General features: G+C 36.9%; 7 protein-coding genes across 12 annotated transcripts; 2 read left to right on the forward strand and 5 right to left on the reverse strand.

The window, feature by feature from the left end:
- The first annotated feature begins 28,885 nt into the window (after window positions 1-28,885).
- Window positions 28,886-78,826, forward strand: LOC136248174 (protein sax-3-like). Its single transcript, XM_066039988.1, has 10 exons — window positions 28,886-29,453; window positions 37,781-38,053; window positions 46,267-46,524; window positions 52,236-52,496; window positions 59,770-60,030; window positions 62,448-62,561; window positions 69,959-70,042; window positions 75,252-75,338; window positions 77,934-78,029; window positions 78,759-78,826. Exons 1-10 carry the CDS (start codon window positions 28,886-28,888, stop codon window positions 78,800-78,802), a joined length of 2,046 nt encoding a protein of 681 aa, XP_065896060.1. The 3' UTR covers window positions 78,803-78,826.
- On the forward strand, window positions 53,545-55,052 carry LOC136247511 (uncharacterized). The gene is made up of 2 exons (XM_066039234.1): window positions 53,545-54,684; window positions 54,755-55,052. Exons 1-2 carry the CDS (start codon window positions 54,001-54,003, stop codon window positions 55,040-55,042), a joined length of 972 nt encoding a protein of 323 aa, XP_065895306.1. The 5' UTR covers window positions 53,545-54,000; the 3' UTR covers window positions 55,043-55,052.
- Window positions 54,436-57,416, reverse strand: LOC136247510 (uncharacterized). The gene is made up of 8 exons (XM_066039233.1): window positions 57,240-57,416; window positions 57,135-57,182; window positions 56,889-57,080; window positions 56,316-56,833; window positions 55,798-56,028; window positions 55,524-55,752; window positions 55,413-55,466; window positions 54,436-55,361 (listed from the first exon to the last, which is right to left on the reverse strand). Exons 1-5 carry the CDS (start codon window positions 57,400-57,402, stop codon window positions 55,939-55,941), a joined length of 1,011 nt encoding a protein of 336 aa, XP_065895305.1. The 5' UTR covers window positions 57,403-57,416; the 3' UTR covers window positions 54,436-55,361; window positions 55,413-55,466; window positions 55,524-55,752; window positions 55,798-55,938.
- A 3,852-nt stretch (window positions 78,827-82,678) lies between the features above and the next one.
- On the reverse strand, window positions 82,679-95,722 carry LOC136247513 (probable GH family 25 lysozyme 2). Of its 2 annotated transcripts, none has more exons than XM_066039240.1 (6): window positions 95,591-95,722; window positions 95,234-95,542; window positions 88,143-88,192; window positions 88,007-88,078; window positions 85,397-85,488; window positions 82,679-82,965 (listed from the first exon to the last, which is right to left on the reverse strand). In XM_066039240.1, exons 2-6 carry the CDS (start codon window positions 95,517-95,519, stop codon window positions 82,833-82,835), a joined length of 633 nt encoding a protein of 210 aa, XP_065895312.1. In that variant the 5' UTR covers window positions 95,520-95,542; window positions 95,591-95,722; the 3' UTR covers window positions 82,679-82,832. The 2 variants fall into 2 exon arrangements, with proteins under 2 accessions (XP_065895312.1, XP_065895313.1); XM_066039241.1 differs by having other exon boundaries at window positions 95,234-95,534; window positions 95,579-95,716.
- Window positions 95,723-99,877: 4,155 nt separating this feature from the next.
- LOC136247512 (ras-related C3 botulinum toxin substrate 1-like) lies at window positions 99,878-108,716 on the reverse strand. 5 transcript variants are annotated; one of them, XM_066039235.1, is made up of 8 exons: window positions 108,633-108,716; window positions 108,355-108,584; window positions 105,346-105,414; window positions 105,221-105,291; window positions 103,545-103,591; window positions 101,689-101,751; window positions 101,457-101,630; window positions 100,050-100,518 (listed from the first exon to the last, which is right to left on the reverse strand). In XM_066039235.1, the coding sequence occupies exons 2-8, from the start codon at window positions 108,393-108,395 to the stop codon at window positions 100,429-100,431; spliced, it is 555 nt and encodes a 184-aa protein (XP_065895307.1). In that variant the 5' UTR covers window positions 108,396-108,584; window positions 108,633-108,716; the 3' UTR covers window positions 100,050-100,428. The 5 variants fall into 5 exon arrangements, with proteins under 5 accessions (XP_065895310.1, XP_065895311.1, XP_065895307.1 ...); XM_066039236.1 differs by having other exon boundaries at window positions 108,355-108,588; window positions 108,633-108,701; XM_066039237.1 differs by having other exon boundaries at window positions 108,355-108,588; window positions 108,637-108,681.
- A 3,780-nt stretch (window positions 108,717-112,496) lies between these two features.
- On the reverse strand, window positions 112,497-116,689 carry LOC136247514 (probable GH family 25 lysozyme 2). Its single transcript, XM_066039242.1, has 5 exons — window positions 116,346-116,689; window positions 114,999-115,048; window positions 114,870-114,941; window positions 113,609-113,700; window positions 112,497-112,764 (listed from the first exon to the last, which is right to left on the reverse strand). The coding sequence occupies exons 1-5, from the start codon at window positions 116,629-116,631 to the stop codon at window positions 112,632-112,634; spliced, it is 633 nt and encodes a 210-aa protein (XP_065895314.1). The 5' UTR covers window positions 116,632-116,689; the 3' UTR covers window positions 112,497-112,631.
- Window positions 116,690-117,001: 312 nt separating this feature from the next.
- LOC136247515 (D-inositol 3-phosphate glycosyltransferase-like) lies at window positions 117,002-120,725 on the reverse strand. Its single transcript, XM_066039243.1, has 2 exons — window positions 120,569-120,725; window positions 117,002-118,465 (listed from the first exon to the last, which is right to left on the reverse strand). The coding sequence occupies exons 1-2, from the start codon at window positions 120,651-120,653 to the stop codon at window positions 117,165-117,167; spliced, it is 1,386 nt and encodes a 461-aa protein (XP_065895315.1). The 5' UTR covers window positions 120,654-120,725; the 3' UTR covers window positions 117,002-117,164.
- Window positions 120,726-121,896: the final 1,171 nt, after the last annotated feature.

A 121,896-nucleotide genomic window follows, 5' to 3' on the forward strand; every position in this document is an offset into this window, starting at 1 on the left:
AATTCTAGCAGGTAAACTGACAAATATTTTTAAGGTAGCCCTGGGTAGATGACAATACTGGTTGGAGATCTTGTGAGAAGTCAATACAAATACGGTTGTTGATGACTGTGTAAAACATGGTGATGATGGCATTAGTTCTTCTTACTTCAAGTAACACCACATGAAATTTTGCTGAAAACTCATATTCTTCTCCTTCTCCTCCCCTATTCTCCTCCTTCACATACTCATTAGTGCGAGTCGTCCATTTCTGATGCTTACATCTTAGACTGTGTTAGTTCCACAGCCTTGGATTTACTATCACAAGTTTTTTGGCTAGTTAAGTTTCTTCAGTACAAATCTTGGAACTCCACCTTAAAATCATGTATACTTCTGCCAGCTTTCTATCCTCTAACGTTTAAAAAAACTCTATATCCAGTTGCCTATTAGTATTTTCTTGCTTTTAATGCAGTATTTGATGTTAGATGGGCTGATATTATTTTGTAAAGGTGATTTTAATTGCGTAAGATGTCTCTAGAATGATTTTAGAAGGCGGAATTTTGGATCCATAATTAAACGGTACTACTGTTCCATTTGATTGGTCCTAAAAAGTCTCTGCTTTTGATTATTTATTGGTTGATATAAGAAAGGACGGTCATAGCCTCCTTCAGGGGCAGACCTAGCAGCTGGCAAGAGGAGAGGCACACATAGGCTAAGTTGTAGGTGAGTAGGGACCCTCAGGTCATTAGCCTAGAGAGAAAATATTCCCCTTCTTAGTTGCAGAGGCTCCAACTCTGAGAGTTGGAGCCTCTGCAATGGCAGTTGATTGATTTTAGACAATGACTGAGATGGGTTGTATAAGGACAGCAAACAGGATACACGCAAACAGTGTATTGGAATTTTGAAAGGTCACTCGGAATCTAGATGGTGTATTAATTGTAAAGTTCGGTGATTCTGTTGCTGCAAGATAGCTACACTGTGTGAACATGTTAAAAGCCAGGTAGTTGAACTGGCAAGGAATCTCGTAGATACACAAGATAATCATTAAAGTATGTAGTCCAGCTGATCAAGTGGTCCAGATTGATCACGTGATCCAGACTGATCACGTGATCCAGTCACGGTTGCCATGGCAATCATAATGAATTGCCACTGTTGTAATGTATACCTAGTACACACACCTTGCAGCTATTAATATTGTACACTAGTTTATAGCTAGTGATACACAACTTCTCAATGTATAACTATGTGCCTTGCTATGTGCAATACTTTCAAATATAACTAGCATATGAAGGCCATGCTATTATAATGTCATGAAATCATTATAATAAAACTGCTGGATTGCATGATTGAGGCTGAAGGACTACATACTTTGTGAAAAGTCTCATTCCAAAGAAAGATCCAAGGCTGGAGCCTTTGTAGTTGCTGTATTTTTGAAGCAGCATGTCATCATCTCGTAGTAATGTTTCACTGTAGGTTTTTGACATTTTAGCCTTTGCAGATGATTGTGAAGTCTCAAAAGCTGTTTGTAAGGCTATTAATGTCTTGGACAACCACAACACAATGATTATTTTTAGAGGCGCTTAATACTCACAAAGGTGCTAGGTGAAAGTTTAACAGCTGATTTGACTTTGTTTCAGGGGTGTCTTAGTGTAACTAACATGCAAAGTATGTCAATCTAGGGATGCCCCAGGAAATTTTGAAAATTAGGCCCTCTGAGATTGAATCTGGGAGTGATTTTAGCAGTTTACGAGAATACTATCAATATTAGCTTATTAGGGTGACTGCTCTTTTAGGCTATCCCAATCTTGATGTATTTGTACATGTATTAGTATCCAATGAAAGGAGTTTTGGGGAATTCCGCCCTCCCTCCAGGAAATTTTGAGATTAAGATACTCAGAATTGAATCTGAGAGTGATTATAGCGGTCACCATTAACATTATACTTATGTTGGCTGTTGTATTAGAATGACTGCCCTATTAGCTAAAGTCTTTGAGCAGGCTGTAGGACCAGGTGTCCTACAGACCTTCAGCACTTGTGTTGTAAAGCATTAATAAAAAATTTTAAAAATAGGGTATAACGAACTTGATTCGTATAGAAATCCAGTTAATGCACTGGAATTGCAGGTACATGTAGCTAAACATTTGTGTAGTTAGCTATTTGGTGTAATACAATCAGCACAATTGTTCAACGACAACTATAGACAATGTGTGACCAGGCCTGTGATAATAGGGGATGTGGGCACATGATTTTGCCTACTTTTTCCCACTTTCATCACTCATAACGTTTTGTACCATTATACTATGACATTGCAATTTTCAGCTCTTAGTAAGCATTTAATTGGCATCATGATGCAAGTTACAGAATGAAATTATACTTTTCCAGTACTGAGATATGATGACCTGTAGAGTGATGGGGTGTAGTTTGTGCCCACATAACCTGTTTTCGCAGGCCCAGTCACATCTTAGGAGAGCTAAGCCCCTCCATAATCTTTTTTGACAGGAGCTGCAGCTTCCTTGCCCCCTTTTCTGCTGCCCCCGCTTTGGTTTCAGATGAGTTTGCAATAAATGCTAGTAATTTGTGCATAATCTTCATGCATTAGTGATCTTGGCCTGATAAAAGGGTTTAGTATTTCAATCAAAAGAAGTATGGTTTTTCCACAATGAGGGAGGTACATTTGCCCCAAATGCCCCAACCTGGATCCGCTATTGCCCTTAGCCATTTATAATTTACTGCCTTTGTATCTTACACTGAATTCAGCTGGCTGGGTGCCTTAACATACCAATAACTTTCATAAATGAACATTAACAGTATAATTATCAGTGTTAGGTACAGCCACTATGGGCAGGTAACATACTCATTTTACGGAACCAAGAAATGCTGTTTTCATAATATTATATCCTTAGCTGAATAGTGCACTTGAATGACAGTAAGTAATCATTTCTGCTGTGGAAACTTCCTTAGGGTAGGGAATCTACCATGAGTCAGCTATTTTTGTACCTTCAAGATTCATCTTTTTTTCTTTCTTGCAAGGGATAGGCCTAAGCCTATTATGCTTTTAAATTTGCCTATTATACTTTTGAGCAATGCTCCAAAATTCCTCCATTATGCTCCAATTATTCCCAGTTGTGTTCCATTATGCTCCCAATATGTTATTATAAAATTGCATCTTGACTGTTTTACTAGAATATCTAATGCATCTGTGAACGTTCTATTAGGATATTTTAACATCCAGTCACTGCTCTATTAAAGTATATCGATCTCCAACTAATCTTTTCTTCACAACATAGCTATAAATCTAGTTTTTACTGTTGTATGCATGTTATCCCATTCTGCATCATGCAAAATAGGCAGAGTTTCAGCTTCTCTGATAATCAGTGCACAAAAATTGTGCCTATTATGTTGGCATTATGCTCAATGCTTTTGGCTACCTATTATGCCCTAAAGTATGCTGGCATAATCGGCGCAAGTCTAGGAAGGGGATTACAAGGAGAGGAACACTAATTAGGTTACGTAAGTACTTAATGTTACATCTTATAAGTAATTTTTCCTTTCCTTACCATGTCCACATTATTTCCATTCATGGTGCTATTTGTTGTTACATGTTGCCCAAGGACTCACGTGCTTACACTTTTTGTTGTACTCATTCATGACGGTTCTCTCTCTCTCTCTCTCTCTCTCTCTCTCTCTCTATCTCTATTTGTGACCGGATTTGCGAAAAGGTACCTTTTCCACACATTTGACATACCAGCAAACAAAATAATGTAACACTTGACTCCTTATACCAATTAACTTGCTCATAGTATCAAACTGTAGCCAGTTACTGTGGCTATATTCATTGAAAATTTCAAGCAATTATATGCTATGATCAAAACGTTATGCAGCTTTGAAGTCCAAAAAATGGGTCAAATTTTGTGTGTGAAAAAGGTACCTTTTCGCAAATCCGGTCACATTTGTGAATACATATCGCCATGCAGTTTTTGACAAAGTAGTGAATTCAAAATTGGTTGCTAAGAAATGGCTGCAGTGGTGTTAATGCTATTAAATTTTAATGATGGCTGTGTGCATTGTTAAAATTTATCAGCATTAATATCATTGGCAACCATTTCTTAGCCAACAACTTTCTTTTTTTCACCCAGGCTTTTGAAAGCCGCACCCTTCTTATACAATTTGGCTGTTTTTGTGCAGATCCCTACTATACATACATGGCTAGTAAGTTCTCAAATAGTGGGGCACCTGTTGTCCACTGGACTGACACCTCAATTTTAAACCAATGTAAATGTGTGACTAGTAATTACACATTCAGATGCTTTATGTTGTTTTGACTATAATATATTTTTTTGTTTAGCACCTCTGGAATTTACAATCCCACCAACCCCACAAAATGTTGAACTCAACAAAACTGCCAAATTCACATGTTCTGCCACTGGTTATAATGTGAAGTTCCAATGGACAAATGGATCAGGACCATTTTGGACTAAAGTGACCGGTACAGAAAGCAGTACCTTGGTAATTCCAGATGTAAAATCATCTGATGCTATCACCTACACTTGTACAATTAGTGATGGTATAGGTAGAAGTGTTACTTCAGATTCAGTTAAACTAACAGTTACTGGTATGACTACTACATGTTAGTTATGTGATGATGGATGTATTGGTATACAGGTCTACCAGAGGTGATTGTGGATCCACCCAGTCAAAGTGTAGAGGTTGGAGGCACTGCCAAGTTTACTGCCAAAGCCAAAGGTATAGGGAAAAAGAGTTTCACATACCAGTGGAAACATAATGGAGAAGATATGAAAGGAGAGACAAAAGACACTCTTACTATTCACGTCACAGAAGATAAATATGGGATGTATCAGTGTGTCGTAAAAAATGAATATAAGGATGTTGATAAATCCAAAGCTGCTGAATTGAGTAAGTTGCAAGTATATCGTGATTATTATAGTTTGTTTAAATGTAACCTTCTCTATTAAAACCAGTCTAACAACCTTTTCAGTTACATTTGTTTAACTTAATCATGTTACCATGTATTGCTCCTCATTATAACACAAATTGTTGTTTTATGATCACTATGCAGTACATTCAATATGTTCAAGTGAAAATTCAGGTTGAATGGTCAACAATGTGAACAGTCTTGAGTCTATAATTGCATCATAAATTTATGACATATTGTATTATATTATTGTATTGTATTAGTGCTTTACAGTGACCAGCACTGAAGGTCTGACGGCAACATGTGCTGCAGCCTTAGGATTACCTAACCTAATTTCAAGGACTTAGTGACTTATATAATCTAATCAAAAACAGCCAAGCTGTAAAAAAAGGTGCGGCCCCCAAAAAGAACATGGTGAAAAAAGATGTGAAATCCAAGGTGGCGGCCAAGAAATGGCTGTGATGGTAGGTTAATGGTTACATTTTAATAACAACAGTTCAGGTGAATTTGGTGTAAGACCACTTGGCACCAAGACCATTTTACAAGACCACTTGGTGCCAAGACCATTTTAATAACAACAGTTCAGGTGAATTTGGTGCCAAGACCACTTGGCACCAAATTCACCTGAACTGTTGTTATTAAAATGTAACCATTAACCTACCATCACAGCCATTTCTTGGCCGCCACCTTGGATTTCACATCTTTTTTCACCATGTTCTTTTTGGGGGCCGCGCCTTTTTTTACAGCTTGATTAGATATCACTTCTTTTTGTATTTGTATACTGCAAAGCCGGCCTATGGCTGGCTTTGGGGCTTTTTTAACCCATGTGTTTTTTTTCTTTACCACAGGAAGAAGAAAAGAACTTAAAGAAGATTTGTAATACTTCAATTATTTTTGATTTTATTAGTAATTATACAAATTATATACATATATTTATTACATGATAATTATTCCCCACAGGATATTTTTTAGCAGCTGACATGATCTCTCTACTGGGTGACTTAAAATATAGCTGAACTATATACAGGATGGTTTCTTTGTAGCTGAACTCTCTACAAGATAAATTCTTCTAGCTGATTTCTCTACAGGGTGATTTGTTTCTAGCTGAACTCTCTACAGGTTATTTGTTTGCAGCTAAACTCTCTACATCCATGGTGGTTTCTTTGTAGCTGAACTCTCTATATGGTGGTTTCTTTGTAGCTGAACTCTCTACAAGGTGACTTCTTCTAGCTGAACTCTCTACATGGCGATTTCTTTGTAGCTGAACTCTCCACATGATGGTTTCTTTGCAGCTGAACTCTCTACAGGGTGACCTCTTCTAGCTGATCTATCTACAGGGTGATTTGTTTCTAGCTGAACTCTCTACAGGTGATTTGTTTGCAGCTAAACTCTCTACATGGTGTTTTCTTTGTAGCTGAACTCTCTACATGATGGTTTCTTTGTAGCTGAACTCTCTACAAAGTGACTTCTTCTAGCTGAACTCTCTACAGGTGATTTGTTTGCAGCTAAACTCTCTACATCAATGGTGGTTTCTTTGTAGCTGAACTCTCTACAAGGTGACTTCTTTTAGCTGATCCCTCTACAGGTTGATTTGTTTGCAGCTGAACTCTTTAGGTGGTGATTTCTTTGTAGCTGAACTCTCTACATGATGGTTTCTTTGTAGCTGAACTCTCTACAAGGTGACTTCTTTTAGCTGATCCCTCTACAGGGTGATTTGTTTGCAGCTGAACTCTTTAGGTGGTGATTTCTTTGTAGCTGAACTCTCTACATGATGGTTTCTTTGTAGCTGAACTCTCTACAAGGTAGCTTCTTCTAGCTGATCCCTCTACAGGGCGATTTGTTTGTTGTTGAATTCTCTACAGGTGATTTGTTTGAGGCTGAACTCTCTACATGGCGGTTTCTTTGTAGCTGAACTCTCTACAAGGTAACTTATTCTAGCTGATCCCTCTACAGGGCGATTTGTTTGTTGTTGAATTCTCTACACGGTAATTTGTTTGAGGCTGAACTCTCTACATGGCGGTTTCTTTGTAGCTGAACTCTCTACAAGGTAACTTTTTCTGGCTGAACTCTATACAGAGTGATTTGTTTTCAGCTGAACTCTCTACATGATGGTTTCTTTGTAGCTGAACTCTCTACAAGGTGACTTCTTCTAGCTGAACTCTCTACAGGGTGATTTCTTTGTAGCTGAACTCTCTACAAGGTAACTTATTCTAGCTGATCCCTCTACAGGGCGATTTGTTTGTTGTTGAATTCTCTACACGGTAATTTGTTTGAGGCTGAACTCTCTACATGGCGGTTTCTTTGTAGCTGAACTCTCTACAAGGTGACTTTTTCTAGCTGATCCCTCTACAGGGCGATTTGTTTGTTGTTGAATTCTCTACATGGTGCTTTCTTTGTAGCTGAACTCTCTACATGATGGTTTCTTTGTAGCTGAACTCTCTACAAGGTAACTTATTCTAGCTGATCCCTCTACAGGGCGATTTGTTTGTTGTTGAATTCTCTACACGGTAATTTGTTTGAGGCTGAACTCTCTACATGGCGGTTTCTTTGTAGCTGAACTCTCTACAAGGTGACTTTTTCTGGCTGAACTCTATACAGAGTGATTTGTTTTCAGCTGAACTCTCTACATGATGGTTTCTTTGTAGCTGAACTCTCTACAAGGTGACTTCTTCTAGCTGAACTCTCTACATGGCGGTTTCTTTGTAGCTGAACTCTCTACAAGGTAACTTATTCTAGCTGATCCCTCTACAGGGCGATTTGTTTGTTGTTGAATTCTCTACACGGTAATTTGTTTGAGGCTGAACTCTCTACATGGCGGTTTCTTTGTAGCTGAACTCTCTACAAGGTGACTTTTTCTGGCTGAACTCTCTACAGGTGATTTGTTTGCAGCTAAACTCTCTACATGGTGTTTTCTTTGTAGCTGAACTCTCTACATGATGGTTTCTTTGTAGCTGAACTCTCTACAAAGTGACTTCTTCTAGCTGAACTCTCTACAGGTGATTTGTTTGCAGCTAAACTCTCTACATCAATGGTGGTTTCTTTGTAGCTGAACTCTCTACAAGGTGACTTCTTTTAGCTGATCCCTCTACAGGTTGATTTGTTTGCAGCTGAACTCTTTAGGTGGTGATTTCTTTGTAGCTGAACTCTCTACATGATGGTTTCTTTGTAGCTGAACTCTCTACAAGGTGACTTCTTTTAGCTGATCCCTCTACAGGGTGATTTGTTTGCAGCTGAACTCTTTAGGTGGTGATTTCTTTGTAGCTGAACTCTCTACATGATGGTTTCTTTGTAGCTGAACTCTCTACAAGGTAGCTTCTTCTAGCTGATCCCTCTACAGGGCGATTTGTTTGTTGTTGAATTCTCTACATGGTGCTTTCTTTGTAGCTGAACTCTCTACATGATGGTTTCTTTGTAGCTGAACTCTCTACAAGGTAACTTATTCTAGCTGATCCCTCTACAGGGCGATTTGTTTGTTGTTGAATTCTCTACACGGTAATTTGTTTGAGGCTGAACTCTCTACATGGCGGTTTCTTTGTAGCTGAACTCTCTACAAGGTGACTTTTTCTGGCTGAACTCTATACAGAGTGATTTGTTTTCAGCTGAACTCTCTACATGATGGTTTCTTTGTAGCTGAACTCTCTACAAGGTGACTTCTTCTAGCTGAACTCTCTACAGGGTGATTTCTTTGTAGCTGAACTCTTTAGGTGGTGATTTCTTTGTAGCTGAACTCTTTAGGTGGTGATTTCTTTGTACCTGAACTCTCTCCAAGGTGACCTCTTCTAGCTGAGCTCTCTACAGGGTGATTTGTTTCTAGCTGAACTCTCTACAGGTGATTTGTTAGCAGCTAAACTCTCTACATGATGGTTTCTTTGTAGCTGAACTCTCTACATGATGGTTTCTTTGTAGCTGAACTCTCTACAAGGTGACTTCTTCTAGCTGAACTCTCTACAGGGTGATTTCTTTATAGCTGAACTCTTTAGGTGGTGATTTCTTTGTAGCTGAACTCTCTCCGAGGTGACCTCTTCTAGCTGATCTCTCTACAGGGTGATTTGTTTCTAGCTGAACTCTCTACAGGTGATTTGTTTGCAGCTAAACTCTCTACATGATGCTTTCTTTGTAGCTGAACTCTCTCCAAGGTGACCTCTTCTAGCTGAGCTCTCTACAGGGTGATTTGTTTCTAGCTGAACTCTCTACAGGTGATTTGTTAGCAGCTAAACTCTCTACATGATGCTTTCTTTGTAGCTGAACTCTCTACATGATGGTTTCTTTGTAGCTGAACTCTCTACAAGGTAACTTCTTCTAGCTGATCCCTCTACAGGGTGATTTGTTTGTTGTTGAATTCTCTACATGGTAATTTGTTTGAGGCTGAACTCTCTACATGGCAGTTTCTTTGTAGCTGAACTCTCTACAAGGTGACTTTTTCTAGCTGAACTCTATACAGAGTGATTTGTTTACAGCTGAACTCTCTACATGATGGTTTCTTTGTAGCTAAATTCTCTATAAGGTGACCTCTTCTATAGCTGAACTCTTTACATAGTGTCTAGTTTCTAGCTGATCTCTCTACAGGGTGATTTGTTTGCAGCTGAAATCTCTACAGGGTGATTTGCTTGTAGCTGAACTCCTTACATTGTGTCTAGTTTCTAGCTGATCTCCACAGTGTGATTTGTTTGTAGCTGATCTCTCTACAAATTGATTTGTGTGTAGCTGATCTCTCTGCAGGTTGATTTGTTTGTAACTGATCTCTCTACAGGGCAATTTGTTTGTAGCTGAACTCTCTATAAGGTGATTTGATCTCTCTGCAGGTTGATTTGTTTGTAGCTAAACTCTCTAAAGGGTGATTTGCTTGTAGTTGAACTCCTTACATTGTGTCTAGTCTCTAGCTGATCTCTCTACAGGGTGATTTGTTTGTAGCTGATCTCTCTGCAGGTTGATTTATTTGTAGCTGAAGTCTCTACAGGGTAATCTGTTTGTAGCTGAACTGTCTATAAGGTGATTTGTTTGTAGCTGATCTCTCTGCAGGTTGATTTGTTTTAGCTGAACTCTCTACAGGGTGATTTGTTTGTAGCTGATCTCTCTGCAGGTTGATTTGTTTGTAGCTGAAGTCTCTACAGGGTGATTTGTTTCTAGCTGATCTCTCTACAGGGTGATTTTTTGTAACTGACCTCTCTTCAGGGTGATTTGTTTCTAGCTGATCGCTCTACAGGTTGATTTGTTTGTAACTGAAATCTCAACAGGGTGTATTGCTTGTAGCTGAACTCCTTACATTGTGTCTAGTTCCTAGATGATCTCTCTACAGGGTGATTTGTTTGTAGTTGATCTCTCTGCACATTGATTTGTTTGTAGCTGAACTCTCTACAGGGTGATTTGTTTCTAGCTTATCTCTCTACAGGTTGATTTGTGTGTAACTGATCTCTCTACAAGCTGATTTGTTTGTAGCTGAACTCTCTACAGGGTGATTTGTTTCTAGCTTATCTCTCTACAGGTTGATTTGTGTGTAACTGATCTCTCTACAAGCTGATTTGTTTGTAGCTGAACTCTCTACAGGGTGATTTGTTTCTAGCTGATCTCTCTGCAGGTTGATTTGTTTCTAGCTGATCTCTCTACAAGTTGATTTGTTTATTGCTGATCACTCTAAAGATTGATTTATTTGTACCTGAACTCTCTGCAAAGTTTGTTTGTAGCTGATCTCTCTACAGGATAATTTGTTTGTAGCTGAACTCTCTGTACAGTGATTTGTGTGTAGCTGAATTCTCTAGAGAGTAATTTAATTGTAGGTGAACTCTCTACAGGGTGCATGACTTGTTTATAGCTGAACTCTCTTCAGTGTGACTTGTAATGTTCTGAATCTCTACAGTGATATAACTGTAGCTTAATTCTCCACAGGGTGACTTGCTTCTTGCTGAACTGTCTATAAGATTAACTGTTTGCAGCTGAACTCCCTACAGAATAACTTGTAATGTAATAGAATTCTATAATGGAGTAAATAAATTAACTGAATGCTCTATTAGGGTGACTGTTCTATTAGAGTATCTCGATCTCGAATTTGCTACACAGAGTTGGCTTTCGAATCATAACTCAGTGGTTTGTAATCCAATTCTTCTATACTACTGCAAGGACTTTCTATGAAGATTATTCCAGCTATACACCGATTTTCAGCTCATTGCTCTTAGCGGTTTGCCTAGTAGCCGTAAAAACTAATACTTTTTTTATTACTAAAAATCGATCGCGTAATTGTGACACAGGTTGGGTTTTGTGTCATATCTCCGTGGTCTTAATCTCGATTCCTTTCAAACCACCAAAAGGCACTCCTACGATGGTTACTCCATCTACATAGCAATTTTCAGCTCATTCCATGAAGCGGTTTACCCTGTAGGCGTGACAACAAATCAATCTTGTTTTACGCGAATAATCGGTAATAACTCCTGAACCATTCATCGGATTTGCACCAAATTTGATGCTAGGATGCGCCTTTGGACTCCCTTTCTGTGTGCCAAATTTCAAGGCGATCGGAGCACGCGTTTGCGTTTTATATCAATTTTTGCAAGTGTGCGAAAAGACGAAGAAGAAAAAAAAAACGAAGAAAAAAACGAAACTTTGGCCGCTCATATCTCGGAAATGGCTTGAGTGATTTCCTTCAAATTTGGAATGTAGACTCCCCTAGCTGGCGGGCAACTCTGTAGCAAATTTGGTTTCAATCGGATAAGCTATCACCGAGATACAAAAGTGTGAAAATGACGTTTTCTTTCTTCCTGTCAATATACTCACGGTGTGGCGCGCCGGCTTCTTGGGCCGCACGACACACTACCGTGTGTCTTGATAAGTGGACAAATGCATCAAGCATATGTGACTGGGCCTATGAAAATGTGAATGGATTTGTACAAAGGGGTGTTCCCACTCACATCCAATTCCATGAACTTGGTAGGCCATAACTTACTTTTCAAGATACATGCAAACATGAAATTACCTCCATCCAATATGTTGGTGCTCACTGCTACGCAAATTACAAGACAATAGTTCTGTTAATCAGAAGTTATGAATCGTCAAAGTTGGAAAGAGGTTGTGTATGGAATACCCCTTTTTGCACATCCAGTCACATGTGGGCACATAATATTGTTAATTTTTAAATGTTCATGTCTCTTATCCCATTGTGTTATGGTCAAGTAAATTTCTGTGTTTATTAAACGTTTCTTAATTTATAACGCACCTTTGAACAGGCTGTAGGACCAGGTGTGCCACAAACCTTCAGCAGTTGTGCTGTAATAATCAAAAATTAATATTTAAATAAATATATAGCATGGTTATTTTATTCTGGTACCTGAGATTCAAACAATAATTTAGAATAGAGGATTAATTTATCAAGGACATTTATATACCACAATACAGTATAGGATGTATTGTAAGGTGGTATGGAATTAGCAATTAAATTCTCCGGTTCAAGTAACAGTTGTAGGTTTTGTACAATGTTTTAACTTTACAAATATTGTGTCATGATGAGAAATGAAATCCATAAAAAATTAGAAGCCATTTTTGGCAATATCAAGAGTTATAATGTAGTTGGTAGATTAAAAACCAAGGGTCAAGATAGTTCTTCACATTTTAGTTACATGTTTCTGACTCTCTGTATCACAGGCTTTAAACCTTTTCACAGGTCCCTAGTGGGATAGCATTAACAGAATAATAGAATAGACTCAAGCTGAATGTGAACGTGGTTAAACAATCCTGAAAGACTATATGACTGGTTTTTTGCAGAGACTGTCAATTAATTCATTTGTAACCATAATCCTTTTGCTTTGTAGAAGAAGCAAGAAAAACTAGCATATCAGAAGGTAAGATGTGATACAATAACATACACCATATACCATATATGTACAAATGTGGAGAGGTGTAATTTTCAAGGATTCTATAGTTGTTTGGCTGTCCACCAAATTTTCATCCTCGAAATTGCTCATCCTGCTTGGGAATGGGAACATTTGTATATATTTGTGTGTATTTGTATATGTATGTGTGTCAGAAAAAGAATATGATAAATTGTTGCGGCAGTGTCATACTGTCAGTAGAGTAATACTTTCAGTGGAGTAGCCAGCAAACTGGGTGGGCAAGCCATTCAGCCATGTAACACACATATTTTCATATGGATATCAATACAAATTTGTTATGCATCACTTCATAGCCATACATTTTACCTACATTACTGTATGCAAGATGACTAATACACTGTAACAGAACATTAGCTAGCTATTGTCCTTCTTAAATCCACCTCATAGTAGCAACGATCCCAAACATACCTAATATGCATGTACTTCGTGACCACTGTATCAAGTGACTATGTACATGTGAAATTCCTACCCATATAGGATAGAATAAACCATACATACCTTGAATTACAAGAAAAATTTAAGAAATGTTTGAAAAGTCATTTCTGTTATCAACAGTACCAAACTAGTTTTGAAAATTCAGGTGTGACCATAAGGGTGTTTTTCCAAAATTCGGATACATTTGGGCACATGCAAACTTTTTGGGAATAAAATTTCAGAGATTTTTTCAAAATAATTATTTTTTGTACATTTTGATTAAGCAACTTAACTATTAAGCCTTCTTGCTATGAAATTACACACCAATAACTTCTTTTTTCTAGGAGGTATACTCAACTATGTTACACCATGTAGTAGGTTTACAATACGTGGGACGCCAATTAACTTTACAAATTGGGTGATTTGTTCAGTCCTAAAACTGAGCATTCTCTTGTCTTTAGACAATAATACATGTGATTTAATTAAGGGAAAGCACAAAGAACACATGATTAAACTCTTAAGCAGGGGCGAGTTAAGGGGGTGGCAACTAAGGAGGCTGTGACCCCCCTTTCCTTTCTAAGTCAGTACTTGGCCAATAAAACCTTAAGTATTCTATGCAGGCCCGTAACCAGGATTTGTCAAAGGGGGGTTCAACTTTGACATGGTAGGCATTTATGGCAGCGGGGGTCTTGGGGCACAGCCCCCAGCTGCTGACAACTTTTTAATATTTTACTTCTCCTAACTGTCCTAAAATTGATAGCACACACTAATGACTCCAAAGAGCAGTTGTAAGTGTATAATTCTGACTATAATCCCTTCAAATCTGACATACTGTATAATTTGAAGTTAATCTCAACTTAAGTATGCATGTGCAGCAACTGCACATGCTTGGGTTAATTTCAACTAGATACATTTCTTCTATACATTGCAATAATTAATTAATCAACACATGAAGTTATCCATTTACTATCTACTTATCAGTATTTTGCTCAGTACTCCTCTACTCAATCAATAGCTATTATTCCTTTGTGTCACACTTAATTGACATGAGCTATCTACGTCACATGTGACTTCTTGGCTGTACTGTACAATGTTGTGGTTTCTTAGGACAGAGACTAAGTAGGTTTACAGTGTACATGCAAGTACATAGCAAAATACACAAGGCATTTTTCCAAGGTGGTTCACATATTTGGTGGTGATTACCATATTTGGTGATGATTCATAAGTGCAGGGCTCTTGGGCCATAGCCCCACCACTGACACATTTTAAACTTTAAAATACTTCGAAATTACATTGAATCATGATTTATTATTGTATTGTTAGTTCTTTATCAATATTATGACAGCTATTTTAGCTTGAATTTTCAGAGGGGAGTTTCCAGAACCCCATGCCTGACCATATACACCCCTGCACATCAGTGAAAGAGCTAGGACTTTGCAAATATACTCATGCAGATAGTTTTTATTGTGAACTTCCTTGCTATATAGTTAGCTGGCCAGCACTATCCCAATAACTAAACATTTAACTGAACATCAAGAGCATTACATGCACACAAGCATTTCTCAGGAATACCAAGCACTAACTACTATTTATTGCCTAGCAGCTATATGAACACAGACCTCTTCAGCTACATCAGTACAATTCATTAAGGAGCCACAAATTAATAATTTGGGTTTTGTATACTTTACTAATAATAGTAGCTAAACTGATGATTTCAGCCATGACTACATATCTGAAAAATAGGTATAGCACAACAATCCGATAAGCACATTAAAGAAGAGATTCTTAATTGTTTGAAAGCTTTAACCATGAATGATTAGAGTATCTGAGTGACTGCTTTGTTAGAGCATTTGAGTGACTGCTGTATTAGAGCATTTTAGTGACTGTTCTATTTTCATCCCCACTGACCCTGTCTCAGATCTCAACTGTGTAGAGGTGGGGCTTAGCTCCACTTTGATTAACACCTCAGAGCAGCCTTCAGTGCCTACATATAGCCCCTCTATACCTTTCTGGTGCCCATGTCTTTTACGCCAGCTTAAAACATTTTTTTAAATTGTTAATCCTGGAGGGGGGTTCGTCCGAACCACTCGAACCCCCCCCCCTGGTTACGGGCCTGCTATGTGTACCAAAAGCAGACTTATTTCAGGAATTATGCATCACTACCAACACAAATAATGTCTATGTAACTATACCTATTGTTCAGCACTGTTTCAGGAGAGTATAGCTTTCTTTTCCTCAAGAGTTCTTCCAGAAACAAGTTCTGATTGTGGGTTGCATCTTCAGTTACAAAAGTTTTAATTGTGGATTTTGTTTTATTCAGCAGTACTTTCCACTATGGCTATAAGAGGTGAATAGTGTATTTTATATTTTAAAATGAATTGTATGATTCAAAAGTGTTTTTTAGTTGGTTTAAGTGATTAGAGATATCAGTTTTAGTATAATATGTATAGCTACCAACTCAGCCATTTAGCAAACTGTATAAAAGCCATTATTTCCCACTGCACAAGTTGATGTTGTGCTACTTCTAAAAACCAGACGCCATGTAGTTAGCTAACTCATCTGGAAATAACCACAGATGGTATATACCAGCGTTGAAACCGGGTCGGGTCATCCGGGTCATCCGGGTCAACCGGGTCACATTTTCTCCGGGTCATCCGGGTCTGACTCGGTTTACAAATTATCCGGGTCTGACCCGGATTGGATCACGTGAGAAACGAAATTGATCGTTTGACGACGTGGAACCTATAAACGCTAGTCGCGTAGCTCTTTCATGAGCCACGCCCACTTATCGCGTTACAAACATACGCTCAGCCACGCCCATTTATTAGTAAGTGCAGTCTGTAGCATGAAACTGTGTCCGTTTCTGTCTGCAAGCTTACGTGGAGCCACGCCCACTAATCCATTAATGTATGAGTTGTATATAGTCTAGGTCTAGTCTTGCAGCAGGATATTAAGTACTTTTGTGAGCCACACCCATTTTAATATATTGGGAAATTGCAATACTAAGTATGTATGAAGCCACACCCAATTGCTGTCTGTAAACTCACAGTAGCTACGTGGAACCAAACCCACTGACTGATTTTAAACTCTAAACTTACTACTCGTTTACTCAACACGAATCGAACGCTCAAAACGTAGTCTCGCTCGCTCGAGAATACCCGAAACATAGCTCTTATCGCGCGCCTCGGCTTAATTTAATCCTGGTCAATCCGGGTCACATCTTTTTTTTTTTTTTTTTTTTTACCCGGGCTTGATGGACTGCCCTTGCCTACCACCCCCAGCACATAAATGGCCTGTGCTGGACAAACCGGGACTTTCTTAGTCCACGGCAAACTGAGACTCTGCCCGAATCAGCTCCACAATTGGGGGAGTCTTAACATAGTGACCGATGGATGAGCGGGCTCCGCGGATGCATTGTATGGAGGACCGCAAGAGAGAAAAAGATAGACAGCACCTTAACCACCCCATGACAACAGAGTAATCATCGCCCCACTTGTTTGAAAGTTGATGAGCCAAGCGTTGATAAAAAACAGAAGCCTCATGAGCCAGACCACCAGAGGCAGACATTACCAGGGGGGTAAAAGAGGCATGCTCCTCCTCACGAATTCTCTGAGCATACGCACGTTTCTTAATGTTCTCGTGCCTCCGATAACAGGAGGCCAGTGATGAGGACGCATTAGAAGCAGCCAGAGGGTTGAACACCCGCACATCCACAAAACATCTTTCACTTCTTCCACCCCAAAAACCATTCATGGCGATGTCAAGACGGGCACCATCTTGGATATTGGCAGAAGCAGGGTAGTCCTGCTGTGAAACCGGCTGGAGCTCTGGTTCAACAGCTACCTGAGAGCATACTTCAGTCAACAGGGTAGCAGTTAGATCTCTGATCTCATTGTGTCGGATAGAAGGTAAGCCACCCTTGGGACAGGATAAAGCATGCTCCACTGAAAAGGAAGTCCCACATGCACAGTGAGCAGGAGTCCGCTGAGGAGACCACCCATAACGTAGTGCCACGGCATCGTGAAACGCGGACTTATGCAGTGCAAAGCCATGTTCCTGTAGGGGCCGGGTGGTAAGCCAGTTGGAGGCCCCTTTGGCTGAGGCTAGATCTAAAGCACGTTGAGAGGAGGGATCTAAGTGGGTACGCAAACTGGAAGATCTATCCGAATAGTTGGAAGATTTAGAATTGCGGACATCCGGGTCACATCCGGGTCAAATCCGGGTCTGACCCGGATTGCTATCCGGGTCAGTGGGTCATCCGGGTCAGCAGTAGTGACCCGGTTTCAACGCTGGTATATACTACTATGAATTAATCAACTATGTATTACTATTAAATTTTTACAATATAGTTTTGGGTTGTGCAATAATATTGTTAGCTAATTCTCGTATTTTGTAATTCATGAAATTTTCGTAATTCGTTCAATTACGATGCTATGCACTGCTATTAAAGGAAGCGCTTGTGCTTTTACCATAGTAAGGTATATATTATCTATGATTTTACCAACATATTATGCACAGAAGTATCTTCTAAACTGTTTTAAAGTTTGACTATTGTGTTCTTCCCACAAATTCTCTCCACAAAGCCTCAAAGCTGCTCTTCATTTGCGTACGTAAGGGATATGCCCCCTTTCAACTTGAAGCGATAGGCTATTCCTCAGGCCCGTAACCAGGATTTGTCAAAGGGGGTTCAACTTGGACATGGTAGGCATTTATGGCAACTGGGGCCTGGGGGCACAGCCCTGCTGACGACACTTTAATATTTGACTTCTCCTAACTATCCTAAAATTGATAGTACACACTTAATAACTCCAAAAAACAGTTGTAAGTGTATAATTCTGAGTAATCCCTTGAAATCTGACATACTGTATAATTTGAAGTTAATCTCAACTTCAGTATGGGCAGCAACTACACATGCTTGGGTTAATTTTAGTAGATACATTTCTTCCTTACATTATATTGAAATAATCAACACATGAAATTATCCATTTACTATCTACTTATCAGTGTTTTGCTCAGTACTCCTCTACTCAATCAATATAGCTATTATTCCTTTGTGTCACACTTAAGTGACATGAGCTATCTAGGTCACATGTGACTTCTTGACTGTACTGTACAATGTTGGGGTTTCTTAGGACATAGACAAAGTAAGGTTACAGTGCACATGCAAGTACATACGTAGCTAAATACACAAGGCATTCTACCAAGATGGTTCACAGCCCCCACCTCTGACACATTCTAAGCATCAAAATTACATTGATTCATGATTTCTTATTTTATGGTTAGTCCTTTATCAATATTATTTCAGCTATTTTAGCTTCAATTTTCAGAGGGGGTTTCCAGAACCGCATGCATACCTGGCTGCCCATATCACCCCTACACATCAGTGAAAGAGCTAGGACTTCACAAATATTATGAAATTATACTCATGCAGATAGTTTTAATGTGAACTTCTTTAGAAGATATAGATAGATGTAGATATAGATGTAGATATAGCTGGCCAGCACTATCCCAATAACTAAACATTTAACTGATTATCAAGAGCATTACATGCACACAAGCATTTCTCAGGTATACTATAAGCAGTAATTACTATTTGTTGCCTAGTAGCTATAAAATACATAGTAGTTACGTAGACTTTAAACATGGAATCTTAGCAACATAAAGGCCCTGTGTTATGGTTAGGCATGAGGCTATTATGCTCCAAAAATTGAGCATTATGCTTTTGAGCAGTGCTCGAAAAATCACCTATTATGCTTTTGAGAATTGCCCATTATTCCCAAAATTATGCCACCATAATTGGTTAATAATGCCAGTTTACTGCTGTAACAGGCCATTTTCATTGATGTTTAAGCTTAATAGTCTTCAATTCTTTAGCTGGTTACTGTATTAGAGTATTTCATTTCAATGTGACTGCTTTATTAGAGTAAATAATATTCAGTGACTGTTCTATTAGAGTTTCTGACTGCTCTATTAGAATATCTCGATCATTTTTAACGGAATTGTGCAATCTGCAGATTTTCCTACTGTTAAAGCTTTATAATCACCTCAAAATGCTAGCATAATTCCTGATTCCCACACATACCTATTATGCTCGAAATTGTGCCGGCATAATCGCCGCATCCCTAGTTATGGTACCAGAATTAACCAAGATTGCTACTACAGGGTGTGGGGGTTACTAAACTACATAGAACCCTATCTAACTGCAATTTGGTGTACCTTGATAGCTGCATGAAAATGAGAAACTTGGCAATAATTAGTAATTGCACCTTGCTGAAGCTTTTACAGCCACCATTATCCATTTAATTAACTTTCCAGCTACACTATCACCATTGTGTGTTTCCATGATGTTTCTTATGAAACTTAATGAAATTTTCAGGAATGTAAACACTTTTCACAAAAATTGTCATGATTTGTACACATTTCCTGGGCACATTCCTTCATAAAAAATTAATAATTCCTTGCACAATTACATTTGTATTGCCAGCACATTCCAGACAATTTCATTTGGAAATCTCAAAGAAATGTCACAACTCATCATGCATTAAACCCCAGGAAAGACATTTTTGGGAAATGCACATACCTTGTTTTGTATTACTAAAGGGCAGAATGTGAGCATGGCACTATGGATTTTGGTACCAAGTTTTCAGTCAATCAAATCGCAGTATTAATTTTGTTGAAGTCTAAACAGCAAAAATACAGTTTAATGGTATAACCAAAACTATTTTGCCAAGTAGTACAATGATACAGTTAAATAAATGCTAGGGTACAAACACTTGGACATGGATTAATGTGACTGGCCTTGCTAAAACAAAATGCATGTACAAAAAAATTGCATAATGTACTTTTAAAATGTTTTATGTAACATAACATTTTGTTGTTGCAATATGGCCATACAATTTTCAGCCCTTTTAAATGTTTGACTGCATTTTTAATAAGATGTACAGACATTCTACTCCAGCAATGAGTGCATAATCTACAAGTTTAATATGTATAAAAAATGTGTCTTCCATACACATCCAATTTACCAACTTTGAAAAGGCATAACTTCAGATTGAAATAGGCTATTGAATTGAAATTCAGTCAGTTGTTCACACCAACATCACTTAAGAAAATTACTTCACCTTTACATGTTCCTTGAACACTAAAGAGATGTTCTTTAAAGTTATTAGAATTGGATATGTGTAGAAGACACCTTTGGTCACATGTAAGTAGTTAGTGCTCACATTCCAGGAACAGTAACTGATACAGTACACAGTTTTTCTGCTTGTGCTTTCATATCCAATTTAATGCTAGGGTCAGGAGAAACAAAACCACCAGTCATTACTACTCATCCTCTTGACAAGGAATTCTTCATTGAAAATAACAACGAGTGCTGTTCCCTAACATGTCAAGCAGAAGGAGCAGAAACATATCTTTGGGAGAAAGAGGGAGGAAGTATTCCAAAAGAAGCTAAAGGGGTGGACAAAAGTACTCTTACACTTGTTGACCTAAAACCTGCACACAGTGGTAACTATCGCTGTTTTGCATGCAAGGGAAGTCATAAAATCCCTTCTGATTATGCCATTTTTTCTGTGAAAGGTGAGTGATTACAAATAATAGTGGCCATTTAAAAAGGTCATTTGTGTATTCACCAAGTGCTATACTAGCTAATGCGTATAAATTGAAACAATGAAGTATGGATTAAAGTGTTAAATTCAGTATTATAGTATACAGTACGGATCATAGACATAGCAGCTGGTGGGGAGGAAAGGGGAGGTTGAAATCCCTCTTGTGATTTTATAACTATAAATTGCAAAAAGATAGAGATACACTAATAGAGCAGTCAATTACTCTAATAAAGCAATCACAGTATTCAGTGTAAATAAGGATTATTATGTGCTTTATCAATGATGCAATGTATCTAAACCAAAACAGCTAAGCTGTAAAAAAGAGTGCGGCCCTCAAATAGGCTATGGTGAATAAAGATGTGAAATCCAAGGTGGCGGCCAAGAAATGGCTGTGATGGTAGGTTAATGTTAAAAATTTTAATAACGACAATTCAGGTGAATTTGGTGCTGCTTGGTCTTGGTACAAAATTCACCTGAATTGTCGTTATTAAAATTTTTACCATTAACCTACCATCACAGCCATTTCCTGGCCGCCACCTTGGATTTCACATCTATTTTCACCATAGCCTATTTGAGGGCCGCACTCTTTTTTTAAAGCTTGGCTGTTTTGGATTAGATTTCACTTCTTTTTGTATTTGTATACCCCAAAGCCAGCTAGGCCGGCTTTGGGGCTTTTTAACCTATTTATTTCTTTACCACAGGAAGAAGAAAAAGATGAAGCAGATTTTAAATACTTTAACTAATTCTGATTTTATCAGTATATGTACAAATTATATTATGATACATAATAATACATGTCAATTATTCCCTACGGATAAATTGTTTGCAGCTGATCTCTCTACTGGGTGACTTAAAATGTAGCTGAACTCTCTACAGGGTGAACCTTCTAGCTGATATCTCTACAGGATGACTTATTTGTAGCTGAACTATCTGTAGGGTGATTTGTTTGTAGCTGAACACTGATCCTTCTAGCTGATCGCTCTACAAGATGACTTGTTTCTAGCTGAACTCTCTACAGGGTGATTTGTTTGTAGCTGAATTCTCTACAGGATGATTTCTTTGCAGCTGAATTCTCTACAAGGTGGTTTCTTTGTAGCTGAACTCTCTACAAGGTAACATATTCTAGCTGATCTCTCTACAGGGTGATTTGTTTCTAACTGAACTCTCTATAGGGTTATCTGTTTGTAATTGAACTCTTTACAGGGTGATTTGTTTGCAGATGAACTCTCTACAAGATGATTTGTTTCTAGCTGATCTCTCTACAGGGTGACTTGTTTCTAGCTGAACTATTTACAGGTGATTTGTTTGCAGCTGAACTCTTTACATGGTGGTTTCTTCGTCTCTACAAGGTAACTTCTTCTAGCTGATCTCTCTACAGGGTGACTTGTTTGTAGCTGAACTATCTGCAGAATGATTTGTTTGTAGCTGAACTCTCTACAAGGTGATCCTTCTAGCTGATCTCTCTACAGGATGACTTGTTTCTAGCTGAACTCTCAACAGGGTAATCTATTCTTAGCTGAACTTTCTACTGGGTGATGTGTTTGCAGCTGAACTCTCTACATGGTGGTTTCTTTGTAGCTGAACTCTCTACAAGGGGACTTCTTCTAGCTGAACTCTCTACAGGCTGATCTTTTCAAAGCTGAACACTGATTTGTTTGCAGCTGAACTCTCTACATGATGGTTTCTTTGTAGCTGAACTCTTTGCAGGGTGAATTTTTTTGTAGCTGAACTCTCTGCAAGGTGATTTCATCTAGCTGATCTCTCTACAAGGTGACTTCTTCTAGCTGATCTCTCTCCTGGCTGACTTGTGTTTAGCTGTACTCTCTACAGGGTGATTTGTTTGTAGTATAATTCTCTACAAAGTGACTTGTTTCTAGCTGAATACTCTATAGGGTGATTTTTTTTTGTAGCCGAATTCTCTGCAGGGTGATCTGGTTGTAGCTGAACTCTCTACAGGGTGATTTGTTTGTAGCCCAAAGTAATTTCTTCTAGCTGATCTCTCTACAGAGTGACTTGTTTCTAGCTGATCTCTCTATTTGTTGACTTGTTTGTAGCTGAACTCACTACAGGGTGATTTGTTTGTAGCTGAACTCTCAACAGTATGGTTTCTTGGTAGCTAACACTAGAAGAATACTAAAATTTCCTGGATCAGAAAATATGCAGTACAGGGCAGAATTTCCTATAGACTTTCCTGGTTTTTCAGGAATTCTATAGGAAATTCTGCCCTGTACTGCATGTTTCCTGATCCCAGGAAATTTTAGTATTCTTCCAGTGTAAACTCTATGTAAGGTGATTTCTTCTAGCTGATTGCTCTACAGGGTGGCTTTTTCTAGATGATCGCTCTACTGGGTGACTTGTTTCAAGCTGAACTGTTTCTAGGGTGATTTTGTCATAGCTGAACTCTCTACAGGATGATTTGTTTGTAGTTTATCTCTGTACAGGGTGACTTGTTTCGAGCCGAAATCCCTACAGGATGATCTGTTGGTAGCTGAACTCTCTACAGGGTGACTTGTGTCTAACCGAACTCTACACAGGGAGATTTGTTTGTAGCTGAACTTTCTACAGGGTGATTTGTTTGTAGCTCAATTCTCTACAAAGTGACTTGTTTCTAGCTGATCTATCTACAGGGTGATTATTTTTGTAGCTGAACTCACTGCAGGGTGGTTTGTTTGTAGTTGTACCCTCTACAGGGTGCATGAGTTGTTGATAGCTGTTCTCGCTTCAGTGTGGCTTGTAATAATTAATACAGCGATATCAAGACACACGATAGTGTGGCGTGCGGCCCAAGAAGCCGGCGCGCCACACCGTGAGTATAATGACAGGAAGACAGAAAACATCATTTTCACACCTTTGTATCTCGGTGATCCCATATCCGATTGGAACCAAATTTGCTACAGAGTTGCCCTCCAGCCAGGGGAGTCTACATTCCAAATTTGAAGGACACCGCTCCAGCCATTTCCTAGATACGAGCTGCCAAATGTTCGTCTTTTTTTTCTTCCTTTTTTTTTCTTTCTTCGTGTTTTCGAACACTTGCAAAAATTGTTATAAAACGCAAACGCGTGCTCCGACCGCCTTGAAATTTGGTACACAGAACAGGAGTCCAAAGGCAAATCCTAGCATCAACTTTGGTGCAAATCCGATGAATGGTTCAGAAGTTATGACCGATTATTCGCGTAAAACAAGATCGATATGTTGTCACGCCTACAGGATAAACCGCTTCATGGAATGAGTTGAAAATTGCTATGTAGATGGAGTAACCATCGTAGGAGTGCCTTTTGGTGGTTTGAAAGGAATCGAGATAAAGACCAAGGAGATATGACACAAAACCCAACCTGTGTCACAATTACGCGATCGATTTTTATGAATAAAAAAATATTAGATTTTACGCCTATAGGCAAACCGCTTAGAGCAATGAGCTGAAAATCGGTGTATAGCTGGAATAATCTTCATAGAAAGTCCTTGCAGTAGTACGGAAGAATAGGATTACAAACCACTGAGTTATGATTCGAAAGTCAACTCCGTGTAGCAAATGCAAGATCGAGATACTCTAATAGAACAGTCACCCTAATAGAGCATTCAGCTAATTTACTTACTCCATTATAGAATTCTATAACATTACAAGTTATTCTGTAGGGAATGCAGCTGCAAACAGTTAATCTTATAGATAGTTCAGCAAGAAGCAAGTCACCCTATAGGGAGTTCAGCTACAAATATATTGCTGCAGTGATTCAGAACATTACAAGTCACACTGAAGAGAGTTCAGCTATAAACAAGTCATGCACCGTGTAGAGAGTTCTATAGAGAATTTAGGTACAAACAAGTCACTGTGGAGAGAGTTCAGCTACAAAGAAACTACCATGTAGAGAGTTCAGCTGCAAACAAATCGCCCTGTAGAGAATTCAGCTACAAACAAATCACCCCGAAGAAAGATCAGCTAGAAGAAGTTACCTTGAAGAGAGTTCAGCTACAAACAAATCACCCTGTAGAGAGTTCAGCTACAAACAAGTCACCCTGTAGAGAGTTCAGCTACAAACAAGTCACCCTGTAGAGAGTTCAGCTGAAAGAAGTTACATTGTAGAGAGTTCAGCTACAAAGAAACTACCATGTAGAGAGTTCAGCTTTAAACAAATTACCATGTAGAGAATTCAGCTACAAACAAATCACCCTGTAGAAAGATCAGCTAGAAGAAGTTACCTTGTAGAGAGTTCAGCTACAAACAAATCACCCTGTAGAGAGTTCAGCTAGAAACAAGTCACCCTGTAGAGAGATCAGCTAGAAACAAGCCACACGTAGAGAGTTCAGCTAGAAGAAGTTACATTGTAGAGAGTTCAGCAGTTTAGCTGCAAACAAATCGCCCTGTAGAGAATTCAGCTACAAACAAGTCATCCTGTAGAAAGATCAGCTAGAAGAAGTTACCTTGTAGAGAGTTTAGCTACAAACAAATCACCCTGTAGAGAGTTCAGCTACAAACAAGTCATCCTGTAGAGAGATCAGCTAGAAGGATCACCTTGCAGAGAGGTCAGCTACAAAGAAATCACCCTGCTTCATCTTTTCTTCTTCGTGTAGTAAAGAAAAAAATGATAGGTTAAAAAGCCCTAAAGCCAGCCATAGGCCGGCTTTGGGGTATACAAATACAAAAAGAAGTGAAATCTAATCCAAAACAGCCAAGCTGTAAAAAAAGAGTGCGGCCCTGAGAAAGGCCATGGTGAAAAAAGATGTGAAATCCAAGGTGGCGGCCAAGAAATGGCTGTGATGGTAGGTTAATGGTAAAAATTTTAATAACAACAATTCAGGTGAATTTGGTGCCACTTGGTCTTGGCACAAAATTCACCTGAATTGTCGCTATTAAAATTTTTACCATTAACCTACCATCACAGCCATTTCTTGGCCGCCACCTTGGATTTCACATCTTTTTTCACCATAGCCTTTCTCAGAGCCGCACTCTTTTTTTACAGCTTGGCTGTTTTGGATTAGATATTTATAACTATTGCAAAGTGAATTCCTGCTGCTGCCTCTGCCAATTGTGTAGTAATCGTAGCTGAATTTAAGCATAAATGTTGCAAGAAAATAGTATTTTGAACTGAGGCAAGTAAAGATAACAGTCTAGTTTCGTCTAAAGTATAATTTGATATGTCTATAGGTATTCCAATGTTGTACAGTATTTGGATATGAGTTTTAATACAACAGACAATATATCTGCTGGTGAAATAGCTTCAATTATCAGCAATTACTTGTTAGAACATTTAAATTTAAATGATTGCAGTTTATGAGATCATGTGATTATAGCAATAGCTGATGCATTGGTAAAAATCAATTCTTTAGTGTACCTTAACCTCGGCAACAACTGCATCACACAACAGGCAGTCACAAAGATTGGAGATGTTATTTATAGCAATCATGCAATAAGGGAGTTGCACCTTCACAACTGCTTAAGACCATTCAATCATACTTTCAGCTGCTAGACAAAAATCTGCATTGAAATGCCTGAATGTGAGCTCAAACATCATCACACCTTCTACAGAAGGTATCATAGCATCAATTGTTGATCACTCACAGTTAGAATACATTGATTTATCATATTGCTACTTATCAGATTCTGGATTTTTTCAAATTTTGAATCGGTTTATCGAGATAAACATACTACAGTATGTCAATATTGAATCAAATACTATCATCTAAAGATCAGTGGGAATACAATTGTAAATGCAGACACTTTAGTGCAAGTAATTAGAGCAAATGTAAAACTGAGGCATCTCAACACATCTCATTGCCAAATCAATGCTGCTAGCATTGTTACAGTTTTCAAAGCCTTACAAAATAAAAATTATGTGCTTGTCTTATTTTGATGTTAGTTACAGTTTTTATAGTCAAAATGGTTGCCATTGAACTGGACAAAGCATTTCATAGCAATAAAATCATAACACATTTATTATTGAGTCATTGTGTGTTTGAACTACAGTTCTTTAGCAAAATTGTGCCACCCTGAAAACTATTTGGTTGTTTAAGGCATTTAGATCTAAGCAGCACTGCGAACGGTCAATGCTTGGCAGATGAGATATCAGATGTTATTGAGAGCAATATAATGTTACAACATTTGAATCTGTCAAATTGTAAGTTATCTGGACTTCGCCTTATGAAGATTACTTTAAGTGTAGTGAAGCTATCAATGTTAAAGCGCTTGGATGTTTCTTGCAATGAAATAGCTGACGAAGCTGCTGTTGCAATTGCATCTGCTATCAAAAACAATCCATCTCTCCAACATTTGCTTTTGAACAATTGTAATATACAAGAATTAGGAATCAAGAAAATTGCCAATACATTTGAGATGTATGTCATCTTTGCTGTCTCATGATATTAGCAACAATCAAATCACAGCTAAAATTGAGCTAGAAATTGCTGATGCAATAAATCCTGCTCTACAATTGCACGTGTAGCCATTAACTTCATCAATACAAGTTCCATTTATTATCACAAGGATCAGGATCACAATCATCAATATCTGTAGTACAGTTAACACCGGTAAATCCTGCTACACAATCACACATGTAGCCACCAGTGATATTTACACAGTTTCCACGATTAAGGCATGGATTAGGCATGAGGTAATAAAAATCTCCTTTGTCTTTTTATTCTTCCTGTGGTAAAGAAAAAGGATAGGTTAAAAAAGCCCCCAAAGCCAGCCATAAGCCGGCTTTGGGGTATACAAATACAAAAAGAAGTGATATTTAATCCCAAACAGCCAAGCTGTAAAAAAGAGTGCGGCCCTCAGAAAGGCTATGGTTAAAAAGATGTGAAATCCAAGGTGGCGTCCAAGAAATGGCTGTGATGGTAGGTTAATGGTAAAAAATTTAATAACAGCAATTCATGTGAAATTCACCTGAATTGTTGTTATTAAAACTTTTAGCATTAACCTACCATCACAGCCATTTCTTGGCCGCCACTTTGAATTTCACATCTTTTTTCACCATGGCCTTTTAGGGGCCGCACCTTTTTTTACAGCTTGACTGTTTTTGTGTAGCTGAACTCTCTACAGGGATACTTGCCTGTAGCTGAACCATCCAAAATATTAACTGTTTGCTGCTGAACTCCCTACAGCATAACTTGCAATGTAATAGAAATCTATAATAGAGTTAGTCATGAACTAGCTGAATGCTCTATTAAGATGACTGTTGTATTAGAGTATCTCGATCTCACATTTGCTACACGGAGTTGGCTTTTGAATCATAACTCAGTGGTTTGTACTCCGATTCTTCTTTACTGCGCGTGGACTTTCTACGATGACTATATATTCCAGCTACAATTGGGAATACATTTATGAGAAATGCTCACAACTAATACAAGAGTTGGTACCCAAGAAAACTATTGGTAGTAAGTTCCACCTACCCTGGATGAATGCTGCACTAAAACGACTGATCAAGAAGAAACAACGAACTTATAATCGTGCAAAGAAATACCAACGTACAGAGGATTGGGATGAATATAAAAGACTACAACATCAAACTAAATGTATGACGCGTCAGCAGCACAATCCATATCTATCTAATATTTCAAACCCTGAATCTGGTAATAACAAAATGAAAGGTTTTTGGCATTATATTAAAAGTAAACGTCAAAACAATATCGAAATTGGCGCCTTAAAGGACCAAGCAGAGAATATAATTACTGACCCACTAGAGAAAGCAAAGATCCTAAACAACCAGTTTAAATCTGTATTTACCTCCGAGGACACTAGTTGTATTCCAGATAAGGGTAATTCTCCCTATCCATCCATCCCAGACATTCACATTACACTAAATGGTGTGAGAAACCTTCTTGCTGAGTGCGATACAACTAAATTCCCGGGTCCTGACAACATACATGCTGCATTTTTGAAACAAGTTGCTTCTGAAATAGCTCCTCTACTGACACATCTCTTCAATCAATCATTAAGAATTGGCACTGTGCCTGACTCCTGGAAACAAGCTAATGTAACCCCAATATATAAGAAGGGTGATAAGACTGATCCCAGAAACTATCGTCCAGTGTCTCTTACATCTTTGGTCTGTTAAACATTAGAACACATTTTAGTTAGTCAAATAATGAAACACCTCGAGTCAAACAACATTTTAACTGATGTACAATATGGATTTAGATCAAAGCGATCATGTGAAGCCCAGCTATTTCTTGCAGTTGATGATTTTGCCAGAGCAGTAGATAACAAAGTTCAGGTTGATGTGGCTATCTTAGATTTTGCAAAAGCTTTTGATAAAGTTGCCCATGCTAGGCTAGCTCACAAGCTGAATTTCTATGGTATAAGAGGTGAATTGTTACAGTGGCTACAATCGTTTCTTACAAATCGTACACAAAAAGTAATCATTGATGGTAGGCAGTCTTCGCCTTGCAGTGTAACATCAGGTGTACCACAAGGATCAGTGCTCGTTCCAGTGTTGTTTCTGATATATATAAATGATATTGTAACTAACATCCACAGTCAGTTGAGACTTTTTGCAGATGATTGTTTAGTTTATCGTCCTATCTACTCACCCGAAGATCATAAGATACTCCAAAGTGATCTTGACACATTATCATCATGGGCTGATATTTGGCAAATGGAATTTAATGTTTCAAAATGTTGCATCATGCAGATATCTACACCACATTCTGCTAGTGAGTTCTCCTATACAATGTACAAAATCCCCTTAGAAGTTGTTGAGAGACATCACTATTTGGGAGTACTTTTAGATAACAAGTTGTCATGGACCCCTCACATAAATTCAGTGTGCAATAAAGCTAATCGTCTACTGGGATTTTTGCGAAGAACTCTCCACCATTGTCCACCTCACTTAAAAGAACATGCATATAAACAGATTGTCTTGCCATCTATTGAATACTGCTCTTCTATCTGGGATCCACATCAACAATCACTCATTCACAAGTTAGAGATGATACAACATTGTGCTGCACGTTTCGTGTTAAATAGACCTTGGAGAAGGAATCATAGGGACAGTATAACTGAAATGTTAGTGGAATTAAAATGGCCAACACTGGAAGATCGTAGGAAACAGGCACGTCTGATGCTGTTGTTTAAGTTTGTAAACAAATTAATTTATGTTCCAAATCGGTATCTGCCAGTGTTATCTCCTGCAACAAGTACCAGGGAAAACCATCCCTTGAAGCTATTACAGTTGTATGCCAGAACAAATCGATATAGTAACTCTTTCTTACAAAGATCAATACCAGACTGGAACAATTTAGATATGGAAGATCTTGACAGTATAGACTTACTTACTTTCAAAAACCGTTTGCAAAATGCATAGACACTAAAATTTTGTTTTTGTACATTAGCGATTTACCCAATGGATTTTGCTAATCAATAATAATAAATAAATAAATAAATACATACCAATTTTTAGCTCACTGCTCTAAGTAGGCTTGCGCCAATTATTCCGGCATAAGTATACTGGCTAGCAAAAGCATCAAGCATTATGCCAGCATAATAGGACGATTTTCAAGAATTTTAATTAAAACGAAGTGTATATTTAGCCGGTACCGGTTTGCAAACACTAACGGCTATTGTGCCGGCACTAGTAGGTTGCCCCAAGCATTCAACTTTAGGGCACGCGTCTAGTAGGTTGCCCCGAGCATTCAACTTTAGGGGATGCGAAAAGTAGTTCCTTAGCGTTAGGGCTAGGCTAGGGTTCGGCTAGGGTTCAGCTTTGGTTTCTTCTTCACTCTTGTTATATATAGAAGTCACTTCAGTCGGATGTTTATAACGTAGAAACTAAATAATATGACTATAGCTGCAGCACTGGTGGTATAATCGTTACAAACATTGCTTATGAGTACGGATGCCCGGGTTCGAACCCTCGCTTAGACAACTTTTTTTTTTCGCTTTCTTAGGTTTTTTGTACAAGTATTTTTTTAATGCACGTAACATTCTAAGTATTATATCCTCCACTGCTGGCAAAATAGCCGGCAAAACAGTGTAGCCGGTACCGGCTCTATATAACCTGCCTAATTAAAACGTGCAATGCGCACACCAAAAATACTGCACAACATGAACAAACTGCACATTGTTACTGCATTTTATATCAAAAACCTTGCAGTGTTATTGTTTTACTATTTCTTGACTGTTTATTCACACTTTATGGAAATAAGATCGAGATACTCTAATAGAGCAGTCACTTACTCTAATACAGCAGTCAGGAATTGCAGATATTATACTCTAATAAAACAGTCAGCTCTCAAGCATAATCTTATTTGAAAGCATAATTTTGAGCATAATAGGCTGGACTTTCGAGCACTGCTCAAAAGCATAATAGGTAAATTTCAAAGCATAATTGGCTCAAGCCTAGCTCTAAGCGGATTGCCTGGTAGAGCAGCTCAGGTATTTCCGACCACCATGCATTTTCGGACGCAATATTTCCTAGAGGAGCAACAAGACTCAATCGATTGTTACACTATTATGAAGGCCTATGTCTATAACCTCCATATATAAAGTATAAAAGGATTTGGTTATATCGTGTGGCTGCAGTGACCTCGGAAAGCCACTGTCCAAAAACGTCAATGCTCGGACAACGACATGTGCACTTGGACCCTACCCTCTACAACCTTCCCATGTAACTTCAAAAGCTATTGTGTGGTAGTGATTGATAGAGCTAACCTTGAGCTACCCCATGATATAAACAGATTAGATTTTATTAACTGGTATTGTAGATAGCCGGTTTTTCCCAAAAGTGGTAATTCGATCAAATGTCGGATGCAAAAAATTATTTTATTTAGGACTTTTCATTTGTTTGTGGTATTTTATGGCTTTCAGTAAAGCACTAGCTTAAAACATTTTAAATGCAGCAATTGTAACACAGGTATAGGGTGTTTTTCGTCAATTCCAGGTGGAAGAAGACAAGCTACATATAGCTGTAGTATAGTACGTCTATACAAATTAGCTAAATAAGGCCTCTCCTCTTACTCATTTGACATTTTTGATATTATTAAAATCAATTTCAGATAGTGGAGGTCAGCAATAAGCTGCAACAGTGTGCAAAACCCCACTACGCCATATATGACTGTTCCATTAGAGTAGTTTATTGGTTGAGTGAACTTAACTTGTTAGTTTTCGTGTTGTAAGCTCCTATATATTTCTAGAATCTGTTCTGGAACAAGTCATAGATGTTGGGTCATGCAAGCATGAAAACCTGTAAAATTTAAACCAGCGAAATTAGCTCAAAATATAAACTACTCTAATAGAACAGTCATATATGCAGTAGTGAGGCTTCACACGCTGTTGTAGTTTTCTGCTGACCTCCACCACCTGAAATTGACTTTAATAATATCAAAAATGTCAAATGAGTAATAGGATAGGCCTTATTTAGCTAATTTGTATAGATGTACTATACTACAGCTATTTGTAGCTTGTCTTCTTCCACCTGGAATTGACGAAAAACACCCTATACCCGTGTTTCAATTGCTGCATTTAAAACCTTTTAAGTTAGTGCTTTACTGAAAGTCATAAAATACCCAAAACTATCACAAATAAATGAAAATTCTAAAAATAAAACGATTTTTGCATCCGACATTTGATCAAGTTATCACCTCTGGGAAAAAACCTGACTATCTACAATACCAGTTAATAAAAATCTAATCTGCTTATATCATGGGGTAGCTCAAGGTTAGCTCTATCAATCACTACCACACAATAGCTTTTGAAGTTGCATGGGAAGGGTTAGAGGGTAGGGTCCAAGTGCACATGTCGTTGTCCGAGCATTGACGTTTTTGGACAGTGGCTTTCCGAGGTCACTGCAGTTACACGATATAACCAAATCCTTTTATATTTTATATATGGAGGTTATAGTCATAGGTCTTCATAATAGTGTAATAATTTATTGAGTCTTATTTCTCCTCTAGGAAATATTGCATCCGAAAATATATGGTGGTCGGAAATACCTGAGCTGCTCTAGGCATAAAAATTATTGGTATTTTTTTATTCACGAATCTCGATCGTGCAATTGTTACGCACCTTCGGTTTTGTGTCATATCTCCATGATCTTTATTTTGATTGCTTTCAAACCACCAAAAGGCACTGCTACAATGGTTGATCTATCCACAAAATGATTTTCAACTCATTCAATAAAGCGGTTTACCCTGTAGGCGCAACAACAAATTGATCTTGTTTTATGCAAATAATTAGTCATAAATCCGGAACAATTCATTGGATTTGCACCAAAGTTGATACTATGATTCGCCTTTGGACACCCTTTTTGTGTACCAATTTTCAAGGCAATCGGAATACGTTTTTGTGCTTTATAGAAATTTTTGCAAGTGTGCGAAAAGACGAAGAAGAAATAAAAAGCAAAGAAAAAACCAAACTTTGGCTGCTCATAACTCGGAATGGCTTGAGCAATTGCCTTCAAATTTGGAATGTGGACTTCTCTAGCTGGTAGGTAACTCTGCAGCCAATTTAGTTCCAATCAGATAAGATATTTCTGAGATGATAATGATGCTTTCTTTCTTCTTGTCAATATACCCACGATGTGGCATACCGGCTTCTGGGGCCACACAACACACCATTGTGTGTCTTAATATTTGATTGATGGAAGGTGGCCATTCTAAGCCTTTTTTTATCCTCCTATCAAACCAAGAGTCTACAGCCCCCTAACTAAAAATATCTTGATATGCCTATCATAGGGATCATGAATGTTTGGGCTTTTGGAGCCAAAAATATCATCCTAAACCAGCTTCATTTTGCTTACTAACAGCTTGGCAATGTTGGTTAGGTGTAAACAAGGCCAAAAATATTTGGCCACATCTTATCATAGTCAGTTTAGTTGCAATATCTGTAGTGATTTCATTGAATGCAAAGGCACTTCTTGTACTTTATTTTTTGTAATGACATGTATGATGGGTGGAATAAAGCTGAAAACAAAGCAGAAAGGCCCTTCATGTTCAGTTATTATTTGGCATGCAGGTGAGAATTACACTGCTTAATTTCTAACGGTTTGGTGCTACATGTGGTATGCAATCGTTAATTAACCAATTATGTGATTACAAAAAGTAAACAAACAAGTGTTAGGAAATTTATATAATTTAGAGTAATGATCATAGAAATAAGAGAAAGGAAGGCCATCAACACCTGCAGATATACTAGTGGACATATAATCCCCATGACTGAAGTGGGAATAAATGTCCAGTAGTAAAGTTGCAGTGTATAGGTGTCCATTGCTCTATGATCCCTACTGAAATGTAACATTCTTAAGGTTACGGGATAGTGAGGGACTGTGGAATTCATTTTTATTATGTAGTTGTTGCGTTGTGTATCAGCTTATAACTGGCTTAAATTGTTGGGAGAACAATCGCATGCTGACTGGACAGGTACAAGAAAACACACGTAACAGTACAAGATAACATAGAAACAACACACTTAGCAACTGGCACATCTGTAGGTGCATGTGTAGTTTTGCTCACTAAGGACGATATTTTCCTAAACCCAAAATCAGGGCTGTCAAACAAGTTGTTAATATTTAGTATAAACAAACAACTTTCTTGTCTGGGCCCTGATGAGTTGTTTGTAAAAAACAATGTTTCTAGTGCTTGTGATGTGAATTTTAAAATTAATTTTGTGACCACGGTGTCTTGTTTTAGGCCATATTGTTGTTATATTTCAGCAACTATATATTCACAAATCTTCTTGTCAGTCTCTCACAAGTGATGTTCTTCAAACTTTAGAATTGTCAGTAAGTTCTCATGGTTCTTCATTGGTCTGATTTTTGGTTCATAGGTTTCATTAACTGGCCTGGGGACAACTCATGTTTCCATGACAACATTGAGTTCCATGTCAATTAATGAGAAGTTAAGAATGCATAAATATTTGGTAACATTAGATTAAAGCCCTAAATCATGAAAAATGATTTATAGTGCACATGTGGGTTCGCAGTATCCTGTAACCTTAAGTTTTTCTTACACTTTTTACAGTATGTTCTCACATATTTAAGTTGTGTTATTATAGTCATCATACTTTGTTGTCACTTAGATCCCTACTTTATTTTAAATTCTTTAGTGCTGCCACAATATAGAAAAACTTTATATCATATATCACCAAGGTTTATATCACAATATATATGACCATATTATATCATGATAACTGTGTCATTTGCAAGGCAAACATTTACATACTCCTGATTTAAAGTTAAGGTGGATGTGTACCACAAGTAGATGCACCAGGTTTTAAATGCATTTTACTACTGCTATACAAGTGGCTGGCACTTCATACAAACCTTAAAACATCAAATTTACTTTGGGTTGGCATGTTACCACCACTAAACCATCAACACATAACTTAAACTAACTAAATGCCAAATACTATAATGTCTGGCCTCCCCCACATCATTATATTATTATCATGATATATCTATGTATATCTGATTGGCTATATCACCATCGTGTTATATCGATATTATCAATATATCATTATATCATGGCAACACTACTAATTTGTTTACATTTTGATATCACATAGCTGTGATAAACACATGCAACTATTAGAATGTTGTGCATGGCTGTTCAAGTATATGTGACCAGCTGAGTAAACAACCAGCAAGTAGTTTTTTTGCACATTCGTTGGATTCATTTATTGCATCTGTATTACAAAGGAGTGGCATGAAATTAAATTTGAGATTAAATTTAATTAAATTTGGAATTAAATGTTCACTACTATATTTGCAAGTGTAGTCGACCTCCCTTGTTCCCCTACTTTTCTATGATCAAAGTTGATTCAAAATCTATCCTCCAAGTTTTTTAAAAGAATTATGATAGTGGGTGGTCATTTTTCACTTTTCATTATTTGTACAATTGTAAATACCAGTGCACAAATTTACGTGTTGGCGATAATATACTTTGATAACTAAGGTGTACTTTATCCCTGAAAAGTTTTTAACAATTCGGGGACATCACTTCCACAGTTAGACAGGGAACTGAGTGCAGAATGATGGCCATCAACATACCACAACACTGAAGCAATGTTCATAAATACGGATCTGTGAAAAAGGGACATAATCACACAAGCCTAAAATTTACAGTATAAAGCATTGAATACATTGGATGAAATACTTGCGTATTATTGAAAACGAAGTGTATATTTAGCCGGTACCGGTTTGCAAACACTAACGGCTATTGTGCCGGCACTAGTAGGTTGCCCCGAGCATTCAACTTTAGGGCACGCGTCTAGTAGGTTGCCCCGAGCATTCAACTTTAGGGGATGCGAAAAGTAGTTCCTTAGCGTTAGGGGTAGGCTAGGGTTCAGCTTTGGTTTCTTCTTCACTCTTGTTATATATAGAAGTCACTTCAGTCGGATGTTTATAACGTAGAAACTAAATAATATGACTAGCTGCAGCACCGGTGGTATAATCGTTACAAACATTGCTTATGAGTACGGATGCCCGGGTTCGAACCCTCGCTTAGACAACTTTTTTTTTCACTTTCTTAGGTTTTTTGTACAAGTTTTTTTTTTAATGCACGTAACATTCTAAGTATTATACCCTCCACTGCCGGCAAAATTGCCGGCAAAACAGTGTAACCGGTACCGGCTCTATATAACCTGCCTTATAAATATGTAATAAACAGAAATTTGGAAAAAATGCGATTATGTCCTGTTTTCACAGACTGTCCGGTCACATATCACTGTAAACTCTTCATGTTAGCCAACTTGACCAAATCATTAAAATCGGTTGTCCTTTTTATTTTCTCACGGATAGAATTGGAAAGAGTCTGATCGTAAATATGTCACTGCGACTCCATCATAATTGTAAAAGCATTTTGCAATACAGCCTGGCTTGAGCCAGTTGAGCTTTTACCCTGTTCACAATAAATTTAATGTGCCACCCAAACAATAAACAAACACTCACAACATTGAACATTAACATGATGGCCACACTGAAATTAGCATTCTGCTTATTTTGTCCAATATCGACAACCTCTAAAGTTGACAATGACATGTACAGTTCCAAAAACTTTCCAGACATTTTATCTTAATAATATATAGTTCACTGTTGGCTCCACTGCTGTTATACATACCAAGGAACAAGTGTTCTATTCGCAGCTCATACAAGAAAGTTACAGTAATTAACCACGCTATTATTGAAATGTGTACTATATGTCACATGAATGAATAATTAGAGCATAACGTGATAAAAATATTGATATAATGAAATTTTGAGCAGGCTTTCAAATACCATCCTGGTGGTGACAACAAACTGTGATTCAACTTTGCCTTAATCGAATTTAAAATTCCCAATTTTCCTTATACTTGTTGTTTACCTTTTTGTATCATTACTATGACTGGTGAACCCATGCATACAGTATCAAAGATAAAGATAATGCCAGAGTTAATATTTTCATCTGAACGAGCACCCACCCACCCACCTTCAAGTACTGATTCGAAAGTAAAGTGGCCGACAGCGATGCAAGCGAAGAACAGTAGGAGAAACATTTCTGCATACAATCAATCCAGTCACCACACAAATTATGGACAATTTGTACACTCCAACTATCAATTACTTACAGTAGCTACTCGAAACTAGTCAAAAGTGAAGCAGTAAATTTTCTTCTGATGCATTAACATGAATTTGAGGTTTTGGCATGCATAGATATTTTTGTAAGAATTCACATTTTTTATAGGCGAAGTCTTACTTACAGCTGTACTTTCTCTTAAGTACATACAAATGAAAACTTTGATAAGTTCCTATTGCAAAGTTACTGGATTTTGGAAAATCAGCCACTTTGTCTTTGACACCTCAAGTATTTATGGTTGAGATGAAGCATTCCTAAGCACCGATCAACTTCAAATTATTAGCCTGTACCTTGAATTACCAGAAAACCATTGAAATATTTAAAGAGCTACATATGTACTGATACGGTAACACAGTAAAGTACTAGATTCTATTTATTTCATGCATTTAATTTATTTCTCAATAATTAATCAATTGTACTTTGTATACCTGTAGTGAAACCACCCAAGTTCACTTCTCACCCTGAATCAACAACTGTTCAACTTGGACAAACAGCTATTTTCTCATGCCATGCTATTGGTTACGATGTTGAGTACAAATGGATTATTGAAAAAAGAATGTTTCCTAGTACAGCTAGTGGTATGGACACCAATACCCTGACAATTATAGATGTGAAATCATCTGATGCTACCACCTACTCTTGTACAATTAATAATGATAAAGGCAACACTCTGATCACATCACATCCAGCCACACTAACAGTTACTGGTATGAAACTTCATTGTTTGCACTTGCTATATTAAACTTAGTGATTTGCACATACTATAGATCTATATCAAGACACGTGCCACAGTAGTGTGTATTTTGACAGAAAGAATATAAACGTGATTTTCACACATATGTAACTCCGTGTCTCTTCTCCGATTGCAACAAAATCTATAGTATAGATGCCCATCTGGTAAAGGAGCTCACATATATACTATAATTTGAAGAAAATTGCCCCAGCCATTTCAAGACACAAGTGGCCAAAATTTAATTTTTCCTTCTTTGTCTTTTTGCACATGTTGCAAAAACTGTTATAAAACACAAACTCTTTATCTAAAAATTGACACACTTAAAGAGGACCCAAAAGCAATTTCTAGTATGAAGTTTAGTGTGAATCTGATGAAAGCTTTAGGGGTTATGAGTTATTCATGGCAAACAATTTGTTGTCATGCCTACAGAGTAAACTGCCTCTTGGAATGAACTGAAAATTGGTTTGAAGATAGATTAACCATCATAGGAATGCCTTTTGGTCATCTAAAAGGAATCAAGAAAAAAATAATTATAAAGCTAAACCAAAGGTGTGTAACAATAGCGTAATCAATTTTCGTGAATGAAAAAACATAAGTGTTATGCCTACCAAGCAAACCACATAAAGGAATAAGCTGAAAATTGGAGTGTAGGTGAATTAATCATCATAGAAAGGACTGTCAGTAGTATAGAAGAATGAGATTAAAAGCCACTGACCTGTGATGCAAAATTCAACTCTGTGTAGAAAGAGTGCTACTCTAATAGTGCAGTCACCCAATTAGAGCATTCAACACAGATAGTAAGTTACTCCATTTGAGCATTCAGTTAGAGAGTTCCACTATGAAACAAGCCACCCTATAGAGATTTTAGCAACATTTAACTCACCTGGTGGAGAGTTTATCAGCAAAAAAGTACATAACTATTTAGAGTAGTCAGCTCTGTGCAAACAAATCACCAGTGGATAGTTCAGCTACAAACAGATCACCTGAAAAGAGTTCAGCTACAAACAAGTTGCAGTTCAGCTATAAACAAGTCAGTATGTAGGGAGTACAGTTACAAATAAGTCACCCAGTAGAGAGTTCAAACCACCCTATGGCTGGAGAGTTCAGCTACAAGCAAATCAACTCTGTAGAGAGTTCAGCTACAAGCTAGTCATCCAATAGTGAGTTCAGCTATGAAACAAGTTAATGTCATGCTACTTCTAAGAACCAGGCGCCATGCAACAAACTCCAAACAATTCAGCCTGCATTGAGTTAATGATTAATCAACACAATTGTAATAATTACTAAATGATATAATTGTTAAATGTGACCGAATTTCGGAAAATCACCCATATGGGCGCATTTGACACCTACAATATTCAATGATAAAATTACAGACTTATAGTGCAAATCTACTTGTTAATGGTTGTAAGCCATTCGCAATACTTTAGATTACAAGAAAATTCTTGAAATGTGACCAAGCCTGCGAAAATAGGGCATGTGGGCACAAACTACACCCCGTCACACAAAAGGTCATATCTCAGTATTGGAACAGAATATTTACATTCTGTAAGTCGCATCATAAAGCCAATTTAATGTAAGAGCTGAAAATTGCATTTCCATAGCATAATGGTATAAAACGTTATGAGTGATGGAACTTTGAAAAAATAGACAAAAATCTTGTGCCCACATGCCCTATTTTTGCAGGCCCAGTCACAAATACATATTGTTAAAAATTTTCCCTGCTCTAATTATTTCACATGTGCCCTTATGGGTGGTTTTCCAAAATTCAGTCACAAATGTACTTGTATAGCTCAACAATTTAACAATTTGAAATGATCTTTTTCCTTAATAATATTACTTCATCGCTATTGAAAATAAAGTGACAAGTTAAAAGAAATACCCAAAGCTGGCCACAGGCTGGCTTTAGGTATGAAATTACAAAAGAAGTGATATCTAATCAAAAACAGCCAAGTTGTAAAAAGGGTGTGGCCTCCATAAAAGCCAGGGTGAATAAAGATGTGAAATCCAAGGTGGAAGCCAAGAAATAGCTGTGATGGTTGGTTAATTGTAAAATTTTTAATAATGACAACTCAGGTGAATTTGGTGACGAGTCCTGGATAAGGCAACACAAATTCACCTTAATTGTTGCTATTAAAACTTTTGCCATTAACCTACATACCATCACAGCCATTTCTTGGCTGCCACCTTAGATTTCACATCTATTTGCACCCTGGCTTTTTTTGGAAGCTGCACCTTTTTTTCAAAGCTTGACTGTTTTGCTTAGATTATTATTGTACATAAGTGCCAGATCAGTTCAATACTTTGTATATACAAATGAATTCTGACTTACTGTATGATAATGAGTACAGTGCGCATTTGCTTAAAAGGGTATTATTAGCTGTAGCTCATAACTCCAACCTTACATGAAATGAGACAATTTTTTTGCTATGGAAATCCCTCCACCTTCAGCAGTCCACTTATCAATTTTTAAGCAAAACTGCTTCAAGCATTCCCAAGAAACAGGCTTAATTTCTTCATGTTTCTTTTTCTTTGTGTACTCATACAAAAGCTGCCATAAAACTCAAACACATTACACAATAGCATTGAAATTTGGCATAAAGATTGGAGTTGAAGATGCATTTTGGTACCAAAGTTGGATTAAATGTACCTAACGTATTATACTGTACCGTTACTAGCATCCAACGTTTAAGTCAATTGACTAAAGCGTAATGATACTTTGCAATTTTTTGAGAATTAAAATGCATAAGAAGATTCAGAACAAAAATTCAAAGATAATAAATGAACTTGAGAAGGTACATATCTCAGTGATAGCTAGACAGATTCATCTCAAATTTGGAATAGGAGATGCCCTATATAACACCCTGTTCATTCAGGCATGGATATGTTTGATTCCTGTAAAATATACACTTGTCTGCTGTGCATCCACACTTGCTGTACTCGGCTGCATGACACAAATCTTGTGTCCTGATCTATATTTATGCACAGAAATTGAAATATTCTAATAGAGTAGTCACTTTAAGCAGTGTTAGTATACTCTAATATAGCCACTTTCATGCCTAACTTTAAATAGAAAATAACTTGTATCATGTAGCACTGCTATCATTGCTTAGGTACATATGTGGTAAAGAGAAATGAAGGTTGTACATCAAAAATGTGACTCGGTCTGGGAAAACTGGTTTTATCACCTATTTAAAGGGGCTATGCACTTGATGAAGCCGTTTAATATTTTACTGCCAGTGAAATTATGAACAATATGTAATATTTCATTTTAATACATAAGGTGCTGACGTCAAGCCAATAGCTGCATGGGAGAGCAATGCCAAACATCACCAAGGGTTAACATTGTACTGCTGCAAAAGGAATAAACAAGTAGCTAAGGACTAATTAACACTACACAACAACTTGTGTTTTTGTATCGCAGCTAGACGTGTTGTAAACAGCGATGTTATTGCGATAAAATGAAGCACCCGTCTCCAGCAGAAATTACCACACCTTCTACTACAATGTGTTGCCTTTGTCACGATGTCAGGAAACTCAGAAAACAATCTAGGCTTGCTCATCTGGCTTACGATCGCTGTACAAGGCCAGCAAAAAGAAATCACACCATTTTACAGCACACTTGTTTGTGTATAATGACGTGTTTTGTTATGATTACATCATAAACTTAAACGGCTTCACGATGTCAACAAACTGAGCGCATAGCCTGTTTAAAAGTATCAAGAAAGGCCAGTTTTCAATTTTAGTGTGTTGTAGCTCGTCAATGGTTGAAGCTAATTTTCACGTGCTTACACAAATTCGTTACCTTTCAGAGAATTCACTGTACAAGTAGACAACAGTTAAGTATCCCAAATGGTTTTCAAACTGAGCTTGACTGTATCTGGTGAGCTCCAAAAGGGGTGGGTGGCAGGCGCCTAAAGGAAGCTGTTAAAAATTTGAAAAGGAAGGTGTAGAGATGAATTAGCTATGGGCCATTCAGGTCTCAAAACTGGCTTAAATGAAAGGAAATTTATAGCACAGGTCTTTAGTCAACCCAATGGCAATCCATACATGAGATGTGGGGCAGTAATGGAGCAATGGTCCACTTGGGAATGGCTATATATATGTGGCTGTACAGCTTTGTGGTGTGGATTTGGGAAACGCAAAGAGTAAAAGCAGACCACTCAAGCCTATCTGTAGTTGAATTTGATTGGGAAATTAAGTAGGTGTATTCTTGGTAAAAAAAATCTAATCTGCTGACATGGCCAGTTTTCCCAGATCCAGTCACAAATATAACTCTCCTAAGAGGGAGTAAAAATTTGATATTCTACCTCCATTTCTCATTACTGCATGAAATCATTAGCTTTCTTAGATGAAACTATGTTATCATCTCCTCTGTATAATTTGAAAATTAGCAAAATTGACTAGTTTTGTGATTAATGTACAGTTAAGTTATTGAATGAAGAAGGTAACAGGTTAGTTTGTCCACACAAAAACAGCAACAAATGGTGTAGCATTATGTGAAAAAGGTTGTGGAATAAAAGGTGGTTGATGCTAATGCTAATAATTTTTTTAAATGCATGTACACAGCCATTATAAAATATCTTACCATTAACATCATATCAGCCAACTTAGGGTGACCACTTTCAACCTTGTTTCACCCAAGGCTGCTCCATGTTTCACAACTTTGCTGTTTTTGTGTAGAGCTCTCTTTTTTTGTAATTAATAAAGCCCCAAAACCAGCTATAGCTGACTTTAGGGTTTGTTTTTACTCACATTACTTCTTTTCTACATAGACACAATGAAGACTGGCTTATAAACATGCATTGTAACTAGTGCATGCTTTATTTCACTATTTGGAAATATAGATCAGAATTTTGAGGACCTCTAATAGAACATAAATAGAACGATGTACATAGAACTTCCATTGGTAGAGCTTTACTTCAACATTCATATAGTGCACATTTTTGAGGGCTTCTAATACAACATACATAGTACATTCTAGAACAATCTAGAACATCCATTGGTAGGTCTATTGCATGGATTAGTTTATTTGGTAATATTATTGTAAAACTCTAATAGGGTGCACATTCTTGGGGACTTCTAATAAAACATACATAAAATGTTCTAGAACACTTTAGTGTTTCTATTGGTAGATCCATGTACTTACAAGTGTTTATATTTAGCAGTTTCGTTTATAAAGCAGATATTAAGTGAGGTGATCAGTCAAGATATTAGCAGTTCAGTGGTTAAGGATGTGGGTGTTACATAGGTACAGAGATCCCTGGTTCAAGCTCTTGTATTTTTCAACATTTTGTGCATTTTTCTACATTGTGGATTGTTCTATTCAAGTATCTCAATCCCGCAGCTTTACACTTGCTTGGTTTTTGCTTTATAACTTATATCTATTGCATTTCAAGCCATCAAAGGCATTGCTACAATGATCAGCCTATGTACACGTCAATTTTATATCCATACTTGGTTTATCCTGTAGCCATGACAGAAGTCTGGTCTTTATGACATGAATAAATGCTCATAGCTCCTTGGGTTTTCATCAGACATCAGACGTACAGCAAACCTGGAATGTGAATTCACCTTTATATGCTCTTCATTTGTGCCAAAGGTCGAGAAAATTGAGGTACGCATTTGCATTATATAGCATTTTTTGCAGAGTGTGCAAAAATAAATTGAAGCCTCATAGCCCCCTATGGCTTAAGTAGATGGAACCAAAGGAATTAAATCAAATTTTGAATGCCCATATCTTGCAATTGGCTGGTGCAAATTTAATCTAATTTCCTGTGTCATACGTGGTCAGCTATAATGCAAAAAATGGTGTCCTTTGGAAATAGGGCCATGGAGTTATGCATGGCATGAAATGCTGTTTTCTTTCTTCCTGTCAACAATATACTCACAGTGTGGTGCACTGGTTTTCTTGGCCGCACAACACACTAGCGTTTGCCTTGGCATCTTGTGCAGTGTCATGTATAGCACATAACATAGTGTGGTGCTTAATGGATTTAGCCATAAACATGTTTACAACTTATGTATTAATGGCTATTAAAGTAACTACTGTACTTAAGTGCACTTAAACATCATTATGACTTCGCCTTTGGTTTCCTGTACTTAATCGCACACCCACAATCACAGCTTCTACATGCTTGTGTCATTTCACTTATGTTCAGTATCAGTCAGAGGCGGTTGAGACACCTATATTTAGGGGGGCTGAAGGTCTAGCTTGATGATGCCATGGCCTAGTTGTAAGTCGAAGACCAAAAAAAAACTCATTACTTGCTGGTAATAGTTGCCCTCTGCCAACTAGACTATATCTCCTTATTTATAACTACATACGTGGCTTGCTACACTGCTCCTCAAAGAATACTGTGACTGCTCTATTAGAGTATCTCGAATAATACTATTAATAATTTTAGGGGGGCTAAGCCCCTCCATATTTTTTTTCACAGGGGCTGCAGCCCCCCTTGCCCCGACCCCCCCCCCCTTCTCCGCCGCTCCTGGCATCAGTTACACTTAGTCATTGTTCTTACATAGATGATCCACAATCTAAAATAGTACGAATACACTCCTGAAGCATGACTGCAGTATCATGCTTGCAGGTTGTGGAATATATTGATTGTAACTTAGTAGAGCAGCTAAGAAAAAAAATTGTTCACTTTCTAATAAAGGTGCCAAACTTGGTTCAGCATTTACTTATTTCATATTAGATATGGTGCCATTAAAATTACCAACCATATCACACTGAAAGAACCTGACAAGTGTAATCAATAGAAATGTATTTGCAAAGCTATAAAAGTGCTCAATACTAAAATACTGAAACTTTGCATCTGCATAGACGAGCAAGGGATGGTCATATCCAAAAGCTGATCATAGGAGGTATGCATCCATGTCATTAGTTTGCCATGTTAAGAAGCACAGAGGATCAAGGCATATGCAGCTATATAATGTACATTATTATTATCTCTATTGGAATGTGTCTGCACTTTTACAGTAGCACTGAAATATTGGCTTTATTAGAAGTGTTTAAATACAGTTTATATATCCAAATTTTGAAGATTTTTTGATTATACCTGTAAATTTCTTCATGTGATTTAAGCAAAAATAAAGATTTTGGGTGCACTTGTATGGTTTCCTGACCAACTAGAAATAGGCTTATAACCTACTTTAAAAGTTTCAAAACATTCCCAGCGGCAATCAGTTTGACGTGGCACCATATCTCAAATTATTTAGTATACCTCACTCAACTTCCACAGAAAATTAGGTACATTTATCACAAAGTGAACGATTTGATCAAAATTTGTTGCTTATCTGCTCTACTTACATGGGCACTTGTGATTTGCCTAATATATAGATACACAATTTGCCATGGGCCAACAGTCCTCATAGTTGTACCATATTTACTTGATTAAACACATCAAGTGGTGGTCAAATTTGAATAATTGCTGCATCAATTTTTAAAACTAAATTAATAAATAAAGCATTTAACCAAGCATATGCAGAAATATCAGACAAACCACTCACGCCCATGTTACAACTACAGTGTGCATTGCTTAAAACAGTCAGTTCTTAAGCATAATGATGATTTTGAAAGAATAATTTAGAGCATAATTCATATATAGGCTTAATTTTTAAACAATGCTCAAAACTCAAAACATAATGGTTTTTTGGCTCAAGACTATAGTATGTTCACGTTGAGCTGAATCCTCAAAAACATCTAATAACTCATGGATGCAATTACACATGATCTTGAAATTTGGCTCATTTGTAGTACTGCTTGATCCGCTAAAAATATTTCAAAATCTTTTTGTTCAAATGTTTGACATAATATTTACGGCCAATCAAAATTTTCACTATACATTTCCTATGGAGAAGCCAAATAAGTACAGTGTCCATTACAGCCCTTTCGTACGTGTCTGTTGTTGACACCTTTGCTGTTACCAATAATCATCTGGTTAGCTGAAATGTTAACTCTGTTGAGAAAAAATCCACTTTTAATTTTTAGCTATTTTTCAGGATTCAGCTCAACGTGAACATACTATAGCAACTACTACTCTAAATTACATAGTTGATGTTATGCAATTGTGGTGATGTATAGTCATTGGTTAATACTGAACATAAAGTAAAGCATTCAAGAACATTGTGAACTAGAGCAAATAACTACATAATCATGTATATTGATGAACATTTCATACACAGGTCAACCAAAAGTGACTGTGGACCCATCCAGTGAAAGGGTGAAGATTGCAAGCTCTGTCAAGTTTACTACCACAGTGAGAGGTGTGGGGAAGTTCACTTATCAATGGAGACGCAATGGTGTAGAGATTGATGAAGAGACGAGAAAAAGTCTTACTATCAAAAATGTGGCCACGAATGACCAGGGAGATTATGATTGTGTGGTTTGTAATGAATATGATGACAAGGTTGCATCCAACAAGGCCAACTTGGTTGTTTATAGTAAGTTAGGTAGCTGTATACATTGTACTTATGTACTCTAACAGGTAATGTGTCGTATGGCTGTTCTGCTATGCAACAATCACTCAATTTTCCACAACTAATATTTTGAAAACAGTTCTATTTAAATTAATTAACCCTCTCATTGCCACAACCGTCACATAGCAGTTTTTATATATAAACGCTCATAGGATCACATTCTAAACACTCTGTAACTTCAGTCGAGCATTATAGTAGCCCTTATGCTTATCCTGTAGCTGGCATGCCCTTAAGTGAATGGAAAAAGGGATAACTGGTCTCTCATACACTATGACCCAGTTAGATGGTGCAATCATATACATTTGGAATGTCTATAACAAGCATTGTAGACGATTCTCTGAGTGACAATGGCACTACTTATAAAGAGAAACAGTATGAAGAGGATTGCATAGGTTGGAGTGGCATGTTGCTACTTTTGTATGCCTCGAAACTGTGACCCCATGCCTGTATGTGCATGTGCACTTGCTCAAATACTGGAAAATCAGACTTAGAGATAATCGCTTCAACTATAAACTGGTTAGCAATGTTTATTGTATTATTATAAACAGTGCTACCCTGGTAAGTTGTGAAAATTCGTGTTTGGTTTCACTTAGATCACTTTTTGCATTTTAAAGTTATATAATGGCTTTGTGGTTACTCTTGTGTAAACAGCAGCTTGATAATTGAATTCTTTGCTCTATGGCAAGTAATTTGATATATAGTTTTATAGGATTATATGATATGGTGTGCAAATTACAGCAGTTTAGAGGCAGTAGATTGGAGTCACTACAAATTTGGTGGAGAGGGGGTTATTGTATTAGCCTTATCCATTACAGAATTATTTTTAGTTTTAAGCCGTGAGTGTACCCTGTGTATCTCACATTTGCTAAATTGTGTTCATATTCCTTCCCCTAATTTGCCAACTTTATAACTTCAGATTGGATAGTGCTATTTGCCTTGAAACGTGGCCAGTAGTGTGCAACAACACTGCTTAGTGGATGGAGAAATTTTCATCTAAGTCACTTTACATTTTTATGTATGAGAAAACCACAGCCGTAGGACATACCAGATTTGTGAACTTTAGGGATATTGCCACATCTCAGAGATCCCCTCTTGAAAAAAAATCCTGTATCCACTTCCAGTACATGCTTCATTCCTGAAAGCAATCAGGGCTATTAATTACTGTACCATTAATTTGTGAAAATTTCTAAACCTACCTTTGTGAACAGAATGTCGGTCAGTAGTGAGCAACAACCTTACTTAATGGATGGAGAAAATTTTACCTCTGGTGACATTTTGTGTATGAGAATGTTACATGTGCAGCTGTAGGATGTACCAAATTTCATTTTGTGAACTTTAGAGGATAGCTATTTACTCATCTCAGAGACCTCTCCTTGATCTTCCTCCAGCTTTGTACTCATTCTTCATGCCTTGGGGCTATTAATCAGATGCTTGGTATTAATGAAATAGCAAGTAAGTATTTGCTTCCATGTGCCACATTATGTAAGGAAACTGTTTTTTGAGCTGCTAGTTAGTGTAGCTTGCAATGATTACTTCATAGAAGCCATTTTCCTGAATTATTTGTTTGCACAGAATTTCTGAACCTCACCAGCCAACATAAAAGACTAATATGCTCGTTGCACTACATGAGTGGCCTACTGCAGTCAGCTATATACAGACCCTTAATCATGTAATTTATGATTGAGATCATTTGAAGCATTACAATGAAGAAAAGAAAAAACAAATTGGTCATGCAAGTATGCATGCCATGAACAGATACATATACCTAGGACAAGTATGGAATGTAGAAAAATCGTGAAGCATAAAAAAATCAAGAAAAGTTGGCTACCCGGGTTTATTGTTTATACCTAAACTAGCAACTAAAACAGAATGGTCACTTCACTTTTCCATATTACATAGTTTCCATAGTGACAAGGGTGATTGCAGAGAAGTATTTCATACTGTTCGTCACTAAATATTTGGTGAACATACATAGCTAAAACAAAGCACAATGGCCACTCCACATTTTCTAATTGAAATCTGGCTCACTATCAGTTCTACAAGTAGTTGTCACATGGCACCATTCTTTGGTATATACTGTAATGGTTAACCAGTAATGATTACAAAAGGTAAACAAATACTTGTTAGGAAAAATACATTTAAGTAGCAGTAATTGAAATAAAAGCAATGCAACAAGGGGGTCATCTACACCTACAGCTAATACTACAGATGTAGTGTAAATCTAATCACCACTTCCATCATGGCTATAATTATGTGACTGATTCAGATTTTAAGGCTTCCACACACATCCAATTTTATGACATTGAAGCGCCATAACTAAATGTAGTGAGTATGCCATTAGTTTCAAATTCTGACCTGGTGCTATGAAAGAATAGTGCGAAAATGTTAGGTCAATAGCTTACTGAGTAGTCAAGGTAAAGTTGGTTAAAGTAAAAAATAATAAGGAAATCTAGCATTTGAAGGACCAAGTAATGAAGGATAACGTATAGAACATAATAGGCTTGATTATAACATTATTGTACTCGATGCATAATTAAGACTGGGTTTGCAAAAAAAGAGTTTTCAACACACATCACATTTACCAAATTTGATAAATCACTATTTCAGATTAGAAAATATTATTGTCTTCAGTGGTGAATACCAACATACTTTACCAGATTTAGAAAATTACGTATGTTTCTTGCAGATTAAGTTATGGTCTTCCAGGTTCATAGAATTGGATGTGAGGAAACCCCTTTTTGTGTACTGTATCTGGTCACAACTGGCTCAAGTCTCACAACATTAACATCTTTGCAGCTATTTTTTGGCTGCCACATTTGATTTCACAACTTTTCACCTAGAATTTTTAAGGTTGCACCATTTTTTTACAGCTTGGCTCTTTTAGTGTGTGTTTCACTTCTTTTTATACTGTATAAGGCTAGTCTATGGCTAACTTTGTTATTTGTTTGTACTCACATTTCTTCTTTTCTATACAGACACAATGATGATTATTGAAAACAGACTATAAATGTATTGTACGTGTTGCATTGTACTAATACTGTATTATTGTAATACTCTAATAGAGTGCACATTTTTGAAAGCTTTTGAAAGAACATACAGTAGTCAGTCTACTGTAGTATTTATCTTAAACTGGAGATTCATTTATAAAGCAGAAACTAATTGAAGTGATCAGCCAAGATATATCTTGGCTGATCACTTCACTTAGCTTCTATAGCAGTGGTTCAGTAGTGAAGGATGGGGTGTTAGGTATGGAGATTCCTAGTTCAAACTCTCGTAAGGTATTTTTTGAGAATTGTCATGCACCTTTTTTACACCGCAGTGACTCACACTTCTATCTCGATCACACAATAATGCACTTGTTTGGTTTTTGCTTTACAACTTTGTAGCTGTAACTCTATTGCTATTCAAACTATCAAAAGGCACAGCTATGATGATCAGCCTATGTACACACCAAGTTTTAAGTTATTCCCATACTCAGTTTACCCTGTAGCCGTGATCAACAGAAGTTTTGATCTTTTATTACGTGAATAAATGCTCATAACTCCTTGAATATTCATCAGATTCACAAGATACTTGGTATGTAAATTTGAGCTCTTCATTTGTGCCAAAGATCGATGCATTTGAATTACAGGTTACTAGTTTTGCAAAGCGTACAAAAATAAATCAAAGCCTCCATAACCCCCGTATCGCACAAGAAGAAAAAAACACGAAGAAATTAAGTTGAAACATTAAATGCCCATATCTCGCAAATGGCTGTTGTAAGTTTAATGAAATTTGCTGTGTGGTTGACCCTACCTGGTGGACAGCTATAATACAAAAATGGTATGCTTTGGAAAAGGGGCCATGGAACTATGTATGCATACCTGAAAAGTTGTTTTCTTTCTTCCTGTCTATTTACTCATGGTGTGGCATGCTGGCTTTCTTTTACCACATGACACACTACTATATGTCTTGACAACAATATATATATATATATATATGTAATATCAAGTACCATCTAGTTTGTGTTGGCTTACCTGTATGTAACATTCTGTGCGCCAAGTGTCCACACACTCCCATAATAGTAGGGTAATGTCTCATATGATGGCTGTATTACTATGCAACAATCCTAGATTTATAATTAGAAAACAATTATATCTAGTTCAATCCACGCAAAAATAAACTGTAAAACTGCTGTGGCTTTAAAAGCTTGGATGAAAAAGTTGTAAAATCAAAGGTGGCGGACAGGAAATGGCTGCATTGATGTTAATGTTATTAACCTGTTCACAAAGATGGATTTAGACACAGATACAAAATTTTCACAAATTATCTTAAAGAACCTGGGCATGCATAAATTAGCAAATGTTAGATACACAGGATACACACCTGGTTTTAATTCTGTAATGGGGCTAATGCATTAGAAACAACTGTTATCTTGGCTGATCACCTCACTTAATTTCTGCTTTATAAATGAAAATTCTAGTTTAAACCTGTTTATGTTTGTAATTTCATAAATCTACTAATAGAAGTACTAGAACGTTTAATTTACAATATGTTCTATTTCTAAAAAATGCACACTCTATTAGAGTATTACAATAATATTAAAGTAAACATGCAAAAAACAATACATTTATAAGTCTGTCTCAATAATCATCATTGTGTCTGTATAGAAAAGAAGAAATGAGAGTAAAAGCAAACACCAAGTCAGCTATAGGCTGGTTTGTATAAAATACTGAACTCCACCAAAGGTGGCAACCAATAACGTCATTGCTAAAAAAGTTTAACTCTTCAACCATCAAATGGCGTCCTGGTGTTATAGGTCCAAGTGTGATAGAGATTTAGACACGCTATAACTTTCCTCATGCTCAACCAGCTAATGTGTCTATCCTGAAATCGCACACACCTATGTACAAACACAGGAATACAGATCCATTATGCACTATTGCACGTAATTTCCTGTTCAACCAAGGTGTGTAACCAGCATACTAAAGAGAAATTGCAGGTTTTATGTTACTTGAACACTAAGTTATGGTCATTTAAGTTCATAGAATTGGATGGTGTGAAACACCCCGTTTCACAAATCCAATAAAATATGCCCATGCACTCGAGCCAGCAGCCCTTTTGCTCATACATAATAATAATATATCAGGCTAATTACTCATGCACATGTTACAATTACTGCTTAAAACAGTCAGCTCTTTAGCATAATGTTGATTATGAAAAGCATAATTTAGAACATTATGCATAGATATAATTTCTAAGTAATGCCAAAAGTAAATAAGGTTATTCTCAAAGCATAATTGGCTCAAGCTCAGCAACCACTCAAAATACATCTGTACTTGTTAATGCATTTAGTTGTGGTGATGCCACATTTTGGTTAATACATAATAGTTGTGACTGGATCTGCGAAAAGGGTCATGTAGTTTTTCCAATTGCACGTATTTGGCAATCCATATCTTGACTTATGAGTATGATACTACTCTAGAATTTGGTCACAATATACCCCTAACATACCACTATTGTTTGTTGTAATATGAAGGTGATAGGTTATAGGTTAAAAGCTGGAATTTAGAAAGGCTATAAGACCCTTTTTTGCAGATCCGGTCATATATTGTATGTGATAACATTCAAGAGAAATGTGAACTAGAGCAAATAACTATGTATGTTTATTGATGAATATTTTGGTACACATGCAGGTCTACCAAAGGTGACAGTGGACCCATCCAGTAATAGGGTGGAGATTGGAGGCACTGTCAAGTTTACTGCCACAGTAAGTGGTGTAGGGGAGAATTTCAGTTATCAATGGAGACACAACAATTCAGATATTGAGGGAGGGACTGGAATACATCTTACTATTAATGATGTGACCAAAAATGACCAGGGAAATTATGATTGTGTGGTGTGTAATGAATATGAAGACAAGGTTACATCCAACAAGGCCAACTTGGTTGTTTATAGTGAGTTAATACCATACAATGTATGAACTCTATATGTCTCGTATGGCTGTGTTGCTATACAACAATCCATAGATATTTTGCACCATTATAATTTGAAAACAATTCTATGTAGTTTAATCCATACATACAACAAAAAACTGTGAAAAAATAGCCTGGATGAAAAAAGTTGTGAAATTAAAGGTGGCGGCCAAGAGATGGCTGCAATCATGTTAATGCTATTAACCTGTTCACAAAGATGGATTTATACACACATACAAAATTTTTGCAAATTAGTTTAAAGAACATAATTTAGCAAAAGTGAGATACATAGGATACACACATGATATTAAACTAAAACTAATTCTGCAATGGAGCTAATGCACAATCAAGAGTATATGTGACCAGATTTGCAAACAGGTAGCTACCTTATCACACATTTTACATACCTGCCACCTTTAAATCTAGATCTATCTATAGCAACACTAAAGAGACAGTTAAACAACATCTTCTGGGCCATGTTCACTTCAAACTTTGATGACAATAATTACTGTACTTATCATGTTGTATGTCCTTGTCATAGGTGTAGTTCCACCCCAATTACCCCTTTGTTAATTAATTAGTTTACTTGTAATTTTTAGTTGCTCCCTTGTAATCTTAACTTATAATTGGGTGCTGATAGCTCTTATCAGCACACCAGCTGCTGTATTTTATAGTCTAGTTTAGTTTTATACCAACTCCCCAGTTTGTATCCATGTCTTTCAGCAGCAAAATCACAATAATAATAATAATAATACCAGCAAACAAAACAATGTAACACTTGACTTATCATACAGAATAACTGTAAGTATCAAAATGCAGCTAAATACTGTAGCTACGTACACTCATGGAAACTTTCAGGCAATTATATGCTATGACGAAAAAGTAATGAAGTTTCAAAGTCAAAAAATGGGCCAATTTTGTGTGTGAAAAGTGTACCTTTTCCAAATCTGGTCACATATAATGGGGAGAGAGTGTGTCAAACTGCGCTACAGGATGTGAAAAATGAGCCCATAAAGTAACATCAAGAGTTAATAATGGGAGAGGAGAGTGTCTAACGCAATACAGAGCCGTTACAAATGATTCGGCGTGATTCAAAGGGCTTCCATCAGATGTGTTAACATGCGAAAGTAGTTACGAAGGGCGCACGCATTAGCAAATAAAAATACTTGGTATCGAATGTGTTCACACGTGAGTATCAACTCAGTACTATGGCGTCGAGTGCAAGTAAAGCGTGTGCAAAAGAGCGTTCAACAAAGAGAGGCAGCAAGCGAAAAGGAACAAATGGTGGTGATGGCAAGACAGCGCCGGACAATGCAAGCAAAAAGAAGCGACGAGTAGATAAGGTGCTGCCGAAGAAGAATCGCACTGAACTGGTTAAGATTATGAAAGCAGTAGCTCCACTTAGTCTAGTTGAAGAAATTCGGAGTGATATCAAAGAGCAGTTTAAAGGTAGTGGACTAGAAGACTTTTTGAAAACCCTGAGCCAATGTTGCAAATCGTGACACACCATCGCGACACCTTCGCTGTTCTCTACGAAAAATATAAACCCATGAAGAACTCGTTTATGCAATTCCAGTTGGATTGGTATGCAAGGTGCAGTGCATTTCTTCTAGAGGAGCAATATACATTAGCAGCCATCAATATTTCAGAAAATGATGCTGGGTTTTCTGAAATAGTGACCATCAGAAATAGTTGGCTGGAGTTTTGCAAAGCATGTAATACTCCTGTGCCAACCAGCAATCCTATAATGTTGGCTGTATCATCAAGGCTCTACAGGTTTCTTCTCGACCAAGTCTCAAGTTTTCAAGACTCTTTAATAGAAAAGTGTACCACGGAAATTGACCAAACCAGTTCCAGCATTACTGATGGTGACGATGTGTACTATCGTTTTGGTGGGGCAACAATCTGTAGTATGCTTAAGAATCGATACAAGGCAATTAAAAAATGTGATAGTACCAAGAGAAATATGTTGTCTGTAGAAATTTCTATGTTGCAAGCCATGAAAATGAAAGATAAATCTACTATTCCAGCGTATTTGAGTTATCGTGACAGGGGTTTTTTGTATTTTCCTGACAATAGCTTGATACCATTTCTACATAATTTTGATGATGCTTTGAAGGAAGTAGTAAATGAGGAAGGATTTCGTAAACATGGAGACCATTTAGTTAAGGTTTGTGTTGCATGTACTTCAGTTTTTGGCAAATATTTGGTTCCGTCTTACATATAATTTTGTTTAATAGGCTGGACATGAAAAAGTTAAGGAATGTACAAGCCTCAGGGAGGAATTTATCAGTGTGCTAAAAGCACTTGTTCCCTCCATGGTACAAGATGCTGACAGTGAGCTGGCAATGATGAATATCTATGAAGAACTGTCCAGAAAATTGTGTAATACACGAATACAGGAATTTGTATCTGCTACAAAACAAGACCTAGCTGCTAAAAAAGGATTAGCATCGACTACAGATACTAACTTACGCACAACACTATTAGCACATCATACAAAGTTGTCAACTATAAGAAAACAATGACAAATACATTTTAAACAACAAATTATTTTATGAATTTCCATATGATTTCTTGTGGAGGGGCAATTCCATGTAGGTCAATGTTTCATCCCGGTAGCCAACTCCACTGTGGTGTCCTGATGCACACTGCTGGACCAGATGTGCACACCTTGCTGTCACATAATTGCAAGAATCAAGTTTTCCTCCAGCATTACGTTTAAACTGGCTAAAAAGGCTCTCAACTGCAGAGTCAATGGAGACACAAAATAACCAGGATGTTTTGCAAAAAAATCTTTACAGAATGCTCTAAAGCTGTAAACATCGATGCGTAGCAAGTCCCAGGCTATATAAAAGTATTAGTATAGATTATTTGTAAAACAATTGACTAACTTACTTTGCCATGACAAAAAAGACTTCTGATTCGATGAAACATGTGGATAGTCCGAATCTAAAGTGTTATAAATATGACCGTATGTAAGTATAATATATAATATCAATTGTTTACCTTCCTCAAGTAGTGTAGACAGCCATGAGGTAAAATATTTATACCCATCATCGATGTTCTGTAACACAGGAGAATCCATGTTGTCTACTTTATCATGTGATAGAAATCCACTTTCAAATAGCTTGTGACATGCTTGCAGATACTCCCAAGTTTCATTAGTAGTATCGGAATCAGCTGGCGGTGGGTCTTGATTGGTGTACCAAAACAATTCTCCCAGGACTTGCTCTTGCTGTAATACTACTTAAAATTAAATACAGTGTACAAGGAAATTTACCTGCATGATCTTGGCTGGTGAAACGTTGAGTTTAGTCCAAGAATCCCTAACAACATGGACCTCTTTCAAACGTGGCACCATCCTGGTCAGATTCTGTTTAGCCCGGCTTACTTCTCGTTGGTACATAGCTATAATGGAATTTCATCCAAAAACACCATGATGTTGGCCATGTCTGAACAGTTTTGTTCCACCACTCTTGGAGGAAAAGAGCGCATTAATCATATTTTTGAGCTATACAAATAAAAAGAAAAACAAATGAATATTATACGATTCATTAATTATGACTGGATATGCAAAACGGAACCAGTTTCACACACAAAATTTGACCAATTTTGTAATTTGCATTCAGCTGTCTGAAATTTTTCATGTCCAGCATGTTTGGCTACATGTTGATACAAAAAACACCTTAACCAGATTGAAGGGTTGACTGTGAGTACAGGTTGTTTACTTGCATGTAAAATGTGTGGAAAAGTATATACCTTTTCACAAATCCAGTTACAATTTTTAATACAAATTACCTGGTGAGTAGGGCATATCATCCAATAGATAAGCCAGGGAGGATTGAAAGGATTAACCATCCACGGTTTGACATCATATACATCATTACTGGCAGTATCAGATATCACTGAATAAGCACCAGAATGTCCATGACTTAACTTAATGGTGGTAAGGTTGGCAGGACTACCATCGCAGACAATCAAGCTGGTTCTCAACCCACAAGTCTGGAAAAGATGTACTGTTTCTAACACACACGACAATATAAACTGTGCATCCACCGATTCCTTCGATGTAAAGTAGGGCCCTACAATGTCGTAGCTGCTGGTGAGATCTCGCCATAAGAACTGAAGTATGTAGGAAGTCTGGCCTGGTGAATCCGGTTCCTTCAAAACTCTGTAGATGTCATTAAGGGACGACATGTCCTTGTTAGTCATAGCCAACCCAGAAAGTTTATGACTCCTGGAATTCCATAATAGCTGGCATGCCACCTTCACCTCATCAAATATCATTACACCGTCACTCTGCGGCTTGCGTTTCCCTAGTAAGTATATTAATAGTCAAACTGGTATGACAAAACAGAAAAGTTGAACTACCTTGTTTCTCACATTCTGCTTTAAACATTACATACCGAGCCACCTGATCTGCAATACACTGGTTACTTACACCAGGTTCATGTAAAAACGTTCCAGTGTACGATTGCAGTGTAGACCGCGACGGAAGTTGAAGAATTTTGAAACTTTTCAGAGCTTCGTATGCAGCAGGACTTCGGGTAAAAATAGCCAACGCTAAATAAAACACACAAATTAGAATTTAACTTATTACTGCAATATCAAACATACCAATCCTAATTGTGATCATGCTCCACTGGTTACTCCGTTTTCCAGTTACTAAAACACAATATAGATCACTGATATAAGTGTCATGTTTTGCCTCTAGATACTCACCATTTCTATCTTGATCTACTTTAAACTGAGCTAGTTGTTGTCGTTTATCTGTTGTCCACACCTCTCTTATTTGTGTGCCTACCCCATGATTATCTCCTTCAGCAAAAACCTTCTCCAATTCAGCCTTATCTACTTCTTCAACTTTATTTAAAATTGCACACATCTCTTCGTGTTGCTAATCTGCCAGTGTTATTTCGGTCTTTTCATATTTGGTAAGCTTTCTTTTATCATTGTTTCTCTCTGTGAGGGCATTTTGCTTTCGTTTAGACTGGCTAGCTGGAGACATAAAAGACAGTTTGGCTTTTGAAGATGGAAGCTGTCGTTTTATTTTCTTGGATGGGCTTTCTGACACTGTGAGCTTTCGCCTAGAATTAAGACGATTCTTCATGTATTTACAAGAAGGACACATCACTTCTTTAGCAAATTTATCTGCTAAGGGTGCATTTGATGGAAGCTTATACCAACGTGCACAGTTTACGGAATCTACACGTTGGTAGGGAGCTATAGAATATCGCACACATCGTAGGTGGTAGCAAATTACTTTGTGATAATATTCTTCATACAGGTCCCACTCAATGCCGGGGCAAAATTTGTAAGATGACTGGTCTGAAAACATATTACACAGTTCATGGACTTCTTCATCAGTGCTTACTGATCCAGACTGAATAACAACACCTAGAACATTCACCACATACTCCTGGTCCTTGATTATCAAATGAATCCTGGATGTATGCCCAAAAGGAGGATGGTGGTGCATCTCTCGCTGCGTAATAGTTAAAATTGGCTGTCTATCTTTACTGGAAAAGCCTGTTACAAATGCTAAATCTTCGAATTCCTTTTCCAGCTGAAGGCAGAGTCGATCCAATTGTAGCACACTGTCACTTCTCGTCGTCTGAGACATCTCTTTAAAAATTGTTTCTGTCGATAGTTCCGTTTCCATTTGGCCACTTTCCTCGCCTCTATCGTTTTCTTCACCTCTATGGTCTTCCTCGTCTCTATCGTCTTCCTCGCCTCTATCTTCCCCCTTGCCCAAGTCCTCGCCTCTATCGTCTTCCTCACCTCTATCTCCCTCCTTGTCCAAGTCCTCGTATCTGTCGTCTTTCTCGCCTCTACGCACAAAAAGCCTCGAAGTTGCTGGAAAAGCATACGCACGATTGGGCGTAACGGATTCCGCCATATGAGAATTCTTGCTTGAACACTTATCTTCTTCTCCACACTACTGCAAACGATATTCAACAATACGGCTGCACTGGCGCATGAAGCAGACGTGACGATCACAGTAATTTTTCACCTGTATGGTATTCGATAATTTACAAAGGTTTACGGAGAGAAGCCCTTTGAATCATGCCGAATCATTTGTAACGGCTCTGTATTGCGTTAGATACTCTCCTCTCCCATTATTAACTCTTGGTAACATGCATGCCTTCATTTCTTATCATAAACCTGACTGCTGTGGATCGCTCAGATTACACCTTAAACGTTTTGACGAGTAGTCTGCATGGAATTGCAGTGGCTGAAATTCCACCTAGATATATCACTTTCGCTAGAAGAATTGTCCAAGGGGATGGTGACCATAATAAAATCCTGACATAATTATTCAATGAAATCTTGACCTCGCTAGACCATGATGAAACCTTGATGTTTGCTTTCCAGGTTAGCTGCTTGTGTCTTTCTCTTTGTATGGCAAGTTTCTCTGTGTGATGTGATATACTTTTCTCAAGTACACCAATCTTTCACTCAGTAGTCACTAGGACTGAGCGATACTGACATTTTGCTACTTTCACGATTGTAGAATGCAACAATATTATCACAATTATGATAACTATCATGATGTTATATCAGCATCATGCATACGCAACTTTGTATGAACCATAATTATTTAATACAAGGTGAAATCGTGTACAACTTGTGTTAAGGCCGTAGGCAGTTACAGCTTAATACAAACAGTATAATAAATAATGGCATCCTTAGATTTCAATGGTTTCTAACAGGTAAGCTTTAAACTGCATAGTAAGGTTTATTCACACAATGAACTGTATCAGAAGTGTAAGCTTGTTTTCTGGATCAAATTCTTCCACAACAGTATTCACCACCATTTTGAATTAACTAATACACATTTGCATGTGATGTCACAATATCACGATTATTTATAACACATATCAACATCACGATGTTCAAAGACAATCACGATTAATCCCAAAATTGATATAATCTCCCAGCCCTATTGATAGTTGATATAATCTCTCACATATACAATGTGCGCCCACTGATTATAGCATTACAATAGTATTAATATTGGATTTTTAGGCTGGATAGGCTTATTAGGCTGGATTTTAAAGCAATGCTGAAAAGTAAATTAGAGCATCATAGGCTCAAACCTGGCAACTACTCAAAATACATCCATACTTGTTATAATGTGCATATATTTGTAGTGATAGCATAATGCATAATAATTATGAGGGATACCATTCAACAGAAATGTGAACTATATAGAGCAAAATTGTATATTGATGAGCATATTTGTACACAGGTCTACCGAAAGTGACTGTGGGCCCATCCAGTAATAGGGTGGAGATTGGAGGAACTGTTAAGTTCACTGCCACAGTCAGTGATGTAGTGGAGAAGTTCAGATATCAGTGGAGACAAAATAATGTAGAGATTGATAGAGCAACTAGTAGTACTTACACTATTAAGAAAGTGAAAGAACGTCATCAGGGTGATTATGATTGCATAGTTTGTAATGAATATGAAGAAAAGGTTGCATCCAACAAGGCCAACTTGGTTGTTTATAGTGAGTTAGCATATGTATGTGTAATAGTTATACCACGGGCACGAGTGCTTTGCCTGATATATACACACAAGCACGAGGGCCGCAGGCCCGAGTGTGAGTGCGTATATACAGGCAAAGCTCAAGTGCCCGTGGTATAACTAATATGTTTTACTTTAGCATGTAGACCCACCTAATTGGCAAAAGCATTAGTTGCTATACCCTTCTCTTATATAGGGAACCAAATAAGCTGTGATTGTGGGATTGAATTTTGCCAAACAAACTGTGATTGTGGGATTCAATTTTAATACATCAAACAGTAGTTTAATTTTATTTTTGCTAATATAGCAATTTTAAGAGACTAGTGTTAATTATGTTACTTCAATTGCTACATTTACAAAAGTACAAAACAAATTACTGTTGATATATAAAAATTGAATCCCACAATCACAGGTTGTTTGGCAGAATTCAATCCCACAATCACAGCTTGCTTGATTCCCTCTATAAGAGAAGAGGATAACAGCATAATATCAAAGAAATCTGATGATTTCTAGATATAGTGTGCACTCCTATTAGGTGTGCAATGTCTCAAGTTAACGAGATATACGCACTGGTGGCAGTGCGTATATCTTGTTAAGGCAGTGTGTAACGAGATCTACGCACTACCTTAATGAGATATACGCACTGTAGCAGTGCGTATATCTCGTTAATATTTTGAGTCAGTGCGATATGTGATATATATGCACTGGCTTTCCTTTGATCTGAGGTGTGAAAGTGGTACACACACATATATATATTGTACGTACTCTAGTGTGCTTCTGGAATACTGCAGTACACACAATGCACACATACGTACGTAATGGACCTAACTTTGTCCTACACTGTACTCTGTGTCCCAGTTATTTTCGTTGACAATGCAAGGTGTCAATTCAAGGTAGCATGATACAGCTTCCCTGTGGCTGGCTACCTGGCATGCTTGTTGCTATTTTCCATAGCAACTGAATTTATTGCACAGATGCTTCTCAGTTGATTTGTAATGCTGTGCATTAGGCGAAACATAGCTGAAAACAAACGGTAATGGTAATTGATTGTTTGGGGCATGTGTTCAGATGCAAAATAACAGCACTCCTGGTATCATTCTTTGTTTGATGTAGTATGTGCTGATTAATTGTGTTGTCAAAATAAACAACTAGTAAAAGAAAAATGGGGACCAAAAAGAAGTAATGAAACAAGGAATACTGTAAGTTACAGTAGGTAAAAAGTAGTGAAACATTAGTAATGGGCATTAATTTTAATCTCTAATTCAGTTTTGGTTGTAGACTAAAGTAGTAATCCCTAATCAAGCTTAAAATTTCTATTTTTCATCTACTTGTGAAGATACATAAAGTTTATAAGGCTTTAAGACCAGTTTTGCAAAAGCTGATCACATAATATGTGACTGGGTCTGGGAAAACTCAGCTGGTCTTATCACCCATGACAGCAGGTTTGATTTTTCAGTACATACGTAAAACCACATGAATATACACTATCAAATTTCACTGTCAAAATCACCTAGGCTTGAGTGGTCTGCTTTTGCTGCAGTGGCAGATCTAGGTAGGTTTCCGTGGTTTCGAGAAAACCCCCATTTTACATTTACGTAGCTTAGTGGCAGTCTAACTAGCATCAGTATCGATGTATTGTCTTAGCAAACAACTATATGCCACTGTACTTCAGTAGCATACATGTAAATTGGACTTAATTAACACCGTTAAAGCTAGTAAATCTTCAACCACACTTTACTATTCACCCACCACTACATTAAAAACAATCGAGTTACTCTAATAGAGCAATCAAGTTACAACTTTTGTCCTTCAGTTAGCCATAGTGTTTACAGTTTAAAACATTGGATTTACTGTAAATTTTGACTAAAAGTAGCTTAAAATCCAACCTCAGAGCTTCTAAATTCTCAATATTTTCTGGAGAAATGTCCTCAGATATCTTCAGTTATATCAACTTTCAGAAACCCCCTTATAAAAATCCTAGATCTGCCACTGTACTTGCTGCTCTTCCCAAGTCCAGTGGTGAGGTTTGTGGCCTTAGTGGAATTTTGAACAACCTGGGGAAGGCTTTATGTGGTTGTACAACTCTGTGTAGACATATGCTGTGAGTGCTCTCTTTTGGCAACAACTCTTGTACCTTTACTGACTTTCCATTTTGTTTTGTCTTTATTTTATCTTGAAACATGATTTCAAACAATGATCAGCCTGAGACAATAACAGGACCACTTTTGTTAAAAATAACTACCAAAGTCCCATTTGTCTCAGTATATGTATGCTATAGTAGAAGCAATGGACCCAGGATGAAGTAAAGATGGAATTAGTGTAGGTCTGTAGTGTATACATTAGAGTTTTGCCGTGTACCAATACTTCACACTATGTTCTGTATATTTTTCCTGCTGTTAGTTCAACATGACTTTGGAAATAGATTATCTCGACCAGGATCATCACAAAGTTCTAAGTCTCCTACTGTCAACCCTGGAAATACCTCACCTCAAGATACAGGCTGTATAAACGTTGGTAAGGTTTTATGTGAACATGAAAATTAAAGTGTGAGTAATCTACAGTGTACATTACATTGTCTAAATCCCTAATTGGTTGCATATATTTGCAAGTATTTATGTTATAGCTGTAACATGCACATGAGGGCTTTGCCTAATATGTATGCCTGACAGCCCAATGGCTGATGACATACATATCAGACAAAATCCCAAATTCACTGTGTTACAGCTAAAATGTAACACTTCCGATCAGACTGCGCTGGGTCATCAAGCCAATATGAGTGCTACCACTATATACATTCCTAGACGATTTGCTGATGTCAGCAGCTGGTGTATTCTGGCTACATTTTGCTATGATGAATAGACAAATCCTAGAAATATCATGGAGAATTTCGGTTTTACAAGTCTACTGTTTTAATCAGTGCAGTTGAATCATTTATGGCATAATCATGGAATTTACTAAAGGCCTAGATGGGTAAGCTTGCTTGTAGAGTGGTTATAGTGGTAAGTGCATGTATCAGTGGGTAATGTTTGTATTCAAAAGTTGTGGAAATGTTTGCTATAGCACTAGTTCTCACATTAGCCCAATGTTTATCAACCTGTATATAGGATAGTGAGGATAACAAAATGCTTTCTGTCTGAGTGGTTTTATGGCCAAGTAGTGCATCCTAATCACATGAGTATTAATCAAGTGGTCTGAATGGTTATAGATTGATGCTCTGTTGGGTAAATTTTGTACGAGTAATTTAGCAAATTATGTTGACTTGAATTTTTTAAAACCATTTATCTCAGAACTTCTAAAATACGATTTGAATTGTTTTCAAAGATCCTGTCACATACGGCAGTTCACTCCAATAAAACAATACAATTTAGACACTTTCACTGGTATTATGCATTTATTAGCACAATGCTCCTTACTCTCTACAGTTGTTTGTAGTTGAACTCTCTACAGGTTGTAGCTGAACTCTCTACAGGTTGACTTGTGTTTAGCTGAAGGGTACTTGTGTGTAGTTGAACTCTCTACATTGTAATGTACCTGTATTTGAACTTTTAAACTTTCAACATGGCCATCAGGACTTGCAACAAATCTGAATTCTTTACAGAGTGACCCGTAATGTAGTTAAACTCTCCACTGTGTGACATGTTATCTCTCTACAGGATGGCGTGTTTGCAGCTAAGCTTGACTTGTTTGTAGTTGAACGCTCTTATTCTTTATTATTAATTCTTTATTATTAATTACTAGGCAGGCAGCACAGCTGGTTTGCCTAGGATGTAAATCACAAAACGCGTTACAATCAATAAGTTAAAGTATGTATGCTACAATGTGTATGTTACAATTACTAATAATAAACAGTGCATGTGTTGATTACAATTACTATTCATAAATAATAAGTTACAGCATACAGTACATACATATAATTGCTAGTTATAATCAATCAGTGAGTTATAGTGCATATATTACAATAAAAAGAAAAAAAAAGAAAAGTTACGATAATATAGTTATACAATTAATAACTTACGTAGTTGATTAGTAAAATTATCTAGAGTAGCAGCTTCAATAGCAGAAATGGGTAGTAAGTTCCAATCACGAAAGGATTTTAGAAAGTAGCTATTATGATAATGATTAGTTCTAGCAGTAGGTATATTGAAGTGAAAATAATGTTGAAATCTAGTGAAGGGTGTGGTGGTAGTGGCTGTAATATAGGTAGGTATTTCTAGTGAAACTGAATTGTGTAGTCCTTGGTATAAGATAGAGAGCCTTGAAATTTGTCTTCTAATGTTCAATGCGGGCCATTGCAACTCTGAAAGCATGCTGGTCACACTGTTTTCCCAGTTGTAGTTAGATTTTACCCATCTGGCAGCAATTCTCTGCACCCTCTCAATGGCTTGGATATCTTTAGATAAGTGAGGATCCCAGACAGAGGATGCATACTCTAGTTTTGGTCGAATTAGTCCCAGGTAGGCAGCGGATTTAACTGATTCATCACAATTGTTTAAGTTACGTCTCACAAAGTTTAGTGACTTTATTGCATTACTAGTAATGTTGCTAATGTGAGGAGAGAATGACATTGATGAGTGGAATAGGACTCCGAGATATAGATGCTGATTTGTACGAGTAAGTGCTTCATTGTCTATGTAATACTGGAACTTCAGTGGTGAGGTAGGTCTAGAACAGGTGAGTATAGCGCATTTGTTGGTATTTAGGCTCATCTGCCATCGCTTAGTCCATTGGATGATGTAGTTTAAGTCCTGTTGTAAAAGATGATGATCTTGTTCTGAGTGAATGACACGGTATAGTACACAGTCATCTGCAAATAGTCTGACACTGGATGTGATGTTAGTAGTAATGTCATTGATGTATAGTAAAAACATTAGTGGGCCTAAGACTGTACCCTGAGGAACTCCTGAATCAACAGGAATAGATGTTGAACTGTGACCCTTGATGACTACCCTTTGCGTTCTCTTTGTTAGCCAGCTGGATATCCAATTATAGATGTTACCTTGAATTCCATAATGGTGTAGTTTCTTCATTAAGCGTTGGTGTGGTACAGTATCAAATGCTTTACGGAAATCGATGAACACTAGGTCAACTGCGTGGTGATGATCCAGTGATAGCTGGATTTCTTCTACAATATTAAGTAATTGGGTCTCGCAAGAGTGATTGGGTCTGAAGCCGTACTGTTTATCACAAAGTATTTGGTAAGCAGTCAAGTGATCCATTATGCTGTGGTAGAGGATGTGTTCTAACAGTTTACTACATATGGAAGTTAAGGAGATGGGTCGATAGTTACTGGGATTGGCTCTATCTCCCTTTTTGAATATTGGTGTGACATTGGCTGTAAGTTCTGGTAGGTTGCCAGAGTTCAAGGACTGGGTGAATATTACTGTCAAGATTGGAGCTATTTCATCACAACAGTGCTTGAGAATGCGAGCTGGCATGTTATCAGGGCCACACGATTTGGAGGAGTCCAGGATAGAAAGTAACTTTTTAACTCCATCAACTGAGATTGGTATATTGAGCAATGGTGTTATGGGAAAGTTCAGGACTTTCAGGAATATAAGATAGGTCTTCTTTAGTAAAAACAGATTGAAATTGTTTGTTGAGAATCTCAGCCTGGTCTTTAGAATGGTACATAAGTGAACCCTTCACTTTAAGAGGTGCAATTCCATGAGTATCTTTACGAATGGTTTTGACGTACCTCCAGAATTTCTTATAATTAACACCACCATTATTAGAGAACATCTTGTTTTGATACTTGCTATGAGCTTCACAGATAAGATTAGTTATGCTGTTCTTTATGCTGCGATAGTTATGCCATGCTTCTTCTGTTTGTAAACGTCTTGCCTTATTGTACAATTTTTTACGTTGTTTCATTTGTTTCTTGATGTTACTAGTTATCCATGGTAATTCTTTATTTGATTTAGACATTGTTTGAGGTATATTAGTAGTTATTGCATTATTAATGGCCTGCTTGAATTTGTCCCAGTTTTCTTGAACACTATTAGAGTAGGGGTCAGAGGAAAGAAATTCAGCCTGAAAGGTTGAAATATCAGATCTGAGTTGAGTCATGTTACCCCTGTCATAAAGAAATATTGGGTGTACAATATCGTCAGATTCTTGTTTGTTGTTTAGCATTAGTTCACAGTACACAGCTTCATGATCTGAGATACCAGGAATGATCTCCAAATTAGTGACTGATTCAGGGTGTGATGAAAAGATTAAATCAAGGATGTTTTCTCCACGGGTAGGTTCAGTAACTAGTTGATCTAACCCAAACTCGTTTACGGATTCTAACAGTAACTGGTTTACATCAGTACCATAAGTCGGATTAGGGCTGATTTGGCCTGTACCATCTATCCAAGAGATACTAGGAAGATTGAAATCCCCTGCTAATAATATTTGCGGTGTTTGAGATGATTCATTATGGGACATATTTGAAAGAAAGTTATTTAACATGGTAATAGGTGTGACATTGTTATTAGGAGGTCTATAAAATGAACACAGACACAGAGGTTTGCTATTTGGGATTTGGAGTTTCGCCCAGATCATTTCTGCTTCATTAGATGGATTTGAAAGTTCTGAGATAATAATACTGTCTCTAAAACCTATAAATACGCCACCACCACCCAATGAATGGTCTTTTCTGATAATTTTGTAAGAGCTAGGTAAGATTTCAGATGATAAAAATGTTGAATCGATATGAGATTCATTTCCAAGGACGATATCAATGTTGTAGTGTAAAAGTAGTGCAGATAACTCATTTCTTTTATTTTGGCTTCTAATACTTCGACAATTGATGATTAAAATTTTGAGGGTATGATTACTTTGATTTTTACATTGTACTAGTGGGTCTAGTCAATTGCTTGATGATTCCATTTGATCATCTGGCAATACAGCTTGAGATAGAACAAGATTACGGTTTTTTACTTCACCATGGAGCTTGTTGTTAACAAAGATCCTATTACCGCGAATTTTAATTACTTTACGATTGATGTCTTTTTGGATTAGACTCCATCTTTCCTTGAGGAGAAGAGATTCAATTTGTCGTTCCTCTGGATTCATGTCTGGTTTAATGCATATGCCACTGGGAAGTGTGCTTGTTTGGGATAATAGAATAGATACATCAATGGCTCTATTGAACTTAATCAGAATTGGTGGGGGACGTCTAGATTGTTCTTGGTACTTGCCAAGCCTATGAAGGTCGCGGATGGATAAGGGACTTATGTTTGCATTAACTTTAGTAATGGTTTCGATAACACTACTAAGGTCACGACCTGAACGTTCATTTCTGGGAGCACCCTTTTCACATTCGTCAATTCCATACATAACGATGTTAAATTTACGATCATGTTGTAAGTTGTAATGGGAGTTAGTAGTGGCGGTTTGGACTGGGTTAGCATTGCTGGAGTTATTCTCTTGTGACATAGTGTCTTGGTTAGAATTTCCGGAGATTGGGGCTAACTTGCTTTCAAGTTCTTGCAGCCTCTCATCAAGTTTAGTTTGTTTGTCTTTAATTTTGTTGAAAAATTTAAGAGATAAAGAGACTTGGGGGCGACATAATTTGCAAAAGAACATTATGTTAGGGGAACACCCTCCAAGGATACCATATTCTTCGTCTGTGATACCAGCACATTTAGGGTATACCCACTCAAAACAACATTCACATTGAATACTGCCGTTTTCGGCATTTTTACTGCATACAATACATGAAATAGTTGACCCACCTGATTTGTCTTTCTGTTTTTTGGTGGGAGGGGTGCCGCCAGTTGGTCTGTCTCGTTTTCTATCACTTGCCATGGCTTAAGAAACGCTTAACTGGTACTGTTTTACCAAGCCTGATGTTGGACACCACGGTACGAGGTGGAGCGTGTGGTTGGGCGGGCGTTACTTGGAACAATCCAATAGGAGGTGCTTCAATTCTCTTTCGACTTTCACCGGTGACCAGGTAGCGTAGGAAAAGTACAATCCAGCAGGATAGGACTTCTGGGAACCACTGTAGAGCGAGGTATGAGGTCCGCGTGAAACTAGCCACCATTTACAATCACGTGAGTTGATTATGCTGGATTGCTGCAGGTTATCTCCAGGGAGCTCATACAAGCTGTCATAGACTAATGGATGACTTGTTACATAATATCTAACATAGTTGCACTTCCCGACAGACCGACTTGTGTAGGTGAACTCTCATGTAATCATTAAACTCACAACACGGAGGCTTGTTTTTAAGTGAACTCTACTTGTTTGGAGCTAACTCTCTACAGGGTTATATCATTGAACTCTCTATAATTATACAGAGTGACTTGTAATGGTAGAAATGTACCGATGATCAGACCAGTTACTGATTGGACCAGTTACTGATATGGTGATTTTTACCATACCAGTAATTGGCACAAACACTCAGAGAAGTGATATTGATAGTTTTTATAGAAGGTTTTAGTGCCATTATTAAACACCTTCTTCATATTTATGCTATCTATATAACAAGAAGCCATATGAAATATGTGTGGTGTTTTGTGGTTATAATGATTGTTATATTTTTACCCGAGTCTTCTGAAAACAGTTGCTGGTACACTTTAAGAATAAAAAATTGCACCACAGGATACACTTACTAAACAGACTCTTCTGTAATCTAGACAAGCTTACAACAAAGCATCTATTATGGTGTGTATACAATTTTTCTGTGTAGTGAAATAAAGGCTGCACCACTATAGGTACATTATAGTAACAAAAATTACATCAATTCTGTTTTCTCCATACTAATATCGGATCTGTATTAGTGATATCGATTATTTAAGGGACAGATTAATTGAATATTAGTATAATTTATACAACTGAAAAATCTTTAAACTTCTACACATCAAGCAACATACAGTATCTGAACTCTCTTCGAGATAACTTGTAATATAACTGAACATTCTGCATAGTGACTTGTAACATAATTATGCAGTTGAACTCTCTGCACAATGACTTGCAATGTAGGTGAACTTTCTACAGGATAACATGTTAACTCTTTGTGGAGAGGCTTGTTTGTAATTAACTCTCTACAGATAGACTTGTTTGTAGCTTTTTGGTATCAAACTCTCTACAGAGTGACTCTTTAAGTAGTTGGAGTCACTGCAGGGTAACTTGTTACAAAGTACAGGGTGACTTGTTACATAGATGCCCTACATAATTATTATTACTAATGGACAATTAAAATACAAAATTGATCAATAGGTCAAAGGCCTTTGACAATGTCCATGTCCAGTTTCTCTCCAATATTGGTCTAGTGAGTGTTTGAAAGAAGATATTGTTTTTGCCAGAACTACTTCATCAGGGTCATTCCATTGTTGGATTATTCTAAAGTTGAAAAAGTGTTGACCAATGCTTCTGCTAATTCTTTGTTTAAAAAGTTTCATTTGATGGCCCCTGGTAATACTGTCTAGTTGTAATGTATAAATATATTTTGGGTCAATTTGATAGTATGAGTTTAGTATCTTAAACACTTCAATTAGGTCTCCTCTTTGTTGTCTACAAAAAAGTGAGTGTACATGGTGGCTTTTAATACTAATGTTGTTGAATAGAATAGTGAATTTTGGGAAGAGTTGGAAGGAATAGTTGGTAAGTTAGCACATATTACGCTCAAGTCTAGTCTGTGTCTGTGCAGTTTGGCTTGTAAAGAATGAAATGCTGCACGAGAATGTAACTAGCTTACAAAAGTGGTCACATCTGCATCCTACATACATGCCTAATTTTGCAGTTACAGTAAATCAAAAGCCTGTATTTTTTTATTGTGCACCTACTTTGAAGGTGTTAATAAAACTCTTGTGCTCATGAAGACAAGAGCAATTTGAAAATCTTAGTTTCGTATTCAAGTCCCAATTAGATCCCCTTAGTCTATCTAAACATGTGGTTTACTACTATGTTATTTCATTCAGTGTTTGCATCAAGGTCGTCACAAGGTAGCCGTACTCCTCTTATTGACCCAAAAGTAGATAACCCAAGTGAAGGAACAGATTTTGGTAAGGTTTTAAATATGAATATCAAATGTGTGGACAGTCTACGAATGCAACTGGGTCTGCAAAAACAGGGCATGTGGGCACAAAGTACACCCTGTCACATAACAGGTAAAATCTCAGTGTTGAAATAGAATATTAGTATTCTGTAACTTTTAATATAAAGTCAGTTAAATGTTAATATATGTGAAAAATTGTATGACCATAGCACAGTGTCATAAAAAGTAATGAGTGATGAAAATGAAAAAGTAGGCAAATTTTATGTGCCCACATGCCCTGTTTTCACAGGCCTGGTCACAAATTTGCAATGACCACTATTCAATTGTAATTTATATGCATTTAGATGAATGACCCAATTCTATAGAGCATTTTAAACACGTGATCTTCATTACATAATTTTAAGTTTTGCCAACACGTCCACCATATTGGTGAACCACTGTACTGGTGAACCACTGTACTGGTGAACCACTGTACTGGTGTACCATGTAATAGTTCGCTCAATGTATCATGTTTACAGTATTCTTCTGGCGGTGAAGAGAACTCATACTAGAAGTGGAAGAGAAGTACATCTCTGGCAATTCTTTACAAGTTTGATTAATAGCTGCATGAAGGGCGGACTAAAAATAGAGCCATTCAACCAGGAATTTCTTATCTTAAAGACTATTCTGGACAAGTTTTGTTACTCTATGTGCTGTTCTTACTGGCACGTGAAAGGTATTGACTACTGGCTGCAGTACCACCCACTCAGCAGATCCACTGTACGGTGGTCTCAGCCTGGTTTTTAGTGAGATATGAGCTTTGTATGTCTTTGTAAAATGTTATTACTAATTGTTCCATGATAGAAAATGCTTAGCTAATGATGTTCTAAGATTCTTTGGTCCATTGTATACTCTGCACACATATTGCAATTGGGATTGCCAAAAGGAAGACTCTGGAGGTGTCTTTCACAGATCTTGTAGTTAATGCTATACTTTTAGGTATTACTGCTGAGGTGTTGAGACTGAATATACTAAAGTTGTCTTTATGTTTGATAACTTATTACAGTGGCCCTTCCATTATTATACAGCCATATCCGAACTGTAGAAATGATAGTTTTGTTAGAATAAGTGTGCATTCTATTAGACTAACTGAACAGTTCTGTACAGAAACAAATGAGCTTCGATTTCAATGATCTGAACACACACTGGGTTTAGATAATAGATGGGTCACCGTACTAATCATCTCTGCCCCTCAAATGTATACAAATGAAATACAAAACTTACAAAACCAACCATGTAAGACACAATTACAATAATCATACACTAAATGCAAGAACTTCATGAAAATTATAATTTTGGGTGATACACTTCCCAACTGTGAAGTGGTGGGTCTCAGTGGTGGTAAATACAATAAACATTTCTGACATGATTGTCATAACTGTGGCTTATCCAGTGTATGTAGATGTGGTTAACTTTAAAAGTTATACTACATTCGTGTAGTGCTGATGGGACACATGGACAGACATGACAACTTTTAATCAGAAGTGATCAAATCCCCTGATTTGTGTTTATATCATTAAATTGCAGACACTCGTTCTGGTAAATAATGGAGTCCAATGATATGGCTGTTTTTCTATAACAAAACAAAATATCTTACAAACTACATAAATGTGTGGACTGATCCATTTGTTATTAACAAAATAATATACATAGATTTTCTGGACATCTTCTAATTTTTGTAATTGATCATGACACTTAAGTTTGTATGCAGGTGTGCAGAAGATCTTCATGCAACTCTCTTTGTGTGCAGCACTTGCCATGGAGACATAACTATTACTATATTACCTGTAAAATGTCCATAGTTGGCAGCAGTTGAGATTTACATTTGCTGGGCAGTCGTACATACAGTTGACATGCTAGTTCTGATAATCCAAGCCTATCCAACACCTTTACCACTAGTAAGTTATACTAAGTGCTATACCTGGGTGTTCTTATTGCTGGACAGCAACCTAAAATTGACTCAGCATATCAACATGATTACTGCAAAGGCAAATTCAGTAATCAGCTTTACAATGTGACACAGTAGAATGTACAGCTGTACGTCTGGTTAAATGCTATTGTTATAATACATGTGTTCATCCCATTCATGAATAACATTTGCAAGCTAGAGATGGTACATAGTGCAGAGAAAGCCAGCAGAGTTGTTGCTGAACAACCTCAATATAACAACTAGTGTTATGGAAATGTTGAACAGCCTTACCCATCCCAGTCCTTTCTTTACTCAGACATTGAACCACTACACACTGGAATGATCACTCTTGTCAAGGATACCAAGAAACAGGTGTTTAACACGAGAAATTCTCTCAAGATTCTTAATAAAGAACGGCTTCTTTCGGTCAGTCCCGGTGCCTTTTGTGCTTATTAATCAACCTCCTAGCCTTCTAAAGCACAGCTAAAGATGAAATTTCTTCCACAGCAACCATGACTCCTCTCCACTACCAGAAAACACACTATACTAAGCAAACTATTACACGGTTCACCAGTGCTTGGCTCACCAATATGGCGGACATGTTGGCGAACTTTGAAGTTATGTAATGTACATCATGTGTTGTAAATGCTCTATTTACCTCAATCTATAAACTAGATCAAATTAAACATTTACAAATTTGTGCAAAAGGTACCTTTTCACACACAAAATGTGACCCATTTTGAGTCTTTGAACTTTGTAACTTTTGATCATGGAACAAAATTGCCTGAAATTTTCCATAAGTGTAGCTACAGTACCTGGCTGCATTTTGATACTAAAAGCACGTTAATCAGTATATGGAATCAAGTGTTAGATCTACCTATTATACTCAAAATTTACCTATTAATCTTTCCAAAATTTCCCAAATTTTTCTCCTATTATGCCCTATTATTCCATAATAATGCTCAGTTGGTTTCTGTGGCTAGTCGCTTAGTTTTCAAAATGCTGCTATAAGTAGTTTTGCCAAAATTAATTAATACAATTTAATAGCCATATCTGAATGAAGCATTTTTCTAGCCATAAATAGTTACAACAGACTTATAATATCTGCAGCAATAATTCAATTGTTTTCGATATTATTATTAATGTATTAAAGCTGTACATACATACTAAGTTAGATAGACAAATGTTCAAAGACTTGATGAAGATACACTGGTATAAGATGTACAAGTTTCAGAATAGCGCAGTTACATCCCTGATGCAGGCTGCAGATTGTTAACATGAAAGTTCTGACTGCTCTATTAGAGTATTTGAGCGTTCTATTAGAGTATCTCGATCTTTTCAGCCAGCACTCGTACAATAATGCCAGCTATATATCATTATTGGTAACTTAACTCTTTCGTCTAGTTAATCAAAAATAGACACACCTGTTACTTCCACCGATTATTCCCATGAATGTCCAATAATTCTAAAATTATGCTTGTAACCATCCCATTATTCCGGAATTATTCCCACAAAATTGGTGACCTATTATTCTGAAATTATGCCGGCATAATAAGCGCAGGCCTACTTACATCATTTTGTTTGCTGGTATGTAAAATGTGTGGAAAGATACCTTTACACAAATCTGATCACATTTGCTCTTTAGAATGACATAATTTTCCCAATGATACAGTAGTACATTGTACATCCAAACTACCTTGATTTACCATTCACTCAAGTCGGCTGTACATACTATTTTCAGTTATTGGTTTTTTGTAGTTTCTTGGATGCACTTCTTTTACAGTGAAGATGCTTTAGGGTGGATATACTGTACTTTAGTATGCATGTACATGCCATAATGTGTCCCATTCACAGCTGCAACCATTCATCATGATGCATATGGTAGATGAGTAGATCTCTCAGATACAACATATGCGTACTGTTAAAATTCATGAGTAATCGTAACACTTTACAGGTGTCTACGTTAATGTTTAAATTCAGCATTCTAAGTGTTGGTATGAAGGTGCTGTGATGACACTTGCAGGGTGTTAGCTAAAGTGTTACAAGAGTGTCAAATAAAACCATTGGTGTTATTTTTGGCCCTCAGGCTTGGGCATATATGTGACCAGATTTTACAAAACCGATCCAAATCACACATCAGACAAATCAAACTAACACCACCGGTGGATAGCTACACTATCGTACTACTGGTTTTCACTCTCAGTACTACTCAAACTACTCGAGGCTGGTTTTAACAGACGTCTTTTCTGAGTGATGTGGAGAGCTCGAATGGCGGTTTCTGGCCTTGTGAAGTACCTGGCTTGGCAAGAATCAGTGGTTTACTGGTGGACAGCCTGATAATGTTAGCCAGACATGTTTTCTGTTGAGTTTGCTACATATCAGCCACTAAGGAGCCAGCACAGCCCTGTAATCTCATATCTGGACTCCAATCGTGGTCTGCCTCCATTTTGAAGTAATATATACCACTCTGGTATGCTCACCTATTCGGTGAAGAAAGACAAACCTGCTTTCACCACATTACTTTTATACAGATGTGGCACAAAAAGAAATGATTGTGGGTTTCAATGGTTGCAGCGAAACCAAATAGCCACTTTGTGGGTGAATATAGTAACCTAAGGTGCTAAAATAAACACTTAGACATATAGGTTGGGAATGTTAGTGGCATCGTTTCATGCAGTTGAAATGTACTGCGTAGAAAAAATCTCCACATTGCAAAAATGATTATTAGGGATGCCTAGTAACTGAACTACGTATACAATGCTGACTCACTCAATTCTTTTTGCTTCACAACAATGCCCTTAACTAAACCAACGTGTTACATTCAAACCCACAATGCAAAACTTTAAGCAGCTCTATATAAATAATCAAAGATAGCTGATGCTTTGTAGCTGCCTCAGCATCAAAGGGAGTTGTGGTCAGGGCTATCATGAATCACCCTATGATCAGAAGTTCTGCCACGAAAGTGTGTAACTACTTTACAATAGTGGTCACATCTGCTATAATCCCACATGCATACTTGTGCAAGCCTAATTTTGAGGTACAGTGCATCAAATACAGTAAGTAAAATAATCTTAAAAATCTGCATTGTTTTATTGTGCACCTATATTAAAGTTACGTATACTGTACAGTGTTGTAAAACCTTTGGTATAGGGTGTTCATGAATGCACAAAATCTTGGTTTCATTTTGCAATCATATTTGGGAGACCTTAGTTTATCTCACATTAATTGGATGTGCTGTTTACTGCTATGTTTTTTTGTTCATTGTTAGCTCCACCAAAGTCGCCACCAAGGAATCCTGGTAAAGCACCTGTTATTACCATGGATGAATATAACCCACATCAAGGAACAGGTGGTGGTAAGGTTTCAAATGTGAATATCACGTCTACATTATTTGCAATGTCTAAATCACTATTTATATGTAATAAACCAATTCTATACTACTGTACTTTACTTCAATGCATAAACACAGCACTGTTTATGATCCAGACTGACTTAAACATTATTTCCACCAATATTGCTCTTTAGAATGATAATTATACTGTATCTATGGCATCACCCAATCATACATAGAAGCTCTGTACATCTGAACTACATTTATCATTCACTGAAGATAGCTACATAATCATAATTAATTTTGTCCAATTCACAGATGCAACCACCCATCATATGGTAGATCTTTCTGATAACGCACAATAAAAATCTACCACTGGTATTCTGCATTAACGAGAATGATGCTCTAATTCCAAATTTCACATGTCCACTGAGTTCTCATTACTTGGATACAGTAGTTATTTTGTATGTAACCCATTAAAATTTCTTTAGTGATTAGGTGTTCTTTCGGATTTAACCACTAGATCTGTGAAAAAGGGTGCTATTGCTTTTGCAAATTTCCAAGTTTGACAAATCATTACTCTTTATGGATACCTTAACCTACCACCAAGTCCGTAATAGCAGTATGATAGGGTTTTTTCGTAGATCTGATCACATGATATGTGACTGGATCTACAAAAAGTGTTCTATTGTCATATTTCCAAATTTGAGTAATTAAAACTCCTCATAAAGACTCCCAGTAGTGAGTCGTGGGTGCAGGGATCTCTCTGCCATCCAACACTAAAGCATAAAACTATAGCGCTTGACACGCTGCTGGGAAAATTGTGGCTGGTTTTTGGGTGACGTTGTTTCATGGGCCACGCCTACTCCTTTATGGTCCCTACTATACTATCGTACTGTATGATGAAAGCACAACATTACCAATATGTGATAAGATTGTAATAAAACCAATTCAAATCACAGTACACACCCAACAAAATCAAACAAACACCACCATTGTGTAGCTACACCACCATACATGAAGTTGACAAGGAGAAAATACCCTGACCTCCTGGCAGTCTCCTGTAAGCGTTCAAGCATTGATTAGATGACTGCAGGTACAAGGCTGCCCAGGTACAGTCGTGGATTTTTTTCTCCTTCTCCACCTTTTCAAACATACTTTATACAACTTTAAACAGGCTGTAGGAACAAGTGTCCTACAAACCTTCACACTTGTGCTGTAAAGCCTTAATAAATAAAATACCATTGGTTTTAAGTATTAGCATTACCCTAGGCTGGTTTCAAGAACCACCTTTTCTGGGTGGTGTTGCAAGCTCAAACAGTGGTATCTGGCCTTGGAAAGGATGATGATCAGCAGTACACTGATACAAGACCTATTGACTAAAGATTTTCTAAGTTGATTGTGCTGCACATCCACCACTAAGGCGCTGTGTAACCTCTTGTCATTAGTACAATCAAGAGTTCATAATATATATTATTTAGGAGAGTACCCAATGCCTGTATTGCCCCTTCAAAATGCACTGCACTGCGTAATAATTGTGCAACATTGTGTAACATGTCTGAATAGTTTAGTATAATTTCAGTAAACTCCAACACTTGGCTTTGCCATGAAAGACTTTTTGATAGGCGTTGATATACCAAAGCGAAGACCTACAAGTACTTCAAGGCCCTTATAGATCTTGAAGCAAATTAACACCTTTGGTGATGATGACTATTGCGTAACATTATTATGCAGTGCATTTTAAAGGGGCAATACAGTGTTGACTACTCTCCTAAATATATTTATTATGAACCTAAATATATTTATTATAAACTCTTGGTACAATTGTGATCCCCTTTCATTTCAAAGCTTACCTCACCATCCCACTCCACCCCTTTGTGAGCATTTGTGATATTATTTCACTACTCATTCAACTCATCAGATTTTCTATCGTATTTGGTGGAAACTGCACAAGCATCTACAAATGCTAGGAATTATTTGAATGGTAATAAATAATGAATCCTTGTGTAAATTTCATATGAGTGCTTTCTACCCTTGGCAAATTATAAACTTTTAAACCATTTATCTTGAAATTGCTGATAATTTATACAATTTGAATTGGTTTTCAGAAATTCTGTCACATAATAATTTTGAGGACCAAAAGTTTTTATTTAATTATTGCATCTAGTAGTTGCTCCGAGCATTCAACATTAGGGGACACGTCTAGCAGTTGCACCGGGCAGTCAAATTTAGGGGCCGAGAAAAGTAGTGCTAGCATTAGGGTTGGGTTCAGCTTTGGTTTCTTCTTCACCTTTAGGTTATGTTCTTCTTATACTGAGGCCACTATTTGAGTAACATTAATATGATAGAAAAGTAGGGGAGGTGGGTATCTAGCTAGCAGCGGTAGCCTAGTGGTTAGCATGCTTGCCTAAAGCTCCAGTAGCCTAGGTTCGAGCCCCAGCTGAGTTTCGTGATTTTTGTTTTTTTTTCGTTTAGTGACCCTTTTTTGTCTGCATTTTACTGTCAGTTCAATAGCCAGTACGGCTTATTGAACTGACTTTCAGTTCAGTGTCCAATGCCAATAATTTTACTCATAGAATAGAATTTTATTTATCATGCGTTAATCTTGTCCATCACTAGGAAACCAAGATCCAGGAAATCAAGAATCATCATTCTTCAAGAGACACTTCAAGATTTGGATGGTTGCGATTGGTTCAGGAATGTTACTACTATTAGGTATGGTGCTACAACGTGTACAGCTCAATGTGCTATAAAGCTACATACTGTGTTTTATAGGGCAAAAATAGGACTATGTATGGGCACAAACTACACCCTGCCACATAACCAGTCTTACCAAAATACTGCAATAGCATATTTCAATTCTATAACTCATATCATAAATGTAACCAATTAAATGTGTAGCCTTCAGTGCTGGTCACTGCATGTAAAGCTCTAATAATAACAATAATAAAAACAAGGGCCAAAAATTAGATAGCTATAGCATGATACCATAAAAGTTATGAGTCATTAAAATTTGAAAAGGTAGGCAAATTTTATGTGCCCACATGCCCTATTTTCGCAGGCTCAGTCACATTTTACTTACTGTATCTCAAACATTCAATTTGTCAAAGTGCTCCTCATAAAAATAATATATAAGACCAGATTAATTTGTGAAAAGGAGTCTTCCAAACAATTCTATTTGTAAGAACATACTGTAGTTTTTAAGACACATACAAAAGTTAAATTTTGACTATCTTTAAGCTATGTTGGTGCTCACTATTGACCAGTATTCAAGGCAGCCTACTTTTTTTAATCTAAAGTGATGTATTGTGAATTCAAAGTTGGTAAATTGGATGTGTGTGGAAGGCTCCTTTTTGAAAATCCGGTCACATTATTTGCATGATATGGTTTTTTACTGGTATTATTATTACTATTATTATAACTTGTCATTTTGTTTCTTTTTAGTTGTGTTGATAACTGTCATTCTGGCCACTCAACTTTCATCATGAACTCAATGCATGCATATATAGTTCATAGTTTTGTAGTTAGTTATATATATAGCTACATTGTTAGTTATATATAGCTACATTATTATTATACTGATTTATTAGCACGTTGTTGAGTTTTTGTGGGTTTTTTCCTCTAAATCTAGTGAACTTTGTTTGACTTAGTACAGTAGTTGATTTTATTTATAGAATTAGAGGTTTTCCCACACCCATGGACATGTAGTTCATAAACAATTTGTAAAAAAAAATTGTTTTCTACACAAATGTGTGTATGTGGATGAAAGTAACGTTGTTGTTATGCAATGGAGGGTACTTCTACTAAATTAGTTGCATCATAGGCAATTCACGATTTGAGATAAAAAAGCACTTGAACTGATTACTACTGTATGACATATATGTAACTGGGCCTGCGAAACAGGGAATGTGGGCACATTTTTCAAAGTTTCATCCCCCATATTTTTTCATGCTATCATGCTATAGCCTTGAAAGTTTCTGCCCTAATTAAGCAATTAACTGGCTTTATAGTTACAAGTTGCAGAATGAAAATATTCTATTCCAGCACTGAGATATGACCTGTTGTATAACATGGTGTAGTTTTTGTCCACATGTCCCAATTTTTGATGGCCCTGTCAATTTAATGAGGTTTGACCGACACAATTAAACTAGAAATAAACATACAGTCTGATACAGAGCGATGTTGGATCCTACAGTGAGCAGCAGATGATACAGTTAGCTATTACATATTCAAATCAAAGTATAAAGCTTTTTTAAAGTTTTTTTTTTACAATCTACATTCCATGTAGCTAGTAACCCACTCCAACTTTTGAGAAGAAACTTTTTAGAAATTTTATTTCATTCATGTTGTAAAGCTGGGTTGGTGATAAAGATACTGTTACTGCAGTAGATGTTTCAGTAAGCATAAATAAGTAAGTGTAAATAATAATAATAATAAAAGCATTGTGCCCCACATAAAGGTGGGGCGCAATGCATTACTAGGTTTTGTAAACTCATATCTAATGCATGTGAGTGCGTTGTTTCTGTTTCTTCCTTGAATACACTGCTTGAAGTTTCTTAGTTTACTACAGTGGTATATCCCCAGTATATGGAACAGTTAATTGTTTGGTATTTCAGTAGTTTTTCAGTAAACCCGCATTCACTGATGTTTTACTGAGAGTTTAAAACTTAGTAAAACAATTATGTTCCATATACTTAAAGTTACTGACATTTTACTATCAGTATAACTGGATACAACTACAGTAAAGTAGCTTAACAAATTAGTAAACTAACAACCTTCAAGCAGTGATAGTTGTTTTGTACTATTGTGCACACCTGCATGCTATACCACACATGGTTTCATCATGTGCCATATACTGTACACAACCATTGGAGCCTGCATGGTCACACATCTAGCTAGATGCATTAATTTTTGTGCCTGCAACAACAATTTCGAATTCCTATACTTCCCAGATCAGTGTGTCAACGTGCCCATGACATGGTCTATGAACATGTCTAGACTTAATGTTGTGAGGTCAACAAGTAGAGATTTGCTGTTCTAGTTTTCCTGCATTACTTCTACCATTGCCCAGCTAGAGGCCAGGACAAGCTCATGCAACTCATTGATCATTCATTCCTGTGGTATTAAGTAATTGTTGCACATGTCTGTATAATGTGTTGTTCAACATGTCAACTATCACTACTCTTCAAAATTTTGTTTTTTGTCAGAGTTTTTTCCTTAGGTAGGCCTGTGTCAAATATGCCTGCATAATAAAAAGTATGATAGGCTATGGTGCTATGCGACCATAATGGCATATTAGGAGGAATTTTCAAACTATAGAGCTTAATTAGTTGCGGTCAGTGGAAACAGAGAACTCATATGCATACATATCTCCTTAGATCAATACTCTCTAATAGAACAGTCATTTTGTAGTGAAATACTCTAATAGAGCATTCACTGATGAAAATGTTCCAGGATAATTACATGAAAAGTTGCTAACCTAGGAGCATAACTCAAGCATAGTGGGAACACTAAAGGTGAAACTTTTGAGAGCATTTTAGCCAAAATTTTGAGCATATTTGACTCAGGCCTACCTCAGGTCATTGAAATGCTATAACTATGTAGGAGATCATGCCTTGAATGTTTCTAAAGTAACTAATGTTAAGTTTTGAGAGAGGCAAATAGCAGTTTAAATGGAAAAGGAATCATACATTGTAGATATATGTGACCCAATTTATGATAAGGTACCTTTTCACGCACAAAATTTTTGAACCTCATAACTTTTTCATTGTTTTCATTTGATTGTGTATTACAATTCTGGTCACATTATAATTTACGTGTGCAATGTCCCTAAGAAAAATTTCAGGTCTCTATCACTCTGAGCTTTAGACTATTTTTACTGTATTGGCAGATTAAGTAATTGTGATTGTTCTATTAGGGTAGTTGACTGCTCTATTAGAGAATTTTTCAATCTGAACCCTAGATACCCTTGAAAATCAATTTCAATTGCCTGAACATAGTTGAACAGTTTCTGGAAACCTCAGAAACCTCCTGGATTTGATTGCCCCTGATCTTTAGTGATCAATTATACATTTAGCCACTGGCCTTCCATATCCTAGTTTTTTTTCTAGAAGTTCTTAAGCATACTAATAAAAGTTGCTGAGATAACCTCTTCAGATAGGAAGTATTAGAAACAAGTTTTGGGTAGATGCCAAAAAATATAGCAATATATAATAATTATATATAATTTCAGTGTGTGACCTATAATTCATAATTGATTATAAAGGACTCTGGCTATTGATTAGGAGACATCAGTGACGCCAGGGGCAGTGGAAGGGAGGGGGGTCAAGGGGGCTGTAGCCCCTGTGAAAAAAATTATGGGGGCTTAGCCCCCCTAAAATTATCTGTAGCTGTGATGGAGAGCTTAGCTCAATAGCATCGATAATTCAAGATACTGGAGTAGAGCAGTCAAGATCGAGATACAGCAGTCACAATATTCTTCAGAAGAGCAGTGTAGCAAGCTATGTTATAAATAAGGAATTTAGTCTAGTTGGTGGAGGGCAACCAGGTAGTGACCTTTTTTTTGGTCTTCAACTTACAGCTACGCCATGGCATCACCCCAGCACCCCCTAAAATAAAGGTGTCTCCTCTGCCCTTGAGTGACACCCCTTAACATTATTATTTTAGGAAGATTTAACTAGTTTTATATCTTTCTTTGACAATATACACTGCCTGTAGTGTATATATTGTGGAAAAACCAATGACTCTACAACATCTTCACAATAGGAGTTGGTAGACCCTTTATATGAGAAGTACGCAATCAAAAGTCAAATAATTTGACATACTCCCACACACATAAATTCAATCTACTATGAAAGTAACCTCCAAGTACTTGTCAACTGCCCTATTATACTCCCCTAGCTACACTAGTATATAGGTATGGGTAGGGAGGTAGTTTAGATTTTGTACATGATAGCTCAAAATAATGAACCAGATATACACTACAAAAGCATAAAGTTTTGACAATGGTAAAGTTAAATTAATTTGCTGTGCATTTAGTTTTGTTTTTTACTTCACATGCATGTCGTAATTGGCAAATGAAGTTTGGTGAATTTCAAAAGTTAGTCCCACCAATGATGTTCAAAAGTTGGGTAATTCATTACCTTACTACCTTACAAAGTCTCGAGTGTTTATTCAGTAGAATACATACTCAAAGAATGATTGAATGTTGAGTGATTTACGGTGCTCACAACCATTCTAAGTCATAAAAAATTATCAGCACTATCTCATTCCAAACCCCAGTAATGTCACCTTGCATTTGCACATAGTCAAAGTTGCTAGCATAACAATAATTACACATTATACACAACATTTAATACATTCAGTAGATTATATAACCCAGATATTTATCTCTTGCAAATGGTCGCAAACAAGTAAGCTAGAATGACAGCCACACATGCATTCAAAAACTAACAAAACAACTTAAACTTTATCAAACAACAAGTCCAAGTGTCCAACACACACACCGCTGGTTCAGTCCTAGTAGTAGTTAAGGTCCACTCCCACACCACACTGAGTCTTGTCTCCAGCATACTGTTTCATGGATGGTCTACGCCATCCTCCAAATGGTGAGAAATCAGAAAACGAGGGATCATCATCATAGTGGGCATACCTAGGATATGATGAACATCCATATCATTATTGGTTGTCTATTTGAAAAGTAATTTTAAAGTAGTTTTACATAATTTAGAAAAAACACATGACAAACACATTCTCGAGTTTATCATACAAGTATGTTTTTCATCAAGCAAACTTAGTTATTATTGGTAATCTAATTAGTATCTTGAAACTGCATGCTTCAGGAAATATCATTATCCAAAGCAAAATTTCTAGTGATTTACCCATTAAGTTTATATAACAAGCCACAAGACTACAGGTGTTCACTCACAGCAGTTATTAAGCATACTCGGCACATAAAGTTCCATGTAAATACCATATAATAGGTTATTTTCGATTTTTTGTAGACACGATATCCCCATATCATGATTTGTATAGTACAATACACATACTTGCCAATCTACTTGGTTAAACGTGCACTACCAAAATTATTTTTGTGGTGCTACGCGATGTTTGGAACAGTCAAAAACAAATATCAGCTGTTCTTCAAAATTTTCCCCCTTGAAATTAACCCATTATATGGCACTATCTTTATTTGCCTTTTTTTCATTTTTCGTATGCAAAAATTACACAAAATCTCTCACAAAAAACTCTTTTAGACTTTTCAAGCATTAGCTGTGTGGCTTGCTGCCTTAAGTAGTTTTTGAACAGTAAGAATCCCTACACTACAGGGACGTATGCAGGAATTTTGAAAAGGGGTTTCCACTACAGCTAAGTGACTCTTATATTATATTACCTGACTGCTCTATTAGAGTATCTCGATCTTTTCACCAAAATCATAATTCAGAACAATGCTATAAGTGTTGCTATCATGTTAGAAACTATTATTTAACTATGATAAAAGCTTAAAATGTGTCCTGTTCCATAATAGATTCCAGATTCTGCAAACCTGAAGTTTCAATTTCAAGTAGTGTGTAAAATCCAAAGGGGTTTCCTGAAACCCCCCTCGGTATGCCCCTGAACTGCTAGTAATTTATGAAATAAAAGTACACAATTGTTGAGTTGAAATAAAGTTGACTGTTGGTTAGCCATGCTAGCATAATAGGATAGCAAAAGTATAACACATTGTGCAAGTACAATAGGACAATTTTCAAGATTTTAAACTAAAAAGTGCAATGTGTTGGCCCACAGGTAGGCAAAATTATTAATCCACAAACCTGCATAGAACTTTTGAACAATGTGTGTCACACAATACGGGCATGCATGGTGACATTAGGTACAGTACCTTAACTCTAAAGCTACACATTGATCAAAAGTCTGTTCACTGGGCTACATGGAGAAGTTTAAATGAGCACTGTAACTACAGTTCACTTGTCGCAAAGCAATGAACAACAATGACTCGCATTTCTGTGCTTCAAAATTCTTGCCACGTGTTTAATTTTGATTGTGGGTATATCACATGAACCATATATGGTCTGATAGAAAATTCAATGGTGAAGCAAATGGAGCTTGTTGCAAGTTCATAAGAGCAACCACCATGCATCGAGTTAAGGATCATTAAGTTTTATAAAGGTAAAGGATTGGCGTGTTTGTGTGTTTCATTACAGAAAAGCTAGTTTTGGCCTCACCGCTTAGCATTCACAAAGCACTGTAACTTTCAAAACATAACTATAAGTAACCCTTAAACCCACGTAGTCCAGAAAAGTGGATCTAAACTTAATAAAATACTTAATAAATGTGTGTTCCCTTAAAGGCAAAACACTAGGTATCATTGTAACTATTATTACATCACAAGTAGAATGATGTAAATTATGTACGTAGCTATAAGGTGAAAATCATGCTTAAGGGCTTAATGTTGCATTAGACCGTAACAAAATTTCCTTTTACAATATGTGACTGCTCTATTAGATCATCTTGTTTCTGTAATATTCCAAATAATCAACAAAGAAATTTCATGACAATATTGTAAATGTACTTGATATGAATTGCAACAATAATAATAATATAGTATGTTCAATTTTGAAACCATAACTTTGAGAATAGACTTTTCAACATTGCTTAAAAGCATTTGGCTATTCTCAAAGCATAATTGGCTCACGCCTTTTCAGAACATGGATGCTAGTCATCTTCTAGAAAGTATGTAATTGTATGGTATAATCTGAGGGCGTAACTGAAAAGCAGCCTAAGGAAAAATACAAGCCTATATACATCAATCAAGTACATGTAGTATTGTAGTTGGCATGCAGGTATATAACCAACACTAATTAAGATGAAGAAAATAAGCCATAGTTTATAGCTAGACATTACAGACTTCATGATAGATCGATCATAACAGAAAGCAGCTGAACATAAGCAATATGAATTAAATTATAGACAAAATTTTGGATTAAAATGTGCTTGCATCTCCATAGTTCAGAGTTACATCAGTCAACTGTTGTCCTTCCTTTAGCATACAGTGCATCATATGACATCCTTGGTCAACTTACCACAGTTGGTGGGAGTACCCTCCAGTGTAATTAAGTCCCATTATGGAACTCCATTGGTATTCACTGGCATACACTCCAGTTGGTTTGTGTCTCTACAAGAAAATATTATGTGACGACAACCAAATGTGACTGTCTCAGCGAAAACCCATCTAGTTTGCACAAGCATGCGTATTGTGAAAATTGTAATTTAAAAATAGTTCGTAAAATTACGCATGCTACAAGAAAAATACGCAAGTTTTTATCAGACCAGTACTCAAAGAAGGAAGACTCAAATCGATTATAACTAGATAACATCTTATTCGCCTGCTCATGGAGAGTTTGAAAATCTTTAATTTGTTTTTGTAGCTTCAATTTTATGGGTGTCACGTGTGTTTGTTTACGATGCAGTAAACGTGAACAAGATCATCATCGTATCTTCTATCAAACCGACTTCATACGCCTATGCACAAGTGACTGCAAGGCTAAAACTATACTTTGGTTGATCTGCCAATCCACAGTGAACATTGTAAGCCAAATTCAAAGTCTGTAGACCAATCCAAACGGACATTATGGCTGCGAATGCAAGTGCCTGTAGTGTAGTTTTAGTATAGTCACTCTACAAATTGATTTCCTTGTTGCTCCTACTGTCTAGCACTGTAATTGCAAAACTACACACCACAGAAGGCTGAAACTTTGGTGATCCTTTCATTGGACACTGCAGATAATGGTGAGTGAAAACAAATTTGTTTTAATTGTGCAAACTAGATGGGTTTTCACTGAGACGGTCACAAATACATGTGAACATTTGTAATATGTATACAAAAGTATAGAAACCATCTTGACTTTGTCTGCAGTCAAATAGACAATAAAAACTTTTAGTCGTGGTATACAAAGCATGATTTTGTAATTTATGAAAGCTGATATAATTATTTTAACAAGACATTCATTGTGTACTGACTGTTCTATTAGAATATTTTAGTGGGAAGACATTCAAAACTTTAGCATGATTAATCTTGAGTTTGGTATAGTACGATAGTATCTACAGTCTACAAACTTGAAACCATTGTGTGGATAAAACTACTGGACTACAATACGTGACCGGATTTCTGAAAAGGGGCAAGGGTCTTCCATACACATCAAGGTATCCTACTTTGATGATTTATAACTCACTTCAGCACTGCGCCATGAGACAGATTAATGATTTGTGTCACTTTAAAACAACATTACAGTTTGTCAAATCCACATAATTGGATGCATGGAAGACTCCTTCTTGCAAATCCAGTCACATATGTATATCCAAACAAGATTCATCACACACCATCCTTTGTCTTGTGATCTCAAAGAAATACAGAGCTATTTCAACATTTACACCTGCCAAACATCCTAAAATTAAAGATGAACTGTATGGCCATGCCATATTTTTCTCAGCATACAACATTGCTAATGCGCAAGTCATAACACCTGGGTCCTGTAAGCCCGTGCTGAGCCCATCAAACTTTATTTGCTGTGTGAACAGTAATCCTTCTCTAGCTGTAGCACATGTTGCCACCATGTAGAAAGCAATAAATAATATTCATATTCTAAGATGTACACTATCTTTGCACATCTTCACAGTTATAGTTGTTATGCTATCATTACAAGTACACAAAAAATTAGGAATTTTTAACTAGAGTAGGGACCATAGCTAACAATGAAAAGTACCGAAACAAGCTGGAGTAGTGCACTATATTAAATCACAGTAAAACAATAAGAAGTGTTATATCCCTACTGTGCACTGGAGCACAGTAGGGATATAACACTTCTTATTGTTTTACTGTGATTTAATATAGTGCACTACTCCAGCTTGTTTCAGTAACTTTGATCGATTTGCTATGGTCCCTACTCTAGTTAATTTTTTTGGGTGCTTGTTTGTTAACTTTTTTTGAAAAATAAAATTATTATGCCTGGTAAATCTACGCATACCACATCAAATGAAAGAAATAGCACCGCACACCGCAACTACCAATTATTGTCTGAAAAGTGAAGTATCCATTACTTTTCATCGTCAGCTATGTTCAACTTGTTACACAGCATTACGAATCAAGAACTGTTCAAAAAGCACCTCTGCAATCATAGTAGCCACTATGAAAAATATGGACGATTTCCATTACAAAGGGAAGCCATTACATGCTACCGCCAAATTGGCTGTCAGCAAAGATGAATGGGACACAAAGGAGGGCACTGGTAAGTCCATGAAGAATGCATCGTACATACTGCGGTATGCCAAAAGGCACCTCTCAGGCCGAAGTGACGTCGAACAGTGAAAAAACAAGCCCGTAGCCTTAGTTGTTATCGAGTTACGCTTGTCTGAAGGCATCCATCAGGCAGTCAGTCAGGCAGTCAGTAGAAAATTCTGTTTAATTTTTTTAAACTCTGTAGCAACTTGTTGAAAACGTTTCGGGTCAATCTGAAGGCTTGTTTGGGTTTAGTTTTACCTAACCAATTCTGCCTCATCATCATCAGGAAAAATGAGGCTGGTTTTCGGGTGATATTTTTTTCATGGGCCACACCCACTCCTTTGTAGTCCCTACTATACAGTACTAACATACTGTATGATAGCAACATTAAGATCATGGAAGACACGGTACTTACACCGGCAGCTGACAACAGGTCTTCAAAGAATTTCTGATTATCTGCATTACTGCTATGCCAGTATACTGATCCCTAGAAAATTACCACAATCATCATCATCAAAATAATATCCAACTATAAATAGTTCTGTACGTACCTCAATGTCCAACCAAATCTGTCCATAAGATTCACCACTTAGAGCATCAACTACAATAACAAGGTGAAATAAAAATACCAATATATATCTGTAATTAAAATATAGTTGAACTTAGTGGTGGACCCAGAGGATTGTGCACGGGATGAAGTGCACCACCCCCATGCAGGCCTAATCCTCTTAATATCTTGTCTATAAAGCTGAAAAGCCATCTATCTGTCCATACATCTGCATTCCATTGCTGTCACCCAGTTTTCTGTCCCCACATGTGCCGACACAGTTCTCTCACCAAACAAAGTGCTCAGCAATTAAAAATAAACTTAAACCCACCTATCTTCATCTATGATTTGACATCAATGATATGTGACCGGATCTGCAAGAACCTCATATGTTAGTGCATCTTTTGAATTCCATTTTATTACATTTTCTTTATACAGATAGCCAAAGGAATGGTCAACCAGAGTTTCAGCTTTAGAATCCAAGAACTTTCAAAGTTACAATGCTACAAATTGGCAGCAGCAGAGAAATTGATTTATACAGTGACAATATGGAAAATAAACTACATGGGCTTAAATAAACAGTCATAACTTTCAAATGCAGCCCTCTACCAAGATGCAACTTACCATATTGCCTCGAATTATGGCCTGGGCCAGCATTGAAACTGGGTCGGGTCATCCGGGTCACATTTTCTCCGGGTCCGACCCGGTTTACAAATTATCCGGGTCTGACCCAGATTGGATCACGTGAGAAACAAAATTGTTCGTTTGACGACGTGGAAACTTATAAACGCTACCGCGTAGCTCTTTCATGAGCCACGCCTACTTATCGCGTTACAAACATACGCTCAGCCACGCCATTTATTAGTAAATGCAGTATATGTAGCACGAAAGTGAGGATATCTATGGTGAGGGGTGGCTATTGTCAGTAGGTGATGACCTTTTTTTTTTTTTGGTCTTCAACCTACAGCTAGGCTGAAGTTGCAATTCCAAAGTCTGGATCCGCCCCTGTTTACTCAACACAAATCGAAAGCTCAAAACGTAGTCTCGCTCGCTCGAGACTAGCCGAAACATAGCTCTTATCGCACGCCTCGGCTTTAATTAATCCGGGTCAGTGGGTCATCCGGGTCAGCAGCAGTGACCCGGTTTCAATGCTGGCCTGGGCGTTTATTTCTTTCAAGCACCTACAGTATCACTCATCCAAAAGTAGCACTAAATCTGAGGTTAATCGCTATAAAAGGTTTCTGTTGACACAACAAAAGTTTCAGTTGATATATTTGTCTAGTAAAGCTACGAATACTAAAAACTAGCATTCATGGCGGTTATGTTGTTATCAGCCCCAGCAGCTAAACAAGACCAGGTGTTTATACGAGACCGGCCATAATTCGAGGCAATACGGTACATCATTGGATTCTCCATTAACAGGCGAATCCATTGATGGGTAAGTTGTGTCTTTAAGGCATTTCCTAGAAGCTGGGAAAAGGCGAAAACGTGAGAAAAAATGATGACAAACCACTTGTCCAACATAAGGCAAACTAACACTCATATCTTCTTAGGAGAACTGACATAAAACAACGATTTTCGAACTCCTCTTGCTTTGGGGATCATGATGCTACTATAATTTTTGCTGGTATCATCTTCCTTCATTGTGAAACAAGCGCTCAAACAATTTACAGATTTTTTTTTTGATTTAAATATTTCACCCATTGTGTTTATTGCATTCTATTGTAAAATTAGGCTTGCACTAACATGTGGGATTCTTGCAGACCCAGTTACCTATTCTATGTGGTTATTTCCATTGGCGCACTGTATAACTATTTTTGTAGAAGAACAAGATAGTGAATCATTGGGTGGTATTAAAAGGCGACAAGTTTTCTCGATTAACATGGTTTTATGAATGAGATGGAGTGAATGAAGTGACATGGTATTTCATCTACGGTATACCGCTCAAATGTAACATCGTCTCATGAGAGTAAGAGCTATTAAAAAGAAGCTAATTAAAGGGCATGGTATCTGTTTTGCTCTCGAGTATTTATCGAATACTTGTGAGCAAAATGGGTGCCCATTTTTTTAATCGCTTGCACTCTTGCGAGACATCATTATTTTTGAGCAGTACCGTAACAATAAAATTAATATAGAATTTCTGAATGGCTGAACATGTGGATGGCTGAAACATGGACAACCCTAATGAACCATATTTGAGGTCAGCTATCAAGCTACTGATGCCTGCGGAAGACAAAATTTTGAGATGAATAAAGGCTTGGGATGGACAAATCAAAGAGTTAGGGAAGTATCACAATAATATCACGCTGACCTTGTAAAACATTTTGAGCACATTTTGTCTGAATATTTAATATAGTAGCAAAATGTATATAAATCTAATCCAAAACAGCCAAGCTGTAAAAAAAGAGTGCAGCCCTCAAAAAGGCTATGGTGAAAAAAATGTGAAATCCAAGGTGGCGGCCAAGAAATGGCTGTGATGGTAGGTTAATGGTAAAAATTTTAATAACGACAATTCAGGTGAGTTTTGGTGCCACTTGGTTTACAGCTTGGCTGTTTTGGATTAGATTTCACTTCTTTTTGTATTTGTATATCCCATATTTTTTTCTTTACCACAGGAAGAAGAAAAGATGAAGCAGATGTTAAATACTTTAAATATTTCTGATTTTATCAATAAATGTACAAATTATATATATAATACATATATTTATTACAGAACTCTACATGGTGGTTTCTTTGTAGCTGAACACTCTACAAGGTGAGTCCTTCTAGCTGATCTCTCTACAGGATGAATTGTTTGTAGCTGAACTATCTACAAGGTAACTTCTAGCTGGTCTCTCTACAGAATGATTTGTTTATAGCTGAACTATTTACAAGGTAACTTCTTCTAGCTGATCTCTCTACAGGGTGATTTGTTTGTAGCTGAACTTTCTACAGGTAATTTGTTTGCAGCTGAACTCTCTACATGATGGTTTCTTTGTAGCTGAACTCTCTACAAGGTAACTTCTTCTAGCTGATTCCTCTACAGGGCGATTTGTTTGTAGCTGAACTCTCTACATGGTGGTTTCCTTGTAGCCGAACTCTCTACAAGGTGACTTCTTCTAGCTGAGCTGCATAGTTGAACTCCCTACAAGGTAATTTCTTCTAGCTGATCTCTCTACAGGGTGAATTGTTTGTAGCTGAACTCTCTATAGGGCGATTTGTTTGTAGCTGATCTCTATACAGGTTACTTGTTTCTAGCTGATCTCTTGAATTCTTTTCAGGGTGACTGCTCTATTAGGGTGACTGCTCTATTAGAGTATTTCGATCTCGCATTTGCTACACCAAGTTTGATTTCGTGTTATAACTCCGTGGCTTTAAGTCTGATTCTTCTACACCATTGAAGAGCCCTTCTAAGATGATTACTCTATTTGTACAGCGAATTTCAAAGCATTACCCCCAGTGGTTTTTCTGGTAGGCGTGGAAAGTAGTCATTTTTTTATTAGCTAATCTCGATTGCATCATTGTTACACACTGTTGGTATTTTCGTTGTATCTTCCTGGTTTTTAACTCGATTTCTTTCAAACCACAAAAGGTTTGAGGTTCAATAGATAGCCTATTCACCCACCGATTTCCAGCTTCTTCCCATCAGCGGTTTACCCTGTAGGCATGACAACATATTGGTATTATTTTTCGTAAATAATTGCTAATAACCCCTTGCATGTTTATCGTGCCTTTATACCCCCCCTTCTCTGTGCCAAAGTTCAAGGCAATTGGATATTGCATTCGCGTTTTATAGCAGTTTTTGTAAGTGTGCAAAAAGAGGAAGAAAAAAAAACACAAAGAAACTAAGCCAATTGTTGAAGTCGCATATCCCAGGAACGCTTGAAGCGATTTCACTCAAATTTGGGAAGTGTAGTACTGAAGTTGGAGGACATGTCTACAGCAAAAATCGTCTTGTTTCATCAAAGCAGCACAGAGCTACGGAGGTGCGAAAATTGCGTCTTCGTTCTTCCTGTCAATATACTCACGGGTATTGCGCGCCAGTTTCTTGGGCTGCACGACACACTACCGTGTGTCTTGATACCTATATGAGCAAGATGCACTTTACATTGTGGGTTTCAATGATCTCCTGTGGCTTACAATTGAGACTCCTGTGGCTTACAATTGAGATCCCCGTGACTTTCAATTGAGACCAATTGAATCCCACAATCAAAACTGTCTATTGGTATGTACTTATCATGCAGTACGATAGTACTGTATACTGTTGTTATGGACCGTAAAGGTTTGGGCTTTTCTGGCCAAAAATATCACCCTAAAACCAGCCCCACAATATTCCTTTTGGCATATCGCAGTACATACAATGCATGCTTCATGGACATACCCAGAGGAGGGCAGACACGTTTTAAGTACTATGTAAAATTATTGTTTTAATTGCATAGTTCCACTTGGTATTTCACTTGAGCCTCAATAGACCCAATACAAATCTAGTGAACAGTGGAATGGGATTTACTGAATAATCGAATAGGGTTTAGTGTAAGTTTTAAGATGGTATGTTGAAAATCCTTTGGTTTATAGCAATATTAGCAATGTCATTCTGTCGTACACAATTACCTCAGCCCTTCGCATGCAATATGAAGCAGCAATAAACATTGCGTGGTAACTCCTGTCGTAAGCTTAGTGTTTTTCAGCATGCTATAAACTAACCATTTGTATAATTCATGTCCGCCCTCCTCTGGGACTAAACCTGTGTCTTCCTTTGTGTCTTACTGACAGCGCAAGGTGTTGATTCACAGTATCGCCATTCTTACATTTGACGGGAATCATCCAAACTGTCTGTTGTGACTGATTGACTGCAGAGGTCCTTCTCCTAGTGTTCTTCCTTTGTAATGCTACGTAATGGACTGAACATAGCTGAAAGTGAAGCGAAATGGCCAATTCACTATTTCAGTAATGATAATTGAGGCACACATTCAGATGAAAACAATAACCCTGGTACCACTCTTTCCACTCTAAATGCGGTATGCGTGGGTCAGCGTTGAAACCAGCAGAGTTGGGATAGTTACTTCAGAAAAGTAACTAGTTACTAGTTACGCGTTACTTTTATCCCATGTAACTTAGTTACAGTTACAGTTACTTTTCAAAAGGTAACTAAGTACTCTAGTCACTAGTTACTTTCATAGTATAAATTATGACTTGTTTTTAGCTTTTGTAACATGAATTTTGCTCAGATATACATCATTAAGGGATGCAGTACATATGTGCACTTAAAATAACAATTCTGTGGCTATTTCAGGTCAGGTTTAATTATTGTTACGTCTGTTACTCAAGCTGAATCATAGAGAACAGTACACAGAATCTGTCTACTTACTGTGGCTATAGTATATATGGCACAAAAATTGGAGTACTCTTGCTTTTTAAAACCATAATTATAGTTACAATGTAACTATTGTAACTAGTTACTATTGTAACTTAGTTACTTTTCAGACAATTACTCCTAGTTACAAGTTACTAGTTACAAAGCAAGTAACTAGTTATATTACTAGTTACTTTAAAAGTAATCAGTTACGTAACTTAGTTACAAAAGTAACTAGTTACCCCCAACTCTGGAAACCGGGTCGTGTCATCTGGGTCACATTTTCTCCAGGTCACCCCGACCCGGTTTACAAATTATCCGGGTCTGACCCAGATTGGATCACGTGAGAAACGAAATCATTCGTTTGACGACGTGGAAGCCAACTTATAAACGCTAGTCGCGTAGCTCTTTCATGAGCCACGCCCACTTATCATGTTACAGACATACGCTCAACCACGCCCATTTATTAGTCTGTAGCACAAAACTGTGTCTGTTGCTGTCTGCAAGCTTACGTGGAGCCAGGCCCACTAATTGATTATTGTACGAGTTGTATAATATTATAGTCTAGTCTTGCAGCAGGATAAGTACTTTTGTGAGCCACACCCACTTTAATATATCGGCAAATTGTAATATTATGGTATGCACGAAGTCACACCCAGTTTCTGTCTGTAAACTCACAATAATAGCTGATATCAAGTGGAATACCTCTGCCAAAAATTGTGTATGTTTGAAGGCGAATGTACATTTTGTGGAATAAGAGTATTGATAATGATTGCTTCAATATGCTATGTTACTATTGAGCAGTATGCACTTGGTAACAGGCAGAGTTGGGGGTAACTAGTTACTTTTGTAACTAAGTTACGTAACTGATTACTTTTAAAGTAACTAGTAATATAACTAGTTACTTGCTTTGTAACTAGTAACTTGTAACTAGGAGTAATTGTCTGAAAAGTAACTAAGTTACAATAGTAACTAATTACAATAGTTACATTGTAACTATAACTAATTATGGTTTAAAAGCAAGAGCACTCCAATTTTTGGGCCATATATTATACTACAGCCACATTAAGTAGACAGATTCTGTGTACTGTTCTCTATGATTCAGCTTAAGTAACAGACGTAACAATAATTAAAACTGACCTGAAATAGCCACAGAATTGTTATTTTAAATGCACATAATTATGTGACCGAATTTGACAAAACAAGGCTTCCACACACATCCACTTTTACGACTTTGAAGCATCATAACTCAATGTAGGAGTATGCCATTAGTTTTAAATTTTGACCTGGTATTGTACTGTACTATGCTATGGAAGGACCTTGTGAAAATTGTTGGCCAATAGCTTGCTGAATAGTCAAGTTACAGTTGGTTAAAGTCAGAAAATCGGATGTGTGTGGAAGCCTTGTTTTGTCAAATTCAGTCACATATGTACTGCATCCCTTAATGATGCATATCTGAGCAAAATTCAGGTTACAAAAGCTAAAAACAAGTCATAATTTATACTACGAAAGTAACTAGTAACTAGAGTACTTAGTTACCTTTTGAAAAGTAACTGTAACTAAGTTACATGGGATAAAAGTAACGCGTAACTAGTTTCTTTTCTGAAGTAACTATCCCAACTCTGGTAACAGGCAGTATTGACTTGATTGGCAATAAATCATGAACACAAAAAGCAGTCATACACAAAGCCACACCCATTTAGACATTGTCAGACCTGCACATGTACAGATACCCACTCTTGTAGCTACCCACAATCACTTACCCATTTCACTGACTTGTTCTGAAGCAGACTTGCTACATTTCGGGCACGGAAACAGATACACATCGATGTACTGGAATCCTGCCTCTCTGGCATTTGCTATGGTGTGGATTGCGTTGCTGTCCGGGTGTCCCAAGCTTTGGTAGGCTCGCACAATCACGAAGTCGTACCCTGCTTCCTTGAGACACTTGAAATCACTAGGGTACACCAACTGGGATACGTCAATTCCTTTTGTCGCCTCACTGAGGCGGAGACCCAACAGAAACACCACACACACTGCCAACAACATACTAAATGAATTGATCTACTGATCTAAAAATAAAATGTGCACACGTGAGTGGTACCGACCTTTCAGTGAACCTTTCTGTGGTTGGAGGAGGATACGTGTAACTGTCCCTTTAAGGAATCAGGATTGAAACCGGACGGGTCAATTGGGACAGGTTTTTTGTCAAGACTAGCGGATCAGTCCTGCTTCGTGCACGTGACAATGACGATTCATGTGGAGCCAGTTTGCTACTCCCATTCATTAATTGGCCAGAATGTGTTGTTACATAGCTATACCATAGATAATAGACACAGACATACATTTAATACGAAATGCCTACCCCCACGCCACATGTAGTACAGAATCAACATCCATCAATTATAATTAATTTGTACATATAGTTACCTAGTTATAGACTTTCTAATTTTCTTTGTAATTGTCTGGGACAACCTAGTAAGTCCCATCAGCAGTGCCGCCTTCCCAGTATCAAATAAATAAAATAAGCATTAGACATACAGCAGATGTCTAATCCCCTTAGATGCTACTTGAAAAGGGGGACTAGTCAATTGTGGCCAAAACGCTATAGTTATAAATGGTGATGGCAAGGGCTATAGCTATAGCTAGTAGCTACATACATATACATGAGTTTACTGAATTTTCTCAACCATTTATAGTCTAGCTAGATAGCTATCATAGCTTTTTTTGGTACTATTTGACTATACCTATCTCATAGCTAATCTAACTTTTTGTAGTCCACTGGCTATTTGACTTGCCTTACAATCCAATTATAATTTTGTCCACTATTGAAATTAAAAGCATCTGTAGCAATGGTTGTGTCTAAACTGAAGAAAATTGTATTTCAAGCCCTTTGATATGTAACACTGTAAAAAATTAGTAGTGAATTTCAATACTAATTTCTGCCACAATACTCACTACTTTTGTGTAGTGACGTTCGCTACTTTTGTAGTGACCCTCACTACATGGTAGTGAGGGTCACTATAAAATTAGTAGTGAACGTCACTACACAAAAATAGTGAGTATTGTGGCAGACATTAGTAGTGATTTTCGCTATATATTAGTAGTGACCTTCACTACATCTACTTTGTTTTACTGTGTGTACACATCTCTTTCAGTTAACTTACTTCCAGATCATCTTTACTCTCAAATTGCTTCCAACTCGCAGCTATATATTTTTCAAAATTTTCTGGGGAGCATGCATGTCCCCAAGATCCCTGGCCTATGTATAGTTTGTATATAGTTTGAACATGCTATGTTGAGAACTCCCTTCAGCCTGCCCCTTAACACTGCATGTGACACCTTGTCACATAAGCCTCAAATCATATAATAGCTGCTTGAACAATTTGTGTTTCATGACAAATAGAGCACAATATACATCATAGTGCAGTGACTGTATTTCAAACACACATGCAAATTTGTTTAGTGTCAATCATGGGTTGAGAGATACATGTGCACCCTCTAGGGAAAATTGCTTTTACTAGCCAATGACAAGTACGTAGTTATTACAACAGTTAATTAATAAGTGCTCCTTATAAAACGCATTTAATCTAAATTGACTAGGGACTTGGGTATAGTAGGTCATTCAGCCATTCTGCAATTTGATGACGTGCAGATATGTTTAAAGTAAAAGGTATTGATGGAAGAGATGACAGTACATATATACTTGTGACACTGCTGTAAGTATCAAGAATTGTTGTCATTTATCACAAATCATGTCAGCCTGTGCTGTGTCCTCTCTATTAGTAAATTTGACATTGTTTGAAAGGTGACCAGTGCAGTATATTCTACTAAAGTTGGCCTTCCAAATGTTTTCTATATAATAGTTGGACTTGATGGGCATTGGGAATGTTTAGGAATGTATTTGCTCTGAATACGTACTGGATACAGAAAAGTACCTGTGAATCACTATTGAACAGCCACCTCACTTGGAAACATCACATAATCATGTATACGAATCTGTTGTGTACAGTTAAATGCTTTACTTCATTTCAAAAGTAAATATTACACAATAAAGGTACAGTACGTGCTTTATCACATACTAATAATAGCAAGAGTAAATAATAGAAGAGAGAGTATCCAACTGCCATGCACTGCATCAAAAATGAGCACGTCAAGTAGAGAAGCCATCCCATAGTGCTGTCAAAATAAGTGTTGAATGAAGTGATTAACACCTTCTAGCTCAGACTGTTTGAAGTGCCCAGACTTAAAAATCATGACTGGGTACTTCAAACAGTCTGAACTAGCAGGTGTTTACTACTTCTCTTTGACAGTACTACAGGATGGCTTCTCTACTTGACGTGCTCATTTTTGATGTAGTATATGGCAGTTGGATACTTTCTCTTCTATTATTTACTCTTGATAATAGCTATTACAATAGCACGCTAGCATAGTAGTGCGTTACAGTTAAAAATGGCTTGTTACATTAACACCAAAGATGGTTATATTTGGTATGGTGCTACAAAATGTACAGGAATTAACAAGTTTGGATACCAATTATAGCCACTCAGAGTACTAATTTAACAAGCCACTTTTAACAGTGTAGGGCTTCATTATGTACAATTATTCACTAGTTAGCTAAGTAATGTATTATATTACAGTAATGTACCAGTTAATGTGCCATGGGAACTATGCCAGTATTTTGTCAGGTAACAATATTACAGTAACGAGTAGTAATGTGCTACTTAAGTGATGAGTATGTAAAGTGGTATAGCTTAAGAATTGTAACATATTATATTACTTTTCTAACACCACTGAGATATGGTATTTTGACTGACTGTTATATTAGAGTAGTTAGCTAAGTACTGTAGGAGTCACATGCTATGTAGTGAGTAATAAATACGAGTGCTGCCACGCGATCTAACAATTTGTTAGTATCTTTAAGGTCACAGGACAGTAGATTACACCATTAAGTCAGAACTTCTTTTCAAACAGAATCATCAAAAATTGGAATTCTTTACCTATGTAACTCAGTTGTGACTGCACCCACCATAGCAACATTCAAACAGCGCTTAAAGGAAGAAATCTGGATATGGCCATGGGCACTAAGCAGATGGAACTTTGTTGATGAATACTAAAAGACGTAGCTAACATGGTGAACACTACAAATCTTTTGTTGATAATTGCTAAACAGACGGAACTTTGTTGATGGATACTGAAACTTTATTGATGATTACTAAACAAATTGATGACTTATCAAGAATAATTTACCCACCTGGGGACATTCAAATAGATTCAAACAACCATTTACCAGAGTTAATTGATTTAAATATTCCTTCTACCCTGATGTAATTAAATTGTGGAATAATTTACCAGATACTATAAATAATTGTACATTACAAAACTTTAAAGATCTAATTAACAGTTAATAATATTTGCACACACACTACACCTTTATGTATGTTTACACTCTCTTGTCGAGTCCTGTACATTATATATAATTAATTAATTAATGAACACTGGACCTTTGTTGATGAACACTGGAATTTTGTTGATGAATACTAGAACATAATTATTTGTGACCGGATTTGCGAAAAGGGGTCTTCCACACACATCCAATTTACTAACTTTGACAATCCATAACTTCAGATTGGAAACAGCTGATGACTTGAAATTTGGTCGGCAGTGAGTACCAACATAGCGTAATGGTTGAAGAAAATTTCAGGCTTATATGTTACTTGAACACAAAATTATGGTCTTTCAAGTTCATAGAATTGGATGTGTGTGGAAGACCCCTTTTCGCAAGTCTGGTCGCATTTTGTTGATGAATACTAAAGGAAGTAACACAATGAATACTCCATTAATTTTGTTGATGATTGCAGAAGGCGGAACTTTGTTGATGATCACTATGGAACATTATATATAATTAGACTATTACAGAGGACTAGGACAGGACTAGTTACGGTATATTACAGTATGCAGGATACTTTGTACTATTGCGTTGTTAATTTTTACTTGTATTTGAGATTTTTTGTACTGTGAAAACTGTAACAGAATTTTATTGTAAAATACGCATTGTGGAATTCTTCACTGATTTTATAGAAAATTTGACTAATAAAGTACTGTAATACAGGCTGTAGGACCAGGTGTCCTACAGACCTTCAGCACTTGTGCTACAGAGCCTTAATAAATAAAGATAAATATAAATCATCATAAAAGTCACAAAAAATACATTACAGATTCTATAAAAAATTTACAATAAGTAACACAATTGATATAGGATGTAGGTAATTTTTCTTGTTATATTCTGGCAACAATTCCATAGCGTATGTGGACAGACATATTTGCTGTGGAATCTTGTATATTATCAGTGGCTTTTACCTGTGCTATACTCCTTGCAAATAACCACCAGCGTCTTGTTTAAGTTGAAGGATACTCTTCAAGTTGGCATACTTTCTATTAGAATTTATGTTAAAAAATAGCAATTCCTATTACAAATCCAGTTTATCAATGTACATGCACTTACAGGGTCTAATGCACATACTTATATTCAAAAATACCAAATGTGACTAGGTCTGCGAAAATAGGGCATGTGGGCACACAAAAATTGCCTACTTTTTCAAACTTTGATGCATCATAACTTTGCATTCCGTAAGTGCTTAGCCATTAACTTTTTAGCACTTAACCCTATATTTTTGCAGGCCCATTCACAAATATTTAATGCCTCCAAGGGGCCACTTTGCCACTCTATGTCAAGTCATGCAACAACCTTTTACCTGGTGTGCCATTCAACCACTCAATTCTTTTAGAATGAAATTAAAATACATGGGAATGATATAAAAAATGTTGAGAGCACTACACAGTTAATGACTTGCATGTCTCCAATCATAATACATAATTACAGATGAGAAAATGTTAATATACAAGTTGATGCTTGAATATAACATTAATCCTTATTTTAATACAAAATGTTGCTATATTAGAGAATGCTGCATTTGCCCTTCTTTTCTGAGAGCTTGGTGGAGGCAAAAACTGCTCTAATAGCATCATCAAATACCATTTTCAATCCCTACAAGAAAACACAAGTGACTAAAACATGACCAGATTTTACAAAACCAATCCAAATCGCACATCAGGCAAAATCAACCTAGCACCGCCAGTGGGTAGCTACACTAGCATACTATTGGTTTTGACCCTCAACAATACTCAAACTGGTTTTAAAGGTGTCTTTTCTGGGAAATCTGGGTGGTGTAGTGAGCTTGAATGACGATTTTGGCCTTTTGAAAGATGTGGTTCCACAAGAATTGGTAATGTACAGGCAGATGGCCTCATATAATTAGCCAAACGTTTTCTGTGTGGTTTTTGTTGCATATATACCTACAAGGAGTCAGCAGAGCCCTGTATCTCCTGTCTGGACGGTCTACCTCTATTTTTAAGCCTTTAACCCCTTGCTCACTATTTCGCCCCCTCCTCCAACCCCTTTGTGAGCATTGGTGATATACATACTTCACTTGTCCATGCAACTGCTCAGATTTTCTATTTTATTTGATGGGAAACTCTACAAGCAGCTACAAGCTCTGGAAGTGATCCAAAAGGCAATAAATTGATGTATCTCTTTCATATACATGCTCACTCCCCTTGGAAAGTTATAATGGCTTAAAATTTTAAACCGTCTATCTCAAAACTTCTATAGTGTGCAATTTGGATCATTTTTCTAAAATCCAGTTGTAAATGTACTTGGTATACACATGTTCTGAATACAAGCATATAAAACGATAAACACTTCAGTGAAAGAATTTTTTGGTATATTTGAACACACAAATTTAAAGCAAAGAATGGTGCTGAATGAGTAATAAAACCTATTTAAATTCAAAGCTCAACTGCTATAACAATGGTTCAACCACAGGCTAGCTCAGCAAATACAGCAAAACATTCCTATATATCACCACATAATAAATACTTTATATCACCAGAGTCATGAAGACAAAGAGTTACACAATAAAATACCTTCTGTGTAAGTGCTGAGCATTCTATATATTTGACTGCTCCAATTTCTTTCATCATTTGTAATCCCTGTGGATAAGTCAGCCCAACAATTTCCTTGTCATCTCTCAAGTCAAGCTTAGTCCCTACCAAGATCACTGGAGTATTAGGACAATAATGACTGACTTCTGGATTCCACTATGGAAAGAAAACACTATGATAAACTGTGCAGTAAATTTGACCATCACATGTTTACTTTTGTTCTGACATTCTCTAATGAAGCTGGGCTGATCAGTGAGAAACATATTAAAAACACATCCTAGAAAATTTGCCAATAACAATACAGTTGATGTTGCGCTACCTCTACTATGTATAAAGTTTAGGAAATAATTAACACACAATTCTTTCTTTTGAAATACATACAAATTAACAGCTGTAGTTTAAAATAATTATTTCATAATTGACCAATTATTTTGTAATTCACTAAATATGTTGCTATGCATTGCTAGGAAAGTGTGACCATCCTTAATTGTGCCATGTCAAAAACTTCAGTCATGACTATAGTGTTACTGTTGATGGCACAGGTCAAATCTTGTGTGTAATTATTTAAGTACCTTGGACTATAAAATTGATGAGAGTTTGACATGGCATGAACATACCTGAAGAGGACTTTACACAGAATACATAACTGCCTATATTGTTTGCATCCCACACCTAATTACCTCCTTGGTAGGAAATGCTATACAATTAGTCAATAAGTTCAAAAAATGGGTCAAATTTTGTGGATGAAAAGGTGCCTGCTCATAAATCGCTCTTTATTATTATGCGACTGAATCTGAGAAAAGTGGCCTTATAGCTATTTAAATTGCATGCATACTTGGCTCTTGTGAATATGGCACTACCCTGAAATATGGTCACATTATATGTGACTGAATTTTAGAAAAATGATCCAAATTGCACATTAGAAGTTTCAAGATAAACAGTTTTAAAGAATTCAAGTCAGCATAACTTGCCAAGGATAACAAGCACCCATATGAAATTTACACAAAAGATGCATCAATCTGTTACGTTTCAGCCCACTTCCACTACTTGTAGCTGCTTGTAGAGTTTCTCGCCAAATAAGATAGAAATTCTGAGCAGTTGGAAAAGCAAAGTAGTCTCACGAGTGCTCACAAAAGGGTGGATGGTGGCGGGGTGGGCAAGGGATAGACTTCAAAATGGAAGCAGACCACGATTGGAGTCCAGACAAGAGATTACAGGGCTGTGCTGGCTCCTTAGTGGCTGATATGTAGTAAAGAGAACATGTATCAAAATATCTATAATTGTCTGGGTAGTGTAATAGAGACCACACCACTATAGGTAACCAGGTATTGTTGTGCTTTGTGCTATATCACTTCTCTTTTGTCAATGCTACAGCACACCTCTAGTTGGATAACATCTGACAGATTCTGAGCTCATAATCATGCCATATTGCAGTCTGTAAGTACTACTAATTTTAACTACCTATCAACTGCTATCATTCTTTCAACTCTTTTTACCACTACAATGTTATTCTGGATGGTGATTAAGTGTGGCTGATGCTATAATTCACGGTGTTCACTAATCGATAGTAATCTATGATCAATCAATAATTAATAAACTGAGAGCCCTATCCACTAGGTTACTTGATGACAGCTAATCACGTGTCACTGTATAATGAACACATGTGAATAATCACTGTTAATTTTATAATGCAAACAAATAATATTATTAATCTAAATATTTGGCTAGTCATTTGAGTCCCATAGGCAAGTTCCATTAAGCAGTTTAACTAACACGCCACACCTCCTTCAAGTACAATCAACATTTTTTTAAAAAGAAAGCTTACCTTCATTACAGTATGTAAAAAGCCCTCATTCATAGAATGAAGATTTAGTTTCTGTACTTTGAAGCTTTGTTGCAGATGTGAACATGTGGACAGACATGCAGACATGTGCTTTTTCACAAACTACTGTCAGGAAACTAGCTGTGTGCCCACCACCAGTCAAAGGATGGCTGTGGGCACTTTCCTAGTTTAAAAATGTCAGCACTTGTATAATTTTAAAATGTCTGCATTAAAATTGAAGTACTTACTGTTTGTGGGTAGGAGAGGGGCCGAAGTCTGTCATAATCATCTTGACCTGTATACACAGAATAAGCATTTAATTTTGGAAACATGCAGTGTAATGCAAAATACCACAGAATTCCAATAAATTACATACAGTAGGGTCCACAATGCGAAAAATTGATATCCTCCAATCAACTACCTATAACTATTGTCATGTGTTAAGCTAAGTGTAACTTGAATAACACCAGCATGCATATGGCAGCCAAATTCGTCCGATAGAAAACTACACAAATGTCTTAAAATCACAAGATTTTTCGTTGCAGCAGCTCATAGGGTTCTCTGTATGCCACAATATTCACTCTCAACATTGTTCAAGTAGTCTATCATCAACTCAAAGTATCGGTTGTTTGATTTTATTAGTCAGTTTCTGGTGGCAGCACCATCTGTGTGGCTTTTTGGCAACAAACAAAATGTTTCTTCCTCTGGAGCACAGGACAAGCAACTGCGCCGTGGGTCAGCAATGACCAATACTAGGTAAAGTACCTGCATGTGGAGTATGGTTATAATTGAAGCTTGTTAGCCATCTGACTGAGCCATCTATATGCAGAAATTCAGCCAAAACAACATGATTTTTTGCAAACAAATACCAGAATAGTTGATAAATCTGTGAAATAGTCTCCAACAGCAAGGATGAGAAGCTTATAAAGACCTAACAATATGGCCATCTTGCCCAGTAAATGCACAGAACGATCCAATGCATGAAAAAGACACTCACATGATCAAAATTCAAACCACAGGAATACCAGTGAAGTCGCTTTCATTTCTGGAAAGGAACCTTGCAGTGCACTCCTTTTATAAATACTTGTGTTAATTGTTAACTCAGGTGTGGTCTTTACTAGTGCAGGTGTGCCATATACTGTGATGACATTATTGAAAGAGTCTCAGATTTCCGAGCTAATCGAGATGCTGAACCTAATGCATACAAACTTATTGTCATTTGCATTTGATTTCAAGTGATGTTAAGGTCATTGGAATAGATTATGGTTGTATTTTCCGCAATTTGAATTTCAATCATGTGAGTGCCTATTTCATGCATTGGATTGCTCTATGCGTTTACTGGGCAAGATAACCGTATTGTTAGGTCTTCATAAGCTTACCATCCTTGCTGTTGGAGACCGTTTCATAGATTTATCAAAATTCTGGTAATTGTTCACAAAAAGCACGTAGTTTTGGCCAAATTTCAGCATACAGATGGCTCAGCCAGATGGCTAACAAGCTTCAATTATAACCATACTCTGCATGCAGGTACTTTACCTAGTACTGGTCATTGCTGACTCACAGCACAGTTGCTGCTCTGCTTGTCCTATGCTCCAGAGGAAGAAACATTTTGTTTGTCGCCCAAAAGCCACACAGATGGTGCTGCCACCAGAAACTGACTAATAAAATCAAACCACCGATACTTTGAGTTGATGATAGACTACTTGAACAATGTCGAGAGTGAATATTGTGGCATACAGAGAACCCTATGAGACACTACAACGAAAAATCACGTAATTTTAAGACATTTGTATTGTTTTCTACCAGAAGAAAGTGACAAACTTGGCTGCCACACTGGTGTAATTCAAGATACACTTAACCTAACACATGACAATAGTTAGGTTGTTGATTGGAGGATATCGATTTTTTGCATTGCGGATCCTACCTACAGTGTCCCAAAGTTCAAGAACGACGGGCTTGCCATCTACTATGACATCAGCTGAATACTTATCATATCTATAAGGAGGTTAAGTAAGGTTCATTTGCACATGTAACAATAGTATCACTTACACAGGAGTGAATTCTCCAGGAAATGCATTTGTAGTGTAACTGAGTAATAAAGTAGTTTTACCAACTCCTCTGTAAATACACAATACAGATGATAAATAATTTATTATTGTATTGTAACTGACTATCTACCAAGAATGCAAAATTATAATTTCAGTATCAAGCACACAAACAGTCATTATTAGGCCACTATTCATTTTGGTGATTTTCTGTTTTTCATCAGAAGATTCCTAATACATGTAATAGAGTGCATGGGAGGTAGGGTCATTACTATTATCCCTAGTACTGGTGTACACTTTTCATACGTACCTCTATCTCTCCACTCGATGCATAACAGGCAATTTGCTAACTTAGCTAACTCAACATAGCTAGTTTGGCAATTAACTATCGTCTTTAGATGTAGCTATATATTTGTCCTTCATCACGTGATCAATTCCACTTGAGGATCAACTTCTTACTTGTAAACTAACACATTCTCTTGGTTACTAGTGTGCAAGGTAGTTACTGTATGAGTGCAACAATCTTGAAACTTGCTAACTTTTAGTTAATCAGATGAAATAATGGTTAACATGCAAAATCTTGGTTTTCATTGATCTGTGTTTGCTTTCCATCCCCTTTTGTATCAGATGTGTCTGTGGTAATTAAAAATCACCATCTTCAGCTAGAAGTACGGACTTTTAGACTCAGTTTAGTATTTTAGACCTAAAGAAATGGAAATTCTACAAATTTTGGATCTAGTCTCACAGTTTTTAACTCTGTCATCTGCTACCTAAGTATGCTTGTAGCAAAACAATGGAAGTAATTTTTATTGAGCTCTCTAAAACAGTGATCTCCTTTTCTGAAGCCATAGTAGTTATTCCTGGAAATCTATTTCCATACTTTTGAAGATAATGCTATTAATAGCTACTAAAATTTTTGGGTAGTTCCACAATTAGCTGTAGGAAAATTAATTTTACTGTTAAAATTACATTGTTCTGTAAACGTGCTATAAAGATAATTCAGATGATTTCACTCAGATTTGCACTAAACAGAAGTTCAATGTCTCAATTAAAACATTTTTCATTCATCAGGTGAGAAAGGCAGTATCTGTGTTGGTTTTACAACTTCATATAAAACACAAATTTATTTACAGAAGCTATAGGACATAGTTGCTTGTCCTATTAAATCGGGAAATGCGGGGGGTAGCCAGCGCCCATGCAAAAACCCAACATGGTGTACAAGAGTCCCAATATTTAAGTATTTAAAATATATTTGTAAATACAATATAATTCTAATTTCAATTTTAATTGTGATGTTTCTACCTTGAGTTTTTGCTAATACTTGTGCAGGAGACACCTAAGAGAGTAGTTAAGGAGCTTCAGAAGAGACACAGGTGTACTTTGCACTGTCAATGTGAATCGTTGCATAGAGCGGCGACCGTAATTGAACTCATGAACGGACGGAAACGAGAATAACCTATTTTGTATGTGGTTCTGGATTTGGGATTTAATTGATTTCTAATTGGATTTCTCAGATAGTGTACGAGAGTCCCAAGACGTTGGCTACCCCTCGGGGAAACGCCATGCGGGCGCTGATGAAAAACAGAACATCATTAGTGACCAGCTTATTTGAAGCTCAAGGTAGAGATTTCCAACTAAATTAAATAATTAACATTCCATACATTCATTGGTATTACAAATATTGTGCTTGTTTTCAGAGTCATTGTAGTGCAAACCCCACCTCAATCAGTGGTTCCTATCAAAAGATATAAGGAAAAGAAGTTGACAGTGTGATGATTTTTGTGTACAGCATTTTCAATGCTTTTTATGTATATTGCATGGCACCAAACACAGTATTCAAAGTGTCATAAATCTAGATAAGAAACTAAAAATGACATGAAATTTTCACCACATAACTATTTTATGGAGAACAGCATATGAACTAGGTAAAACCTCTCAAAAGTGACCACTTCTTTGTAGACTGACCACTCGGAATATTACATGAATAAAGCAAGTGATTCACAGATAAAACTGTGTGTAATGTGTAACACTAAGTATACACAGGTACCTAATACATTTTCAGTGATGACTAACTAGAACAATCAGTAATATTTTATAACATGGCATCAAAAGTCACAATTAACACATACTTCGGAAACATGACAATCAGATAACACAATGTAAGAGCAACATAATTTTTAAAATAGATTTGTTTGGACACTGCTCAGCTTTATTTGTCACATTGTAAGCACTAAGGATGATAATTATTATATAACACAATGACATCACCATACTACAAAGAGAAATTATAAACAGTTTCTGATCAAAATTACAATCACTGAAGCTGCTATAAAATGGATCAAAACAGCAGTAAATACACCAGAATATGACAACAGCTAAGTGTGAAGCCAAGTAAGGTTGGTATCACATGCCAGTCTCCACTTTTGAAAACTGATTATGCTCAACCTTGAACCTTATTTTGCAATTCCGCGCAAGTCAACAAACTGCTCACCTTCAAACTATACTTGCATCGATGCAGGGGGGTGCCTTGAAGCCCAGGGTGATTGTAATGCTGAATTCTGAACAGTGCTAGATGGTGATTTATCTTTAAAAGGGCCATATTTCCATCGTAATCCAACATCAATTGTCCTCCAGTCAAAAAACACATGAAAAAATCGAAATCAGCATATACGGTTTGCCCAGAACCGTCCTCATCAGCAGCAGATTCACGCGGAAACACTCAGAAACTTCGGCCATCACCGGTGCCACATTCTTCCAATTAGAATTACGTACGCAATTATTTGTATGGGCTCCCTATGGGGATTTTTATTTCTCAAACTTCGATTTGCTGTATTTCAATAAATACCGCATGGATTTTAATCCAGTAAAATGCATTACGAAGTACGAAGCATTGGCTATCATTTACTGGAACGACAGCTTGTGAAACGTTTATTGAAGGTGTATAATTTAAGTAGCAAAAATATGTGTGAAAAATTGGTAGGTTGGAAATCGCTACTCAAGGTTAGCCACTCACCCATCACCAACTACGACACACTTCAACGTAATCCACTGCATCGTTATGACATATTTGCTTCAACCTACAATCAGGTGGCCTGCGGATTAGTCAGGCTAGGGATGGATTCAGGAGTTTTTCAAACCACTTCTAGGTATTTGTCCTGTTTCACGATTTTCGCTTAGGTTCTTCGGCTAGTGGTAAACACCTACGGTACAGGCTTTGCTTCCCGAGTGTTCGACCTCCAGTGCCTAGCTGATAAAGCTGATAGTTAAATCAAAACAAACAAAACTACTCACCTACGTATTGCAGTGGCTACTGCGCCTTTATAAGCAATGTGAATCAGAATTCTAAATAAGGATAACTTTAAATATGGAGCTACTCTATATTTAGGTATTACATCTACCTATTTTTAGTAGCTTAAAGGATGAAAACATAACATTTATATGGGGGTATGTACTCTTGGCGGTATCACCTTGAAATTTGGTCCCATTATATCCCTAGCATAGCACTATGGCTTGGTGAAATATGAAGGTGATAGGTTAAAAATATGAGGAGTTATGATTAGTCAAACTCAACAATTTGGAAAGGCTATAAGACCCCTTTTCATAGACCGGGTCACAATTATTATTTTGTTTTCGTGTTACCAGGACACCATCATCTATACAACATTTCAGGGAGATACTTCACCAATAGTCTGGCCACCATCTAGAACCAGTGATCATTTAAGTCTTATACAGTACATAGCTAGCTAGCTATGTAGTATATCAAAACTGATGAGCTATTGACTTTGTTTATGCATAGTAGCTACACCTGACAATTACCCTTTTTACTAATTATAGTACACTACACTAGTTGAGTGTCTCTGTACTCAGTGACTGTATCTACTCACCATACTCTCAATGTTGACACACTAGCTAAGCTAGTAACTACTGAAACTTGTGGCTTATGAAATAACATCACAAGCATAGTTTTCTTTTGTGGTTATGCAACCCTGCCCAACATTTTGTCTGTATGGTTGTGCAATATCAGTTGGTTGCTCTGAGACTTCCCAGCAGACAGAATTAATTAAACTCCCCACTGAATGCATTACAAAATGACAGAGGAGCTACTTCAGCAGTATTTCAACTCAGCCAGGAAGTAGTGTGAACAAGAGCTCCACCATTTGTAATATTGCCCAGAAGTTGTGTATGTAGCATAAACGTTAGATCTACAATAGCATAGTATAGCAATGAACTGCACAAACAGCAGTGTAGGTTTCAGGCTACCTGTAGCTAACAATAAACTACAAAATAAACAACTACTGTACTTACAAATAATAACATTCGTCCTGTAAAAAGATTTATTTTAAATGATTATGAAGATTGTTATATATATGGTTTACTCACATTGATGCATTCACATTTTGTTCTCTGTTAGTTTCTGATGGTCTTGTTTTCTGTATTTCAATACTATAACCAGTGACCATGCATCCTGGGGATTATGTTAGTGCCAGCTAATAATAATACGTATAATCTATGTGCTATTTGTGTTTCGCTTGCCTCATTATGTTTTCTTGTTGATTTGTCACTAGACCCACGCCAACATCCATTGGCTTATGTGGCATAGTGTCATGCAGTATTAAGGGGCAGGTTGGGGCAGGCTGAAGGGAGTTCTCAACATAGCATGTTCAAACTATAATGTACAGTATATATAGGCCAAAGTATCTGGGGACATGCATGCTCCCCAGAAAATTTTGAAAAAATATATAGCTATGAGATTATTGAACTTTGAGAGTAAAGATGATCCAGAAGTAAGTGAACTGGAAGAGATATGTGTATAGTAGTCAAAGGCCACAATTTGGCTTGAAATACAATTTTCTTCAGTTTAGAAACAACCATTGCTATAGATGTTTTTAATTTCAATAGTGGACAAAATTATAGCTAGTTGGATTGTAGCTAAGGAAAGTCAAATAGCTAGTGGATCACAAAAAGTTAAGAGTACCTATGAAATAGGTAGCTATAGTCAAATAGCTAGTAACAAAAAAAAGCTATGATAAATAATTTACTACACTATTGCATTTATTTTTGTATATTAACAAACATTGCATTTGATTTCAAATTTTTGTATCCATGGTAGCCAGTTCAAATTACTGACTAAAAAAATATGCAGCAAGATTGAATGTAGAACATGAGTCAATGATAAAGGTCCATTATTAAAACTTAATTGTAGTTAGTTGGCTATCATTCATTCTTTGCTAGTCCAGATATCGTTCTCTTTTGGTTGCCAGCTTACCTTCATATACTCAAGTTGTTGTTTTTTTCAGCCAAATTGTGCTGAGGATTCATCTGATTTGCTCATTCTATCAAATTAACTTGTATGTGATAATATATAGATATATCAAATCTATAAAATTTACACTGATAGCTAAGGTTGTAAACTTGATGATACGTTTGGCATCCCTACTTACTCACTTGCTACTTCGAGCCTGTCAATGTTTGTAATCAAATTGTACACGTATGTTCTGCAGCTGTTGCTTGGTAGATTATATAGTTTGAAACCAAAAATACATTTTTAATAGTAGATACTCATTGACTGGATTTGCGAAAAGGTACCTTTTTCACACACAAAATTTGATGCATTTTTTGAACTTTAAAACTTCATAACGTTTTGATCATGGCATATAATTACTCAAAGTTTTCACTGAATGTAGCTACAGTATCTGGCTACATTTTGATGCTATAGTAAGAGCAAGTTAGGCAGCACAAGGAGTCAAGTGTTACATCATTTTGTTTGTTGGTATGTCAAATGTGTGGAAAGGTACCTTTTTGCAAATCCGGTCACAAATAATGTTCACATCTACTAGGAGTGTAGCGTACAAAATATACTTGCATGAAATATTGGGCATGCATGGCTTTGGTGACTTCTGTTTATGCCGTAAGATTGTGATAATACAGTTTCGGTTTAAGTATGCTGTAAACTTTGAGTGCTGCACTGAACCTTTTTTATTTGGTGTTTCTGGTATCTATGATAAGTCCATAATGAGGTAGCTAGTTCATGGTTGTAAAGTTATGACAGACTTTGTGTGAAAGATCCAGGCTCAAAGTAGAATTGACAGCATATTATATATAGAAATTTAGCTAATAATTATGTCAAGGGAAAAACGCACCTCTGTTGATGACCTGTTCTACCACATCAGTTGGATCTGTCACACTTTGTAAATGCCTCAGAAAAAGAGGTGGCACCAATTAGTCGAGTTATTTTGCTGAAATAAGTTTGAGGTGCTATAGTAGAACAGTCACCATTACTCTGGTACAGCAGTCAGGAATTGCTGAAAATATCATTGTTATTCTAAAAAAACAATCAGTTATCAAGCTTAATTTTTTTATTTTAAAAGCACACAATTTTGATTGGATTTTCGAGCATTGCTCAAAAGAATAATGTGCAGGTTTCAAAGCGTAACTGACTCAAGCTAATAGATTATATATAAGTTGACTCGTGTTTTTTAAAGTCTCACTAATATCAATTATATTATAACCTTGCATTACTGATTAATCAGGGAAAAAGTCAGCTAATGTTACGCCTCACACAATAAAAAATAATTAGGAACCGGATCACTGCTTGCATCAGGAGGAGCAGATTGGTCATCTTTAGTAATGACAGAAGAAGAGAAGTAACTGTGTGTAAGAATGTTGGCTTTATAGCAACTGTCTTGGTCTTTATGATGCATCCAAAATTTCTTGGTAGATATGTTCTGAGAATCTAAGAGAGTTGAAACATAGTTATTATGAGAACTGGGACATGATCCTTGGACCTCTTTCTTCAAATCATAGTAGTTGTTATAATACACAACATCTTGTTCACAATACTAAATTGCAACTATTAAGTGGTTAAAGCAGCCAGTAGCTAGTGCTATCCTTTCACATGCAGTCAAGTTTTCTATTACCAAATTGTTTAGCATGTGCAATACAATGTACACATGTACATACAGTAATCATGATCACTGTACATACATACAGGGGCTTGGAATTTCAGCCTTCTGAGATCAATTCCGAGGGTAATTTTATGCAATAACTGCTATAATAGAACAACTGACTGTTCTATTAAAGTATTTTGATCATTTTGCAATCTATAATCATAGGCAGCTCTAGCCCCCCTCCTACGCCTTTGAACCTAGACAATGGTTATAACTTTAAAAGATCATAAAAAGATGAAATTGTGTTTAAACTTTTCTAAAATCAAAAGCTCCTAACTGTAACAAAATAACACAACAAGTCCAACACAAACAGCTACACAGTATGGTTGATAACAGTTCGGTCCTAGTAGTAGTTAAGGTCCACTCCCACACCACACTGACTCCTGTCTCCAGCATACTGTTTGATAGATGGTCTACGCCATCCTCCAAATGGTGAGAAATCAGAAAACGAGGGGTCATCATCATAGTGGGCATACCTACAGTATGATGAACATCCGTATCATTATTGTGGTTGGTTGTTATCACTATTGGTCGTCTATTTGAAAAGTAAACCAGTTCATAGCCTTTAGAAACCTTCCAATGTATTACCGATTTATTACAGCATACTTTTGAGCTTAAAATTTAAAATTTCATATATAGAAACTTATTGAAGACATTCTGTGGCTTGGTTATGCCTGCCAAGCTGTCATGAAGGAAAAAATTATGAGGCTGATTTCTTGACCTCCATGATCCCAGTACTACCATACAGTATGATAAGAAAGTACTTAAGTGTATGGCAATTAGTGTGGTGTACAGATATTATTGTACTAAGCAATTTGAAAAAAGTGTGTTTGTATGTTCCTGGCTAGAAAGTTCAGCCATGAATGGTTAAACACTGATTGTAGAATACTACAAAGTATACTGGAGAGCCTTTTTTATCACACTAATGTCAGGAGATAGCTTTTTGCATATTCTAAAAACACACAAATCAAACATTGCCTCTTACGGACAGTTGAAAATGTCAATGTAACCACAGATGATTCAATTACTCAGACTACACACACACACTCCACAGAGCACATACTTTTACACTCAGCTTTCCTAAACATTATTAGTTTCTAGACAATATGTTCAGATAAGTGAACTTGTTTGAGCCCAACACGTTATACCATCAATTACTCTAATAGAACATACATTTACTCTCTACAATACTCTATTTGAACAGTCACAAATGGCATTTGGAAAAACTTTGGATAACCAGAGATGCACCTTACTTAAATGTACAGTCCTTTTAGGACATTGAGATAACTATATATCACATGACATTCTTGGTCAACTTACCACAGTTGGTGAGAGGATCCTCCAGTGTAACTACTTCCCATTATGGAACTCCATTGGTATTCACTGGCATACACTCCAGTTGATTTGTGTCTCTAATTGATAATTATATCAAGTAAAATAACTAATGCTTCTGAACAATCACTGTGTGCTGTAGCACTTGTTGACATAATGTTTAAGGTTTACAACAGTTGCTTGGTCAGTTTGATCACCAACATGTTGGCATACAGATAGTATCTTGTGTATATGTACCACCAATCCATTGTGTGGACAATTGTTTTGCAAGCTTGAGTTTGTATAGGCCATTATCTTTTAGTATCATAGTGGTATTGAAGTATATAGTTATAATGTACTGAATGGTATGGCAGGAATTGAAAACAATAACAGTTTATTTATTAACCAGCTTTTAAATTGCCTAGCCTTGATAAGCTAGTGGGTGTTTAGATTATATTACTTCATGATTTTGTATCTATCAAAACTATGGGTTTTTAGCCTTCACCTATGTGTAGAAATAACAAGCTATTGTAAATTCATTTGCAAAACGCACATCTTCCAAACTGTTATTTAATGTCCATGGTACACATCTCTTTATCGTGATAAAACAAGTGCGTTTGCTTTTTACAAGTGTGTGTGTATTTGTGCATGCGTGCGTGCATGCATGTTTGCATGCGTGTGTACATACATACTGCATGACAGAATAAAAACACCCTGCATGGCATAATACTGGAAACTTAAATAATTGTGGATACATATTTAAGTTCATAGCTCTTATGTTTTCAAAAATACGTACAACCATGCTAACCCCATAACACTACAGTTCAAATTCATTCCTATGTATTTTTTGCAGTGTTTGCACATACATATAACAATTACATATAGTTAGTCTTGCATCAAATATGCGAGCATAATAAAAAGCACAATAGGCTGGAGTGCTATACCAGCATATTAGGTGAATATTTCAAACTATGGAACTAAATTATATGAAAATAGATCAATACTCTCTAATAAAGCAGTCAGTGGAAGTGAAAATTTCAATAGAGTACTCAAAAACTATTTAGCTTTTGAGGTTGATACTCTCTAATAAAACAGTCACTGTGCAGTGAAATACTCTAATAGAGCATTTACTGACTAAAGAGCACAATAGGTGAGATTTTTGGGAAACCCCTGAAAGAAAATTGGGAAAACTTTTCAGAATATTTGACTCGGGCCTACATACGGTGGTTATGCTATCGTTATGTCACAATATGGTAGACAAAATTCTTACACTGGCAGCTGATAGCAGGTCTTCAAAGAATTTTTGATTATCTTCAGCACTGCTGTGCCAGTATATTGATCCCTACAAATCACAACTGTCATCATAATTGTCAAATACAAAACTATGGATAGCACGCACCTCAATGTCTAGCCAGATCTGTCCATAAGACTCACCACTTAAAGCATTAACTACACAAAAAATATCAGTTAACACAATCATAAGCCATTTCTGTCCTGATTCAATGCGGGTAGAGTCTTATTGGCATTATTAATTATTTCAAGATGATTTCAAAGTTATGAGTTAGCCACCCTATGAGCCAATCTTAGCAAAAACTAGAATCATTCTAAGACTATCCAAAAATCAACCACTTGATTCTCAAAAATGATGTTAAAGCATTTATTTTCAAAATTGATTGTGGCACCACTCAAGTGCATGCAGCTACTACTGAAGGTGTGGTGTTTAACGAAGTAAATATGGTTCATTAGTTCATCTAAAAGAGGAAGGTTCGTGCAATCCTTATAAATCATATTTCTATTAATTTTTCATGTTTTTGTAATATGGTAGGTAACAAGCAAACATTGTCTATGAATATTTCAAAGATAGAAAGATGACTGCCCGCATTTCAATACATAATTTCAACTCAACTAAAATGAAGTACTTTCAAAATTGGTAAATTATTGCATTCGTGTAAACTTCTGTACAATGTCCAGCACATCTTTTTATCAACAACCTTCGTCTTCCAGAATGCACAAATTTCAGGCAATATAACATTATTTGAAGTGACCTACAAATTTCAGGTCATTATCTACCCTCTAAAAGAGGAAGTGACCTTCCTCTTTTAGACTTGTTCAACCAGGCTTTGCATTTATGCACTTATCAATGTCATGCTCCACCACCGGGCAATACAAGGGGATTTGGCAAAGTCTAGTGTCAAATTTCTCAGCACTGGGGCTAAGAGCCTGTCAAAACCCCACCTCGAAAGAGAGATACGGTTTCTATATGGGTTTGATTTACCTATAAAATAATTTTGGTTCAGCAAAATGCCACGTAAAAAAAGCCTCAGGGGTGGGGCAAGATGTATAGATGTCTAATTCCCAGTAGGTGCATGGGCTTGACATTGATAAGTGCATTAGCCAGCTATATACTTAGATTCACAGAAATCTGATGAACTAGAAACTCAACAAATAATTATTAATTAGTAGTGGCCTAAAACAGATTTGGACTCGCAGCCTTCTCTAGTGTTATATTAGTCTCGCGCAGCCAGACCGCTATTTCTCCCCACGGCGCTTATTGATTAGAGATTATAAGCGCCTGCTCGCTATTTCTAGCAGGCGCTTATAATCTCTAATCGATAAGCGCCGTAGGGAGAAATAGTGGTCTGGCTGCGCGAGACTAGTGTTATATAGGGTCACACACATAGCCACGCCCATTGACACAACTCGCCGCGTAAGGCTTACAATGCAAACTAATGAAGTATAAACGTACCCATTACATCAACTTGTTCAGAAGCAGACTTGAGACATTTCGGACAGGGGAACATATACACGTCAATGTACCTAAATCCTGCTTCTCTGGCGTTCGCTATGGTATGGATCGCGTTTTCGTCTGGCTCCCCAAGGCTGAGGAAGGCTCGCACAATCACGAAGTCGTACCCTGCTTCCTTGAGACACTTGAAATCGCTGGGATACACCAACTGTGAGACATCAATTCCTTTGGTCGCCTCACTGAGGTGGAAACCTAACAAGAGCACCACACACACTGCCAACAACATATTGGAAATACCTTTGTGTGCGCTTGTGTGTGAGCAAAATCACCTGATGTGTGACCTCGAGTGGTTGGAGGCGTGTAAATGTCTGGTTTATGGCTAAACCACACCGTTCATTTGCGTGACCTGTGGTCATAAGCCAGCAGAGCTAGTGATCACATCTTAGTTTTGCCACTACATGCATTTGGTCTCCATATTTGCCGGTCATTCTTGCCACACATCTAGAATGACCTTTCAATTTTACATCTGCTGACAAAGAGCAACTATTACAAAACTGCAGTAGTTATGCTGCTCACATGTGGTACTTCACTCTCATGTGGCATTATGAAAACTTATCTGCTACCATGCTAAAAATAATTAATTTTGATGATCAAAATTAATAGCCAATCACAAATTAATACTGTAAAATTTACAATTACACACGTAATTTCTACAAAAATCAAAAAAAAGTAATTTTATAGTAGTATGATACTAGTATTATAGAAATCTGAACTAATCTATAAACACACAATTCAATTCTTGTTGAACACAGTTGTGACTCAAATTTTTAGCTGTTTACGTGTTTCGTCTAACAAATCACCGACTTGCTTCTTGATGGAGTAAAGACTTTCAACCAGATTAATACAAGCTTTAGAATGAGTCACTTTCCAGTTCTCTTTAATGGCCTTCTGTACAGCATCATTAACACTTTTACCAAGAGCCTTTATATCATCTGTTTCGGGTACGAGGATACCAACAGTTTCATCAACAAAATCTATTGGTCCTCCCGAGTTAGCCCCAATGACAGGTGTACCACAAGCCATGCACTCAACAAACACCATACCAAACGCTTCATTGTGAAATGGGAAAGCACCGATGGATGCAACTGTGTATAGCTTAGCTAGCACGGGTTGTGGCTGGGGACCAAGGAAATAAGTGTGTTCTAATTTCAACTCATCGTAAGCAAGGTCTTGTAGCTGTTTTTGAATAGCTAGAGGTCCTGTTCCAACAATTAAAGTTGCAACTTTACTGGAGATGTCTTTCTCGTATGTACTAGCTGCATATAGCAAAGATGGTATCCTTTTGGAGTCAGCAAACCTACAAACTAATACAACAACGTGGTCATACTTTGATCCATCAATCTGGACAGACGTTCGCGGACTTCCTTCATAATGAACAGACTTGAACTCCTTTAGCACATTAGCAATGGTGCATCCTTCAAGTCGGTGAAAAATCTGTTGATTTACACCATTGGGTGATAACACAATGCGGTCTGGAGAGAATGACGAGAATATCCCCAGAAAAGTATCAACCTGTTGTTGCGAGATAACGTAGCATATCTCAACTGCCGTCTTGTCTGATGGATCAAATATCTTAGACTCCTTGACCATGGGTAGGAAACGCATTGGGAATTCCTCTGGTAGTTTTTCATCAATTTCATGCAGGTACATCCTCAAGGCAGTACCATGTGCAAAACAAGCCAAAGCAGTTGGGGGTTTCCCCTCCTTTATGCGACGCTGGATTACATTTCTCATTACCAGCGGGTTCAGGAAAGTGTGGTGGGCAACAGCAAGTTTAAAGTGAGTACCTTCTTTCTTCTCCGCTTCATCCATTTGCTTGTACACAGCATCTTCCAGATTTTTCTTATACGTTTCAAACTCGTCATCACTGAAGGAGTGCCACCTGTAGGTACTGACCGGAGAGGCTGACTCACATATTGGGATTGGGTGGTTTAATTTGAGCACTTTCACTTGAGGATCAGGATGTGGCGTCTGCTTCTCACTAGGGTAGATAGAGTAACACTTCACTCCTTCAATGAGGTTGTACGCATTATGATGCATCTCATGAAGTATTCCACTACCTGTGGTAGAAACAGAGAAATATGCGTTACAGTATTAACCATTGGTTGGCTTATTCAATTACACTTGCTAGTTGCATGTTATCTGACACTATTTGTTTTGTGCAAATTTTTAGACAACTGTCAACACACATACACATGTATACACCCTCAAACCAATTATCACCAACAGTGTAATACACTACATACTAGTACCACAATCATGTCACTATTCAGATAAATTATTCATAGAGATGTGTGCAAGCAGCAGGGAATGTATTGGGAACTTATAATGCCACTGGCCAACTACGTACAAGACAGTTTTGAGATGTTATTTATTAGTGTATACCTATTCAATTGTGACCGTGTGACCGGATCTATGAAAACCCGACACAATCGCGCATTTTTCAAATTCCTGTTATTAAATATTTATAATCTACTTAGCCAAGTGTACCCTCTGGCAAAGTTTCAATTATATACGCCAATAACTTTAGGAGTTACAGCCCTACAAAGTAGCAACAACAGAAAAATTGATTTGTACAGCAAGTATAGGAAAATAAATTACAGGTGCCTACAAAAACAGTTGTAACTTACCAACAAATTGAGGTACGGAGCTACAAATTTCACCATCGTGTTCAGGGTAATCAATTACTGGGTACGTTTGTCCTTTACTCACCTTTTGTCACTACAAACAAAGGCAAAATTCGTGGAAAAAATCAATTGCGTACAATCGCTTCGACGTGATGTAAACAAATGCTCATAACTTCTGTATCCTTGGGTCTACTGCAATGAAACAACGGTTTTCCAACTCCTCTTGAGTAGGCGAATACGATGATATGCAGGGTTTTATTGTTAGTCCCTCCCATCACTAGCATTCAAAATATTTACGGAATTTTTCAATAATACGCAAGTAGTTCACCCAATGTATTCAATGCTATATACCGTAAATTTAGGCTTGTGCAATTGTGTAGTGATCTGGCAGATCCGGTCATAATTGTGTTATTGTACTCAGGAACTCTGCAATAAGGACATGTAGCCATCTTCACCTGTAAGGAATGAGTGGTCTACAGTTTGCACAACAGTACAGTATGTTAAACATTCCAGACCCTTTTCAGAGTACATATTTACTGCTTATTGTGTAAAGTTCCCCCTGGAACTCTGACAACACTGAGGTACACCATGTTCAATTTGTTGATTGACCTATTGTTTACACCAATTGGGCAATCCATTAACACCAATGACATCAGCTATACAATATTATAGGATTGTAACCTCTTAGATGTCAATAGATTAGAGAGAAAGTAGTGGTTACAAATCAATGGTATGTATACATGGAGTAGCTATACATGATGTAGTATGTATACAGTAAAGCTTCAACAATACAGTAAGAGCAACGTAAAACCATTTCCTTAAACCAGTTTACAGTAAACAAGTGCTTAAAGTAATATTAATGTAGCCCTTATAAAGCTACATGCTGACAGTGTTTCCTGCATATCTGAAATAGGTCAATCATAAGGTGATAACTACCATATAGCCAGAAGTTTTCGAGGGATGAAACTTTCGCGAAACTGTAAAATATGATTTTCACATTTTAAATTCACGAAACTCTAGAAAGCAGGTAATAGTTAGCTATGTGTACAAACTGAAACATTTCACGATCACAAAGCTATCATCACCCGCAAAATTCACGAAAGTTTCGTCCCTCAACAATTTCCGGCTATACGGTAGTTTATTTTGTTTTGATCACTTCCTTTGCAAACAGGATAATCCTGAATGTGTAAATTTAGTGCTAAACAATCCAATGGGCGATTGGCAAGGCTGGCTGGTGAATCCAACCGCTTCTCAATATTCCTTTGGTTCTGGCCATACCAGGCTTCCCTACTTGATGTGACCTTTTTACCAAATCTACATGGTTGCAGGATGTAGCCTCGAGTATAGCCTAGCCTACAGGACCAAGTCAGCTATTTGAGGCAGGCATCTTGTCTCGTCTATGTCGCCGGATTGTGTTTTAGTTTCGAATTAGGACAGAAAAACGTGGTAGAAAGTGTATCAACATGTTCATTCCCAAATTCCAGTTACAAGTTCGCATCATTGTGACAAAACTAGGCACAGAAACTCAGTACGTACCTGGCGCGAACTCTCCCTCTCGTTGCCAATTGTTGGTACCCAGTTGATAGACCAGAAATGGTTTGTTGCCACTTGAACTAGCCATCGTGCTTATGACAAACAACAGCGACTGTATCTCCAGACAAGTGCGGTATCGGTAGGCGTAGCCGTAAATAAGTTCACGTGACATTCGCTAATATTATATTTCGCGAAAGTAAAACCAATGTCATCATAATAAACTGTGTGATTTCCCCATCCCCACTCTCTGGCATGCTACATGCGAAGAGTAGCGGACTAGAAAAGCATTATGCACTGCACAGTATTAATTTTTTTTTTTTTACCCATTTGCCCTTGAAAACTAAACTTGTTAAGATCTGATAGTAGCTCAGTATCAGATACGACAGATAGTGTACATATTTGAATTTATGTGACCCAATAAACAATATTATGTTGATCATCTAGAAACGTGGAAAGTCTGAAAGCTGGAATAGTTTTTAAACATTTTTTGAGTTAGTTTTACAATTGATGAAACTGTAGTGTGCCACACGAAATTTCAGCAAACTCGCACTGATGTTATTCTTCACAGCTTATGATCCTCCATGCAAAGTACTGACCTTTGCATCAAGACCATCTACTCTAAAAGGTAGTGGCTCTTCAGTAATTAATATATCACACAGTAATAATACAGCTGATGTGTATATGATTCCAACGTAGCATTAACAGTACATACTATACAGACATTATATACTACAATATAATAATGATGAACTGATAGCTCTTGACTTTACTAAATACTGTTAATAGTGAGAAGGCTAAAAGGTGGTGTTCCATGGCACTTCCACATCTGCTGTTGTACTGGTGACAGATATTGCATACCATACTGCTAAAATGAATGTTAACTTCACAATAGACAAATTCCATAATAGGGCTTTATAGCATATAGAAATAATCGTTGCCCCTAGCAACCTGAATTTCCCAGTTTTATTAGGTGATGATGCCTAAAATAACTTCTCCAAATTTTGAAAGGATAGCATATGTTATAAGATATGACATTTTGAAATTTGTGGTTTTCCCATACATATCTATGTGAGAGGACTACAGTTGTCCCTTCTGGGCAATCACAAAAATGAGGTATTTCAACGTATGCAAAAACTAAAAATTCAGAATAACAATATTATGTAATTTGTATAGGTGTGAATGTCAACAATAATCTCTCCAAGTTTTAAATGGATAGTGTATATAGGTCATAAGATATGACCATAGATACTACACCTTGAATCCCATGATTTGTGTGATTACTGAGAAAGGGCAACTGTTTCCCCTCTCATTGATAATGTATAGGAAAATTG

Source organism: Dysidea avara, chromosome 2 (assembly GCF_963678975.1).
Source record: "Dysidea avara chromosome 2, odDysAvar1.4, whole genome shotgun sequence".
NCBI classification, from domain to species: Eukaryota; Metazoa; Porifera; class Demospongiae; order Dictyoceratida; family Dysideidae; genus Dysidea; species Dysidea avara.

Bases quoted from the DNA above. Each gene is read 5' to 3' on its own strand.
- LOC136247511 (XM_066039234.1), top strand. From the start codon at position 54,001: ATGTTGCAAATCGTGACACACCATCGCGACACCTTCGCTGTTCTCTAC. The intron at 54,685-54,754 runs GTTTGTGTTGCA...TTTGTTTAATAG, and splicing joins ATGGAGACCATTTAGTTAAG to GCTGGACATGAAAAAGTTAA.
- LOC136247513 (XM_066039240.1), bottom strand. From the start codon at position 95,519: ATGTTGTTGGCAGTGTGTGTGGTGTTTCTGTTGGGTCTCCGCCTCAGT. The intron at 85,489-88,006 runs GTAAGTACCGTG...ATTTTCTTGTAG, and splicing joins ACCTGTTGTCAGCTGCCGGT to AGACACAAACCAACTGGAGT. The intron at 82,966-85,396 runs GTAAGTTGACCA...ATCATATCCTAG, and splicing joins GGGTACTCCCACCAACTGTG to GTATGCCCACTATGATGATG.
- LOC136247512 (XM_066039235.1), bottom strand. From the start codon at position 108,395: ATGCAGTGGATTACGTTGAAGTGTGTCGTAGTTGGTGATGG. The intron at 105,415-108,354 runs GTGAGTGGCTAA...GTGTATTTACAG, and splicing joins TGTGTCGTAGTTGGTGATGG to AGGAGTTGGTAAAACTACTT. The intron at 101,631-101,688 runs GTAAACATGTGA...TTCTTTCCATAG, and splicing joins TAGAGAATGTCAGAACAAAA to TGGAATCCAGAAGTCAGTCA.
- LOC136247515 (XM_066039243.1), bottom strand. From the start codon at position 120,653: ATGGCTAGTTCAAGTGGCAACAAACCATTTCTGGTCTATCAACTGGGT. The intron at 118,466-120,568 runs GTACGTACTGAG...TTTCTACCACAG, and splicing joins AGAGGGAGAGTTCGCGCCAG to GTAGTGGAATACTTCATGAG.
- LOC136248174 (XM_066039988.1), top strand. From the start codon at position 28,886: ATGAAACACCTCGAGTCAAACAACATTTTAACTGATGTACAATATGGA. The intron at 29,454-37,780 runs GTGAGTTCTCCT...GTATACCTGTAG, and splicing joins ATCTACACCACATTCTGCTA to TGAAACCACCCAAGTTCACT. The intron at 62,562-69,958 runs GTAAGGTTTTAT...TATTTCATTCAG, and splicing joins TACAGGCTGTATAAACGTTG to TGTTTGCATCAAGGTCGTCA.
- LOC136247514 (XM_066039242.1), bottom strand. From the start codon at position 116,631: ATGTTGTTGGCAGTGTGTGTGGTGCTCTTGTTAGGTTTCCACCTCAGT. The intron at 113,701-114,869 runs GTAAGAATTTTG...ATTATCAATTAG, and splicing joins ACCTGCTATCAGCTGCCAGT to AGACACAAATCAACTGGAGT. The intron at 112,765-113,608 runs GTAAGTTGACCA...ATCATACTGTAG, and splicing joins GGATCCTCTCACCAACTGTG to GTATGCCCACTATGATGATG.
- LOC136247510 (XM_066039233.1), bottom strand. From the start codon at position 57,402: ATGTGTGCAATTTTAAATAAAGTTGAAGAAGTAGATAAGGCTGAATTG. The intron at 57,183-57,239 runs GTGAGTATCTAG...ATTGTGTTTTAG, and splicing joins AGTAGATCAAGATAGAAATG to TAACTGGAAAACGGAGTAAC. The intron at 56,029-56,315 runs GTAATTTGTATT...TTATTTGTATAG, and splicing joins TGATATGCCCTACTCACCAG to CTCAAAAATATGATTAATGC.